General features: G+C 43.6%; 3 protein-coding genes and 2 long non-coding RNA genes across 11 annotated transcripts; 2 read left to right on the forward strand and 3 right to left on the reverse strand.

Moving 5' to 3' along the window:
* Positions 1-25094: 25094 nt before the first annotated feature.
* MAEA (macrophage erythroblast attacher, E3 ubiquitin ligase) lies at positions 25095-50975 on the forward strand. Of its 6 annotated transcripts, none has more exons than XM_083503503.1 (10): positions 25096-25567; positions 34842-35024; positions 36803-37006; positions 40518-40640; positions 41193-41204; positions 45675-45751; positions 47764-47872; positions 48240-48373; positions 48909-49104; positions 49643-50975. In XM_083503503.1, exons 1-10 carry the CDS (start codon positions 25499-25501, stop codon positions 49736-49738), a joined length of 1203 nt encoding a protein of 400 aa, XP_083359629.1. In that variant the 5' UTR covers positions 25096-25498; the 3' UTR covers positions 49739-50975. The 6 variants fall into 6 exon arrangements, with proteins under 6 accessions (XP_083359630.1, XP_083359629.1, XP_083359632.1 ...); XM_083503506.1 differs by lacking the exon at positions 25096-25567 and adding an exon at positions 29240-29302; XM_083503505.1 differs by lacking the exon at positions 25096-25567 and adding an exon at positions 32095-32206.
* Positions 37797-40511, reverse strand: LOC310707054. Its single transcript, XR_014526304.1, has 2 exons — positions 39640-40511; positions 37797-39240 (listed from the first exon to the last, which is right to left on the reverse strand). It is a non-coding gene; the product is annotated as an uncharacterized lncRNA (long non-coding RNA).
* Positions 50976-54143: 3168 nt separating the features above from the next.
* On the forward strand, positions 54144-105506 carry UVSSA (UV stimulated scaffold protein A). 2 transcript variants are annotated; one of them, XM_083503356.1, is made up of 13 exons: positions 54144-55359; positions 57100-57430; positions 58047-58167; positions 58716-59132; positions 60097-60206; positions 62361-62489; positions 77317-77419; positions 89893-90055; positions 91539-91664; positions 92391-92574; positions 94314-94425; positions 99269-99452; positions 104445-105506. In XM_083503356.1, exons 1-13 carry the CDS (start codon positions 55262-55264, stop codon positions 104536-104538), a joined length of 2172 nt encoding a protein of 723 aa, XP_083359482.1. In that variant the 5' UTR covers positions 54144-55261; the 3' UTR covers positions 104539-105506. The 2 variants fall into 2 exon arrangements, with proteins under 2 accessions (XP_083359482.1, XP_083359481.1); XM_083503355.1 differs by having other exon boundaries at positions 55002-55359; positions 89893-90058; positions 104445-105216.
* A 21007-nt stretch (positions 105507-126513) lies between these two features.
* On the reverse strand, positions 126514-133053 carry NKX1-1 (NK1 homeobox 1; the record flags this gene model as incomplete). The annotated part of the gene is made up of 2 exons (XM_083503515.1): positions 126514-127405; positions 132705-133053. 2 exons carry the CDS (start codon positions 133051-133053, stop codon positions 126573-126575), a joined length of 1182 nt encoding a protein of 393 aa, XP_083359641.1. The 3' UTR covers positions 126514-126572.
* A 6343-nt stretch (positions 133054-139396) lies between these two features.
* Positions 139397-141053, reverse strand: LOC310707887. Its single transcript, XR_014526753.1, has 3 exons — positions 140961-141053; positions 140244-140364; positions 139397-139533 (listed from the first exon to the last, which is right to left on the reverse strand). It is a non-coding gene; the product is annotated as an uncharacterized lncRNA (long non-coding RNA).
* Positions 141054-144179: the final 3126 nt, after the last annotated feature.

Raw genomic sequence — 144179 nt, forward strand, 5'->3', positions numbered from 1 at the left:
TCCCCCAAAAAACTAGGTGCGTCCTATGGGACGAAAAATACGGTACGTTGCTGTGGCTGTTGTTGCACTCCATCACAAAATCAGAGAAGCCCACTGTTTGCAAGCATGGCCAAACTTGGCCCTCCAGATGTTTTGGGACTACAATTCCCATCATCCCTGACCACTGGTCCTATTAGCTAGGGATGGTGGGAGTTGTAGTCCCAAAACGGCTGAAGGGCTGAGTTTGGCCATGCCTGGTTTAGAGGAACCCAATGGATGAAGCTGATGTCTTGGCTGATCCTAGTCCTCCCAGGACAAATCTGGCACTGGCGACTGGGCCCTTCTAGGATGTGCTAGCTTCCTCCAGTCATCTCTTAACATCGTGTGCTCCATACCTCCCATCACTGCTTTCTTAAGATTTACCTCATCAATACCTTTCTGTTCTTCTTGAGGAGCTGTTCAGATGTTCTAGACTGAGCACTCCAGAGGATGTCTAGCTTCTTTTCATTGTTGTTGTTTAGTCGTTTAGTCGTGTCCAACTCTTCGTGACCCCCTGGACCAGAGCACGCCAGGCACTCCTGTCTTCCACTGCCTCCCGCAGTTTGGTCAGATTCATGTTTGTAGCTTCGAGAACACTGTCCCACCATCTTGTCCTCTGTCGTCCCCTTCTCCTTGTGCCCTCCATCTTTCCCAACATCAGGGTATTTTCCAGGGAGTCTTCTCTTCTCATGAGGTGGCCAAAGTATTGGAGCCTCAGCTTCAGGATCTGTCCTTCCAGTGAGCACTCAGGGCTGATTTCCTTAAGAATGGATAGGTTTGATCTTCTTGCAGTCCATGGGACTCTCAAGAGTCTCCTCCAACACCATAATTCAAAAGCATCAATTCTTCAGCGATCAGCCTTTTTTATGGTCCAGCTTTCACTTCCATACATCACTACTGGGAAAACCATAGCTTTTACTATATGGACCTTTGTTGGCAAGGTGATGTCTCTGGTTTTTCACACCCACTGACTTCAACCTTTTCTCAGACTAGACCCATTGAAATTGATGGCTCAAAGTCATGCCTATGAATGTGAATGGGTTTACTCTGAGTAGGACTTACACCAGTGGTGGCCAAATTTAGCCATACAGTTGTTTTGGGATTACAATTCCCATCATCCCTGACCACAGGTCCTGTTAGCTAGGGATGATGGGAGTTGTAGTCCAAAAACAGCTGGAGGGCCAAGTTTGGCCACCACTGATTTACACAGAACACAACCCAATAGCAATGTGAAGTCATTCCAGTTTTATTGTTGGACAACAATGAGACATTGTTGACTTATTACTATTCATCTTTGAATTGGAATGGTGAAATAAACGTACAGTTACAGATGTTTCACAGACCAACTATGTTAACTATGTTACCAAAATCTCCTGTACTTTTTCAGCAATTCAGTAATTTAAGCCACTACCCCTGAATAATGAGATTAAAAACAAATAGCTTAATTAATGCTTAATTAGAAAACACTCTAGCACTAATGAGGAAATTGTTTAATCAACATAAAATAGTAACGGCAATATGGGTTTTATGTAAGGATGCAATAAAACGTCTGTAAACATTACTTTGCTCATGTACAAAGCAAAGTACTATTTACAGATTTTTTTTATTTTTTTTGCATCCCCCTGCATAAAACTGATAGCTATCACTGTTGAATTTCATGCATAGGTCGTCTTTTTAACTGAGTTTAAGGGAAGAACATAATCATTTTGGGCTCCCCATTAAGTAGGCTTCAGCCTTAAACACCTAACCATAATTTCTGCCTGGACGTAAGTGCTGTAACTACTTTAATATCATAACAGGGACTAACACTTGCATTATAAATTAAGGAACACTTTTTTAAACATTAGACAAAAGGGCCATGAGTATCAATACAGAGCGCGTTACACAACAGGGAAAATCAAACAGTTAATATGAATCCTCAAAGAAGTAGTACGCCAGGAATTTTGTGGTGTTTGAGTCTCTATGTTTGCCTGGCAGCCCCCAGGAGGAGGACTTAAAAAAAAAGGTCTCTGTTTGCAGTTTGCAAGTTTTGGCCCAGCAGGAACCAGATGCAAATTATTGCCAATATTTCCTGCGCTAGAAACTGAAACAGCACTGCTTGTGTCAAAGACAGGTCAGAATTGAAGCTGCAGTCTTCTTACACCCCTAATGTGCGTCCTTTTCCTGCCTCTTTAATGTTACTTGTAGTCCCATAAATGCACTAATGGCTGTCCCAATGTCTATAGGAACCACCATTGCTGCTATGCCCTGCATGGTTCAATGAACATTTTTTGGAAATGTGAATTGTGCATCTAAAATGGCAAAGTACACATTTCCGAAAAAACTGAAATCTTCTTATTAGGGATAATAGGGAAGGAAGTAAAAAAAGAAGACCATAAATTACTTCAATACGCCACTGCAGCCCAAAAATGGAAATTACAGGAGACCCCAACGTTAATAGAATGGCAAGCCAAATTTTTTGAATATACAGAATTCGCTAAAATGACATACAGAATTTGAGCCCAAAAAGGAACAAAGTTCGAAGGAGAGTGGGGTAAATTTGTGGTATATATAAGATCTAACTGTAGAAGTTTAAAAACTACGGCAGGGTTAACATAAATCCTGTGATGTGTATAGAAGGTGAATAAGAAACTGCAAGAAAAGATATATATTAAGAAAACCAAAGCAGGGAAGGAAGGAAGTCGGAGTGTGAATATACGCAGTGTAAGTAAGATGACACAAAATGTAGATTGTAAAAGATTGTTTTATTTGTTGTTTGTGGAAAATTTAATAAAAAGCATTTAACAAAAATAAAATAAAATGGCAAAGCCGCAAAGCCACACTGCATCTGATCCATTGCCAACGGTTATTTTCCAATCACGACTTTTCGCCCATCTCTCCCATTTGCCTCCCCCTTACATTGCAGCCTAAATGCACAGTCAATGATGTCACCAGTAACCGGGAAGAGACAGTGGAGGGTGGAGAAGAAACTGTTGATGGAACCAGATTCCTCATCCCACACACCGTCTGTTCTCGTGTGCCCCATACAATACTCCAGTCCTCGGTATGGAGGGCAGATGGCAGCCACAATCAACCGTCCAACAGGCTGCCTCATTGACATAGCTGTCATCTTACAGATTTGAAAATAAGGGACCAGCAGCCTCAAAAATAATGGATCAGCAGCCAAAATAAGGGATTTTAGTCAACCAGCAGCCAAATGAAACCTCAAGCGGTGGTTCCCACAGCGCAGCAACCCGGGCAAAGGGGATGCAGCAAGGAAAACCACCGTCACCTCTCCGCTGGGAAGCGCTGAGCAAAGGCGAGTCCCCAGGCAACGTGGCCGATTTGATCGGCACAAGGCATGCAAGCTCCACCCCCCAGTCATTCTTAGACTCCTTATTGGGTGAGCAACGCAGCCAAGCAACACAGTTGGAGCCTCCCTCCTCCCTGGCCAGCAAGGAGAGAGGGAGAGGAGCTGCTTCCTTTGAAACCCGGGAAATTTAAGGGACATCATCAATAAGCGACAGCAGCCGGACACAGTGCTGGGATAAGGGACTGTCCCACCAAATAAGGGACGGTTGACAGGTATGCTCATTGAATCATAGAGTGGTAGAGTTGGAAAAGACCCTGTGGGTCATCTAGTCCAATCCCCTGCAATGCAGGCAACTCATCAAAAACACCATGGAAGGTGGCCATCCAACCTCTGCTTAAAAACCTTCACTGCCTTCCGACGGTGAAACTCTATTGCCTTCCACTATCACACAGCTCTCACTGTCAGAAAGTTTTTCTGATCTTCAGTCGTACCCTCTGGAGCAGGAGAAAACAAGCTTGCTCCATTTCCCATGTGGCATCCCTTGATATAGTTGAAGATGGCTATCCTATCTAATAATAATAATAATAATAATAATAATAATAATAATAATAATAATAATAATAATAATAATAATTTATTATTTATACCCCGCCCATCTGGCTGGGTTTCCCTAGCCACTCTGGGCGGCTTCCAACCAAATATTAAAAACAATACAACATCAAACTTTAAAAACTTCCCTAAACAGTTGTCTTTTAAAAGTAAAATAGTTGCTTATTGTAAGGTTACCAGATTTTTTTTCAATGAATCCGGGGACACTTTTCAAATTCAATGGCTTTTGTACGGGGACTGATTTGTAAATCCGGGGACTGTCCCCGGGAAACGGGGATGTCCGGTAACCTTAGCTTATTGCCTTGACATCTAGTGGGAGGGATTTCCACAGGGCGGGTGCCACTACCAAGAAGGCCCTCTGCCTGGTTCCCTGTAACCTCACTTCTCGCAATGAGGAACTGCCAGAAGGCCCTTGGAGCTGGACCTCAGTGTCTGGGCTGGATGATGGGGGTGGAGACGCTCCTTCAGGTATACAGGACTGAGGCCGTTGAGGGCTTTAAAGGTCAGCACCAACACTTTGAATTGTGCTCAGAAACATACTGGGAGCCAATGAAGATCTTTCAGTTATATGGTCTTGGCGGCCACTCCCAGTCACCAGTCTAACTGCCACATTCTGGATTAATTGCAGTTTCTGAGTCACCTTCAAAGGTAGCCCTACGTAGAGTGCATTGCAGTAGTCCAAGCGGGAGATAACTAGAGCATGCGCCACTGAGAGCCAGTGTGGTGTAGTGGTTAAGAGCGGTAGTCACGTAATCTGGGGAACCGGGTTCGCGTCTCCGCTCCTCCACATGCAGCTGCTGGGTGACCTTGGGCCAGTCACACTTCTGTGAAGTCTCTCAGCCCCACTCACCTCACAGAGTGTTTGTTGTGGGGGAGGAAGGGAAAGGAGAATGTTAGCCGCTTTGAGACTCCTGAAGGGGAGTGAAAGGCGGGATATCAAATCCAAACTCTTCTTCTTCCTCTTTGCCAGGCTAACTATACCCAACTCCTTCAGCCATTCCTCATATGGCTTGGTTTCCAGACCCTTTTTCATCTTAGTCGCCCTCCTCTGCACACATGGTCTACTAAGACCCCTAGGTCCTTTTCACGTGTCCTACTGGCAAGCCAGGTGCCCCCCATATGATATTTGTGCTGCTGGTTATTCCTCCTTAAGTGTAGAACTATCGCTATCTTGTGCCATGCAGTTTTGTATTCCATCAGTGCAAGAGGATTTGGGAATGATCTTATCCTTGTCCAGTTGCTATAACTTAAGGATGGGCTAGAACTATCAGTCTTCTTCAGTTAATTTTGCTCAAGATCTCTCTGGTTTCTTACATTAAAGGTTTATTTGAGTAGCTTCCATTTGCCTTTTGGCAAATGAGAAAAATCTGTCAAAGCGAATTACTATCAAATCACTCATGGATCAAGATTTCTCTGACTACTTTTAAAATCCTCTAATAAGGACAATTGCTTTGAGCATTTTCCACATTAACTTTTCACAATTTTCTCATTTGACTGAGGAAACAAATGGAACCATTTTAAGTTGCTGTTTTATTGTTTTCATCAAACAAAATCAAATGCACAAACAAAAACTATACAAATAAGACAGGGGATCTGCCTGGATCCCAAATTAATTTGGATGATTTGGAGCGAACTGGGGCTGTTCCAGAGTGGATTGAGGCTGCCTTGGATTGCTCCAGAGCAATTTGGATCCATTCAGAATTCTTGAAAGTCACCCAGAGTTCAAAGCACTCTGTAAAGAAAGCAAGACAGCCTATCTTCCGTTATTAATTGCAATACTATAGAGAAGGGTGCCTGGAGGAGGAGAGCCAGACTCTGAGCACTGACAGATCTAGCTTCCAAATTAAGAAACAGAATCTCATTCAGCACTCTTCAATCAGGGGGGCAAGGTTGGTGAAGACTTTAAAAATCACAGGTCTCTCCCATTGGCTCCATTCTTTTGTTGGTTCATTGAACATTAAAAATAGCTTGGAGCTAGTTGTATTCAAGTATTTATGGTGCTGGAGGAGACTCTTGAGAGTCCCATGGACTGCAAGAAGATCAAACGTATCCATTTTTAAGGAAATCAGCCCTGAGTGCTCACTGGAGGGACAGATCCTGAAGCTGAGGCTCCAATACTTTGGCCACTCATGAGAAGAGAAGACTCCCTGGAAAAGACCCTGATGTTGGGAAAGATGGAGGGCACAAGGAGAAGGGGACGACAGAGGATGAGATGGTTGGACAGTGTTCTCGAAGCTACCAGCATGAGTTTGACTAAACTGCGGGAGGCAGTGGAAGACAGGAGTGCCTAGCATGCTCTGGTCCATGGGGTCACGAAGTCAGACATGACTAAACGACAACAACAAAGTTGTATTCAGCTTGTATTATCATTTAGCACTCTGCACACCCTATTTTTATGTTTGTTTCCCATGCTGTCCCAATCCCACCTTTATATAAAAAATGTTTCTTGGCTGTGTCTTAACCCTAAGCCTAATCCTCTGATTCCCCCACCCAAAAAAGGGGGGGGGGGAAATGGCCCTTGTTTTTCAGGTTAGATTTACATTTTTTTTTTATAGCTATGTTGTATCTTCCATGTTTGTGTGTCTTCGTGAAGTAGTGAAAAAGTACATTGTACACAGTCCACAAGCAGCACACATACACCAAAGGCCTTCTCGGTAGTGGCACCCGCCCTGTGGAATGCCCTCCCACCAGATGTCAAAGAAATAAACAACTATATGACATTTAGAAGACAGCCCTGTTTAGGGAAGTTTTTAATGACTGATGTTTTAATGTATTTTAAATCTTTTGTTGGAAGCCGCCCAGAGTGGCTGGGGAAACACAGCCAGATGGGCGGGGTATGTATGTATAAATAAATAAATATTATAATACAGTGGTGCCTCGCAAGACGAAAAGAATCCGTTCTGTGATTCTCTTCGTCTAATGGTTTTTTCGTCTTGCGAAGCAAGCCCATTGACGGATTAGCGGATTAGCGCTATTAGCGGCTTTTAGCGGCTTATCGGATCAGCTGATAAGCGGCTTAGCGGCTTAGAAAGGGGGGGGGAACCCACAGGAACTCGCAAGACATTTTCGTCTTGCGAAGCAAGCCCATAGGAGATTTGTTTTGCGAAGCACCTCCAAAACGGAAAACTCTTTCGTCTAGCGAGTTTTCCGTCTTGCGAGGCATTCGTCTTGCGGGGCACCACTGTAATATAATACACAGTGCACAAGCACACATACAGTGATAAGATGAGCACCAGCAGGAGACATCTATGCAGCCATGGTGCCACAAGAAGAGGTGCTGGCAGTAGCAGCAACGCAACTGCTCTGCTTTACTCCTAGTCAGGCTAATCTGTCTGACTGCTTTTGGTGGTGGTAGGAGGAAGCCAGCTCCAACTTCCAGGAGGCTACTTGAGTGGCAGTAGCCTGCTAGGGATATCCCTTTCGGTGGAGGAGGAGACCAGCCTGGTGATGGAGACTGACATCTCTGACTCCGTGCCTCATATTTTCAGCTTGGTTGAGGATATCTTAAGCTCCTGGGCATCAGGGCAAGCAGACTCTCCATCCGTGCCATCTGGAGGTATCTCCTCTGATGCCTCCACTTCCCCTGTGATGGCACTGACCCACCTCCCACTTGAATGGAAAGCAGCCAGTCTAATGATTCACCACAGAAGTGGCAAAGAGTTGTGTGGGGTCACTATGCGGTGCAAGTAGATCCAGCGCTGCTATTTACTGAGTGTTGAGCACAGAGTTTCCTCCTAGCTGCCATCTGATACACCTCCAGCTTTATCATCTCCTTCGTTTGTAGGTGCATCTCGATGCATCTCCAGAGGGAGTTCTAAGGTAAAAGGACTCCTGACCATTAGGTCCAGTCGTGGCCGACTCTGGGGTTGCGACACTCTTCTCGCTTTATTGGCCAAGGGACCCGGCGTACAGCTTCCGGGTCATGTGGCCAGCATGACCAAGCCGCTTCTGGCGAACCAGAGCAGCGCACAAAAACGCCATTTACATTCCCGCTAGAGTGGTACCGATTTATCTACTTGCACTTTGACGTGCTTTCGAACTGCTAGGTTGGCAGGAGCAGGGACCGAGCAACGGGAGCTCACCCCGTTGCGGGGATTCGAACCGCTGACCTTCTGATCGGCAAGCCCTAGGCTCTGTGGTTTCTATTTCTAAAGCAATCAGCAAATCTGCAACCACCCGGCTGTTGGTCCCCTCAGCGGTTCTGTTCACCTCATGGCCACCAGCTGAAAAGGAAAACCCCATCTATTCCCACCTCCCACAATTAACTGGCGATGGGCTTCAGATCTCGTTATTTTTTAAGAGTTTCAGGAGCTAAATCATGCAGCACCGTTATTGTCCGGTCGTCATGAGAGATATTTGCACATCCTGGATCTTTCTTCCCAAGTTTAATTTATCAAAAAATAAAATAACAATGAAAAAAGAAAAATGGCCATAATTTTCTCTCCTGTCCCCCTGTCTCCATAAATCCATGTAACATAGAGACATGGTGGCCACCCCAGAGAGGATGATGATGATTAGAGTTTATATACCGCCCTATACCTGGGAGGTCTCAGGGAGGTTCACAGAATAAAATCAAGATATAAAACCACAAAATACATAATAAAAACAACCCAATAGCCCACCCTCCCCAAACAGACACATTTTAAAAGGGCATAGGATGTCAATCAGGTCAACCAAAGGCCTGGCTTAAAAGAAACGTTTTGCCTGGCGGCTAAAGGTGTATAATGAAGGCGCCAGGCGAACTTCCCTGGGGAGAGCATTCCACAAATGGGGTGCCACTGCAGAGAAGGCCCCGTTCTCATGTTGCCACCCTCTGGACCTCTCGAGGAGACACACAAACGAGGGCCTCAGAAGATGATCTCAGGATCTGGGTAGGTTCATATGGACAGAGGCAGTCCTTGAGGTATTGTGGTCCTAACTTCAACAAGAACAACAGGAGCAGGGACTGAGCAATGGGAGCTCACCCCATCGCGGGGATTCAAACCGCTGACCTTCTAATCTGCAAGCCCAAGAGGCTCAGTGGTTTAGACCGCAGCGCCACCCCTGTCCCACTACCTCTCCACTAACTCAGCATCCAAGCTGGAGCGGTCGGGTGTAATTACGTGGGGGGGGGGGAGGAAATGGCCAAATACTGCAAAAGAATCATATGCATTTATATATTTATTTATAGCCTGCCGTTTTGGCTTACATAACCATAAAACATATATACATTTAGTGGGAAATCCAAATATTCTAAGACAGCTTCAATACACAAATCTTCCCTTTTTTAAAATCAATATACAGTGGTACCTCAGGTTACGCTTCATGTTACATACGCTTCAGGTTACAGACTCCGCAAACCCAGAAATAGTACCTCGGGTTAAGAACTTTGCTTCAGGATGAGAACAGAAATCGTGCTCTGGTGGTGCGGTGGCAGCGGGAGGCCCCGTTAGCTAAAGTGGTGCTTCAGGTTAATAACAGTTTCAGGTTAGGAACGGACCTCCGGAACGAACTGAGTACTTAAGCCGAGGTACCACTGTATGTTGAAAATTAACAGAATGAATATTGTTGAGCAAAATTCCACCCTTTTATATGAAAACCAGGAAGCAAAATTTAAAGGAAAGCTAAGCTATACTTCATTGGAAGAGGTACAATTTAACATATATATATATATTAAAAAACATCATGTACACTTAAATATGCAAATTTCATTGAAGCAATGCTGGGATGAATGAAGGAAGCACAACACTGGAAGCTTCAGCTATCCAAGTGTCAGACTAAATATACGGACTTACATTTTTGTTTCAGTGTAAATTGCAAAAACAAACGGAGATATTAAAACCTGGTTTTATTAGAAAACTACCTCGTCCTTTAAGAATGTATTAAATCAGAATTTATTCCCATTAGGTAAAAATAATTTATTTGGTGTAAGCCAAACAGAGAAGAGAAACACTGTTTAAAAATTGCCTAAGGTCACTTCATGGGCAAAACAATGCATTTAAAGTGAGGAGATGACAACTTATTTAATATTTCTCTACTGAAATTGCTTCCTTGATTACAATACATTAAAATCCTCATTGAATATTCATAGAATTTTTGACAAGACTGAGTGACATATAATCTTAGCCTCAGAAAGCAATAGCGTGATATTCTAACCGTTGGAATAGATGCCAGACTAACTGGATCGTCATCTTTGCATTCCTGGCTGGGCTAGTGGAAGCTGTACAAAATGTTCCTCCTTTTCCTATCATGACAATATATTACAGGCATAACACAAAGGAACCAAGTCCAGTCTAAACACCTTTCTAAGTTACTGTGCAAAAGACAAAAGAGAAATTAAGCAACCTTTGTACAGTGGTGCCCCGCAAGACGAATGCCTCGCAAGACGAAAAACCCGCTAAACGAAAGGGTTTTCCGTTTTTCGATGCGCTTCACAAGACGAATTTCCCTATGGGCTTGCTTCGCAAGACGAAAACGTCTTGCGAGTCTTGCGATTTTTTTCGCTTTCCCCCCTTTTTCTAAGCCGCTAAGAGCCTTTTAGTCGCTAAGCCTTTAGTAGCTGCTAAACCGCTAATAGCGCTAATCCGCTAACCGGCTAATAGGGTTGCTTCGCAAGACAAAAAAACCGCTAGACGAAGAGACTCGCGGAACGGATTATTTTCGTCTTGCGAGGCACCACTGTATGTGCAATATGCTCAACGAGAATAATTAGTGAGACAAAATTAATAACTGGATAAATCTCAAAAGGACTTTTACCTACTTCGTTACAATCTATCTAGGCTTAATAGGAAACAGCATTTATATAGCACAAAATATCCAACTTTGTTATACAATCGGTTGTCATTAACCACATCAAATGCACTTGCTGTCTTCCTCTATAAGTGCAGATAAATGCCGGAGAGTTTTGTTAAAGGAGAGCAATTAATACTTCTTTGTTCAGTGACTTCTGTGCTTAGATGCACATCTTTTTTCTGCTAAATGAAAAATTAAATCTACGTCACTATAATTTTTTGTTGTTTTCCTACATCTAGATGTTTTATTCACTAGGCAAGTCAAAAGCAAATGGTTGGTGATAGCCTACATTAGAGTTATAATTACCGTATTTTTTGCTCTATAAGACTCACTTTTTCCCTCCTAAAAAGTAAGGGGAAATGTGTGTGCATCTTATGGAGCGAATGCAGGCTGCACAGCTATCCCAGAAGCCAGAACAGCAAGAGGGATTGCTGCTTTCACTGCGCAGCGACCCCTCTTGCTGTTCTGGCTTCTGAGTTTCAGAATATTTTTTTTCTTGTTTTCCTCCTCCAAAAACTAGGTGCGTCTTGTGGTCTGGTGCGTCTTATAGAGCAAAATATACGGTAACTCCTTGTGGACAGAAAGGGCTGCAATCTCCGATACCTGCCGGGCTGAGGTGATAGCCGCTAGACCCCTGTCTTAAGGTATTTTTCGCTCTATAGGATGCTCTGGACCATAGGACACACCGGACCATAGGAGGGGGAGAACAAGGGGGGGGATTCTCCCCCTCTCTGCTCAGTGCCCCTTCAGCGAAGCAGCAGGAGAAATGGAGCCCCTTCCATTTCTCCTCCCGCTTTGCTGAAGGGGCGCTGCGCAGAGAGGGAAAACTGTGCAGTGCCTCTCCAGCGAAGCGAAGCCTTCTGTGCACTGACCCCTCTTGCTCTCCAGGCTTCAGACGGCTATCCGCAAGCCTTCAGAGCGCAGCGGGACCTCCTGCTGCACTCCGAAGGCTTGCAGATAGCTGCCTGAAGCCCCTGGAGCGCAGTGGGAGTTCCCCCGCAGCGGGGGCTTCAGGCGGCTTCAGCAAAAGCAACGCGAAGCCTCCGGAGCTCAGGGGGGGGAGTGCTCCCTCTGTGCTTCGGAGGCTTCGCGTTACTATCGTTGAAGCCAAGGAGCCTGCATTCGCTCCAAAGGACGCACACACATTTCCCCTTCATTTTTGCAATGAGGCTTCATTTTAATATTTTAATGTTACATTATTTTAATGTTGTATTTTATTTTTGTTTTTAAGTTGTAATCACTCATCTTGTTTTTATTATTGCTTGTAAGCCGCTCTGAGCCCGGCCTTGGCTGGGGAGGGCGGGGTATAAATAAAAAAATTATTATTATTATTATTATTATTATTATTATTATTATTATTATCCTATAGAGCGAAAAATATGGTATGTCCTGCTTCGTTCTTGAGCAGATTTTTTTTTAATAAAATTTTTATTGGTTTTTCAACATTTATATAAACACAAACAATACACAATACAAATAAACAAACACATAAACACACAAGTATAATTTCAAGTCTTTTTTTCTTAAACCCTACTTCACCGACTTCCCCGTACCTCCCCTTTCTGCATCCCTATTTCCAAATTTATTTCAGCAAATCCTCCCCCTTAAATTTATCTAATTTCCCCTTGTTCTTCTCTTTTACTTGATCTTTTACAGCTGTAATCCCCTTTTTTCTATAACCTCAACATTTTAGCACTCATTAATTTTACAATATTTCTTAAGATAAATTTTAAATTTCTTCCAATCTTCTTCCGCCGTCTCTTTCCCTTGGTCTCGGATTCTGCCAGTCATTTCAGCCAGTCCCATATAGTCTATCACCTTCATCTGCCATTCTTCCAGAGTGGGTAGATCCTGTGTCTTCCAATACTTTGTGATGAGAATTCTTGCTGCTGTAGTAGCATACATAAAAAAGGTCCTATCTTTCTTTAACACCAATTGGCCGACAATGCCCAAGAGAAAGGCTTCTGGTTTCTTGGGAAAAGTACATTTAAGTACCTTTTTCATTTCATTGTATATCATTTCCCAGAAAGCCTTAATCTTCGGGCACGTCCACCAAAGGTGGTAAAAAGTACCTTCAGTTTCATTACATTTCCAGCATTTATTATCGGGCAAATGGTAGATTTTTGCAAGCTTGACTGGGGTCATGTACCACCTGTAAATCATTTTCATAATATTCTCTCTTAAGGCATTACATGCCGTAAATTTTATACCCGTTCTTGAGCAGATTTTAAACAATTTCTTAGAAGCGTGAATCAGGTTGTCTCTCATAAAAGATTTGAACTGAATGTAGGATAAATGAAGATAACTGGAAAGTGGATGTATCAAATTATTAAAAATGAGGAAATACTTTTTTTAAAAAAATCAACAAACATTCCTCAATCTTACACAATAATAAATGTTTCTGTCTTTGTCCATATAAGTCTCTCCGCTGTGATCCTATATTGAGATATTATTCCATAGTACTTTTCTTGTTATGTATCCATTAATTTGCATCTCTTGGAGTAGCCATGGTGGTGGAAAAAGAGCCTCTCCTGTGCAAAAGGAATAAAAGGAAAGAAAGGTTATGTTGGCCCACTGAGCATTACCTCTGAAGAAAATTTAGGAAAAACGGTTTTCAGAAATAATAATTGCAAAGCATATTTAAAAAAAGAAAGACAAACTGAAGGAGGTGAGGACAGGTGACCCCCACCTAGGCCCAAAGTCACACCCCCCCCCTCAATAATCACCCCAGGCCTCAAAACTATCCAAAATTCCTTTTCTGTCTTCTAAAAATCCACAGCTACAGCTTTTCTGTGGATTCTCACAAGATGCTGGTACATAGGCAAAATGTTATTCTTTTATCAGTACAAAAAGGCTTCAAAAAGGCTAATGAATAGACTCTGTCAGAGCAGGCCTGAGAACTGACTTTTATCTCATTCAGTTGCAACATCTTTGGACATGCTGAACCGCTCTCATTCCTGGGAAGGGTGCCAAAAGTCCACAATAGTCCCAAGACAGGAGCTTTCTGTTCATGCTCAGAGGAACTCATGGGGCAGGACTCTTGAAGAGGAGGAGAAAGGGGAGGGAACTGGAAGGGGAATATATACTCTGCGCAAATGACTGTGAACCCGTGCTTGTTTGTGAACTATCACACTTGCTCCTTCTACCAGTTCATGGATGGTAGAAATAAAGCTTTTTCTCCGAAACTATTCCTTGAGTGTCTGTTGACTCCCATCTCTCTTTCCCGGGTGCAATATTTTTCCCACCCGAGGGCAAAGCCTCATAAGGCTACAAAACTATTGCTTACCTGGTCCAGGGAGAGCAGAATAAGAAGCAATTGCTTCAACATCACTTTCCTCTTAGTTTACAGTTAAACATTAGGGAAAATGCTCCTAAGGACCTGCTCAGCATCTAATTTTAACAGGGCCTTACTTTTTAACTGGGCAAGGGCTAAGGGGTCAAAAAACATTGACTTTGCCTGCTGTGTCACTGCCAGGCAACTGGGAGACACAGTTTTTTTGCAGCTGAGGGGCTTAAAAAAGGAAAGTATTGTTCAATGATGTTTTGTTGTGGACATTGCATATATTTCTTTAGGGATATTTACATACCACCTGTCATGCTCACATTTCTAGGTGGTGTACAACAATGAAATAGACAACACAAAATATACAATATCATTAAAAATTGAGTAAACCTGCTACAGAGACCTAGCAATCTGTAATTTGCAAAATTCCTCATTATTAACATCTGTATTTGGTTAAACATATAACCACATTGCACAAATAAAACAGCAACACAACGGTAAGCACTTTGTGAATCAAAAGCCACAAAATGAACTTTGCTGAACAAACAAATGTTCTTATTCCTCCTGTCTTGTGTTCATTAAATCTGACAGGAAATCAAATATCACCATCTGTGTACTTGCAATAAAAACACTGAACACAGCTCTAAACTAGTAAGAGTACCACAGAAGTGCAGACTTAACTTTTATTTGCAAATGAACAAAAAAAAAAGCTCAGTTTTACATAAGAATAGTATTAGAATTGTAGAGTTGGAAGTGACCCCTAGGATCATTTGGTCCAACCTTTTGCAAGGCAGGAATCTCAACTAAAGCATCTGTTAAGTTGTGGGTGAACATATCAGACGACACAGTGATTCTTCAAACAGCTCTTGTTTATTCACAGGCCAGGAGAGAACTGAACTGAAGGGTTCAGCCAGCCTGCTTAAATAGAGCTCCACTAGAACGCAACAGTAACCATTTTCTGTAACTATCCAATCACTGTGTATCTGAAGAAGTGTGCATGCACACGAAAGCTCATACCAAGAACTAACTTAGTTGGTCTTTAAGGTGCTACTGGAAGGAATTTTTTTATTTTGACTATGGCAGACCAACACGGCTACCTATCTGTATCCAATCACTGAACGTCACTTTCAATCCCTTATTTGCATATGTGGACCTGAACTATTTACAGTATCCCCCTGCTGGCCCAGGGTGAGAACTTCAGTACATAACAGCATCCATGACAGAATCATAGAATCATAGAGTTGGAAGAGACCACAAGGGCCATCAAGTCCAACCCCCTGCCAAGCAGGAAACACCATCAGAGCACTCCTGACATATGGTTGTCAAGCCTCTGCTTAAAGACCTCCAAAGTAGGAGACTCCACCACACTCCTTGGCAGCAAATTCCACTGTCAAACAGCTCTTACTGTCAGGAAGTTCTTCCTAATGTTTAGGTGGAATCTTCTTTCTTGTAGTTTGGATCCATTGCTCCGTGTCCGCTTCTCTGGAGCAGCAGCAAACAACCTTTCTCCCTCCTCTATGTGACATCCTTTTATATATTTGAACATGGCTATCATATCACCCCTTAACCTCCTCTTCTCCAGGCTAAACATGCCCAGCTCCCTTAGCCGTTCCTCATAAGGCATCGTTTCCAGGACAGATGATATCCAACCTCTGCTTAAAAACCTCCAAGAAAGGAATCTAATACCTTCCAATGGAGTCCGTTCTACTGTCAAACAACTCTTATCATCAGAAAAATCTTCCTTTCTTTTAAAGCCATTAGTTTAGTTCCTACCCTCCAGAGCAGGAGAAAACAAGCTTGCTCCATCTTCCATGTGACAGAGCTTGAGATATGGTCATACCTCAGGTTACGAATGCTGTGGGTTGCTCGTTTTCGGGTTGTGAACAGTGCAGAACCCGGAAGTACTGGAACGTGTTACTTCTGGGTTTCGGTGCTCACACATGCGTAGAAGCGCAAAATGACGTCACGCGCATGCTCAGACATGCCGAATCATGTCACGCGCATGCACAGACTCGGCGCTTGAGGCTACAAACACTGCGGGTTGCGAACATGCTTCCCGCACAGATCACGTTCGCAACCGGAGGTATGACTGTAATTGAAGATGACCATCATATCTCCTCCCACTCTCCTCTTTTCTAGGCTAAACTTACGCAGCTCCTTCAACCGTTCCTCATAAGGCTTGGTTTCCAGACCCTTGACCATCTCGGCGGTCATCCTCATCTGCACATGTTCCAGCTTGTCCATATCCTTTTTAAATTGTGGTGCCCAGAACTGAACACAGGACTCCAGGTGCGGTCTGACCAAGGTAGAATAGAAGGGTACCCGCAGACACGATAGTTTATGATGTACCGTATTTTTCGCCCTATGGGACGCACTTTTTCCCCTCCAAAAATGAAGGGGAAATGTGTGTGCGTCCTATGGGGCGAATGCAGGCTTTCGCTGAAGCCTGGAGCGAGAGGGGTCGGTGTGCACCGACCCCTCTCGCTCTCCAGGCTTCAGGAAGCTGTCCGCAAGCCTTGGGAGCCCACGGGAGTTCCCGCTGGGCTCCCACGGCTTGCGGAGAGCTGCCTGCACCCCGAAGCCTGGGCGCGCTGAGCAGTCGCGCCTGGGCTTCAGGTAGTTCTCCGCAAGCCGTGGGAGGGGAAGCTCGGGCTTCCCCCGCCCCAGCCCCGCGCCTGGGGGAGAAATATATATTTTTTCTTTATTTCCCCCCCAAAAAACTAGGTGCGCCGTATGGGGCGGAAAATACTGTACTTTCCCATTCATCATTCACAATAGATGCAAATACATTTACAAATTTGATGCCTCTGTCATTATACTTCTTCTTTTTATTTACTGTTGTCTGAGTTACATGAAACATCTCATAAGTATCTGAGGATCAAGGCCAAGGGCTCAAATCCGAACTGCTTTCCTTCAGAACATTTAAAGCCATAGAAAGCTATGCAATGTTTCTTGAGTAGGGTCTCTGTTACCATGAAGCCTGAGTAATAATTTGTTTCTATCCCTCTCCTGCCAAAAGTGCCATGAACATCTGCTAACTCCTCATCCTCCTCATCCGTCAATACCTTGTCGTCCTCCAACATACCATATTGTTTATTTGATCATGGTATTTTGAAAAATCCAGCACCATCTTTGCTTAAAAATGCTGGAGGCCTTCACAACAGAGGTCTCAATGTCTGCTTATGCCCAAACAACGTCAAAAAAATAATGTAAGAATAATTTGTGTGTAAAATCACTAAGCATACTCTGTACTGATTTTTTTGGGGGGGGAGGGGGGGAGAGGAGACAATAAGCTGTCAGGAATATGGAAGTCAACCTCCCCATCTTCAATAGCAGTTGGTAGGATGGAGCAGGCAGGTCAGGGTTAATCACCTGCCTTCTCAACACCTGTGTTAGCTTTCCCAGGTTTGGCACCAAGCCCCAGCGCTGGATTTAGGTATGGTGAGGCCCTAAGCTACTGAAGGTAATGGGGCCCTTTATATGTCCAGCTGTCCTTTGTCAACAACAAATTGTCGCTGTTTTTTTGTGTTGAATGTATGCTATATGGTAATTTATGGACCTAACAGGTATCTAAAGCCATTTGCACATGCAGAATGTAGGCACCCTGTATATAGAAATGAGCAAACCAGTGATATTTTAGGGAGCAGGCTAGCAGGCGGGGCCCATTACTTACATCTGTGATAGGAATTTTGAGGTCTTAGATATATGGTAATGTTCATAACTGCACGTACATAGATCAGCACAGGAAGACCGACCTGAAGCCATTTTGATTCCTAAACTGAGCAAATGTTTCTCTGCATGGTCAAAGTGGAAAAGCCTCCCCATTGTCTTTTCCTTCACAAATCCTGTCTTAAGGGTATGTCTGTGTTTGAATGGGGTGTGAGCCTGTGACCTGGCCTAGGAACTAAGTATTTATCACTACAAAAGACTAGCCAGGCTACCCAGGAAATCCAATCAAGTAACCTGCCAGACAGGAAATAAACAACGATAGGAGAAAAACAACATTCAAATGTTCTGTTTTAGACCACTTTTTTTGTGATGTAGGTGTGATGTATCTGAGGGGTGGTCTTAGGTTACACCCCTTCTGTGGTGTATGTATGAAGTTTCTGGGGGTGGTCTTGATCTACAGGGTGGTAATTTCAAAAGTCTTTATAAGGCCTTGCACACCATTTTTCTGGGTCCTCCTCCTCTCCTGCGGGTGAGGTGAGCACCTTGTTGCAACAGATCAATAAAGATCAAGCTTACTAGCTGCTTTGCTTCTCAATATTCTCTGGTTGGCCTCTGTTATTTTCTCCTACCAATAGGGAACCTATGTAAGGACTCTATATGGGCTCTTGGATACCCCATAAGGGAAAAGGACAATTTTTGTTTACAACACATCATAGGAACCTACGCAACACAAAACACTGTTGCTGCATGTAGGTTTTATTTTATTTGTTTTTTATCTTATATTTTGGAAATGTACATCCAGGATTTTTCCCCTTTAAATTTTTTGGGACCCCCAAGAGAGCGGGGCCCTAAGCTATAGCCTGTTTAGCTTATACGTGAATCTGACAATGCCAAGCCCCCAAGGAAACAAGCTTGTTCCCGGAGAGTGTGGCACTCGCTGTCTCTTAAGCACAGCTGTGGAGTTTGCCAAAAAGGTGATAGTTCAACTGGTGACTGACAATGCAAAACACTGGAAAGTCCCCACACCCCTGCTGGCTTTCTACCTGCACGATTGCTTTTGTAGTATAACTGACTTTATTGAGGGTTTGGTTTTTCTCGCTGTCAAAGAAAGAAGGGGCAGAGTGGGGTGCCCTGACCTCCTTGCCCTGCTACCAAACTCGCACAACTGCTTACCCCGCTTTACGCACTGTCGGCTGGTGCCAAGAAGCTCTGTCAGCTGGGGCTCCTCCTAGCTCTCGGTGCAGCTGCCTCCAAATTTATATGCCTGGCTAATTCACCCTATAGGGATGCGGGTGGCGCTGTGGGTTAAACCACAGAGCCTAGGATTTGCCGATCAGAAGGTCGGCGGTTCGAATCCCCGCGACGGGGTGAGCTCCCATTGCTCAGTCCCAGCTCCTGCCCACCTAGCAGTTCGAAAGCACGTCAAAGTGCAAGTAGATAAATAGGTATCGCTCTGGCGGGAAGGTAAACGGCGTTTCCATGTGCTGCTCTGGTTCCCCAGAAGTGGCTTAGTCATGCTGGCCACATGACCTGGAAGCTGTATGCCGGCTCCCTCGGCCAATAAAGCGAGATGAGCACCACAACCCCAGAGTCGGTCACGACTGGACCTAATGGTCAGAGGTCCCTTTGCCTTTATAATTCACCCTAGCTTCTGTAGGAGCCAATTTGAGCCAGGAGGCGTGGCTCAAATTCAGTCAGCTTGCTTTTCTTCCTGAGAGTCCTGTTTTATACACTCACATACCCTCCAACTTTTCTCTGATGAAAATAATAACAACAACAACAACAACAATAATAATAATAATTTATTATTTATACCCCGCCCATCTGGCTGGGTTTCCCCAGCCACTCTGGGCGGCTTCCAACAAACACTAAAATACAATAACCTATTAAACATTAAAAGCTTCCCTATACAGGGCTGCCTTTAGAAGTCTTCTAAAACTTTGGTAGTTATTTTTCTCTTTGACATCTGGTGGGAGGGCGTTCCACAGGGTGGGTGCGACTACCAAGAAGGCCCCCTGTCTGGTTCCCTGTAACTTGGCTTCTCGCAGTGAGGGAACCGCCAGAAGGCCCTTGGCGCTGGACCTCAGTGTCCAGTGGAATAGGGATATCCTATTCAACAACTTTATTATTTATACCCCATCCATCTGATTGGGTTGTCCCAGCCACTCTGGGTGGCTTCCAACATATATAAAAACATAATAAAACATTACACATGAAAAGAAACTTCCCTATACAGGGCTGCCTTCGGATGTCTTTTAAAGGTTGTATAGTTACTTATCTCCTTGGCTTGGGGGTCATATAACTCCATACCCTGCAACATCGAGAAAAACCAAACTCTGATGAAAATAGGGGAAAGCGGGACATTCTGGGATCAAATCAGAAACTGGGGTGGCTTCTGTAAATCTGGGACTGTCTCTGGAAAACAGGGACACTTGGATGGTCAGTACTCTTAGTAATGCTACTGAAAAGCTTTTACTTTATTTCTGTTTTATTTACTGGCAAGAACACACTTTTAAAAGTGCCAGTTACCCTATTGGTTTGTGCACTACCTTGCACTTTACTTCAAGTAGCCTAGATTTTAGACATTTTTAATCTGCACTGACAGCTGAAGCTTTCAGCTGGGTTTTTCCCACTGACAACAGCTTAACCTTTATATTCTAGGAAAACACAGTCTTTGGGGTTTGTGGATTTTGAAAGAAGGCTGAGCCTGCCCTTTTAAAAAAACTAAGTCACCCGAGTTATGTTATGCCAGCACCATCTGCTGGATATTAGAGGAAGAAACAGCTCATAGTTGTTATTTGGTCAAGCACTCCCTGCTCCCCAAAATCAGGATAAAAAACTCCAGGCTTGGTTGAGAAAGTGGGGGGAGGTCCAGGATCTCAAGTTCTGAGTTAAAGTCCTGGCTGCCAGTTGCAAAAGAACAAGAACTCAGAGGAGGATTATTTCCAAAGCCTTTAATGTTGAGATTGGTGGGCTGCATATGGAAATTGCTAATCTAAGGCACAGCAGGCAATACACAGTTAATGGAAGGCACAGAAAGGCAGGTGATCTAAGTAATCAAAACTTAGAGGCTGGTATCACCTTAGCACAGCAAGTGGTTCTGCTCCTTAGCCAAGGAATCTAGCACATTGCCAAAAGGGCAGAAAACCTTGAATTGTGCCCAGTCAGGAACGTGGGGATGGCACAGGGAGAGATAGATAAACCTATCAATTTCAGGTTCTGTTTCTCATTTTCCCAATCTTACCGGCAACATTTTGAAGATGATTTATTGAGCCCAAAATACCAAGCTATAAATGTGAAACATCAATTAGATTCGGCCAGTATAAACAGCCTGCTGCTCTTTTTAAAACAAACCACTATGTTTATGTTGGGAAATCAAAATAATGTCCTAGATATGCTAAACAAGGCAATATTTTCTGCAGAAGTAGGCTATTAGTACATTTTAACTGAATATGAAGTAACTATCCTATCTTGAGCAACATGAGAACGCACAGCCTAATTATAAACTCCTACTCTTCCTATTAGAGCGCCATCTATTCAATGTCTTACCACATTATTAGAACAAATAAGCTATCAAGAAAATCATTTCATTGTTATTATATTATTTCCACACATAACGCCATTGCAACTTGCATGCCTGGAGCTCCAGTTTGGAAATATTTGAATATTTGCATTTGTCATCGATGCTTTTCAGTCTCTGTATTCATACAGATGCGGATAGTTAATATGCAGCTGCTTTTGCTTACTGGAAGCAGAAATAAATATTACTAGATTATTCAAATGTGATAGACAGTGCATGGTCATGTGGATGTATCGAGACTGCCTAGGGAATGTTGTTCTCACTATTGAAGCAGGGCTGTGTTTGGTGCCCTCTTGGTGCCCCATGTATAAGGGACAGAAGCCAGGGTCCTTACCTTAATAGGAGAGGATCTCTGGACACTTTTCCTCCCTCCTGCCTGGGGAATACACCTCATCCATATTCTTTCATTTCCTAAGGCAGGGGTCTGCAACCTTTAAGTCAAAAAGAGCCACTTGGACCCGTTTCTGAAGGAAAAAAAACTGGGAGCCGCAAAACCATTGCGACATTTAAAACAAATATATCTCCCGAGCCGCGATCTGACAGTGGGCGGGAAGGTGACGTCGGGACGGTGCGTGACTAACGCACGCACCGCCCCCATGCGACGTCACAGCCAGTACAGAGCCCGCCACAGTGGGGAGTGTCGGGGCGTACAATGCGCCTCCTCCCCTCGCTAGTATCCGCCCCGGAGCCGCAGCAAAGGTGTAAAAGAGCCACATGCGGCTCCGGAACTGCGGGTTGCAGACCCCCGTCCTAAGGGGACGGGGTTGCACAGGAAATGGTCTCTGTGAAATACGTATCTTTTGAGGAGGCAGTGGGGGTTGTGCTGCTGGCAAAAGGTGACATCAAGCCAACCTCTCAGCTGCTGCCTGTGCACCCACGAGCCAGGGACCTGTCGGACGTCCCGTTTCAAGGTCAGTACTGTTGACAGAGCTATGCTCAGGAGCTGCTCTGCCTCCTGTTCAGCCTTCAGGGGCTTTAGTATTTTCCTTGAATGGGTGGTGAGGGTTTAGCCAGGCGGTGCCCCTACTGCCCGTTATCTGGATAGCTTTGTCAGTGTGCACGCAGTGTGCCCCAGTGTGTAAACTTGGTTCTGCAGACCTGATTATTTATCTGGATGTTTGAGGCCCCATAACTTGCTTTGCTTTCCTTGGCATTCAGCTTGACACCATGGATCTGCAGTGGAGCTGTAGCTTCTGCATGCTTCTCTTCTCCTTACTGCAGCCAAGGGAGCCAGATTTCTTTTCCCCTCTGTCTGCCTTGCGCTGCTTCCCTGCTCATCTCGCAGCTGTAGGAGGCTGGTTGCCACTCCCTGCTCTCTTCTCCTTGCTGTGGCAACTCAGAAAAGAGGAAAATCGATCTGCTATGGTCCTCTCAATGCTGCTACTGTGCATGCAGGAGTGTGGGAAGTGGAGACACGGGGAGGGCCTCTGTGTCGTGGTTCCCTCCCTTGAGAGCCAGCAGTTTTTGGCTATGTGTGGCTTTGCAAATACGTACGTACTGCTTCTGGGGCAGAGCCCTCACATGAGATGGGACCACACTGTAACAGATTTTGTTTTGCAGAGCTTTCCATAGTTAGGATGTGTCTTGGGGGAAGGATATGGTAGATGTGTAAGAAAATGTATAAAAATACTCAAGCGTAAATTGCTATTTTATTGAAACAACAATAATACAATTTGTATGTGATCTGTAATCCGTAAAGATAGAAGGTATCAAATATGATTTATTTTTTAAAAATTTATTGCACTTGCACTACTGTTAACTGCTTGTCACACAATTCAGAAACAATCTAAATTAGATTTCATGTGTGTTGCCTATTTATAGTATTATATTGTAAACAAGTCATTAAAGGTAAAGGGACCCCTGACCATTAGGTCCAGTCGTGGCCGACTCTGGGGTTGCGGCGCTCATCTTGCTCTATGGGCCGAGGGAGCCGGCATACAGCTTCCTGGTCAAGTGGCCAGCATGACTAAGCCCCTTCTGGTGAACCAGAACAGCGCACGGAAACGCCGTTTACCTTCCCGCCAGAGCGGTACCTATTTATCTACTTGCACTTCGTGCTTTCGAACTGCTAGGTTGGCTGAAGCAGGGACCGAGCAACGGGAGCTCACCCCGTGGTGGGGATTCGAACCACCGACCTTCTGATTGGCAAGCCCTAGGCTCTGTGGTTTAACCCACAGCGCCACCCATGTCCCATAAACAAGTCATTACACGCAACATATTCCTGCTGATGCATGCTGGACTTCCTGACAATGTACGACATACTCACTTGTCAACACTTGCTTGCTAAGCCCTGTCAGCGAACTTGACCACTGATCAGTTATAACTTGCCTTTTGTGTGTTTACTTGGAAAATAAAGTAATCACTATGACTTTAACTCTATGTTACATAAGTAAACCCATGGGGCTGATGAGGACCAGAGTGAAGCCAGGGGCGGAGATCACAGCCCACCTGCCATTGGCCAAGTAGGCAGACAAGCTGTGATCCATTTCCCAGGCCTGGATGAAGGTGAAAAGAGGACACAAAGATTTCAAAGCTCCATATGGAAAAAGGATTGCCAGAACAGGAACATGCAATGGTAGAGTTGGAGGCAACAGTGAGTGAAATGGAAAAGTCCTTCACACAGGTGCTTAGAGAAATGAGAGTTGTGGTGTTGCAGAGGTGGAAAGAAGCCATGGATGGAGAGCGGAAGAGATATACTGATCTGGCAGAGATAGAGTTGAGTGAAAAAGGACTCTGTGCATGACTTGGAGTGAATTCAGAGGAAAAGGCTATCAAACCTCTGGCACTTTTTAGGGGAAAGGAAATGGAAGATACATAAATGGAATGTATTTAAAAAAACAGGATGGAAAACTACAACAAATGCAACAGGAAATGGGAATTGAAGATAAGGCACTGGATTCAAATTAATGAATAAATAATAATAGAATTATGGGATCTTATTTTAATATACACTCACAGTGGACTTGATATTATGTGTTTTGTGTTTTTATATTGTGATTTTCTGTTGCAACCACGCTGAGAACTACAGGTATAGGGCAGTATACAAATTAATTAATTTTGATTACAGAAAAACTACTGTTGAAATGTATTAACGATAATTAGAGAACACCCTTTTGGATTTTTTTTTGTGTAAAAAGAAAAATGAATTAATGTGAGTCATTTGGGTTGGAAGACTGGGCAAATATTGCCTAACAGAAAGTAGATCTGTTGGGTATCATTCTAGAGTGAGTATTTGGAACAATTTCATTTATGTAACCAATAGACTGAAAATCAGAAGTCCTTTTTATTTTTCCTCTTTTTTCCCTTTTCTTTTCTTCGCTGTTTCTTCTTTCTCTGTGCTTTCATTTCATTTCATTTAGATTTGTTTCATCTTATTGTACTATGACAAGGTTTTAATAAAATATATTTTTAAAAAACCTCCGTATAAAACATTTGACTTCATTTTACACACACACACACACACCAATCGCTATGAAAAAGCAGTATGTCAGTTTAATAAACCCAACTTTGCTATGAGGCCATTAAACACACACAGAAACTCTCCCCTCCCCCAGCCTAGAAAGAAAACAATTCTGTACACGCTCAGAAACACTCCCGTCGCTCCAACCGGCAGAAACAACTGTGAAACAAACCAGGCCCGCTGTCCTCGCTGCTCGACGAAGGAGACCGTCGGGTCAGCCGCCTCGCACCCACCCTCGCGCTGAGCCGCCGCCGCCAAACTGAACTCGAAAGCGCCGCCTCAGACTCCGCGTCCAGCGAGTCCCGCCCACCGTCGGCTTGGATTGGCCGACGGCCCGCGGCGGCCGGAAGGTGTCAATCAGGGCGAACCCGAAGCCTCGCCTCGCTTCGTCAAGCCCCTCCCATCCCGTCACTTCCTCCCCAACCCAACCTGCTTTTACAGATTCCTCCTCGGAAAGCGAAAAACATCGCAAACAGAGAGAGACGGACAAGAGAAGAGAAGAACGGGTGTCAGAGGAGCGCTCTGATTGGCTGCCTTGCTTCCTCGCGTCAGCCCGTCGCGCTAATGGCACGAACCATTTGAGGGGGGGGAAAGGGGGGGAGCGGAAGGAAGGAAGGAAGCGAGCGAGGGCCCTTGGGGTGGACTCGTCTGTCATCCGAAGGCCGGCGGGGGGGGGAGGCGGAAGCGCTTTCTCTCCCAGGGTGCAGTTCGCGAGGGGGTACCGAAGGCTCCCTCAGGATTCTGTGAGGAGAAGGAGCAGCGCGGGCGGGCGGAGGCGGCGCCGTGGCGGCGTTGGCGTTTGGTGCTCGGTCCAAGATGGCGGTGCAGGAGTCGGCCGCTCAGCTCTCGATGACTCTGAAGGTGCAGGAGTACCCCACGCTCAAGGTGGGTGGGCCGCTCTCCCCGGCGAGGCCCCTCCGGGAGGCCCCGCTTCCTCCCAGGCCTCCGTTCCCTGCCTGGCGGGGGGAGACGCCTCCCGGCATTTCGCACCAACGCGGCCGGGGGCCTCCGAGGCGCTCCCGAGAGGACCGGGGGAAAGGGGGGGCCAGAGAACGAGAGACGCGCCTCTTGTTATCGTGGGTGTGTGTGTATGTATTTACATATGCATGTGTGTATATACGTATAAATATATACACTATACACACACACAAACATATATATATATATATATATATGTATGTATGTATATATATATATAATATACAACGTGTGTATACTATATACGTGTGTGTATATATATATATATATATATATGCACAAAATATGTATATATAGATGTATATGTGTGTATATATATATATATTTATATATACACACAAAATATACAGTACGTGTATATATATATACAGTGTATATGTGTGTATACACACACAAGGGTTAAACCACAGAGCCTAGGACTTGCCGATCAGAAGGTCGGCGGTTCGAATCCCCGCGACGGGGTGAGCTCCCGTTGTTCAGTCCCAGCTCCTGCCAACCTAGCAGTTCAAAAGCATGTCAAAATGCAAGAAGATAAATAGGTACCGCTCCGGCGGGAAGGTAAACGGCGTTTCCGTGCGCTGTTCTGATTCACCAGAAGCGGCTTAGTCATGCTGGCCACATGACCCGGAAGCTGTACACCGGCTCCCTTGGCCAGTAAAGCAAGATGAGCACCGCAACCCCAGAGTCGGTCACGACTGGACCTAATGGTGAGGGGTCCCTTTACCTTTATTTATATACACACACACATATACACTGTATACACACACATAAGAATATATACATATGTATATACACCCCACCCCCACGATACACACACACACACATATATGGTGAGAGACTTAATCTTCATTTTGTGTGTGTATGTGATGTGGCGAGAGGCTTCACCCACGCAGCCTTGTCTTTGCTATTCGTGGTATTTATCTTGCTAGATTATCTTAAAAAAACAACAACACCACACACACGAAACATCCGTCATGGCTTCCATTTGAGTGCAGGAAGTTCTTGCAACCAATTGGAAGCCGCGCCTTGGTTGTTGAACATTTCAGAAACCAAAAAGGCTTACGTTCGACAACCGAGGTTTGAATATCCATTTCAAATTTTCACAGCATCATCTGAATTTGATGAAACAAAGAGGTGGATATGGTGTCATTAGAGCACTGATGAGCCTGGCCCCCAAATCCCTAGATGACTTTCAGTGCTTTCATTATGATTAGGAGGAACATATGGCCATCCAGATGTTGGACCACGGTTCCTGATGTTCCTTACCACAGGACACGCTTGCTAGGAGTTAAATCCTACAACTTATGGAGGGTTACAGCGTCCCCATTGCTGATGTAGATGTAATACCCCTACTCCTCACTTTAAACATTGAGCAGGATACCAGTTTGATAGTTGCCAAAAACTACCAGGAGGTCCAGAAGCATTAATAGGACTTTTATTTGGCTACACCAGGATGATGAATACTGTTTCAGTAACAATACAGCTGGAAATCAGATTATGGAAAATTCCAAAATCCAAGTGTAACCACCTGCTCAATGAGCACCTTGTTTCCAAAGACTTTATTTTTGACCAGCTAATGCTTGGAATAATCTTGAGGGTTCCATAGAGGCAGGGGCAGACTAGAATGAGAATAAATATAAATTAGAGGGGGGAAATAAAAAGTTTGCTTCAAAGAGCATGTCTCTCATGTTGATATACAGAAAGGGAGGCCAAGGGCTATCTGGGAAAAGCTCATTAAAACTAAACTGATGCAGAAAAGAGGCAAATGATTCATTGGCACGGCCTTTGTCTTAAACCCTAAACGGAGGATCTTGATAACAAGGTACAAACATTTTAATGGAAGAGAGCTGTTAATAAAAGGTGTAGCTCTTCCTAGTACACTATAGTTAATAGTGATGTCAAAAGTATGTTGGCTTGAGTCATGGTATAGTCATAAGGTGAGTGAATCAAATTGTATATTGTATATAGGAGTCTTATAGTTGGAATGGAAATAATTCTCTCATGATTAGTGATAGAAAATGAAAAATAGAAAGGCCTCTCATCTCTTAGGTATGTGTCGTAAAAATTGCACAATTGACTGGAAAAAAACAAGCCTCATTTTTCTCTTTGAACTTCTCATGTATTGATAACATCTTCTGTATGCTTTCCCTTTCTTCTGTGCCTTTCCTCTTTTTTAAAGCATATAGCTGAATCAACATGATCTCCTGCTTGAGCTTTACAAACTTTTTAAAATCCATGTCCATTAGGAACAGAAGGGAAATTGAAGAACTACAGTCCATTTTAAAGATATTGGCCATTGTGTTATAGCTTCAGAGGACATGTGTTTTTATTTCGTAGTGGGGTTATGAATGTTGAGTGAAGTCAATTTAAAACCAGGTATAATTATTTGTTTGTATAAGGCTTTTCTAAAATACCCTTTTTATTAAGGATTTTTAGTTGTCTATTCCAGCTAATGAATTAAACATCAGAATTAATACACTTTTTTCAGTTATTGCAGTGTTGGATTAGTGAGAACAGTTTAATGGTGACCCAACTTTTCAAGCCAAGTTGGCTGCAAGAGTACTTCAACATAGAACCCATGGGCCTTGTCATATGCAAAGGGGGGGACAGGGACTGAGGCCAAAATTTGATAACCTCCCTGCAAACCCTCATGGTGCTTTCCCAAAGCCAGCTAAGCAAGGTGTGGAATCTTTGGAAGGAAACGTGTTCTAGAGCTCTTCCAACTTATTCCCAAAGCTGGGAAACTGCTTATTAGGCTTGGGAAGGAGGTGAGAGGCCTCTGGGGAAGAGGTGAAAGGACTCTAACAGTGTCCTAGAGTCCTCTCACCTCCTTCCCAAAGCCCAGCGCCTTGCTTACCTGGCTTTGGGAAGGCAGCACGAGGGCTGTGGGGCATGTGCCAAATGTTGCCGAAAGCTGCATGCAGCCCTTGGACAGTTTGTTGGACTGCCCTGGTTTAAGCTGCTGTTTACATTTAAGGAAATGAACTCTGAACTATTCAGACCTGCTTACTTGGTGGTTATCATTGGTTACTGTTAGAATTGCTGTTTATATAGTTCAGATTTTCTATTGATGAATACCACCATTTATTTACAGTACTGTGCTATATTATACAAAACTATTCAGAAGTAAAAACAAAACACAGTGGGATTGCTGAGTGTATATATATGTGTGTGTACACACACACACACATATATTTCCACTGATGCGTAGTTTTGCAAATAAAATGAAATCACAACATGGTTTCCAGCATTAAAATAAGGCAACAAACATGATAAAGCAATCAGATAATAGGTAATTCTTGTTAATTATACTTTACGGTTAGGTAGAAAAGGGCAAGGAGGAGTAAGTAGGCAGAAAGCAAAGCAATATCCTTTTCATGGTCCATCCAGCAAGCAGTAGTTGAAACATCTCCTCTTTGGGCATTTTCTTTGAACAGTCCACACATAAAGGAACTCGGTTCATTTTACGTCTTTCCTGGTTTTTCATCTGTGTTGTCAGTTACTTGACTAATACAGTTCTAGTACGTTCGTCAATGCTCCTTAGGTTCCTATAGTGATCTCAGTTGATGACATGGTGCAGTATGTTCCAGAATCTCAAGAGTATTGTGTGAAACAAGTGAAGTGCTCAACAGTGTATAAAATGTAAAAGGTTTAGTGGTAATGATATATTGAAATTTAAAAATGTTACATATGTCTAGAAACTTAGTTTGATCTGTCTATCTGGAGCAGAAATTAAGAAAATGGTGGTGGACAATCAGGCCTAGTGGTTTGAAGAAAGCATTGAAAGGAATACAATACCGTTCCCTTCGGACAAACCAGTTGTGTGGAGGGAAGCAAAACATTGTAGGTCATTTCCCTCCCTCAAGCGGGTACCCAGCAATCTCTCTTCTTAATAGAAGTCGCATGAATTCTTGGAGCATTAGTCATACTTGGTCTGTAATTTTATTTACTTACATATATAACACTGATTTTATTGTCTTTGTAGATTTCCCTTTCTTGCTTATTTTATGTATAGGTTTTACTTTATCTTTGATAATGGCAATATTTGTGATGCCATTTTTTGGATTTTTTTATGTAAAAAAAGATTAATCAAAGGAAATTCAGTTTTATTACCAGATATTTTGCTTCATGAGGGGGTCTTTTGGTGCAGGTTTATGGGTGGAATGCTGAATCTACATTTATTTGACCAAGCATGTCTTTATATGTAAGCTCTGTAAGACAGCTTACATATAAAATAATGAAATACAATTAAATTAGTGCTGCCTATATCCCATCAGCTGTGTAGTTCTGCTCTGGAGTGGCACCACCCCATCCAGATGTTAGGTTGCTTTGTCTGATTCCCATCTCACCCAGTTGTTGGAAGTTGAGTAATCGATTGCCTTGTTCCATCTCCTCCCCACCCCCGTTACATTATCAGTGGCAAAGATGTGTTCATGGGTGGATAATCTGTGGCCCTCCAGATGTTGTTGAGCAGCATCCTGGGAGCTGCTTTTCATTCCCTGGTATAGTTGAATGAACCAAGTCTAGGAGACCCAAATTCGAATCCTTGTTTGACAATAAACTCATTAGGTAATGTTGGGGCAGTCATGTTCTCATTCTCACCATACTGCTAGTATAAAATCACTCAGACAACTATCTGTGTTGTTCTGAACTTCTTGGAGAATGACTGAATAAATAGGTAATAACATTTGTTATGCTTTTTAAAAATGAAATTTAGCAGTAACTGCTAGCAAATTTATTCAGGGTGTGTATATCATATATAGTTTTTATCTTTGTTCCTATAATGTCAATATTTTAAAGCTATTTGAACTGTTAATGTCCATCCTTATGGCAGGGGAATCCTCTGCACTTTACTAATTGTATTCATATGTTGTGTGAATTTTTTTATTCATACTGTGCACTCAGTGTTAGAAACTGAGATAGGAAAGCTAGGAGCTGAATGGCACCTTAAACCTAGGTTATGGGTGCAATAATGGAATGTCTAGGTACCCTTTTTAATAACAAGAATACAAAGCTGAAAATGAATGAACTGCAGCTAAAATACTATGTTCGTTTTTCACATGGTCTAGTCCTCATCTGAAGACTTCAAAAAACAAAGTTATGCTTCCTCTGCCCCCCCCCCCATATTCTTAAGGGAGTCCCTTCTGCAGCCTTCAGAGAGTGGCTGGAAGTGGGGAGGCAGAAAAAGACCCTCCTTTCCTTCCACTCTGCAGAGAAGCCCTCAATTCTCCCCCTTTCCTTCATATAAACAGTGCTTTTTTCCCTTAAAAATGTTTAGGGGTATTCTCATTTTCCCACTCATATTGAAATACTGCCCCTCAATGAGGCCAAACTTAGATTCATAAAATATTAAGGGTATGCATTCCCCACGTCCCCCCCAGAAAAAAAGCACTGCGTATAAACTGCATATATCTTTTTGGCACCACAATTAACACAAATTAAAGGCCTGTGCAACTAATGGCAGAGACACCCACCTTGAGTGTCCAGTTCGTAAACTTAAGACTTAAGGGCCTTTCAATGATCCCACTCCAAATTTTGTTTCGATTTTAAATATCACTATGCGACTGAGGTAGGTAACACTTTAACATGCACTACTTAGACCATCATAACTAACTGGCTAGTATATTTCAAATTAAAAGCACACCATACATTAAAAGTACATTAAACAAGGCAACTAAAACCTAAACAAAGCATGTTGGGTTTAAAAGAAAAGAAAGTGTTCAGGTTCCCAATCCATGCACGTTTTACTTGGGAGGAAGCCCCATTGAACTTGGTTGGGATTTACTTCTGAGTCACAGTGGCAATTTTAATCTGAAATCTTAGGCGCAGTACTGCGCCCAGAGCTCAGAAACTGCTCGCATTTATAAAATTCCCTGTCGCAAAACGCGCCTAGAGTTTTGAACACTGTGTGCACTGCAGTATAATCCTCTGATGAAGGGTGGTTAAGAAAAAATTACCGTATTTTTTGCACCATAACACTCACTTTTTTCCTCCTAAAAAGTAAGGGGAAATGTCTGTGCGTGTTATGGAGGGAATGCCTATGGATGGCATGCCTACGGATTTTCCTCCTCTAAAAACTATGTGCGTGTTATGGTCGGGTGCGTGTTATAGAGTGAAAAATACGGTACATTAAATAAATAACCAAAACAGCTTGCAGGGCTGATCCTATTCAATGTGTGATCCTATTACCTCGTTTCCCACGGCAGCATAGTCCATTCTCTCTGTCCTCCAGATCCCACTGCCTTCAGATTGCATATGTTGCTCAGTGGGCTCCCTGTAGTTTAACCTCTACTCAAGTTGACAGAAGCATTTTAAGGGTGCAAAGGTTCTGCCCAGCCTGTGTGAGGTCTTGTCTTAACAGCAGATAGAGAGAGGCTCAGCCACACCCACTGATATGAAACAATTGCATTGTGATGCAAAAATCATTGTACTGGGAAAACAGCGATGGTGCTACTTGCTGTTGGTTGTCTTGGCGTGTGGAGTATTTTTGAATCCTCTTTTTTTTTTCACTAAGGTGGATTGTAAGACAGTTGGAACAGCTTAGAGGTTTGTGTTGAGGAACTGAAAATCCTCTCCCATTTTTTTTTTTTTTTTTTGCTCAGCAGTGGTATTATGGTATTTTAATCCACTCTGAAAAGAATAATAGGGATATTTAGATGGGTGACCTTGTGCAGTGGGTGAACATATGAGGAATAGTGAGATTGTGCTCATAAGCCATTCTTCGTGCTCCCACCAGCCATTCCCCTCTCCCATAGCCTTGTGTCTATGAAGGGGGGGAGCTCTGTGACAACATTGTGCATGTGTAGGGTTCCTTTCACGCAGAGGCTGAATGCACAGCCACCATAAGTAGGTGGCCAGCTGATGCCCTGGAGGGACATGGCTTCTCTGTGCCATCCCATCCCATTTCCTCCTCGATATATAATGGTGCTTATCTGAAGCACAATTCAAAAATCTGGCTAAAAGTTGATTACCGTATTTTTCGCCCCATAGGACGCATCAAGTTTTTTTTTGGGGGGGGGATAAAGGGAAAAAAAATTATTTCCCCCCCAGGCGCTTGTGGGGCCGGCAGCGGGGAGAAGCGCTCTTCTCCCCGCAGCCCGCCTTCAGATCAGGTCCAGGGACAGCGGGGAGACGCGCTGCGCCTCCCAGCTGTCCCCGGAGCTTGCGGGGCAGGCAGCGGGGAGAAGCGCTCTTCTCCCCGCTGCCCGCCTTCAGAGCAGGTCCGGGGACAGCGGGGAGACACATTGTGCCTCCCCACTGTCCCCGGAGCTTGCGGGGCTGGCAGTGGGGTCTCCCTGCCGTCAGCCTTCAAACCACTTCGGGAGACAGCGGGATGGCGGCCTTCCGCCTCCCTCTGTCCCCCGACCTTGTGGGGCTGGCGCTGGGGCTCTCCTGAAGCCTGGAGAGCGAGAGGGGTCGGTGCGCACCGACCCCTCTCGCTCTCCAGGCTTCAGCGAAAGCCTGCATTCGCCCCATAGGACGCACACACATTTCCCCTTCATTTTTTGAGGGGAAAATGTGCGTCCTATAGGGCGAAAAATACGGTATATAGGCAAATACTTGGTTACAACAATAACACTTTATTGCGGTCGTAGACCAGCATAAGGAGGGAGGGGTTAGGTTTCTTACATTTGCTGTGTTATACCTACAGGCTTCTCTGTGTTTTATAACAGTTGAGGGGAAAAGGTATTTGCTGGCACTTCTGTACTAGCATAATTGTTTGCGTAGTTCATACTGCTCTTCAGCTAGACAAATTTCTGAAGGCTGGGATTATTGAGTGACAAGGTCAAGACAAATACAAAGAATTCTTTAGAGTGTATTGGATTTCAGGAAGCAAATAAAGAATGGTCTGTATTGTTTTTCATATATGAATGGAAGGGAAGTTTATTAGTTTTCTATCAATGCATACATTTAAAAGATATATTAAATGTAAACATATTAAATGTAAAAAATGCACTGTTTAATTGTGGTTTTATAGTTGCAGTTACCTATAATTTGAATCAAAACTTTGAATAAAGAGCACTGAATTTATTTTCAAACACTATTAAATAAGAGGATTCCAAATTCTGATAAAAGTATCACATCTTTTGTCTCTTTTGTTCTAATATATCATAGTTGGGTCATAAGGGCAATACCTATGTTTTATCTACCTAGTCTCTATTTTTAGTATCCCTGCTAAGTAGCTCTCGGCTCTAAGCATTTAAGGTGCCCTGCACAATATGCTCATACAAAAGCTGCTGTACAAGCCTAGATGTTGATTGTGGTCCAAACTTCATTTTGACTCTTATGCTCATGCCCGTTTAATCATTTGGGGCATTTCATGTATAACTAGCAAGCAAACCATTCCTGTGGATGTTTAGATAAAGTTATTGTAAATCTCCCATAAATTCTGAGTGAAAGCAATAAATTTAAAGCATTTGTAGCATTGTAGCCTTTTGGGAGGAATTCAGTTCCTGCCCCTGAGGCAGCATAGCAATGCATATAGCTTGAGGCAAAATCTGGTCCAGATGTGTCCTCACTGTGGTAGACCCACTTGACGTGCTGCAGGAGGCCTGCACTGTGGTTTTCACAAGAAGTCTTCATAGATGTTAGCATTTCATGTGCTGAGGAATATAAACACCTAATTTAGACTCTATCAGAAGTAAGTGGAACATAAAATTTAGACTCAGATTGCAGCTTCTGGATTGGAAGGCAGCTTTACAGACATTTATATCTGCTTCATTAGATACTTGATCAAGACTAATCCAGCAAAGGATACTACATAGAACATATCAAACGCCTGAGTGCTTTAAGTACTTTGACATATTGAGTGAGACCTGCAGCTAGAGATACAGTGATTAGAACACCTTTCTGGAGGGAGAGCCAACTGGGTTTTTAAAAAATATAGTATTTAAAAAAAATTATTGAGAGTTTTCCACATAAGATACAGTAAACATCTCCAAGTAGGACTGGAAAACACACCTTCAATTCTATGGAAAGTTGTTGTCCATCAGTGGAGACCAGGCTTCTCCAGCTTGGAGTATGTGCTGTACATTGGGCAAAGGCTGGTGTCATGAGCTCAGTGGGCCAATGGTGTGACTCAATATAAGGCTGCTTCCTGTCTTCCTAAATAGAAATAGAAAGCACAAGAGTTTTGATGTAAACACTGTTTACTCTCTTTTAATTTATCTTCTTCTTAAAGGTGCCATACGAAACGCTGAACAAACGTTTCCGAGCTGCTCAGAAAAACATTGACCGAGAGACCAGCCACGTAACTATGGTTGTAGCAGAGCTGGAGAAGACGCTGAGCAGCTGCCCAGCTGTGGATTCTGTGGTTAGTCTCCTTGATGGAGTAGTTGAAAAACTCAGTGTTCTGAAAAGAAAGGTAAGTTGGGTGGCTTTAGAAGAGGATTAGACAAATTCGTGGAGAAGCAGAGGGCTCTCAGTTGCCACAAGCTGCAATGGCTATGCTCTGCCTCTACAGTCAGAGGCAGCAAAGTTTCTGAATGCCAGTTGCTGGAAACCATGGCAGGATAAGACGTCTGGTGGGCCACTGTGAGACCAGGATGCTGGATTAGACGGGCCATTGGCCTGATCCTGCAGGCTACTCTTATGTTCTTTAGGAGCTATGCCAAGAAAGAGATTACATCAAAAACACAAGGACTTACTAAGAGGTGTAATCTTTTAAAAGGTCTAGGAAGCTACAGATTTGTTTTTGATGAAAACTTAACTTCTAAATGTTCGTTTAAAAAGGTTAATATTCTTCAGCCCCCAAATGACCTAACAAGGAACTCAACGTAGAAGTAACATGCAGAAAAAATGAGGAGTAAACCAGGTTGGGAAAATGCAAATCCTTTTTGCACATAAAACCAAAATCATGTATTGGCTTTGCTTACCCCCACCCCAGCAAGGTGGAGAGCTTTTATGATTTTAAGCTCTTCTGCCTGCTTACCAGGCTCTGGGGGGCTCCTGCGAGGTCATGCAGGAGCCTTCCAGAGCCCGTGTGATACCTTCCCAGAACCCAGTATGCAAGCCTGAGAGCTTTTAAGCTCTCGTCCTTCCGTGTGCTTAATTTGTGCAATATCAGCTGGTTGGCCACGAAGCACTGAAGTTGCAGTTGTGCAAGTTAAATATGTTCAGATTGTGAGTCGACTGTACATAGTGTTGCACAGGTCCTGGACCATAATTCAGCGCAATTGTGGATGTAGTTAATCCCATTGATTTAAGTGAGAGGTGTCTACCTTTGCATTAGATTTGGGTTATAAATTTTTGATGGGAACATTTAACGAGGTTCTGGTCCCACCAATATTTTAACTATACGTGTATGATGACTGCGAAATAAGCACAGTGTGTTACTGGAAAGTCATGTCCTTTGTCAGAAGCCTCAGCTTCCTTTGTTAAACAGTTGCACGTTCATGGTAGGACAGTTGATTCCTCCAGTATCTCCATTAGCTACAAAGATGTTAACAAATAAGTGGTAGATGGTAATAATGGCTGTTTGTGTGTGTCCCATAGTCCTGGGTAGAATAGTATATGTTTCAGCTATGTATTAATACTGTGACTTGACTGTTGCTGTCAGGAGCTCGTCTTACTCTCGAGTAGGACCCTGGCAGAGACACATGCCCGACTGGCATGTTCTCTGTCTCCTGGTCGATCGTTTGGGAGCTTCAGAAGCTTTCTTCTGCCTGAACACCACAGCAACCAATGCCAACAGACATCGGCACACTTAGGGATCCACAGAGTCTTCGCAGCTTGTGTAACAGACCTCAGCAACTCAGCATTTTGGCTAATCTACTTTATTTACATATAAACACACACGGAGCACTGCAACATGGCTCCCTCTCTCTCTCTAGCATCAGACAGCAAAGAGAAAAAGAACAAAGAACGATAGTCCCACTTCATGGAACACAGTAACACAAACATCCTGTCTCCGTCACTTCCCACTCTGTGGAGTCAAAACATACACCGTCATGTGATAGACAAAAATCCCATGACTGCAATCATGGAGCAGGAATTCTAACAGTTGCCAGGGTGGGGTGAGGGTGTTGTATTTGATGTTGTATTTTTTTGTAGGTTGTATATCTTTTTCTACATTTACATGGTAGAAAATGTGGAATACAGACCAGTGTAACTTATGACCGAATGAGGGGTTTCTTGATATAGGCAGTGGAATCAATCCAGGCTGAAGACGAGAGTGCAAAACTATGCAAGCGCAGGATTGAGCATCTCAAGGAGCACAGCAGTGACCAACCAGCTGCTGCTAACATGTGGAAGAAAAAACGCATGGATCGTATGATGGTGGAGCATCTCTTGCGATGTGGCTATTACAATACAGCTGTAAAGCTGGCCAGGCAAAGTGGTATTGAGGTTGGTATTTGCTGTGATGAAGTACAAAAGGTTGCTTTATTTGGTGCTGTCTGGAATCTAGATAGCTATCTGCTCCCCCCCGGCTACTTCCAGTTATTAGATTGTTATTACTACTGCTTATCTGGAAGACATCACTTTCCTTGAGAAATGAAAGGTTGTCGTGGAGACCTCAAAGGCAATTGTTCAGTGCTGGGGTGCCTGCTGAGTCTTTAAGGCTTGGGAGACTAGATCCTGATTTTGGGGGAGGGGGTGATGTTATGGAGGCAGCTTCCTGTCAGGGTCAGGCATGGTAAAGCATGGTAAGCCACAAGGCGGAAGCAAACTCTCTATGTTCACTGCCTTGTATTATTCCTGTGTTGCTGGGGGTTGGACTAGATGACCCACAGGGTTGCTTCCAACTCTGCAATCCTGTGATCATGCCTCTTCTCTTCCCCCATTCTTCACTCAGTATTTGACCCTATGCCTGACAGGATCAGCTATCAAAAACCAAACATAACCAACAAATGGAAGACTACAGCATATCAAAGAGAGTACTAAGCTTGCGTCTTCCTTTCTGTCCTTCAGTTTCCAAATACAGGAAGGTTTTATACTGGAGAGAAATTGCACATTTTCCTGGCTTGCTGCTTAAAACTGCAGTTCATATACCATTTTAAGTACCGATGCTGTATCTGACTATGTATCAGATATAAAATAGTAGCAGCTTCTTACTTGGGCATTGGGAATTCTAAGAAACCAAAAAGAATCTGCAGTTTTGAAAGGCTCATCTTTTTTCTTTTCTTTTTTTTTTAAAAAAAATTGAACCCAGCTTTCTTAAGTGTGTACAATTTCACACATCAAAAAGTGGCCTTTTGTCCTGTGAAATGTTGAACTTTGAAAAGCTTGGGAAGTCCATAATCCCAAGAGAGCATGTACAAGTTCCATCTGTCTTCAAAGACTCACCAGCAGTTTTTCAAGCCAGTCCTTCAGAAATCTGCGTTGGCATTTTTAGTTATTTAGAATTAGCATGAATTGTAACATCTTTAACATTATGTCATTAAGGGGGTGGAATGTATTCTCGCTCACTGTCAATTTCTCCAGCTCATCCAAGCCATTGATTACCTTCCCAAGTAGTGTATTTCTTGTCCAGGTGTGACTGTTTGTCATAGGTGATGAAGAATTGGGATCCATTTGTATTTGGACCATTATTTGCCATGGAAACAATTCCATGAACACTGTGTTTTAAGTATTCACACTATTCATCTTCAAATCTTATGCCCCAAAAGCTCTTTTTTCCTTTTCTTTTAAACAAATTTTTAATGGTTTTTATACAAATACAATACCCATTCAACACTTATCCAGCAGTACATCTAATGGTGTCCATTTTATCCATTGTCTCCAGATACACGCTTACAAATTCAACATTCAAACAAATTACTTAACGTAACCTCTCCACTGAGAATATTGAGTGATTGGTACAAGGTCTTGATTTTGGTTAATAACATAGTTCCTCCTTTTCCAGAACCTGTTGGATCTTTGGTCTGCACCATAAATCCTTTGATATTCCAGTGAAAAAATACAGCCATTGTAGTAGTTACTTGTGCAGAGTGCCAGAAATTTTTCACAAGCCTTGGGTGCTTTTTCACAGAATAGCTCTCTTTTAATTTATCCCACATCGGTATATAGGGTCACAGTCATCTTTGCTGACTAGGAATGCAGAGCATATCAGTCAGAAGGGACAACACCATTTGAATCTTTCAGGATTTCACAGCTCTAAAAAAGGTGGGGATGGGACTACAGGCAGCCTTGCCACTCCTTTGCTCCTCTTTGAAAGGCTCATTCTGCCATCTTGATTCCGTATGGAATCCAATTGTATCCACTTAGACAGAAACCTGCTTCTTGGTCTCAGGAATCATCATGCAAAAATTTGGTTTCAATATCGTAAGAGGAGTCCAAATGCATAGAAAACAAACAAGTTTCCAAAATATACTGTATATGTAAAAGTTTTCATACAGTGTCGACAGCCCCAAGGACAAAGAAGGGGAAGAGTTGAAAAGTGCTTTCAAAGAAGAGATCTCTAAACCTCATTACTGTTTTTCTTTAATTTTTCTTTAAGCAGTAACTATATTACAGTACTCGTATTAATAACTTGTTTGTTGCACCTGTAGTATCTTATAGCTTAATTATTTCAAACCTTCTGCTACTGAAGACACTCTGGAGAATAATCCAAAGTCTTTAATCTTACAATTGACATTCTTCTAGTTTACAAAATTTCTCTTCTTCTTTTTTTTAAAATGATATTTATTAAAATTTAACAATTACAAAAAAAAGAAAAGCAGACAGTGATAAAAAAGAAAAAAGATCACAACACTACAAAAATAAAAGAAAAATACAATACTAAGAAAAAAAGAGAAAAGAAAAAAAAGAAAACCCAAAAACAGTACAACAAAGCAATAAGAGTGAAAAAACAAAAACAATTAAAAACACTAACATCCAGTATTTTCATATCTTTAGCTTTCATTTACTTGTTTCCTTGACTTCCTCACACCTCCCTTTTTGTATTCTAATTCAATTAGTTGTTTCAGCAAGTCCTTTCCCTCTTTCTCAAACTTTGTTCCATAGTTTATCTTGACACAATATAACCTTAAATTTTACACTTTGACCCCAAAATTTCTCTTCTTTGGTGAACAGTTGTGGAATTGAGATTTTGTATGGTCCTCTAGACACAGGTCAGGACTTGAAGGTAAAGTGCCCAGAACTTGCCAGAAGCAGGGTTATTTTTTCATGCAATGAAAAGATGCTTTTGGCATTTAGAATGCACATTGTATTGTGTAATTTACAGTGCTTGACTTCAAGTCACACATCTTTGCCTCTGTTTGTTCTTTTGTATAGGAAAGCAGACTAACTCATCATGTTTGATAGAGAGGCAGGGGTTCAATTTGTTTGGATATAGACTTCCGTATGTTTGTATTGAATTCCAGTATGTTAAATCAGGTTATTTTAAAAAGGAAATACTTTAAAGCTTGGAACCAGAGCACTGCACAAGTAGTTCCACATGCTCATGGAACTTTAGCTATGTTTCTTGAACAGCAGCCCCACACACTGTACATGGCAAACATTCTTTGACACTGAAGAAGTTTTAAAAAGCAGTTTGTGACAGATTATTGGTGCCTATTCCTCAAAGGAAAAAGCTAAGATTCCCTAGACACGCCCAAGCCCTTGAGTGTACTTAAAATAGTTCTTCAGATTTTGCCCAGTACAAATGTTTTATTTTTTTATTTCATAGACATTGACTAGGATTTGGATAAAAATCTTCCTTCATTAAGGAAAAGGAGTTTGACTGTCCTTATGTTGGTGCTCTGCAAATCCCTCCCTTATCCCCACAAAAAGGAAAAGCCTCAATGTTTGGGTCATCTTGAAAAGCTTATTAGTTATCTTAACGAAAGCTGTATATGGTGTCATTCCTCTGGCTCTGGTGAGTAACTACCTTGTCTCATTTTTTCTTTCCCTCTCCCACACTCCTATCTCTGTTTAGGATCTGGTAAATATTGAGATGTTCCTGACTGCCAAAGAAGTAGAAGAATCCTTGGAAAGACAAGAAACAATGACTTGCTTAGCTTGGTGTCATGATAACAAATCTAGGCTCAGGAAGATGAAGGTATGCAAACTGGATGATGCTTTAATTTAATGTAACCTTTATAGGTTGCAAAAAAATTATGCCTGAATGAGCGGAGGTGAATGGATAAACAGTAATCACTACCACCAGGAAATGTATTGGTTAAAAATGCATTTAATGTAATCTAGCCTGATTCTTAGAAGTTGTCCCATGTGGTGAAGCCGTATCATGGGCAAAATTTGTTTCCAGTTGATTAAAGTATACTTACTAAATTACCTTTACCTAATAAAACAAGTTTTATAAATCTTGTGTGTAAAAATAACTTGGGCAAGTATATGGAGAAGTACAGGGCTTACATAGCTACAATTTTGTATTCTACTGAGAAGCTTTCTATAAGCAAAGCTCAAGTTTTATAGTAGGAAAATTGAATTGGGTGCGAACAGATGTAATTTCATATTGGGGAAAGGTGTCTTTGGTAGAAGTTCGTTTCTGGGCAGCATAACCACATGCAGTTACATTTCCTTGCTTTAAAATAATTATAGTGCTTTAAAAAGTGTTGAGTGCACTTAACATAGGTAATCCTTGTTTTTACAGCATTCCTCTAAGGTAAGTCAACATTATCTACACATTGCAGATAGGCAAGCCACTGTCTACTTCAGCTCCCTAAGGCCACCTAAGGAGTTCTTGGCAGAGACGATGATTGAAACCAGGTACCTCTTGATCCATGGCTGTGTCTTAGCCAGAAGTGGTGTGTGTGGTGCTGCAGAGCCAAGATCCCAGTACCGGCATCCCTGTTGTTTACCTGGATGGGAATGTGGCGAGGCAGTTTTACCAGTGAGGCTGCTGGTGTTTACACACAGCCTCCACTCCGTCCCAGCACCATCTAGGTAAAAAGTAGCAATGCTAAGTTAGCAGGGCGGCTCTGCCCCACCACATGCTGGTGTGGTGTAAAGCAAACATTGGTACTTGCCATGATAAGTTCTTCCTCTGTAGAGGAGGAAAAGGATCCTGTGTGGGTTGTCACCGCCCACCTCTCCACTGGCAGAAAGTCAAATTTTTGAGGGGGTACACCTGGTGGGCAGGGCACCCCCCCCAGTCAATTCAACTTCCTGCTATCTCCACTGAAGGTCGCTCTTGCCAGGAGCTCCAAGCACTGCAAAAGAGAGAAGGTGGGAACACCATTTTGAAAGGCATTTCCCTTTGATCTTTTGTTTGCTTTGTTCCTGGATCATCTTTCTACTCCCGCTCCTCTTCTGCCTGCCTCTTTTTCACTCACTCCTAGCACCATCGATCTCTCCTCTTCTTCCTTCAGGTATCCCTTTTCTTTGGCCTCTCAGGCTTACAGCCCTTGGAGGCTTCTGGACCTTCCATGGTGGGGAGAAAGTTTCAGAAAGGGGTGAAAAGCGACAGAAGGGTTTTTTGCCCAGGAGGAGAGCTGCTTAGGAGGATGGAGCTCTCTGTGGACTCATCAGAAGAGTCGTTGGGATCCCAGGCAGGGCAGACAATGGACATCGTAGCCTGGACCAAGGGCTCTGCCTCAACACCTTTGGCAGACAAGTAGCAGCCTTGGGCTCAGTGTTTTAGGTCAGCAGGAGCCCCTCTGAGTTCCTTCTCCTTGGTCAAATGCTTCTTGGCAGTGCTGCTAAAACTGCCCTGGGATCTTTGGATGAAGGATGGTATACTACTACTACTCCTACTACTACTACTACTAAAGTGCACAGGTTCCCCACCTAGGACCTCCATATGGTACTGAAGGTGCTCACTGGTCTCCTCCACCCCTTTGAGCAGCTGCAGATGGTACCTCTGAAGTTCCTGAGCTGGAAGGATCTCTTCCTAGCGGCTGTCACCTCAGCCCGGCAGGTATCGGAGATTGCAGCCCTTTCTGTCCACAAGGAGTTACCGTATTTTTTGCTCTGTAAGACGCACCAGACCACAAGACACACCTAGTTTTTGGAGGAGGAAAACAAGAAAAAAAATATTCTGAATCCCAGAAGCCAGAACAGCAAGAGGGATCGCTGCGCAGTGAAAGCAGCAATCCCTCTTGCTGTTCTGGCTTCTGGGATAGCTGCGCAGCCTGCATTCGCTCCATAAGACGCACACACATTTCCCCTTACTTTTTAGGAAGGAAAAAGTGAGTCTTATAGAGCAAAAAATACGGTATGTATTATTCCGAAGGAGTCTGCCACGCTTTGATTAGACCTTCATGCCAAAGGCTAACTCCAACCTCCACAGGTCTCAAGAGGTGGTCCTCCCTTCCTTCTGCTCAAAGCCCAAGTCCGCTAGGGAGAAGGAATGATACTCTGTAGATGTGTGAAGGCCCATCAAGATCTACTTCAGGTGCACAGTGGAATTCCACCTATCAGAATTCATGTTTGTTTCCCTCCAGTCCAGATCCAAGGGACACAAGGCCTCCCCAGTGATATTAGCATGATGGATAAAGGCCTGCATCACCAGGAGCTGTGATGGGTTCCCGGAGGGGGGACGGGCTCCTTCGGGTATCACAGCCCATTTCCACCAGGGGCGCAACAGCCTCAGTGGTATTTCGGACCCAAGCCCCTCTGGGTGACATATACAGGGCAGCCATCTGGTTCTTATGTCCCACCTTCATAAGGTATTACTAGCTAAACATTTACAACTCAGCGAAGGCCTCCTTTGGGAAATGAGTGCTTCAGTAGGTGGTGAACACCATTACCCACAGTTACCCAGTCTGGTAATTGCTGAGATACAGCCCACACAGGATCCCCCCTACTAAAAGAAAAGTAAATGTTGGTACTTACTGTGTTAAGTTCCTTCTCTGTAGGGAGAAAGGGGATCCAGTCTTCCCAAGTGACCACTGTGGGGGGGAGGCCATTGGACACAAAGAACTGAGGATCGACCGGGGGTTTGGGGGCCTCTTCTCTCTCTCCCTCCACCCCGGTTTTCCCTTCGCTTATTCTTTAGCCCATACCATTCTTTTCTTCTTCACCTGGGCTGCCTTACAGGGGTCATTAGAACCTCTTGGGACTGGGCCTCAGGAACAGAGTGGTATATCCCACTGTGGGACAGCTGAGTTCCTTTCTCTTAACAAGTTGTGTTCCTTTTCCTTCCTGTCCTGTTAAGTTGTTTAATTTTTGGCTATACAGTTACTTGCTTAAGCACAAATTGAACTGGTGAGGGGTTTCCCCGCCCACCAGGCATGCCCTCTTAAAAGGGTGAGTTCTTGCCAGTGGAGAAGTGGGCAGTGACAACCCACACGGGATCCCCTTTCTCCCTCCAGAGAATGAACTTGCCATGGTAAGTGCCAACATTTGCTTTGCCACACCAGCTCTTTGTTTTGCAAATTCTCGGTACAGTCTAGTTGCATGCAGAAACCTTACTGCCCCGGGTCCTGTCGACTTTGGCAGTATAGGATTTCAGTGGCATACAATCGTTACGTAATGTTTTATTGAAAAAGGTTTACTACAAGATAAGCAGAAGAGAGCAGAATATGAATGTGTAGTGTCCTTTAAATTCATGGGGCAGGGGATTCTTTATAGTGCAGTATGCAGTTAACTATAGTGCAGCCCACTCCCCAAGTATAAAATTGCAGGATATGTGATCCTGAAGCTGTAACTTGCCACAGTGGTTGAAGGAGGAGAGCTGCCATAGCACTACAGACATGTGATAATGTCTGGTGCAGTGCAAGTTGTAGCATTTATGCATAAATACACACGTTGCTAAAATGGGACGCGGGTGGCACTGTGGGTTAAACCACAGAACCTAGGACTTGCCGATCAGAAGGTCGGCGGTTTGAATCCCCGCGACGGGGTGAGCTCCCGTTGCTCGGTCCCTGCTCCTGCCAACCTAGCAGTTCAAAAGCACGTCAAAGTGCAAGTAGATAAATAGGTACCACTCCAGTGGGAAGGCAAACGGCGTTTCCGTGCACTGCTCTGGTTCGCCAGAAGCAGCTTAGTCATGCTGGCCACATGACCCGGAAGCTGTACGCCGGCTCCCTCGGCCAATAAAGCGAGATGAGCGCCGCAACCCCAGAGTCGTCCGCGACTGGACCCAATGGTCAGGGGTCCCTTTACCTTTTTCACACGTTGCAATGTGTTCCTTAACTCTTCCTTCTGCAACTTGGTGCCCTTCAGATGTTTTGTACTGCAACTCCTATCAGCTCCATACAGCATAGTCAGCAGATGGGGCTGGTACAGGTTGTAGTCCAGAGCATCCGGAGGGCATTAGGTTGGGGAAGGGTATTTTAACTCTGCCTTGATGTAAGCAGACTGCAGTTTTAAACTGAAAGAAACTTCAAAAACAGCACCCCTCCACACACACTTACTGATATTTTTAAAAAAACTTTAGGCACATGGATAATATTGCAGTGCAATTGATTAATGATTGTATATAAAAAGAGAACATTAGGATCAGTTTTAAGTGAAGATTAGTTTTAATACAAGCCCTTCGCATTACAATGAACAAATGTTAAGGGAACTTCAGTACGAAGTAATTGGATCTGTTATCACCAAGTACTGTATAATTTAACCTGCGGATGACCTCAGTCCATCTAACCCCCCCCCCGCCCATGAACAAATGCCTTTATATTTTCTTTAAATTTTATTAAGTAGTGTGGAATAATAACTTATTCCTGTTCAAAGAGGTGTCATTGAAAGATGCAGATCCTCTTATTTCTGATTGTTGCTTCTCAGAAAGTACGGCAGTTACGGCACAAAATTCAAATTTAAAATGCAGATAGGTAACACTGGCTAGAAATCAGACCTTAGTCATAGTAACAGGATTTTTAATAGCATTCAATTCTGAGGTGCAAATAGATTTGTTTTTATGCAACTCAAACCTATATTATTATATTATATTATATTATATTATATTATATTATATTATATTATATTAATGATAGTATATTATATTATATTGTAATCTAGTGGCACATCATTATTGACATAAACACCAACAAATAGAACTGCATACACCTTAATCCTAAATATATTAACTCAAAACTCCTATTGATTTCAGTGTAACATAATGTAAAGTAAGTATGTCTAAGATCACAGGTTAAATGTGGCCACATCTAAGACCCTGTCTTTTCTTTAATCTTAGAGCTGTCTGGAGTTCAGCCTAAGGATTCAGGAGTTCATTGAACTTATTCGACAGAACAAGAGACTGGATGCTGTCAGGTATGGAAATAGGATGTGCAGAATTTTGTACTGGTTATAATCCTCAATTTCTACATTCCAGTCATGAGTCTCATCCCACTAGGTCTCAGTGATGCCTATTAGACCATATTTGCTCCAAATTGTTTTCCTTGGTTCCTATACCCTATGTGTTAATATAGATACAAGTCATTCCCTCCAGCTGCTTCCTCCTTGTAGTTTCCTGCCCTTTAGCAGGTTTCTGGAATGTGTCATTGAAGCTATTATCCCCAATACCAAGTGTTCCCGTCGACCAACTATTGTCATCTTTCCCCATAGGATTTAGTTTAAAGCACTCCTGATCAGGTTTGTGAGACTCTTAGCAAACATATTCTTGCCAACCACTTTGAAGTGCAACGCATCTCTTTCCAGAAATTCTTCCTTAAGGAAGCAGAGATGATGGTCCAAGAAGCTAAACTTTTCCAAACCTAAACTGGAAATATTAGACAGCTAGAAAGGCCTTTGCTGCATGATACGTTAAGACTTGCCATCATATTTTTCTGCTAGGGACAGTGTTGGTGTTAGTAGTGTTGTAGATGGTAGGATAGTGTAAAGGGGATGAGGTAAAAATAAGTTCCATCATAGAACATGATGTCAAAGAAGGTGTCAGATACTACACTTGAACACCATTGGGCTAGTGATTAACTATCCCAAGTTACTCAAACTGATGAGGATCAATATTTTTCCCTTCTCAATTGTATCTCAAGTTGCAGATTGATTTAAATACAATAAAAGTAAACTGTGGGAACCATTGAGAATTGATCCAGTCTCTATCATCACTGTTCCCTCTTTGCCATTTGTTGGTGTTGTGCGATATAACCCTTGGAACTTTGATATGAATGTGTAGAGTTCAGTTTGCATGATGAGTCATTGAATAGGCACAATACAGTAGACTATTAGGAGCCATTAGAATATGTGACTTTTCTAGCTGCAAGCCAGCAGGTAGAATGAATTTGCTCAGATAACCTTAGCTAAACACCTATCAGGCCTTGTATTGAGGGAGTCCTGCTTTTTGGAGTTAGATAAATGACTCACTGTGTATTAGTGTAACTCGGTATTCTTAGATTTTTTGTTTTTTTCCTTTAGACCATTTTAGAGCTGTTGTACAGCACCATTACTGCTTTGTCAAACTGACATGTTGTGTCTCTAAACTAATGCCTTAAAATACAGGCAACTCTCAACTTACATGTTCCAGGGATAGTGTGTAAAAACCAAATCACTTTTTGTTAAATTGTAGTTGGGATTGCCAAAGTCTGTCTTCCCAGACACCCACCCTCTTTCTGCCCTCTTTTATTTTTTTTAAAAAATGACACTAAAGTTGAATGTGTGTAAGTTAAATGTGCCTATGTTGTGAGCTCCCTGTATCTGTATTTTTTGTTTTTCTTACTCAACACAGTCTTATCCCAGGCCAAGGGGTGCAGCAAGGAAGAAGACTGGTGACATACTAGCTGTGTTGGTCAGAATCAAAAGCAGAGGTTGTGAGATGATTGCATTGAATGGACCAGCTGATGTTCCGAATGCCAGAACTCTTGTTCTGGCACTTGGTTGTTGCCACAACAGCAATTCTTGCTGTTCTGCAACAGCGGACTTGACAACATGTTGGTTCTCATCAGCCCTAACACTGCTGCATGAAAATCAAAAGTGTTTCCACACCATTCTTGCTATGGTGGTGACATTGTAGATGAGGGGTGCACACACCCCTCAGTCTCTTGACAATGTTTAGCACTATATTTGAATCAGACACTTCCCAGGACTTGCAACAAAAATTGTGTTTTGGTGGATGATCATGGCTCATTGGATTCTCTTCTGGAATAAACTTTGTGGCTCAGAAATGTAGTACTTTCATAGATAAGTGAGAAAACTTCCTGGGGTTGTAAGATTTGCTTTGAAAAATGTTTCTCTTTGCAGGTAAGGGTTGGTACTTCTTAAAAAGAACGTAAAGCAAATCTTGAAATGCTGATGATGCAAGCAGAGTAATTTTGCGTTCTGAATTTCAGACATGCAAGGAAGCATTTCAGCCAGGCTGAAGGAAATCAACTGGACGAGGTACGACAGGTGATGGGAATGTTGGCCTTCCCTTCAGATACTCATATCTCTCCTTACAAGGTATGTGTCAACTTAATGAAGCTAAAAAGATGGGCAGAGGATTTTTTTCTTTTTTTGCAGTGTACTGATGCGCTAATGCTTACTGACTCTAAATTGATGCCCATTATCAAATATTGAGGATTTCAAACATGCATTTAACCTGCTTGTTGCTATTGGCAAAATGTTCTGTTAATCTGCTTCTCGATATTGACATCTGGGAACGGTTGCGATTCCCCGCTGGCCTATTTGAAAGTATTAAAACTGAGATGCACAAAAAAATTCCAGGTTCAACTGGTTGCAGTACATAATTACATTCCCAGTACTTTGAAACTATTGAAATATCACAGTCTGCCTTTTGCATTTTTGTGTCTCCGTGTTCCCCCCACAGGATCTTCTGGACCCTGCCCGGTGGAGGATGCTAATCCAGCAGTTTAGATATGATAACTACAGGCTGCATCAGCTGGGGAACAACTCTGTCTTTACTATAACACTCCAGGCCGGGCTTTCAGCTATAAAAACACCGTATCCTTCAGTGCATCACAGTGGGATGCTGAAACTTGGTCCTTAAAAATTCAGTTTTTTCTTGAGCTGCGTTTGGCCAATCTATGTCCAAATTTTAGACATATGTTTATGCCTTGAATACTTTAAAAAACAACAACAGGGCAGCCATCTTTCATAGTTTGTGTTCTCCAAAATGCAGATTGCATGACACACAGGCTCTTAATCTTGATATAAATTGGGATTTTATTTAATTTTTTTGTAATATCAGAATTCAGAAAAGACTCGTGCATTTTTTACGTGCTTGGTAAAAAAAATTGAGCAAGCCTGAGCCATCAGGTGTTTTGGCCGCTGTTTTAGTGAGCTGAAAATTTAACAGGTTTAGGAGGCTCAGAAGTACACAAAAATAAAACTGGTTGTCCTTGAAATCAGCATCTGCACCTGCAGATCCACTTTCTTCATATAAGCCTAAAAGCCGTCTTCAGTAACAAATGAGTTCTCTGTTCGGTGTTTATTATTCAAATATTTATCTATTATCCTTTAACTCACTTTTAAATAGACAATGTTATAAAGAGGATGGCAGTTCCAAAAACCCTGACTGCCCTGTTTGTAGCAAATCCCTAAATAAGCTGGCTCAGCCTCTGCCAATGGCACATTGTGCCAACTCCCGACTAGTCTGCAAGATTTCAGGAGATGTGATGAATGAAAATAATCCTCCCATGATGCTTCCAAATGGATATGTGTATGGATACAATGTAAGTGTTTTTCCATAGATGTTTCAAACTATTGTGATATACTGTATGTGGCTTCCTAAAACAGATAATGGCGTTAAATTTGTTTGGAAATAATAATAACAACAGCAACAACAACAACAATGGAACCTTTAAAAAATATTCCCAGGCTTTTTAATATTTATATTTTATTGCTTTTTAGATTCTTACGCTAATGTTAACTTGTTGCAAATTTTTACACGGGTTTGCTGCATTTCCTAGTTTTATTCTGTGTTAGCATGTCTCTTACTTGGTTTAAACCTTTAAACCACTCAAATAAACTTTATTAGGCAATATATAAATATTGTATATAATAATAAAAAATCAGTCAAAATAGGATTACAAAAAGGCTGAACAGACATTGGCTAGTGTGTGTGTATATAGCAGTGTGGAGTCTTGGATTGTGTATAGCTGTTGCCAGCTCTTAAAACTTTGCAGTTAAGATAACAGAAACTGAAGAATGGATAAACACTTTATTTCACTCTGGGACTATCATAATTAATCTCTCTTCTTTTTGTTTCAGTCTTTGCTTTCTGTTCGTCAAGATGATAAAGTAGTTTGCCCAAGAACCAAAGAAGTCTTCAGCTTCTCACAAGCTGAGAAGGTCTACATTATGTAATTCCCTCGTACATACAATGAAGTGCCGCTGGAATTTGACATAATATATTTTGGCATGACTTGTAGAGAGAGATCTTGAGTGTGGCTAAGAGAGCTGGGGTGGGAATCAGATTGGTTGGTGGCATTTTTTATTGCGACCAAAGATCAATGAACAACAATATACACTCTTAGAAACTGAGGAAGTGTGACTAAAAGGTTGTACTTGGAGGGAACAAATATTGAATGTTTGGATTTTGTTACAGTAATTGGACTTTTCTCAAATAATCATCCAGCAAAAACTCGGCTAAAAAAAATGGACAGTTTCACATGAGAAAAAAGTTACAGTGAACCTCAAAGGGCCATTTCACACTTCCAGACCTGTTTTCAACATCACCAATATGTGCCCATGTATGGAAGAACTTGAAGGGGCCAAATATGCAAAACTGTGATACATGCACCAGGGAACTGGGGCCAGTCACGGCCTCTGAATGTGTGTTGACCCTGCGGCCTCAGGTGTGTGCACGCACACACGTGCATCTCCCCTTCAAATGTGGTTGTCAGCATGAGACACATAAACTGGAAATAGATTTGCAATGTCAAAAGTGTGATGTAGGTCTGTGTGCTTCCTTTTTCTGTGTTAGCAATTGGCTAAGACCCTTTTGTTTGAAATCCTCTTCCATTCTGCCTTTGAAATGATCCCATGGGCCATAGTAGATGCTTGACGACAACACTAACACAAGGCTGATTTAACTGGATCAGTTAGGAGTTCTTTGAAAAGTACTGCAAGGGTTTATTCTCTTCCAAAAACCCTCCAGACATTGACCATCTTGGGAAGACTGCATAAATACGAAGTAACTGAAAACATTACAGGCACAATGCACTGCTTGTATGTCTGTCCTTCTTCCAGTTGACCATAGTGTTAAAATTCTTCATTTATTAGTTACTATGTGCATAGGATTCAATATCAAACCATTAGTGCTACTGCCTTATTTCTTACTTTGAGAATGTACTCACATAAAGATCAGCTGGTAACCTTAAGTGTTGGGCAAATTTTGAAGATGCCTTGCAGGATTAATTATGTAATTTTAGGGTATTCATTACGCAAGAGATTAGTTCAGTTTTAACAGCTGCAAATCACATCCTTATCACTCTCCAAATAAAACCATTGTAGTTGGAAAAAACCATATGGTAGAAGTTTGTATTTAGCATTTATTTTTGCATGTTGATGTTGATTAGCTAATAAAGACTGTAAACACAAACCCTTTTATAATCATTGTTTCTTTTCCTTAGTTGACAGTGGAATGTTAATTTGTTCTTGAAACTAGGAATTGGTGCGGGGAGTTAACCTTCACCACTAAAATGGTCACATTACAGATATTTTACCTAATACTGGTGACAACTCAGTATTTTCTGGATACTTGTCTGATTATTGGATTATACAGATACTGTATTTTTGAAAACTGAACAGCTATCAATAAGTAAAGGGACAGATGTTATGCTCATCTCTTCTAAACACTTGATCCAGTACACCTTCAAAATTCTGGGAAGGGTGAGGAATTGGCTAGGAGATACATTTAGATGTGGAATTGGGATACTCACATGATCACAAAATTAAATACAGAATCTATGTTTCTAAGTGAAAGACTAATGTAGGGAGACTTGATTTTCTAATTATCATAGACAAGCAGTGATTTAAACAAATAGAACACACTTGATGCAGCTTTGATTTTTAGCCTTAATATTTGGCTGCAGCTTGTGATTTGTCTCAAGTCAGACAAGCCACAAGCCCAGATCTGAATGTAACCCTAAGCCAGAAAACACTCACGAAGAATGGCTGAGTTAAACAGTTTTGAAATTTATTGCATTCAAAGGTCCAAGTCTTGTGTTTACAAATGCTGGTCACCCAAAACTTAGCTGAAATCTTTCTTTTTGGCAATTCAGATGATTGAATTCACAGGTATTGCAATGCTATGCATTCGGCTGTTTGGGTGAAAGTTCATTATTTCAACACTTTTAAAGTTTCAAGATTTTAAAAGTTCCCATTTTAAACCTGTTAATTAAAAACAAGGAGCTCAACTGGTGTTTCTTTGGCAGTGAAGCATCTCTGGTAAACATTGTTTCCCCACAGGGGGAAACAACATTTGCTGCTGGAGGGAACGGACTGTAGCAATGTAATATTTTACAGAATGAGAAGGGGGACTGCTCCAGGTACATCTGCCTGTGAAAGGGGGCGAAATTCCACAATTTCACTTATCTTGCAGCCTGGCTTCGCTCAATTGCTCTGCATCTCTTGAGATTTATTTGTTATAACAAATCGCAAATCGAGAGATAACAGTTGGCTACATTCTTGTTTTTAAAACACCCAGCTTTGCAGACACAACCCTCTGAGTGAAGGACTACTGAATGACTTAACAGGGCTTTTGAACGAACCTGTGAAGATTATAGGCCATTTTTAATCACCATTATTTCTGTCATAAGCTTGCAAGACCATGTACAAAGTACTTTCAGGTGAGGGAACCTATTGCCCTCCAGTTGTTCCTGGATTAGAGCTCTCATTATCCCCGATGTCTAAAAATATCTGGAGGGCTGTCTATGGCATAGCTGTCAACTTTTCCCTTTTCTTGCGAGGAATCCTATTCGGAATAAGGGAATTTCCCTTTAAAAAAGGGAAACGTTGACAGCTATGATCTATGGGCTCCCTAACTCTGCCTGCAGAAGTTTTTGCTATTTTTTAAAGAATTAAAGCATTTTAGTGAAGGCACATTGTGCTCCTTGGCCTGAAGGGTCAGGAATTTTAGATTAATCATGCACCAAGAACATAAGGAGAAACTGCAAGTTAAAGGTCTGCTGTTAACCTCAGTGCCATGTAAGTATAAAACATGTATCTTAGTGTATTATAGCAGCTATTTCTTAGAATAGTTGGTGCTATTCAGTTCCACTGCATGCATTTGGGGTAGGTGAAACTGGGAGACAGGAGCCATTCGCCATCTTTAATACTGGTGCAGCAAAGGGAAGGTTTTTGTGTGTCACCAGAGTAAGACTGAATAACTTAAAAGTTCAAGTTTCTTCTTACGAGTTTGGAATTGCAGCATGATTAAGGAGACAATACTCATTCACTGACATGTTGAAATTTCCCCCAGCAGGTATGCTGCAAGACATCTGTGGTTAGTTTGGAACCTGAGATGCTTGTTGGGGATAAAACAGGCTGGGTGGCATAGTGTTGTAGTTGAAAAGAAGCGATGAATAGACGATTCAAGATTGCTCTTCTTTGCTTCAGATTGTGTCCACTCAGTGCCAATTTGCAGTGGGAAAAAAGTGGGTGAAGATTTGTGAACTCTGCTTTATATTCCACTGAAATCCAGGTGAGCATCGTTTAAAGGGGAAGCAGCACTGGCCTTTGATACGCACCGAAATACAAATAATTTAGCAGCCCCTTCCTGCTCAAAATCGATATGCTCCTCACTAAGATACATGAGATGTACCCTTTAAGTTTATTTAAATCTATATTCCACCCTTCCTCCTAAAGGAGCACAGGGTGCCTTTCCTGTGCAACAGGATTATTATTTTCAAAACTTGCTTTGACGTTTTTCAATACTGGAACCATCATCGATCACAATGGGCTAGGAATTGTGTCTACAACCCCCACATCCCACTCAATTTTTTAAAAATAAGTTTTCACAATATTATAAACAAACAAACACACAAGACAAACAAACAAAAATCATAAGCCTTATTGAAAATTACAGTTATTACGGTAACTTTGTTAGGTGACTTCCTCGCTTCCCCTTGGTTGAATTTCATTGCATGTCCTTTTAACGGTTTTCCAAATCCCAATTTTTATAAAATTTAACTTAAACATTAACATCCTTAGATCTTCACCTTATGGAGTTAAACATATTAATTCATCACTTAACATAAATAAAATCCTAATCCCATTAAGTATCTGCAAGCTGTTTTCAGTTAGTTTAACTCAGCAAATTTAACTAAATAATCATTAAATTTATTCCACTCTTCCTGATGATACTCCTCCTTCTGGTCACAGACTCTTCCGGTCAGAATACTTTCTCAATGTTGATGCTCTCCAGAAATGTTGGATAACAACTTCCATCATCCCCAGCTGGCATGGGAGCCACAGTCTTAACACAATGGAGAACATCAAGGACAAGAAAGTCTGGTTTAACTATCCTGCAAACAAGCATGAGTCAACACAGGAGGATTTCTCTAGCGATGCAATAAGGCAATATAGGGCCAGTACAACGTGAGGTTTCATTGCTGGTCCAGACACCCCATTCTCCCCATTGGGATTTGGGCCTGAAGGACTGAGGGAAAGTGTGGGAGCAGCAATGGAGAGTAAGTTGAGAGCAAGCACGATTTATGACATTGCGCAATCTGGTTTATACCCTCGCAACATTTCCTTGATGAATACAGATGTTCCCTACAACATTTCTCCAATGAAAATAGGGACATCCTACCATACCCTCCAAACGTCCTCTGATGAAAATAGGGACGTCCTAAGGAAAAGCGGGGCATTCCGGGAACAAATCAGAAACCGGGATGGATTCTGCAAATCTGGGACTGCACCTGTTAAATAGGGATGCTTGGAAGGCCTGCATCATTCTTGATTGTGGGGCATCAGCCTTAGCAACAGAATTATTGATTAGGGGGGCATCAGCCTTAGCAACAGAATTATTGATTAGGGGGGCATCAGCCTTAGCAACAGAATTATTGATTAGGGGGCAACAGCCTTAGCAACAGAATTACTGATTAGGGGGCAACAGCCTTAGCAACAGAATTATTGATTAGGGGGCAACAGCCTTAGCAACAGAATTATTGATTAGGGGGGCACCAGCCTTAGCAATAGAATTATGGATTGTGGGGCATCAGCCTTAGCAACAGAATTATTGATTAGGGGGCATCAGCCTTAGCAGCAGAATTATTGATTGGGGGGCACCAGTCTTAGCAATAGAATTACTGATTGTGGGGCACCAGCCTTAGCTTCCAACTTCCTGGAACTGGAATTTCTGCACCAAGGGCAGCCCAAACAGAACGTGCGGCTGTAATCCAGCCTCAAAGTTGCCGATAAAGGGACGCGACCATCTCCGCCCGGCAACAGCCGCAGCCGGCGAGCCGTGCGAAGCTGAAGTGAAGCCCGCCGTCCTTCCCGGCGCTCGCCCTCCAGCAGCTCCCAGAAGCCCGGCTGCCTTGAGGCCGCCGCTGCTCGACCGGAGGCGGGGGCAGCCCTTCCCTTCTTCCCTTCCCCTCCGGACTCCTCCCCGCCTTCCTCTCACGGAACCCGCCCCAGCAGCCTGACGAGCCGGGCAGGCGAGCGAAGGGGGCGGGCTCGGCGGGTGGGAGAGGCCGAGGCCTTCCTCCGGCTCCTTCCGCGGCCTGCGTCTCCCAGCGCAGAAAGCGGCCTTGGGAGGAATGGCCTCCGGACGAGGCGCCGGCGACGCCCGCCCCGCAGGGCAGCGGAGAGCCGCGGCTTCGTTTCCTTAGCGAGGCGCCCCTCGCTTCGTCCTCGGACAGCCGGGTTTCCCCTTCAGAAATGGACGGCAAGCTGCCTCAGCTGGTGGAGGAGCTCACGACTTCGGGGGAGCCGCGCCTGGACCCCGCCAAGCTCAAGGAGCTGAAGAAGATGTGCAAGTAGGAACCTCTTAATGTAGAATATCCCCCCCTTTATTTATATTATTATTTAATATTTCCATTTAATAATATACATTCACATCATTATTGTTATTTTTAAAAAATATTTATTGAAGTTTTACAGACAATAAAAGGTTACAAAATGAAAAATAAGAAATAAAAAAGAATAGCAATAATAAAAGAAAAAGAGATACAAAAATACAAAGACAAAATACATAAAAAGTTAAAAAGAAATCAATATTTTCATATCTTATATTTCATTTACTTGTTTCCTGACCTCCTCACACCCCCCTTTTTTGTATTCCAGTTCACATGGCTAATTCAGCAAATCCTTACCCTCTTATCATTTATCTTTACTCAATATCTTAACCTATTATAACTATATATTTTCAACCATTGTCAATCCGTATTTACATATTCTTGTTAATCTTTTTACCAATACCGCTTATTTTCAATCCAACATTCCTTTAACATTCATTAATTTTACAGTATTTCTGCAAGTAGTCTTTAAATTTCTTCCTGTCTTCTTCCACCACCTCTTCTCCCTTATCTCGGATTCTGCCAGTCATTTTTGCCAGTTCCATGTAGTCCATCACCTTCATCTGCCATTCTTCCAGTGTGGGTAAATCTTGTGTCTTCCAATACTTTGCAATCAATATTCTTGCTGCTTACATTCACATCATTATTATCCACTTTACTTCCCTGGCTCTTTCGAGCCTATCGACTTCCTTCCCTCCCGCCTCATGGCTTTCAAAATTACGGTAACCTTTACTCTATAATCCTTGCGTTTTGTACGTTTCCCAATTCTAACTGCACACATTGCAGAATAACTCAAAATTTAAACAAATATAGAATGGGAAATCCTCATTACAAATCTTCAGACAACCCCTACTAGCGATGTTAATTGCTTGCAATGGTTAATTGCATTTTACTCCAGTCCTTTTGGAATCCTTGATCATGCTGCTTTTGGATTTTTCCTGTCAGCTTGGCCAGTTTTGCAAAGTCCATCATGGAAGCTTTCCTTCCTCTTCTTTCTGTTTTCCTTTTTGGCTATATTTTTACTAAGTTTCCAAAAAGTTCACATCATTCCAATACATTTGTTTTCTTCTTGCCCGCTTCCCATCCCATTTTTCCATGGTGTGTTTCATTCCTCCCCTTTACTGAACTTTGTCTCCCCGCTTTTATTATCATCACAATAACGCAACAATCTCTCATCCAGTTCTGTTGCTTATAGTTCAAACCCTTCTCCCCAATTCATCATACTGTAATATTTCTTTAAATGGTCCAAAAAGGGCTTCCGTTCTTTCATAAAGCAATTGTCGTTGAGTTCTCTTATTTTAACTGTTAAATTTGCCGATTCCACATAGTCCTTCTCTTTACTTATCCATCCTTCTTTGGTGGGAACTTCTTCATCTTTCCGTTTTTGTGCATAAAGAATCCCAGCTGCTGTAAAAAGCAAATTTGGGAACCTTTCTTTTAAAAAGAATATGATAAAAAGCAAATCTGGGAATCTTTCTTTTAAAAACAAACATTTCCATGGTGGCTGTCCGCTGTTCTTTATATTATTATTTGGAGCGGGGGGTGCAATCCTGTGCATGCTTGTTCAGAAGTAAGTTAAGCAATTGGGGAGAATTAGTTTTGTTCTTGTCCCGGGTGTTACTTTAAAAAAAACAAAAAAACTTCACTGTTGATGGTACTGTATTTGCTTTCTTGCTAATCATGTCGGTTACTTTTCCAAAGGTCCTCGGATGAGCATATTACTCACGTTTATCACTTGCTGATGACACAGCTGAATCAAGAGCACGCAGAGATACGGCTGTCAGCATTTCAAGTTGTGGATGAACTCTTCACCCGTTCCCATCAGTTTAGGACTTTAATCATTTCAAACTTCCAAGAGTTCTTGGAACTCACAGTGGAAACAGACTATGATCAGCCACTTCCCCCACCGGTTGAAGTGGCACAAAAGCTAAAAAGAGCTGCCATTAAATCTGTACAGGAGTGGCATGAGAAATATGGAGAGGCCTACAAGAAACTTTCACTAGGATTCCATTTCCTAAAACAGAATAAAAAGGTACTTAAATATTCACTTTTATGATTGAATGCTTAGTGGCTTTATACAAATAAAGTGTTGGAAATGTTTAGTTCATTGCTAGCAGACGTGTATATATTAAATGTGAACAAAAAAAACTATGGTTCTTTATAAATAAGTAGACGAAAGACCCATATTATATTACTTTAAAGTGCTGCTGCACATAGACTGATTGGTAATACTAAAATACTTATTACTTAACAAAGACGACACTGAAAATGAATTTCCTGCATTAGATGTGTGTTTCTACTGAAAGTTTGCATCGTTTAAGTATTTGAAACAAAAAAGGTAAGTATTCTTAAACCGGAATGGCTTAAGAAAATCTGTGTCCCTTCCCATGCACATAGAACACAATCTGTATTAGTATCACCTTGTGCTACTTCTAGTAAGGACTTGCTGTGAGATTTGCCCTAAGAAGGCTTCTGAGAAGAAGCTTTTATTGTTAGCTCAAAAACAGATTCTTTAGAAATATCTGAAAGTATTATTTTGTGCAGTCTGTTCCTTTCAGATGTTGACCACCAAAGAAAATTTGTCTTGACATGCACGATACGTTTTCAGCAATGGCAAAAATAATGAAATATATTCTACGATTCTGTAGGTAGATTTTCAAGATACAAATGCCAGAACTCTAGCAGAAAGGAAGAGAGATGAAGAGAAACAAAAAAGGTTGGATAATATTTACAAGGAAAAAGCCAAAAAAGCCGAGAGGGAAATGGCAGGTGAGTGCGGTTTAGTGCCTTAAATGGTGGTGCATTAGTCCTAATTTCATTTGGAGATGTCAATACAGTCGTACCTTGGAAGTCGAACGCAATCCATTCTGGAAGTTTGTTCGACTTCCAAGATGTTCGGGAACCAAGGTGCGGCTTCCGATTGGCTGCAGGAAGCACAAACTGGAACAATCACTTCCGGGTTTGTGGTGTTCAGGAGCCAAAATGTTCATCTCGTAAGGTGTTTGACTTTCGAGGTTCGACTGTACTAGTAATTTTAATAAGGAAAGTAGTTATTTATTTATATTATTATTATGTATTAAATTGGTATATCGCCCTTCATCTGTAGATATCAGGGCGGTTCACATAATAAAAATACAAGATAAAAAACAATACGTATGAAAACATTTATATAGTGCTATCGTTGTGAAAGAGTTTCATAGGCAAAAAGTAGTCTAAACTCTGTCCCAAAATAACTTCTGTGGGAACAAACTTATTTTAGTGTATGTGATATTTCTGTATTTTTATGGCAGTATTTTAAAACTACCACCACTTGACAGATATGTCACAAGAAATCGAAGCTGTGCTGACTGAGATGGAGAATTGTTTTCAGCTTCTGATGCCGGATCCCTTTGACTTCATGGCAAATGACACGGAAACAGTCAATTGGAGGACGGCTGAACTGGACAAAACTGTTTCCTGCTCTTCTGTGGAGAGGGCAGCTCAACAGGCAGATTTCCTTGACGATAATGAGCTGCCTTGCTGCAGCAAGGACCTTCCTTCCATCTCTCTGGTTCCGAAAGCTGGTAACAAAAAAGACTTGAATAGCGAAGTAGAGGAGAATGGAGGCATGGAAGACTCTTTAAATTCTGAGTTGACTTCTGCTGCTGCCAGTGGAGAAGATGACTATGCCACCTTTGTTCGGAGCCATGGTCTTGGATCTCATAAATACAGTCTCAATCTGGAAATAGCCACAGGTATTGGGATTCTGTGGAACGTAATCATTAATTACAATACACTGCTTTTAATTAAAGTTTAAATGATCATCTTCACTTGTCAGCTAATAACCAAGTATTTAGAATCTGTTATAAGTACAGTCATACCTCGGGTTGAAGTAGCTTCAAGTTAAGTATTTTTGGGTTGCGCTCTGCGGCAACCCGGAAGTAACAGAGTGCGTTTCGCCACTTGCGCATGCGCAGACGCTCAAAATGACGTCATTTGCGGAAACGCGACATGCGCAGATGCACAGTCGCAAGTTACGTTTACTTCAGGATGCGAACGGGGCTCCAGAACGGATCCCGTTCGTATCCAGAGGTACCACTGTATGTTGCCGTTCCTGGGTGGGAAATCTATTTGTCCTGGCCTGCTTTCCTCTGACTGTTGATTTTTGCAAGTAGGGCTTGAAAAAAAAGTTGGAAGATTTCAAATTAAGACCTATCAAGAGATCATCTGGCCTTTTTTCTACTGTTTTTCAGTATCTTCCTTATTTCAAGTGTCTAGTCATAGCAGAATAGGGCTCTGCCATGGGTGTCTACTTCATATTGTTTTTAAAAAAAATATCTGCTGCTGTTTTCTTTGTTGTTTTTTGTTGTTTACTGTAGTTTGTACATTGCCTTGAGAAATGTGTTGAAGGTGATGTATTAGTATTACTAATAGTTATTTAAGTGTCTAGTTACTCACCAAACTCTTGTGGCGGCAGCCACTGAATTATAAAACCAGATTGGTGGGAGGAGAGATTGTATGGAGAAATACCCTATTGCTTTTAGGCGAACCTGCTAAGTTGGAGGCTGCTAAGAGAAGAGAACCATGTATGTCACCTTGAGGTTAGAGGATAGATGAGATATAAATGTAATAAATAAATAAGTAAATAAATTAATACTGTACCAAAACATTCTGTGAATCTGATATGCATTTGCTCATTGTCTTCTTTTCCCCTGCTAGATGTGAAATTGCAGGAGAATGAAGACAATACAGCTATAATAAATAACGCTACAGATGCTTATAAGCTCATCAGAAACAAATTCATGCCTTCTGTACAGTCATGGATTCAGGTGAGGAAAAACTCTTCCATTGACAATTAAAACAAAATTGTATTTTGTTTATTCTCTGTGTGTCAAAATGCTAATATGCTCATGTGGTATTTTAGTTCCCCTGGGCTCTACACTAACTTCAGCATTCTTGAATTGAAAGCACATTTAGCATTATTAATTTTTGTGAACTTGGAGCCTTGCAAACATACTGATGTTTTATTTCTGAGCTGTGTTCAGTATTTGAGGGAGGTGTCACACATTCCTTTATTTCCATCTCCTCTGATTTCAACCAAAACTTTCATAATCTCACGCTTTAAAAAGCTTTCATAAATTTCTATTCAAAAAGTTAACCTAGTGGAGAGAAGATGCTGTGTGTGCGCTTTCTTAATGATGCAGTCAGCGTTACAGTTTCTGCTAAGGCAGAAAATGGACATTTATTGTAATCCTTGGTACTAGGATCTTAATCAGATGCAACAGGGAAATCTAGCCAGTCATTGTTCTTTTGGATTGGGAAAAGTAAGCACTGGTGGTAAGACAGAGTTACTTGGCCCCTACTCTGTTGTATTTTGATTGAAGAGAATAGGGTTTGGGTGGTTTCCAGGATGCTTGTAATATAGTTAATCTTAGGTAAGCCTTTCCTTTCTAGAAATTCTTGATGTCAGATACTTCTGCTTTGGAAGTCGCTGTTGGAGGACTGGCATTACAGTGGTGCCTCGCAAGACGAAATTAATCCGTTCCGCGAGTCTCTTCGTCTAGCGGTTTTTTCGTCTTGCGAAGCAACCCTATTAGCGGATTAGCGCTATTAGCGGTTTAGCGGCTATTAAAGGCTTAGCGGATTAGTGGCTAAAAGGCTATTAGCGACTTAGAAAAAGGGGGGGAGCGGAAAAAAATCGGAACACTCGCAAGACGTTTTCGTCTTGCAAAGCAAGCCCATAGGGAAAATCGTCTTGCGAAGCAGCTCAAAAACGGAAAACCCTTTCGTCTAGCGGGTTTTCCGTCTTGCGAGGCATTCGTCTTGCGGGGCACCACTGTACATAGAATCAGAACTGCAGAGTTGGAAGGGACCTCAGGGGTCACTTAGTCCAACCCCCTGCAATCCAAGAATCCCAACTAGAACATAGATGACATATGGCCATCTAAGCTCTGCATAAAAAACCTCCAATGAAGGAGAATACACAACCTCTTGTGGGAGTCTGTTCCACTGGTGAACAGCTCTTACTGTCATAAAGTACTTCCTGATGTTTAACTGGAATCTCATTTCTTGTTACTTGAAGACATTGGTTTGCTTTTTAATCTGCAGCACTTTAGATATTTGAAGGTGGCTGTTATATCACATCTCAGTCTCAGTCTCAGTCTCAGCAACTTCCTCAACCGTTCCTCATAAGACTTAGTTTCCAGACCCTTTATCATCTTGATCACTCTCTTCTGCACATGTTCAGACTTGTCAATATCCTTCTTAAATTGTGGTGCCCAGCACTGAACACATGACTCCAGGTGTGGTTTGACCAAAGCAGAATAGAGTGGTACTATTACTTCCCTTGACCTGGACACTAGATTTCTGCTGATGAAGCCTAGAATAACATTAGCTTTCTCCCTGCTGCATCACACTGTTGACTTACGTTCAACTTGTGGTCTATTAAGACCCCTAGATCCTTTTCACATGTACTACTGGCAAGCCAGGTGTCCCCCATCCTATATTTCTGCAGCTGGTTCTTCCTGCCTAAGTGCAGAACCTTACATTTGTCCCTACTGAAATTCATTTTGTGAGTTTGGGCCCAGTTCTCCAATCAGTTAAGGTCATCTTGAATCCCAGTTCTGTCTTCTGCAGCATTAGCTACCCCTCCCAGTTAGGAGTCATCTGCACATTGGATGAGCATCCCGCCAATCTTTTCATCTAAGCTCACAACATTATAAACAACCAGATCCTACCCCCCCCCCACATTATTTACCATCTCATCTAATAAATGTATTTCCCTAATATGAGTTTGGTGGTGACGGTGGCTACCTTTACTTTTTATTAACCAGCGGTGTGTGAAGCTGAATGGCACACAAATTAAATGTGCATAAGTTGCGAGTTATCGGTATTACAAATTCCCATGGCATGCCAAATGTGCATGAAATCTTGGCATGTATTTGAATGCCAAGTCAGCTAATGTTGCGGTTTTTATTTTTTAGTTGTTCACAAGGGCTGGAATAAATGATGAACATCTAAGACAAGCCATTGATCTTAAAAACAAATTGGAGCGTGCCACAGAGAAATGTAAGGAAATGAATATTGGTTTTAAAGACAGGAAGATGACAATGGTGAGTTAAGTTAAATATTTCTGGTATAGTTTGAGGAATACGTGACCTGAATTTAGGACATAATGTCGCAATATGGCCTCAATATGGCATATTGTAGTCTTGTATATACCTTGGTTATCGGGGGGGGGGGGGTGTCCTTTCTAGAGACCAGGATCTTTCATTGTCTTGAACTATTTGTAACTCATCCAGAATCACGCTGCAATAAAAGGTAGGATTATAAATTTAACATGCAAATCGTTTTTTAAAAATCTCTTTAAACTTTTCATAAAACTTAATATCTTTGAACCTTCTTTCTATTAATTATCTAGATTTCTCTCTGAGCTTCATAGTTTGCTATGTCTTTAAATAGCAGAGGATTAGATTTTTCCTTACTGGTTTTGCTAAATTGTATGAATGAAGCATTCATGCACAGTAGTAATACAGTAATTAAGCTTTTAACGCAATATATACTGAACACAGTGGTAACTGAGATGGGGTGAGAGATTGCTGTAGAAAAATCAAAGTCGTCTCATCTTTTTATCAAATTGCTTTTCTTGGGGTAGCTGATTTCACTTGTCCCCTAAAGCTGCTGTATTGGGTACTTTCACATATCATAAAATCAGCCATGCATTAGCCCTAGTCAACACACAGTATAGTTAGTCTTTTTGTGGTGGTTTTCCCATAGTGTGAACTCTTAAAGAATAATGTTCCATGATTATTAAAACTACATTTTAATAACTTCTACTTTTGCTTCCACATTTTCGTACCCACACTCTACCTGTCATTATATGAGGGGCCACAATGCCTAAAGAGGGCTATGGTCAGCCAATTTAGGGCCAATTGAGCTTGGTCCTAAAATTGAGGAGCTGTTGACACACTAGTCTTCTATGTCTAAAATAAATTTTAAGTCAGTTCTGAGTAACACAGATTAGGCAAGACATAGGAAAGGAGAGCCTATGCGCTTACATCCCGAACATGTGGGTATTGGGGGGGGGGGGCGTTGAGTCCAGCACTGTAGTCCTACTTCCCTCTCCCCACCTGTATGGTATACGCATAGAGAGGTACTGTGTAAAACGCCTCTTAAGAAAACATAGAAAGCACTAAACATAGAAAGTTCTCACTGGCTCATGAAAGAAGTTATGATCTACCCAAAAAATGTTCAGACATTTGAGTCTCCAGCAAAAGGGAATTCGACTGAGGAACCCCTCTTTACAACTGCAGAATGAAGGGGTGCAGTTATGACAGTGGTGAAAACAGAATGCATGTGATGGTGGATTATTCTTGCCATCAGTTGCCCTTACAGTGATGCCACAGAGATCAGTTGACAAGTCCGTATGTTGTAAACAGAGCACTAAGTTCAGTAATAGTAGTAGTAGTAATAATAATAATAATAATAGTAATAGTAATAATAATAATAATAATAATAATAATAATAATAATAATAATAATAATAATTTATTACTTCTACCCCGCCCATCTGGCCGGGCCTCCCCAGGCACTTTGGGTGGTAAAATGTCATGGCAGATGAAGCGATGCTCATAATTATAGGTTGTCAATTTGGGCCCTTTGCTAAGCCATGGTTAAATTTTCTTAACCATTATCTGTTGAAATGTCTGAATGGAACCTTACCTATCTTTTTAAATTGGCACTGTATATGCCAAAACTGTGTTGGCTCTAGGCCCTTAGATTTATATACAATAAGATTCTGCAAAGGATGATCTGAATGTTTTTTAGGTTGAAGATGTAGCTAAAATTATTTCAGGTAGCCAGTAGAGGGAGCACATCCAGCATGCTGGGAGCTGCTTCTGCCCACATGATTTGAATGTGTTTGTTTGTGGTGAATAGAATATTATAGCTCCCATCAATATTTAAATTGAAAATGCACTCATTTCTAGACAGTACCTTAAATTAGCTGTTCTCAACTAATGTTTTTATCTGTATGTATGGCATGAATCTTTTCCAAAGATCTTCATAAGGCTAAAGTGTTAAATGCAAAATATCTCATAACTGCCTAGTATTTTTTACCTGTGCTACATTTCTCGGTAGTTATGCTTACTTATCATCTAATTCATTTCCGGTGCATAAAAACACAAAAGAAATTGGCTTTTGTAGCTTAAAATAAAAATAGCAGTATTTCTCTTCCCCTGCTTTAGTTTTGTGAAGGACATTGTTAAGAGTAATCTTATCAAAGATTGTGTTGTGAAGCATTGATAATCCACAAATTCTGTAAATAAGAGCTGAAGGATAGTTTACAAATGAAGGCACACATAAAAAGCTGTCACATGGAACTGACCTGGTGTACACATAATGTTAAACATGTGGGTTCATCCCAAAAAAAACGCATATGCAGAAGCTCCCCCCCCCTTGTTGACTGTAGTAATTGTTGTTGTTATTTAAATTTATATACCACCTTTCATTGAAAGATCTCAGGGTGAGATCAAGGTTTTATGCAACATAAAAACACAAGTAAATAATTAATATAAAGCAATGACCCTCCCCACCTTCTTCCCATTGCCTCATTTAAAAGACTGTAGAATATTAATCTGCCAATTGGCAGAAGATTTGTTTCATCTGGCAAGCTGATATTCAGTAGAGCGGGATGTTGAATTCCACCCATGCCGCCCCCCAGCATTTTAAGATCGCCCGGGACAGCGGAGAAGTCTCCGCTGTCCCGGGAAGGCAGGCGGGGGGGAGCAAAGACTTTTGCCCCCCGCCGGCCTTCAGAAGAGGTCCAGGACCTCTTCTGAAGGCCGGCGGTGGGCGAAAGTCTTTGCTCCCGACCGCCAGCATTTTAAAAGAGGTCCCCGGAGATTTCCCTATGGGCTTTCTTCTTGCGAAGCAAGCCCATAGGGAAATTCGTCTTGCGGAACGACTCAAAAACGGAAAACTCTTTCGTCTTGCGAGTTTTTCGATTTGCGAGGCGTTCGTCTTGCGAGGCACCACTGTAGTTTATAAAACTATATTTTAATGTTACATTAAAGATCTGCAAAGAAATGCACATTTTTACATTTTCCCTCCATATCCACTCACACATGTAGTATAAATTATGGGGAAATGGCAACTTTTTCCCTGGTCAAGGTATCAGTTAATGTTCATTTGACCAAACTGGTTGCTGTTGGTTTAGTACATAAAAGGGGTGCCACCTATTTTCTGCGAATTCTCTGCATAACATAGGCTATAACATGAGGATTTCAGGGTTCTTGGGCAGCTCTTTCTCTGACCTTGGGGTGAAATGTGATCTCTAAATTTCAAAGATGCTTTCAGTGCAGGTGTGGCTAGTCCAGCTGTCCTCAATCAGTCCCAGCAAAGGTAGAGCAAGGCAAAGGGTGAACCAATGAGACGTCTCTTCTCCCCACTCCTGTGTAATGTGCAAACTGGCTCTAAGGCATATTGGTAGTCTTAGTACAGTACAGGTCAGAAATATGATGGTACAAGAATGAGTGCAATCAGGGGTGGAAATGAGATTAAAAAGCATTTTAATACATAGAGGGGGGGATTGTCTTGGGGTGATTAGAGATGAGGTTGTGTTACTTCATAATTTGGCAAAAGTATATCCCTTAATAGTTACCCCTCACTTATTTTGTAATACTCATATGGATAAATTACAGTCCTTCCCCCACAAAACATCCATAGAACTAAGATTGCTAAGATTTGTCTCAGATTTCGAACCTTTTTTTTTTTTTTTACTACACGGTTCTGACGGCACCATGTAACTTACTAGCATATTGCATCAGGTACAGCAGAGGAATAATAGCATTATTATAATTCCCAGAGAAAAAATGGTCTTTCTTCTCTGGTCTTTTTTCTCTTTTTTTAGATTTTTAGATTTTTTTTTATCTTTTGTAAGATGCTTTGAATATTGCTTTTACAGGCCAGTTTTCTGTTATATGCTCAAAATAAGTGATTCTATTATTCTATTAAAATCTGGCTTGCTAGATTGCAGATCAGGCTTTTTATCATTGCTATGGAATCATCATCATCATCATCATCATTATTATTTATATTTATATACCACCTCTTCTTCCAAGGAGCTCAAAGTGGTTCTCCTCCCCATTTCATCCCTACAACAATCTTGTGAGGTAGGTTAGGCTAAGAGATGGTGACTGGCCCAAGGTCACCCGGTGAGTTTCATGGCTGAGGGGGGATTTGAACCCTGGTCTCCCAGGTCCTAGTCCAACACTCTAACCATTATGCCACCCTGACTCTAGAATGGCCAGGTGAAATACAATTTCACTGCTATGTAGCTGCGTTGAATCACATAGGGGTATTTGGTTAGTAAGTAATACTCGCCTACATCCATACTGGAAACAGGTTTAAGATGTTCTGAGCATAAAAGCTTTTCCTTGGAAGAAAGCGTGGCACAGCTAAATAGATGCATGAAGGTGGCATTCTGCCCAGGTTTGTAGTTCCTAAGAAGCATCTGTCTTCAAAGCTTGTCTAAGCGCTTGGCAAGTTTAGACGGTCTGTATGTGTGGGTACCTTCCTTTGAAGCCTGTGATTTGGCTGTGTTGTATCAGTGAACTAGAATGATTTGTCTGCTTGGAGCACATCATGGCTTGTATTTCACCGGTGAATAATTGCATCATGTTTGCATTTGTGGTAGAGGATGGTTCTAGGTGTGCCTTGCACCTTTGTTTGTGTGAACTGGTTGTGTGGTTTTGCTGACATTCTCCACCCATTTTTCACGTAGCAAGCTACCTCTGAAGGCTCAGAGGTCACAGGAAGGGCCAGAGCAGATAGCTCTGTGGGGCTCTGCTGGGCTCTTGGCTCCAGAGGGGCTAGCCTTTGTTTGACTCTTAAGCCAGTGGTGCACATCATTTAATAAGGCAGCAAGAGGAAAACAAGGGGTGGTCTTCCCTCATTCTCCAGAGAAAGAGGGCAGCAGGCAAAGGCTGTTTAATCCAAAACAATAAGCCTTGGCTGTAAACGAACTTGGAGTTACTGTGGCAGTGTCCACTAGAGGGTAGGCAAAGGCAAGAAAAAATAAAGCATTTTTTTTTTAATTTGGGAGGGGGAGGAATGGAAGTTTCTTCATTCCTAAGTTAGAGTCTTGCTCCCCCTGCCCTTTTGCCTTGTGGTCTTGCTCTCTTTTCCCAAGGAGGGAGACTTGCATCTTGGTGCCATCTCAGTCCGTAGCTTTCTGAGGCTGATGACTTTCCTCCTTGCTTGGGTCGCTGCTGAAACCGGTTTCTCTCTACCTAACAGTCTCTAGAAGCTCCTCCTCTGTGAAGGAAACAGGTTCGTTTTGACTGCCCCCCCCCCTTCCTTTTTCTTTTGGCTGCAGGTGGTTTTCTTCAGTGAGGAGAGGGTTGGCCCAGGGAGGAGTTGCCATCTTGGGCAACCTGAATCAAGTTGGGTGGATGGGAGAACTTACAGTACCCCATTACACTGCTCAACTTCGCGGTCCATTTTAGGGAACTAATATTCAGGGTGCAGATCATAGCCCTAACTGCCTTTTACAGCAGATGATTCCCACTGCAGCCTACTTTTAAAGAATATTAGCAAGATGCTTGTCTCTGTGATGGATAGATTAAAGAAAGAGTCCAGGTATGTTCTCAGTAGAGACCATCCTTCTTTCCCTTTTAGAGATGAGGGGAGAGATCTTGCCTATTACAGTGGTGTCCTCAACTGCTACACTTTACATAGGAGTAAACAGCAGGGGTTGACTATAATGTACATTATAGAGGTCCCAACATTCCTATCCTCCTTCCAGCTCAGATCTCAAAACCAGCCTCTTGTCGGTTTCACATTAACCAAAGTTGCCTGCATTCCCGTTCTGGGCAGTCTTCTCTTTCTGACTTAAACGATGTTGTTGGTAATTAAAACTTGCCATATCAAAACACTTAATGCAACATAACATGCCTAGGGAAATAATTAGGCGAAGCAACATTTGTGTGAAACAAAATTTCAGGATGTTGCTTAAACATCTTGCTCATCTCAACATGTGTATAGGTGGGTCACTTTTTGCTGGATCGTGCCCGGTCTTCCATGCTAGTCCTACTCAAAATAGACCTATTGAAATTAATGGGCATGACTGACTTAGGCTCGTTAATTTCAGTGGGCCTACTCTTGAGTAGAACTTAATTGGATACAACCTCCTTTTTCCTGGTTACATGGATGATCAAGAAAGTTTTTTTGTCTGATAAAAATTAGAACCCCACCATAGAACTAACTCATAGCAAAATGGAGGAGGATTAACAATACTTTGTAGCGCTTTGTGTTTAAGCAAGGTAGTGCATACAATACTCCTTTATCTCAGTAAGCAATAAAATTGTTCCCAACAGGATCTTGTTGGACAAATTTGGAGCTACTTAATAGGCTTAATAGGGAAGGAAAGGGAAGGGGAAAGGGAAATACCGTTGTGCCTCCGCTTATGTAGCCCTCCGGTTACGTAAACTTCAGGATACGTAAGCAGCAAACCCAGAAGTATATTTCCGGGTTTTTGCCACACGCGCATGTGCAGAAGCGCTCTCTCCGGTTGCGAAAACCTCAGGATCCGGCTGGATGTCCGGAACGGATCCCACCCGCAACCGGAGGTACCACTGTAATGGTCAGACACTGATTGCCCATCGAGAGGAACAAGCTCTAGTACCATAAAGCTGACCTGGAAGTTCTGCCACCATCACCACCCTTCTCCATACATTGTTGATATATACTACAGGCAACAACAGATATACGTGCCTCCAATTGATGCACGACTGCACACGTGTGCATCACAGAAACTTGGAAGTGGCTGGAAAAGGAGGTGGAACCAGCTTATGGGTGTTTCGCTATTGTGCACGATGACCCAGAATGCAACCCAGGTGCAAATTGGGGGTTGCCTGTGCAGATAAAGAGCTCTTTAAGAGAGCAGTCTTAATTTTGTACAAGAAAAGCAGCATACAAATACAGTAAGTAGTATTCTGAATTCACAGTGAATTCCTAGCCCAGTGTTTTACTGCAGTTTTAAGAAAGAGAAAAGCAAATTGTTTACAGATTGGTTAATGTGACATTTACATTTATGATTTAACAGGTGTAGAAGTTGTAAAAATCTCATTTCCAGTAAGGTACCTTGTTTTGCCCTATATTGTCAGTGATTCCAAAAGGCTTTTATACTCTGCTAATGAACACTACGTGATTTGGTTACACAAATTGTAGTTTTCCTTCATTTAAGATGACTTGACTATATTTTACATCATGGCTGAATTCAAAATGCATTCACATAAAGTTGCCCATATAAATTGGTTCCACTGCAGTAAGTATTAATTCCTTGGCAAAAAAAATCCCCCCTCTCCTCTTGGAAAAAATATTTAGTTGACTGTGAGTAGATGCACATGAAATATTGGTAGGTGGAATAATTTGCAAGATCTTCCAGTGAGGGTATTAGCATATAAATAGCAGATGCAATGATGACCATCACAGCTGAGTACATTTAATTTTTAGTTTATAAGATAAAATGGGTTTTTAAATGCATAGTCATCAAGCCTGCTGAAAGACAAATGAAGTTTAGAGTTCACTTATCTGAGGAGGCCTTACATCATGTTAGAGGAAGGAAAACCAAGCCTGCCACATAGCCATACCTGAAAGAAAGAGATTTGATTTCTTGGGCTGGGGGAAAGGAATGAAAAGTGTTCAGAAAGGCAGAACAAGGAATCTGGCAACAAAATGTTAATGATCCCAGATGCAGTGAACAATTAGCTGTAGCTTCTTGTTATATACACATGCACCTCACCATATCTGTGAATTCTTGGCCATTGCTTTTGCTTGTATAATGCAGTTTTTTCAAGAGTCGGCTCCAGAAGCAGTAGAAAGAAAAGTGAATATAGAAATGCTGTGTCTCTGGCAATATGGCCACTGCACATTGATCAAAAGATTGCTCATAGGCTCCACCCTCTAGCCCTAGTCTCTTCATGAGGGAGCTATTTTCAGAGGAAGAACTAGGAAGGGAGGGAGACACTGTTTGCCATCAGGGGGTGGTTGGTTTCATCTGTGCTCGGGGGGCATAGCTGATTTTAAAGGTACCACTTTAGCTAATGGGGCCTCCCGCTGCCACCACGCGATTTCTGTTCTCATCCTGAAGCAAAGTTCTTAACCCAAGGTACTATTTCTGAGTTAGCAGAGTCTGTAACCTGAAGCGTCTGTAACCCGAGGTATCACTGTAGTTGCTCTTAAAAAGGCATTTATGTGTTAACTAGTTGCCTCAAGGTGGGGGTGCACTTCCTCTTGAAAAGGGACTATTGCTAAGGATTTACTGGCCCTCGAGGGCAGCTGCCAAGTGTGCTTTCGGTGGAGAGAGTGAGAACTGGAGTGCTGGGCTGGCTGAAGTACAGTGAGTTAGCAGAGGGAAACTGAAGCCCTATGAGTGTTTGTTGGCACGAACTTGCTTCTTAGGTGTGGAATCCTAGGCATAAGGTTTTTCTGGCTACACAGCACAGGATTTTGCATCAAGTAAGCAGATTTTTATGGAAAGAAAGGGAACTCGATACTGCAAACTGAAATGGTAAAGTTCATTACTACCTCCTTTTACATGCCTCTTTTAAGCACTTATCTTTGCTTGCTTACAAATGAAGAAAAATGCGACTTGTTTTAAAAGGATACAAAAACGAATCTTTTCCTATCTAGGAGCTGAGGCTTAATTTCTCATAGTTAGCTAAGCAGTTAAATATTTTTTAGAGGAAATATGAATTTAATAAATTCCTCCGTGAATTCAAGGGTGCAGACAATAAGCATAATATTTTATGAAAATGACCCTCATATTTAAAACCTGGCATTATATGTTATGCATTGTAGCACCAAGTCCACATCTACCTTTTAGAAAATTAAAACACATAAATTCTGTTTAGTGTTTGATATGCACTGCACTAGCTGAAAGCTATAATGGCCCTAAAACCTTGGGTTGCTTTTCACCTTTCATAAATTCCTGGGTAGATTCTATACAAAAAATAATTTTCAGCTCCGTGGCTCATTGTTATTCAAACGTGATTGATTGTCGTCATTTACTCAGTGAGGAAGTTAAGTGCTCCTGTCATTTCCAAAGAGTATAATTGGGACGTTTCACAGGTCAGTGCTAGTGACAGGTTTCCCTTTTGATTAGTGTTGGACTGATAACAAAAATTACAGTTTCCTATGATTAATGCTTCCTATAGTGCCTAAATGCACTGCTCATGGATTGTGCCTAAACAAAGTGACTTTGCATCTTATTATTTCTCTTTTCAGCAGAGCTCTGCGAGGGTCTCAAAGTTTGGGAACCTGCAAGTGTGCAGCAGTGTTGACCCCTCTGGTTTCCGATCAGGTTCTTGCACTAGGAATTTGACTGAGGCCTCTTTAGCCTGGCTTCTCTGTGTGTCCATGTGAAATCAAATCTGGGAACGTCTTTAGAAACGTTGTGTTTCTAAACACAATTTAAATTATTTGTATTCTGTCATACATGGATGCTTTGCTTGTTAGTGGTCCTTCATAAAGGAGAATTTGACTCTTTTTGCTTGTGGTATGAAAGGGATTTTTTATACTTCTGAGTTAAAACTTTTCCTATGAAATACACATACACACACACACACACACAACACATTTCCCTATAAAAGAATTGCCTAGTAATTATGTCCCTCAGAATTCTATTTTCTAATTTATTTGACAGAAGCTGTTACCTCTCGATATATAATCTTCCCAGCTAGTTTGGAAAAAGTAATGTACTCAGCACTGGAGTTTAATGTCGACCCTATAATTAGTTAAGCTAGGAGAAACTTTGATAACTGTTATAGGTGAATGGCCTTTCTCTCATCACCAGGTAAAAGTTTAAATGTTTAAAAGAGAGCAGGAAAGAACGCCTTCTGAATCTAGTGTTAAACCACGCCTTACTTTTTGTCTTAAGTTACTGTTATATAAAAGTCTCCAAACATCCTCTTCCCAAAAATCTTCATCTCTCTCTCTCTAAAAACACAGTATGTTTTATAAAAGTGTGGGTTAGTTGTTGGTTCATGAGTAATGCAGCAGCTCAGGGGCTTGATCCAGTGTAGGAAATGAAAGGTAGGGGTGTGTGTGTGTGTGTGTGTGTGTGTATAAGTGTAAGTGTGTAAGTAAGGCTGCCTCTGCATGCAAAATTAGATGCATTCCTAGGCTGGACAGCTACAATATGGCAGATCACTGTCTGAAAAAGTAACTCTGCACCACAGTCTATGCAGAGGAGAGACTAGTCACAATCAATTACTACCATTTATTAGATACGGAAGGAACGTGGGTGGCTCTGTGGTCTAAACCACAGAGCCTAAGGCTTGCTGATCAGAAGGTCGGCAGTTCGAATCCCCGCGACGGGGTGAGCTCCCGTTGCTTGGTCCCTGCTCCTGCCAACCTAGCAGTTCGAAAACATGTCAAAGTGCAAGTAGATGAATAGGTACCGCTCCGGCAGGAAGGTAAACAGCGTTTCTGTGCGCTGCTCTGGTTTCTCCAGAAGCGGCCTTAGTCATGTTGGCCACATGTCCCGGGAAAACTGTGGACAAACGCCAGCTCCCTTGGCCAGTAAAGCGAGATGAGCACTGCAACCCCACAGTCGTCCACGACTAGACCTAACGGTCAGGGGTCCCTTTACCTTTATTAGATACAGAAGTAAAGAGTCCTCTACAACTGTAAAGGCATATTTGTGCCTCAGAGCAAGGGCTTAAGCTTCCACGTGCAATTTCTAGCTTTCCTTGTATGCTGTAGGTCAAATAAACATAACTGAACACTGTTTGTTGTTTATGTTGTCAGAATTTTGGTTGGTTTAAAAAAAATGGGGGGAGGGAGAGGATAAAAGCAATAACTCGAGCTTTGATATGGACTTGGAAACCTACTGGGAGTAAATGCATATCAAATAATGATGAAATAACAGGCCCTTATCAACAGCCCAGCAGCAACCAGCGGAACCAACTGTTGTTTCTGAATATTCTTCAAGGGCACATTGACTAGGTATCGTGGTTCAGCCTCAGTGGTCTCAGAACCTGCAGCAGTGGGAAATCACGTCTTCCTCTTGCAATTTAAGGACTAACAGTTGGCATGAATGTTAGCCTGAGAGTTTAGCAGCATACTATTTGCGGGGGAGCAAAAGAGAAGGCAGGTTTTAAACGACAGCAAAAGTTGGAATAAGTCATGGGTTGAGGGATACAAAGGAGCTATGAAGGAATGTGGAGTTAGGTGAAGTGTAAAGGGAGAGGTGGGGACTTGGCAGAGGATGAGAGGCTGCCCCTAGTTTTATATATTTTTTAAACTGCATAATTCCTGAACTTGCATATTGCTTAGAATATAGAATAGAGACTTAAAAGGCACTACTGTATGTTTCCTTCTATTTTTGCACTGGATGTTTCCCAGTGAGACACAGTGAATTCACAAAGTGATAACTAGTGGATATAAGATTTACCTATCGGCTACTTTCCCCCCCAATTCAGTTTAATCAATGTACAGTATGCCTCTTGTATATATGCTTCATGCAAGACTGTACTATGGAGGTTGGGAATTCTTAAGGAGTTACTTTAGGCCTGTTGCCACTGGGGTTGAGGGACTGTAGAAAGCAGAATGACTTGCTTTCATTTTAAAAATTGCTTAAGTTTTATTTATTTGCGTTTTACTTTTTTACTTTTACAGGTAAAGTAGTAAGGAAAAGCATACAGTTAGTATTTTCCTTAATAGCTCAGTAAAATAATAAAGCTTACTGCCACTTTCCAGTTTCTGCCCCAGCAGCAAAATCACTGAATTATATTAACAGGGTTTTAAAATGTTATAAAATATATTTTATTTTAATGATAATAATTTAATTTAGTGCGTTAACTTTTGGCTTTTATACCCCCCTGTTATAAAATGACATTAAACGTGGTGGACTGCCAGTATTGAAGCTCTTCTCCTTCCTCACAAGAAAGTCAAGGCTGCAATCTTGTACCCACTTACCTGAGAGTAAGCTCCATTAAACACAAAGGGACTTACGTTTGAGTAAAAATGTATAGAGTTGTACTTTAAGTTAACTATACAGTAAATTCTTAATGAGTGCCTAGACTTTAGTTCCTGCACAGCTGGAGACATGCCTGTGCCTTTTTGGAAAGCTTTCACATTTTGTATTTGCACTTATTGTGTAATAAGAGAGTATCTGAAGAAGTGTGCATGCACACGAAAGCTTATACCCAGAACAAATGTAGTTGGTCTCTAAGGTGCTACTGGACAATGTTTTAATTTTTTTAATTTATGTAATAGTTTGCAGAAAATAAGTTGTAGGGAGTACCTGATATCAGGTGAACCCACCACAGGAAAGATGCCTCATGGCTGCTAGGATGAAAGGAGGGGAAAACCTGGGGGCAGCTCTAGGTTTTTGTTAATCAAGTATTAGTGGGGCTTGAACCAAAGTGCATACAAAACTGTTAACTTGTATTGATCCATTGATTGTGCTGAATTTGTCTTGATATCCTTCAAACTATCCAGATTCAACCGTACATTCCAAACACAATTACAGTAGCACCTCGGCTTATGTTACGCTTGGGTAACGTAAACTTCGAGTTGCAAAAACGGCAAACCCAGAAGTATTTTTCTGGGTTTCGCCACATGCGCAGAAGCGCTCTGCATGCAGCGTGCATGCGCAGAATGTGCACCTCTGGTTGCGGAAACCTCAGGATCTGACCGGAGCTTCGGATCCCGTCCACAACTAGAGGTACCATTGTACTATGAAGCAAACTCCCACAATGAACTTAGTGGGACTGAATTCTGAGTAAACGTACAAAGGTTTCCATGGCACAGATCTGGGTATATATGAGATTACATTTTGGGTATCTTTCTAAGCACTACTTTGTGCAAATGTTTTAATGGTACTCTTTAAGTTTTCTTAATTTCTGCAATGTTAGAACTCTGGATCCTCCAGTGAAAGGGAGCAGTAAATTAAGAGAAAATAATTCTTTACACTGTGCATTTTCCTGCCGTTAGCCTCAACACCTTCAGCTTATTCAGTAGTAGACTGCCTGTGAACCTTGAGATTCTATGTAGCAACATTTGCTAAATATCCATTGATGGACAGCTTTTATATTTCAGGTTTGGGGGCAGTCTATCTGAGTATGCTGAAGCAGGAGAGACAGATAACAGGGTTTCCTGGTACATCTGGCTGCCATTGTACAAAGCAAGATGTTAGAGCAGGTGGACCTTTGGCTTGATCCAGTTAGGTTGCTCTTATATTCAAAGGGAGTCTTTCCCAGCGCCGCCCTACCTATTTTTTTTTTTTAAATAAGATTTATTGTTTTTGGCTTCTTGAGTCCAATTTCTTTTGAACCTGTGAATACATCTCATTGCCTCAAGAACCCAAGCAAACTCCACTATGCTGAAGCAGGAAGATTTTTGGCATACTACACAACTAGCAGAAAAATAAAACATTTTTATACCACTCTTCAGCCAGAAAAGGCTTCCAGAGATTAGTCACAAGAAAATCTTAATCAATAATGAAAACCTTAAATGTTTTAGAAATAACCCTCTGTTTTCTACACACTTCTCACTTTTATCACTTTTCTTAGAAGCCCAATACAAACTTAAGAGGCAAAGCCTAACTCTGTCCAGATTATACTTAGCTAAACTCTTAAACTTTGCTTGCCCAGAATACTCAAAATCACTTCCTGATCTCTCACCTCCAAACTTTCTCCCCGTTTATTATATTGCTTTTCTGTGGAGTGATACCCAAAACCTTTAGGATAAATAAAGTTGTACTATATTAATTACAAATGTACATAGTTTTTTCTGACCTGTCTGACAGCTGTGCTGGGCTTGGGCAAACTACAGAGATTCCATGTGCCAAAAACAGAGATAGAAATTGCACAAAAAAGGAGGGGGAAACAGCAGCTCTTCAGAAATTGGGGTTTCTTATCGCCTGAGACTGAAACAGCTAACTTGTCAATCACAACTTTGACTTCTCTCATTGGCTAAGGCAGGAGCAGCCGAGCTAATTTACCTGCTTCTTCCTCACTTTATTTCTAGGAAGCCAATAGACAGACTTTAAAAAAATGAAATCTCAGAGTCAGAGACTCCTTGAAGGCATGCGTCCTGGTGCAGTGCTTAAGTAATTTTTTGTAGTTAAAAGATGTAATGGGAATACACTGGAGTAAAACGTTGCTTGTAAATGATTTCCTAAGGCTGCTTTTGCAAGGTAGGTACACGAAGCTGCACACAATCAAACTGATGGTTCAGGCTTTGTTTGAGGGACGCGGGTGGCTCTGTGGTCTAAACCACAGAGCCTAGGGCTTGCCGATCAGAAGGTCGGTGGTTCGAATCCCGGCGACGGGGTGAGCTCCCGTTGTTCGGTCCCAGCTCCTGCCCACCTATCAGTTTGAAAGCACATCAAAGTGCAAGTAGATAAATAGGTACCGCTCTGGCGGCAAGGTAAACGGCGTTTCCGTGCGCTGCTCTGGTTTCACCAGAAGTGTCTTAGTCGTGCTGGCCACATGTCTCGGGAAAACTGTCTGCGGACAAACGCCGGCTCCCTCGGCCTATAGAGCGAGATGAGCATGCAACCTCAGAGTCGTCCACAACTGGACCAAATGGTATGGGGTACCTTTACCTCAGGCTTTGTTTATGTTACATTGCTTATTGAGGAAACCCAGTTCCTGACAAAACAGGAAGCGGCAGTGAAGTTCATGCGTAAGTAGGATGGAAGATTTCATCCCCTTCCAGGAGAAGGCAGTAAATACTGTACTTGAAACGTTGTTTTTAACAGTGCTTTGTATGTTCCATATAGTGTTCTGGTTAACGCTGAAAATAAAACCGGATGGCAGCTCTTCAGCGGTGCCTGTTGTAGCTGAAGCGTTTATGTGAGGGATGTTCACATGGGGCGTCCGCTGGGTGTTTTCCGTGTTTCTTCAGTGCTTTTGACTTTTCTTCATAGATGAAAGCAACAGATGACAGTGACGAGGAGGATGAGTTTGTCGACGTCCCTGAGAAGGAGGGCTATGAGCCCTACATTCCAGACCACCTTCGTAATGAATACGGTGAGTTTGCTCAGCTGTGAAAAGCTTCATCACTGCATGTTACTACTGCCCTAAAGCAAATAAACAGCCATTACAAGGCAATAAAGCGATCAGTGGGGTGGGTAATCTTTCCGACTGCTGTGAGGAAATCAGTACATAGACAGGGGGAGCAAGACCGACTTTACAAAAACAGAAATCCTCTAGGAGTCAACTTTGGTCAGGCCAGGAGGCTTATTTTATTCACTCATATTTCACCTTAGCTTTGAACCAAGAATTGCAGCGTACGTACGTGTGTGCACCTGTGTGTGTGTGTGTCCATGCACAGGATAATTGTTTACTCAGGTGCACAGAACAGGATACAACCATCTGACCGAGCAGTGTAGAATTTGTATTACTTGTTGCAGGTCATGCCAGTTTTTCAGGGGACCGATAAACCAGGGTGTCTGTACAAAACCTCATACAAAGGTTGAGAAGAAAAATATTCTCCTGGCTTTTATTTTAAAGCCTCATGTTTTTAAAGTCACATGCATTTTAGATCACATCCCTCATTGTATAAGGCCACTGTTTGTGTTTATCCCCAGTTATTTGTAATCTTCTTTTTCGTGGGTCTGTGGGTTTTGGAAGCTTAGCAGCTTTCAGTATATCACAGAGGAAGAAAATGTTTTAATCTGGAAACAGAACTTTGACGGCTGAGCGGGTTTTTGGTTCATATTTTAGAATACCGTAGGACTTGCTGAAACAATGCTATGATAAACTGAAACAACTTCTTCCAGTAACTAGTGTTTTTTCAGGGATGTTAGTAACATAACTGCAGAAAGGACAGGCTGCAAGATTTCATAGTGACACTGTGAGCAGCAGCAATCTTTGACTGTCATCTAAGCATCTATTCAGAGTGATCTCGAGACTGGTCATGCATAAGCAAGCCATGTTTTGTCAATCTTTAATATGCCAGAGTTTGGCACCACATTTGCCCAAATTATTTGGCTTAGGAAAATCTCCAGATGTCGTAGCCCCCCAAACCCAAGGAGTTAATTATCCCACCCCAATGTGAAATGTGAGTTAATACAGCTTCTTTGGCTCTCATGCATGTCTTCAGATTCCAGTCAGAATGGAATTGCCATTAAGATGTGCATGTTTATTAATGATCCTTAAAATTCTATATACTTGATTCTTTATCTGTCTAAAATTAACTACCAAAATAACCTTAACTCCTCTGTCTTTATTCCAACTATATGGTCTCGAAAAGCTTCTTAGTGACCCGAGTTCTATTAATCACATGCCATTCAGTTTTTGTGACTGCAATTTTAGAATGGTAAAAATGATAAATTCAATTTAAATTTGCCACTTATTCCAAAGCCTAGCAGGCTCTCTCTGCTCTCTGGAATGTTTGCTACTCTTCTTTGTAAAATTTCAATCTTTCTTATTGTTCTCTTGTGGAATCTTCAGAGCATATTTTTGTGCATACTTACTCAGAAGTAAGTCCCACTCTATTCAGTGATGCTTACTTCCAGGTAAGTGTGCATAGGATTGGAGTAAGCTCCAATATTCTTGTGCTGATAAGTGTTCATATTTAATATGTGGATATCAGCTGCATAAACAACTTTTAAATGCTTTCTTGCCTTTGCTTTCAACCAGTTGATTGATTAATGAATCACATTTAAATGAGTATACAAACTGAGATTTTTTCAATTAAGGTTTGATTTGAAGATTCTAGAAGAAATTGAGATTTCTCTTAAGGGTGAAAGCGTGCAGTGTATTGCGCAAAAGCTTGTTGGGATTAAAGGTGATATTTAATACTTAATCACTTAACTGGATAATATTCCCGATTACTTTGGATACAGACTTGAAGAAAAAGGCTGCTTTTAATTAATTTATTTTCTTTCATCAAATTTGGTACTGGTATGAGGAAGACAGCAATATGGCAGGCCCTTGAAGAGTCCATAATCTTTATTCTCAGCTTCACTGATTAATCTGAGGACATTTTTAAGGTGTGCTTAAGGCTTTCATTGATTGATGACACCAATTAATCAATTAAAGCCTGCAGCCCTAATTTAACAATGACATTTAGAGCTTTCTACCTCCATGAAATCTTTGCTTTCACACTCATCAGCCCTTTCCTGTTCTTAGAGCTTAGTCAAGATTCTGGCTGACATCCCCTGTGCTTTATATATCTAGCAGTCTAAGCTTAGAAACCCATTTGAAGAAATAGGGCTGTTTTCCAAGGGCACGTTAACCAAAATAAGACTTGTATTCACTTATGTGCGCTGATTTTTAACAAGTGGTTTGTGCGTTGAAGTGGCACATGATAGTGACTGAAACATATGCACACATACATGAAATCACGATAGCCTTGGTTTTTGTACTTCTGTTGAAAGCAGTTCAGTAGAATCTGCTTTTGTAAACCACAGAGAGCTTTCTTTCAATCAAGCAATAATAATAACAATAATATAACAATAACAATTGTTATTGTATAATAATAATAATAATAATAATAATAATAATAATAATAATAATAATAATAATTTATTATTTATACGCCGCCCATCTGGCTGGGTTTCCCCAGCCACTCTGGGCGGCTTCCAACAGAACACTAAAATACAATAACCTATTCAACATTAAAAGCTTCCCTAAATTTTATGAAATAAATAAATAATAAATAATGGATGCGTAGCTAGGCTATCTGTGTTCAGAAAGGACCATAGTTGACTCACCAACCAAAAGCAGATGTAGGCACTCCTAGCCACCTAGACTTCAAGTGACAGTGATTATTCCTAGAGTACTCTAAACTCCATCAAGTGGACCATGGGTAGGCAAACTAAGGCCCAGGGTCCGGATCCGGCCCAATCGCCTTCTAAATCCAGCCCGCGGACGGTCCGGGAATCAGCAGGTTTTTACATGAGTAGTAAGTGTCCTTTTATTTAAAATACATCTCTAGGTTATTTGTGGGGCCTGCCTGGTGTTTTTATGTGTGTAGAATGTGTGCTTTTATTTAAAATGCATCTCTGTGTTATTTGTGGGGAATGGGAATTTTTTCATTTCTCCCCCCCCCCCCAAAAAAAATAGTCCGGCCCCCCCACAAGGTCTGAGGGACAGTGGACCGGCCCCCTGCTGAAAAAGTTTGCTGGCCCCTGAAGTGGAGTAAAACCGCATCAAAAGCAGACTTTACCACTGAGCTTGCCAGATGAAACAGTCTCCCTGTCCTTCCCACCCCCTCCCAGCAGTGTTCTGGGGGTTCTCCAACCCCCACCCCCTTGCGCCAATTTCGGGGAGCATGGGGAAAGGAGGCAAAGCTCAGGTGGTAGTTCTTGTGAGGGGCTTCTACTCACAGCGAATACCACCCTATAGGAACCGCCCTGAGACCTCCGGGTATAGGGCGGTATATAAATTCAGTAAACAATAATAATAGGAAATTTGATTTAAATCAGTGTTAGTCTTTGTTTCATTGTGATTTTTCAATCAGTGAATTCTGCTTCCTGTCTAGATGGCTGATATGTTGATTTATTCTTTTTATTTTCTCTATTTTATATAGATAGATAGATAGATAGATAGATAGATAATTTTTCAGTTACACCCTCCATCATTGGTATGGGTGTTGGAAATGTGTTGCGCAAACTGACTGTTTTAATAAAGTTACTGCCATCAAGCATTAATTAGGACCGAATGTAGTCATGCACAGCATTGCACACTGTGTACGCACATGAGAGTTACAAACAAGACATGTGACATGTACAATAAAGTATGGAATATTTTCTAAATGAATGAAATATCTTTATCACGGTCTTATGATATATTCATATTGGAACACATAATGCAAATAAACAACAACAAAGTAGGCAAGTGGACCCTTCAGTTTATCCAAAGAAACTGAGCTCAATACACATAGCAATAATTAAAAAAGCCATTTGCTCAGTAATATATAGGACCTTGTATGGTAAACAGTTCATAACCAAACTCTCATCTGAATACCCCAGTAAACTGATAAGAAGAATGTCCCAAATTACAATAAAATATAGAATATTAAAGTACATCTATTATGATTCCAAGGACTCTAGCATTATATGACCACAATCTATATTGAAACAGGATTCTTCGAAATTTTACCCTTGATTAGAACATGGAATGTTTTAAGAAAGAATGTGCTTAGGAACACAAATAAGAGGGAAAGTAACTTAATTGGGCAGGGCTCCTGAACCATGGGGAAACAAGTTTTATTAGCCAGGGAATATAGAGTTATTGGCTCAGTACGTTAAATAAGGGATGTCCCTCCATATCTGCTGGACTGGCCATTGCCACCCAGCATGTTCAGTGCTCAGGACTAATGGGAGTTGCAATCCAGCAGCATATGGAGCAGAGACAGGCTAGCCACCCCTGCTTCAAATACCGTATTTTTTGCTCTATAAGATGCACCAGACCACAAGACGCACCCAGTTTTTGGAGGAGGAAAACAAGAAAAAAAATATTCTGAATCTCAGAAGCCAGAACAGCAAGAGGGATCACTGTGCAGTGAAAGCAGCAATCCCTCTTGCTGTTCTGGCTTCTGGGATAGCTGCGCGGCCTACATTCGCTCCATAAGACGTGCACACATTTCCCCTTACTTTTTAGGAGGGAAAAAGTGAGTCTTATAGAGCAAAAAATATGGTACTTATTGTTGCCCAAGCAGTAGAAAAGACTCAAGATGATATACCAAGTAGGCAAGTTTTATTTACAACTTAAACCATTTAAAAAATAAATGAATTAAAAATGGTTGGGCTCTTTGTGCAGTCAGTGGGTGGGGCGTGTGTTGGTGTCTAAAGTCATCAGTTCACAATCCTTGTACTAACTAATCCCGATACTAAACCCACAGACCTATACAACACTTTCTTGATGAGTCAGTGTTCAAATACACCAAGTCACAGTCTTAATTTAATGGACAAAATATATGTTTCGAGTTAGTTATCTTTTGCTTTGCACTGGAGTTTCCCCCCTAAGGTAAAAAGTTACATAAATAGTTTTTAATATGTCAAAAAGTACATTCTAACTGCAAATTAAGGCAAGAATTGTGAGTTTGAATAGAGATTATAATAAGAGAGAGAGGAGGAGTGAGTCCATTTGAGTTTCCATGTGCAAGATAAAATGTAAATTTGTAAAAGAATTTAGGTGATTAGACAACTGAAGTGTGAAGACATAACCCATTAAGGGGTGTCATGCCAAATTAACATTACCAGGGTTTTTAATGACCTCTCATTTGTATAATCCTTATTTACACTTGCACCTGATCTCTCAGGATGGCAACCATTTTGCAGTTTGCTTGTTGTTTTGTATGCCTGTAGTCATATAAGCTGGCACCCCAGTCTTCCTCTGTCTGGAATGCATACATAAATGGACACCAAGAGTGATTTGACTTGTGAAAGGGTGGTTTTAAAGAGCATGCAGGCAACAGTTGTAACAACAATAGATGGATATGTTCTCAGGCAAAAAACTGTTGTGTGTAAAACAAACAAACAAACATGTACCTTTGCATGTAATGCAATACTGAATATTCAATAATAGATCAATAATTTTCCAGGGTGCAGACTATCACTTCTTCTTACTAGCAAACTCAGGTGACAGGTGAACGCAGAAATGGAACCAAAAAGGGGCTACTGATAAGCAAGTCTGAAAGGTCAGAATGCTTGGAGAAATTTCTAGGGTTGCACTAAATAATAAACCTAGCAGGGCAACTCCCTCATATTCCTATGAGAGGGGAAGATCCATTGCAACATTTTCTTGCCGATCCCACTCCCTCCCCACTTACATGTGGTTCTCTTGGAATTGTAATTTCCAGCCTATTTGTTTTAATTACATTGGCAAAAGTTTTATTCTTTATACAATATCCTTAATCATATAATAAAAATGATAATTTATTATTTATACCCCGCCAATCTGGCTGAGTTTCCCCAGCCACTCTGGGCGGCTTCCAATCAAGTGTTAAAAACAATACAGCATTAAATATTAAAAACTTCCCTAAACATGTATACTCCTTTGTATAGCTACAAAACAATGTGATGTACAGACATGGTTTTGTAGACATACAAAGGAGAACATATGATTAAGGACATTGTATAAAGAATAAAACTTCTGTCAAAGTAATTAAAACAAATAGGCTGGAAATTACAAGAGAACCACGTATAAGGGGGGACGGGACTCATTCAGCTGCTACTTGATAAATAATTTCTGCATGGTGGACCAATTGCGTGCTCAGAGCACTATCCATGAAACATGAATTGTTGCCAAAAACTGTTTGTATGGAGTAGGATCCCGATGTCTCCACTTCAGTGTCAGTGCTGCACCTCTTTTACAGCTGCCACACACTGGATTGGCATTTTCATCAGAGCTATCCAATACAATCACCACATCTGCTTCCTGGTCAGTTACTTCTATTTCAGGCACCATTAGTGTATATATATGAAAATAGGATTTTATGTCACAGTGTGCGTCATTTTAAACTTGCTTGTATTGAATTGCATATGCCATGTTACTTCCCATTCACCCAGTTTGGAGGGATCTGTTTGGAGCCCCTCACAAACCCTTTTTGTTTTAACCACCCTGAACAATGCATTATTAGCCGCAAACTTGGGTGCCTTGGCACCTTTTAACTAGATCATTTCTGTAAAAGCACAGGGCAGTGCTGGATTTACGCATAAAGCTAAACAAGCTATAGCTTAGGGCCCCACTCTCTTGGGGCCCCCGAAAAAATTCAAAGGAAAACAAAAACTGGATGCACATTTCCAAAATATAAGATAAAAAAACAAATTACTTTGATAAAATACATATTTTGTTAAGTGCAAATGGCTTTAGATCCTATTAGGTCCATAAATTACTATATAGCATATGTTCAACACACAAAAACAGCGACAATTTGTTGTTGACAAAGGACAGCTGGACATATAAAGGGCCCCATTACCTTCAGTAGCTTAGGGCCTCCTCAAACCTAAATCCGGCCCTGCTTGAGGAACTCAACTTTCTGCATCCCACCAATGGGAGACTCGTCCATTTATTCTTACTCTCTGTTTCCTGGTTCTTCACTGATACACAAGAAACTCTCTCCTCTTATTCCATGACTACTAAGCTTATTGAGGAGTCGGATGACATATATGGTGATGTATTTTGTCAAATGCTTTTTAAAAGTCCAAGTATACTTTATCAGCCAGATCACCTCTATCTAACTGCTTCTTGACAAATACCTCAAATAGGTAAGTGAGACTGGAGCTATACTGGTTCTGCTTCTTTAAGACTTGTTCTTCTATATGCTTGGTAATTCTACCTTTGAGAAGGCTTACCACGAATTATCCCAGAAGAAACTTTAAGCTTCCTGGTTGTAATTTCCAGGACCTCGCCACTCACCAGATTCCTTTTTAAAATTGGTGTTACAATTGGCCACTTTCCAGGGATTAATAGATCGTGATTGTTGGCATCCGTCTGTCTTGAGAGACAATGGAGTGCACCTCTGGGGGTGAAGGCAGACCACTGTGTTAGCAGCAGTGAAGTGCCCCTCCCAGGCCATAACCCTGAGCAGTGTGTATGGGGGTCCTGAGCTGTCAAGACAACAAGACCCCCCTCTGCCTCATTGATATGATCCAAAGTAAAGCAGAACAAGATATTTCGCATCAGCTTGGCTTCAGGAATTGCTGGAAGGAGGCATACAAGGTGCCATCCAATCCGCTTAGGGACTCCACTCCGGATTTGTGTAGGGTTTACTCCTTAGCCCAAGGGTCAGCAACCTTTTTCAGCCGTGGGCCGGTCAACTGTCTCTCAGACCATGTGGTGGGCCGGACTATATTTTTTTTGAAGGGGAAATAAATTAATTCCTATGCCCCACAGATAACCCAGAGATGCAATTTAAATAAAAGCACACATTCTACTTATGTAAAAACACCAGGCAGGCCCCACAAATAACACAGAGATGCATTTTAAATAAAAGGACACATTCTACTCATGTAAAAACACTCTGATTCCTGGACCGTCCACGGGCCGGATTGAGAAGGTGATTGGGCCGCATCCGGCCCATGGGCCTTAGGTTGCCTACCCTTACCTTAGCCTTTCCTTCTCCTGAAGATATCATGCAAGACAGCAGAGGTTTAAAAAGGTAAAGGTACCCCTGACCATTAGGTCCAGTTGTGGACGACTCCGGGGTTGCGCACTCATCTCGCTTTATTGGCCGAGGGAGCCGGCGTACAGCTTCCAGGTCGTGTGGCCAGCATGACTAAGCTGCTTCTGGCGAACCAGAGCAGCTTACGGAAACGCCGTTTACCTTCCTGCCGGCTTGCACTTATCTACTTGCACTTGACGTGCTTTCGAACTGCTAGGTGGGCAGGAGCAGGGACCAAGCAATGGGAGCTCACTCTGTCGCTGGGATTTGAACCGCCGACCTTTTGATTAGCAAGCTCTAGGCTCAGTGGTTTAGACCACAGCACCACCCACGTCCCACATAGCAGAGGTTTAGGATCACAGTTTTCCTTCTGCAAGATGGGCCACCTTCCCAGGTGGTCAAGCCCCATCTGCCCCTCACTAGGAATATAATATAATACCACATGGTGTGTTCATGCATGCACATACAAACAAGACTTTCCCAACAGAACATTTTTAACCAAACTATTGCGGGAGCTGCAAGGAACGGTTACAGTGTGGAGTGCTTCTGTTGAGAGCGTCAGCCGGCCACCCATGCCTTTTTGGAGAAAGTCCACTCTGTTCTGTTTCTCCTGTCCCTCACCAGATACTGAGCATTCTGTGGCCAGAGAATACCCAATCACCATTATATAGGGATTTTTTGGGGAGGGGGGTGTGGGTGGCTGGCTTCCTCCTTTAGTTTTATTCTTCCTATTTTCCCCCTATTTCAGCAAGCATTATTATTATTAGTAGTAGTAATAGATCATGGCCACTGGGCCCATCACCTCCTGGCAAATAGAAGGGGAAGAAATGGAGGCAGTGAGAGATTTTACTTTCTTGGGCTCCATGATCACTGCAGATGGTGGCAGCAGCCATGAAATTAAAAGACGCCTGCTTCTTGGGAGAAAAGCAATGACAAACCTAGACAGCATCTTAAAAAGCAGAGACATCACCTTGCCAACAAAGGTCCGTATAGTTAAAGCTATGGTTTTCCCAGTAGTGATGTGTGGAAGTGAGAGCTGGACCATAAAAAAGGCTGATCGCTGAAGAATTGATGCTTTTGAATTATGGTGCTGGAGGAGAGTCCCATGGACTGCAAGAAGATCAAACCTCTTCATTCTGAAGGAAATCAGCCCTGAGTGCTTACTGGAAGGACAGATCCTGAAGCTGAGGCTCCAATACTTTGGCCACCCCATGAGAAGAGAAGACTCCCTGGAAAAGACCCTGATGTTGGGAAAGATGGAGGGCACAAGGAGAAAAGGACGACAAAGGACGAGATGGTTGGATAGTGTTCTCGAAGCTACCTGCGGGAGGCAGTGGAAGACAGGAGTGCCTGGTGTGCTCTGGTCCAGGGGGTCACGAAGAGTCGGACACGACTAAACGACTAAACAACAAAGTAGTAGTAGTAGTAGTAATAATGTATTGGGACTTCCCTGAGCATAGTGATATCCCTTTCTCGCCTCAGTAGCCCTGTTTTGGTTACACAGTCATCATAACTCAAGCACCCAAATCGTTTAGGATAAATGGTAAAATGACAACAGTGGGCAAGAGCCAAAGAAAAATGTAACTAGATTCATGGGAAGTATGAAAATCCATTTCTGGTAAGGAGTGTGCATGTATGTGCATACATGTTTATGTTTAAAGGAAAAAGGTAATGAAAGTTCTCTTCAGCACACACTTGCCTTTTGGCATGCCTGAACTAGTCATTTGTGTGCCGTGTTGTGTTGATAGACATGTATTTTGGATTAGCAAGGGCTATGCGCAGAACAGAATGGAGGAAAGGGAGCAAAACCTTTTTCTTCAAATCTTTTTGTTCATATTATTTACATTCTAGTTCGGTGGGATCCCCCCCCCCTTTTCAATTAAATATATACTGCAACCTACTTCTGATTCTCCTAAGTCCAAATGGCTGATGAAACCTGTTCTTTTACTTTCTCTGAATTTTCATTGAGGAGCTTTTATCTCCTCTTAATCCCACCATTTCTGTCAGGACACAATCTCTTTCTCAAATTTACATTTTAATTACAAGGCCAGCTGAACTAGCTAAAATCAATAATGTCAGCATTCAGCAGCCTAACTTTCAGCTGAAATCCCAGCCTCTCTATTTCCTACTATTGATTTATCTCTTTAACGCTGTCTACTTTATTGCTTCAGGCAAATAGGTGCCATTTGGTCAATTTAAACAACAACAAACACCACCAGGAGATTGGACTTGAAAAAAAAATCTTCCTAAAACCAAGTATTGCAATAAATTTGAACCAGGGTATTGTAGTAGTGATAATATAAAGGATATTTGAAAACGGAGGGGTTTGGATGGGGGATTAGCTTTAGCTATCGAGCTTTGTTCTGTTTCTGGTACAGACATGCTTTCTGCCCAAAAATAGTATTTTTCTTTGAGTATTTGTTTTTACTCTATGTAATCAAAATTAATTTGATGCCTGATTATTAGAATGAATTTGGTTTAATTTACTGGAAACAGATTATCTTCAACTGACTGAGCCTCTACCCCTCCATTAGCTAAAGGTTCTCTAGTCTCCCCCCACCCCCAAAAAATATGAGACCGCCAAAGCCCATGAAAGAGAAAATTATTGCACTTACATGTAACTTGCTGGTCTTTGAAAGTCTTTCTGCAGCCCATTTGCCTTCCTCCCCATAGAGGCTTCTCTCATTTGAAATTGACCTTAGTGGTGTCTGGGGGGAGGTGATGTGATGACCTGGCCCTTCAGCTGAGGTCTCTGATACCAAAGCCATCATCAGTCAAAGGGAGTGGGGGCTCCAAGCTCTAGAGCAGTGTTCCCCAACCTTGGGTCTCCAGCTGTTTTCGGACTACAATTCCCATCATCCTTGACCACTGGTCTTGCTAGCGAGGGATGATGGGAGTTGTAGTCCAAAAACAGCTGGAGACCCAAGGTTGGGGAACACTGCTCTAGAGGATCCAATGACTTGACCTACTCATGCATAGATCCCATATGTGGGACTGCAGTGCATCCTGAACAGTGGCAGGTGGTTGTTTGGGGGTGGGTGGGTCAGTATTACCTGTAGATTCATCCTTGGAGAGAAAAGAGTTGCATGTCAAGTTCTCCCACCCCATCTCATTGCATCAACAACACTTTCAAACTTAGTAGAAGTTGAAAAGTTGGGGGGCGGGGAATTGATAGTAGGTAGCAAAGAAGAGCCTATTGTTTTGAAGAGAGTTTTGTTTGTTGTTGTTTAGTCGTTTAGTCGTGTCCGACTCTTGGTGACCCCATGGACCAGAGCACGCCAGGCACTCCTTTCTTCCACTGCCTCCCGCAGTTTGGTCAAACTCATGCTGGTAGCTTCGAGAACACTATCCAACCATCTCGTCTTCTGTCGTCCCCTTCTCCTTGTGCCCTCAATCTTTCCTAACATCAGGGTCTTTTCCAGGGAGTCTTCTCTTCTCATGAGGTGGCCAAAGTATTGGAGTCTCAGCTTCAGGATCTATCCTTCCAGTGAGCACTCAGGGCTGATTCCCTTCAGAATGGATAGGTTTGATCTTCTTGCAGTCCATGGGACTCTCCTACCAAAGCAACAAAAGGGATATTGTTGTGGGCAGTCTCACTATATGCAGTGAAACAAGGATTGAATAGAACAGGCATAGGCAAATCGGCCCTCCAGATGTTTTGGGACTACAACTCTCATCATCCCTAGCTAACAGGACCAGTGGTCAGGGATGATGGGTGTGGTAGTCCCAAAACATCTGGAGGGCCGAGTTTGTCTATGCCTGGGACAGAAAATCACAAAATGCTTAACCTACTAACAATAGCCAACATAATAGGGTGGCCAGACCAGCTCCATAACTGGCAAAAGACAAAGTTCAGGACTCATTGGGGCTGTCATTCAGCTTCCTTATTATTGGAGCTGCAATAAGAGTGGCAAATACAGGTCTTGGAACACTAATTGTTGTCCCGTCACTGTAAAACAAGAGGGTTCTCTTAGGACTGTCCCCTGGGTTGGCCTCTTCCAATTCTCTTTCCATTCCTCTTATAGTGTCACAAGTTCTCAGATATGCTAGATCAGACACTGTGTTTCTGAAAGAGTACAAAATTTTTCTGCTGCTGACAGAGAGGGGAAAGTATTTGGTTGGAGACATTTGTTAATGCGGAGTCTAAATTGGGCAGTGGTGCTTTTTCTTGGACTTTCTAAAGAAATATGGGTACAAATGAAATTTTGTCCTATACAGCTAGAGTTAGTATTTTGGTGAAGACCAGAATTTTGCCACAGATCAGTATTCCATTTCTGAAACGTGCTGTACAAACTGACCAGCTGTTACGTTCCAGAGACATAGGTTTCCTTCATACAGTATGTGTCAGCAAATGTGTGCTTACCCCAATTTTGCTTTTCTTTTGTAGGGTTGGAACCAGTATCACCTTCAAAACCCTTTGCGACAGGAAGAGCATCTGCAGCAACCTCCCAACCTAAAAGAAACGATGAGGAACTTGATCCAACCTGTGCAGCCGCAACATGGAAAATGATCCAAGATAAACTGCCTAGATTACATCTTCCAGGTGCCAGGTTGTAAGGAGACCAATATTCCGTTTGCAATCTTACCCTTTACATTTCACGTCCAAAACAAAGGCGGGCCTTAATACTTACAGAGCATTCTCCTGCAGAGAAGAGGTTTTATTTAGTGTTTGGGATTTTTGCCCTGGTTGCCCTCACCAACTACGATGCCTCCGGGAGCTAGTGATTGCCAACACCGAAAGGGCAAGGCCAAGTTTGAGCTGCTAAACCAAGCTCACCCTCATGGCAGAGGAAGAGACTTTGGGTAAAGCTGTGGAGAAGATGCTGTTGATGCAGGGAGGAGGCAGTCCTGTCTGTCTCCCTTTTTTGAGGGGAAGGCGGGTAAAGGGGATCCTCTGAACTGTCTCTAGTCCCTCAGTCTTCTTGCCTGCCCTGTTTTCCCTCCTGTGGCTGTACTCATCAATCAGCCTGCCTTGAACATATTCTTGGATCAGTCTGGTTTTACAGATGTTATAATAATAATAGTAGTAGTAGTAGTAGTAATAATAATAATAATTTATTATTTGTACCCTGCCCATCTGGCGCTGTGGTCTAAACCACAGAGCCTAGGACTTGCCAATCAGAAGGTTGGCGGTTCGAATCCCCGCGACGGGGTGAGCTCCCGTTGCTCGGTCCCTGCTCCTGCCCACCTAGCAGTTCGAAATCACGTCAAAGTGCAAGTAGATAAATAGGTACCATTGCAGCGGGAAGGTAAACGGCGTTTCTGTGCGCTGCTCTGGTTCGCCAGAAGTGGCTTAGCTGTATGCTGGCTCCCTCAGCCAATAAAGCAAGATGAGCACCACAACCCCAGAGTCGGCCACGACTGGACCTAATGGTCAGGGGTCCCTTTACCTTTACTGTCTGCTTCCACTTTTCTTTTTGCCAAAGGTTATGTTCGTTTTTGTTCTCTTCATTTGGACACGACTTGGACAAGACCTTGACATTCCATTGTTGCACCCATAACCCAGGTTTAAGGTGCCGTTCATCTCCTAGCTTTCATATCTCAGTTTCTAACACTGGTTGTATTCCCCTCAAAGCACTACAATTCGCAGAGTGATTTAAAAGTCAATTCCTCTTTCCAGGGAACTATGGGAATTGTAGCTCCATGAGGGGTCTCTGAAGAACTCCCAGCCCTGTTAACAAACTACAGTTCCCATAACTCTTTGGGGGAACTCATGACTGCTTAAAGTGGTATAATACTGTTTTAGACTTCTAAAGACAAAGGCAGTATTTAATCAGCATCGTGGTTCTTGCTTGGTTTGTGTTGTATTGTTCTTAGCTTTTCTTGTTAAAGTACCTTGGAAAATCATCTAAGAGTTCTCGTGAATCGTTAATTCCTTGTCATAGTTAAAGTATTTGCTTTTCACAGCATTTTGACCTGCTAAAAGTTGAAGTAGGTCTAACGTGAAGTGGATGCCAATTGTTGAATGTTTCCTGTCGTTCTGGATAGTAACTGTTGTCTCTTCATCATTTATATTTTATCCTACAAATCTAGAAATTCTGAACCAGCGCCACCCAACAATAAGTCTGAAGAAGAAAAAGCCAAGGCCCCGGTCGTACCGTTTGGGTTAGATCTTTTCTACTGGGGCCAAGAACAACCAGGTTCTGGGAAGATTATTAAGTAAATATACTGCACGTTTTCTTTTAAAATATGTAAAAAAAAAATCCTCTCTTAAATTGCGACGCATCAAGCCTTATCTGCTCATTTTTACTGAAACATTGAAATGTAAAAACTTTCTGCACACTTGCAAATTTTATGAGCCATCTGATGACAGACAGCGTTTCTGACATAACCTGATCCATTTCTAGAATTCATTTTATTAAATTTATATGCCACGCTTCATCCAAAGATCACAAAGCTATTTACAACGTAAAAACACAAAATGATAAATTGACTTTACAAAATATGTGATGAAGCTGCTTATGGAGAAGTGAATCACTTGCAATCCTCTTGAGATAGTAGTTTCATTATATACCGTATTTTTTGCACCATAACACTCACTTTTTTCCTCCTAGAAAGTAAGGGGAAATGTCTGTGTGTGTTATGGAGGGAATGCCTACGGGTGACATGCCTACGGATTTTCCTCCTCTAAAAACTACGTGCGTGTTATGGTTGGATGCGTGTTATAGAGCGAAAAATACGGTATATTTTTAGCTTGCAGCTGAATTAAATATATTCAATATTTCAAAAAATCAAAGTTGTTTAGGAATTTGGGCATGTAGCTCAAGCAGTGTTTAGATATTTTAAAAGAGTATGTCATATATCAGGAGATGGTGTTAAAATGTCTCTCTAGAATTTATGTTTATATTCATGACAAAGCACTGATGTAACTGTTCTGTTTTCTAGATGTTCTTCTCAGCATCGCTTCTGGGCACCCAGCGAAATGGAAGAGGAAGTGGAAAACAAAGAAGTTGCAGAGATGCTGAAGAGCAGATGTATAACATTTGCTGGCAAGTTTGAGCCAGTGAAACACAAATGCCGGGCCCCAATGCCTAATGGAGGACTTTGTGAAAGGCAGGATAGATTTAAGGTGGGTGCTTAATAACACCTCTAGAGCATTCCACTTGGTCCTATTTTGCCATTTCTTTAAAATATTAATACTGTAATGTGCTTGGCCAGAGATATGAGGCAGCAGTTTGAGGGAAACTCTAGAAGGGAAGAATTGAATGTAATCCAAAATGAAGTCCCACATAGTACACCTGTTGCATTACTTGGAATTGAATTAGGTCTCCTTTCTCTAGAAGCCTGCCTCCGTAATTCATGATTAAATGATGGAAAATAATCTTGTTGCTGCCAGACCAACATGGAGCAAAATTAGACTTGCAGAATGGAAAGGACTGGGGCCTGGGCACAGCCTTTTAACAGTTTGATGCCGAATTATTCAGTACCACTATAATGTCTACTCAGGATATTTCTGACCATAAGATTTGTGGTGTAAGATCACTGAGAATGCAAAAATGGACTTTGAATATGAAAAATTTCAAGTCCTCAATTTGGTATATTAAACTTAAATCCAGCCATAAAAGAACTGTTTGAGGAAATGCTTCCCTGTTTTCCTAAAAGAGGGAATGACCTCTGTTTTCCTAAAACAGAGGATGACCTCAAGTTCTACTGCTCTGAAAGAGTGAAGGAATTGCACTAGTTGTTTTTATCTTGGAGTTTGGGGTTGCAATTTGTTGATGATTGTAGCTTTTGTGGGTTTGTTGTTGTTTTTTTAAAAAAATGTAGGTAAAATAAAATAAAATATTTCTGGGAGGATAGCTATGCTCTGCAGCAGCAAAACAATGAAGGGTCCGATCACTTCCTAAAGACTACAGCTGCAATCCTGTACTTGTTTGCCTGGGAGTAAATCCCATTGAACTTGGTTGAACTTTCTTCTGAGTAGGCATGCACATGATTGCACATTTACTGTGATAATAGTTTGTATTCAGATTTTCCACACTGATGTTCATTGCAGTATAATCTCATTTTAAACATCCTTTCCCCCACCCCGAAACTAAGAACACAAATAATTTAAGGCCTTTCTTTGTAGAGCAAATGCTTTAGCCTTGCCCTTCAAGACGGGATGACCAGATTTTTCCCCCAGAAGGAACAGACACATTCATAGGTTGCAGGTTGGATATTTGGTCTGATCCACTAAGTCCATTCTTACATTTTCAAGCAGAAAGTACTTTGTGTTAAGGCAGGCAACATACTACATACAAAGAAAAAGCACATATGAGTAAGATGAAAGAAAGAAAGAAAGAAAGAAAGAAAGAAGATTAAGTGAATCCACAAATTCACATCTCTCAAGGCTACCTCTCTATCTTCTAAAGATACTCCAAAAAAATCCTTTCATTTCACTATCACTTTCTCGTTGGTTTTTGTATATTGGGAATTTGCAGGTGGATGAAAAAGCTTGGAGTGCATTACATGTATGTTGAGTGCGGAGAATTTGTACCAAACCCTTGGCTCAAATAAGCATTTCAGGGAACTACAAATAGGAGTTTTCAGAACTGGTTCCAGTGATAGCAGAGCAAAGTTCCCTGGATTTCATGACCACCTGCTGTTGGGATATTCCCATATCCAGAATGATATGAATCAGTCAGCACAGCCATGTATCTCAAATAAACCCACTTGCAGCTTCTCTGTTCTGTCCATAAGCTACAAAAAATGTTCCTAATCAGGCCTAACTTGTTATAAATATATATATATATATATATAGAGAGAGAGAGAGAGAGAGAGTGTGTGTGTGTGTAACAGCACAAATATCATTGTTTCTTTCTGAAGTGCCCATTTCATGGAAAAATAATCCCCCGGGATGATTCCGGGACTCCTATTGATCAAGAAGACAGAGAGAGAGAAGCAAAGCAACAGTTTGAGAAAAAAGAAAAGCAACCAGGTTTGTATGTTTAATGAAATCTGTGATTATTGAGTTTAAAATATGTGCAAAGTTAATTTAATTTATAAATTAAAACATGGATTTATCCTAGGTGGGAATTTGGAGAAAAAATAGATTATTCCTGGTGCTATAAAGGACAAGTCATCTTTACTAATACAGTGGTGCCCCACAAGACGAATGCCTCGCAAGACGGAAAACTCGCTAGATGAAAGAGTTTTCCATTTTGGAGGTGCTTCGCAAAACGAATTTCCTATGGGCTTGCTTCGCAAGACGAAAATGTCTTGCGAGTTCCTGCTGGTTCCCCCCCCTTTTCTAAGCCGCTAAGCCGCTTATCAGCTGATCCGATCAGCAGATAAGCCGCTAATAGCACTAATCCGCTAAACCTTCAATGGGCTTGCTTCGCAAGAAGAAAAAAACGCTAGATGAAGAGAATCACAGAACGGATTCTTTTTGTCTTGCGAGGCACCACTGTACCATTTTTGACAGCATTTTGGTTGTACCCAAAATACTTTTAATAAATTAAAGCTCTATATTTTGTGTAGCAGAAGCCATTTTCTAAATTCCAAAGGAAATGACTATTTTGCTGCTTTTAGATAGTAGTGCACAAACTTCAACAAATTAATTTCGGGTGAAATGTTACATTCCTACACTTCATAGCCTAAGCATAGCTACAGTCAAAGTCATAACTGGAACAAGAAAGAAGCTAAATTATCAGATCCTCAGTAGCAAAACTGAAAAGGTCCCTGTGCCTCAGGCCTTGCAGCACAAATGCCAGTCAGAGCTGGATTAAATTAGGGGTGGGAAACCTCTGGCCCACAGGCCAGTCTTGGCCTGCCAGAAGGTCTAGTTTGGCCCATGAGGCCATTTTCCCCAAATCACACCCAACTTCTCATCGCTAGTGATATTAGTTCAGGCACCCCCAAACGTGGCCCTCCAGATATTTTTGGGACTACAATTCCCATCATCCCTGACCACTGGTCCTGTTAGCTAGGGATCATGGAAGTTGTAGTCCCAAAACGTCTGGAGGGCTGAGTTTGCCTATGCCTGTGTTAGCTGATGGGCGGGAGGAGAAGGCTTAATCCCGCATTGGCTTGTACACCTTGTTCCCCAGCAGGATTTAACACATGCTCCTTAGCAAAAGCACTGTTTGAAACAGCTCACGCTTCTCCCTCAGCACCCCCCTGCCTCTGGCCACCCAGTCACTTCAAGGAGAAATACAAGCTGTTTCCAAAAACACTTGCAAAATGCTTCACACACAAAGCAGGTTCTCTCCCCTCTTCCCACTGAGTGATATTGCAGGAGATCAATCCTGTTTGGTCCAGGTGCAGAAGAGAGCTCTCTTCAGAGAGCTTGATCACACCCCCAAACCTAGCAGGAAACCTTCGCTACCCAGCAGGGTGGATTTGATTTAAATCAAATTGATTTAAATCACTAGTCAGTAAGACTTGATTTAAATCACTAGTCAGTAAGACTTGATTTAAATCATTTTTATTTTTTTACAGAAAGATTCATTCTTGCTCTATAATCTTAATATTTACAACCAGATGATCGTTTCATTTTTGGAATAATAAATTTTCAGAGCTGTTTTTTACAGTTATATCAAAAATTACTGATTTGCTTATACCATTAGAAATACATAGGCAGATAATTATGAAATTATTGTGAGGTTTAATAAGTTAACTGTTTATATTTGGACAACTTTTCTGCTGTACTTTATTGGAAGGAGAAAAAACAACCATTTCCTTAATAACAATTTAAACAATTTATTTAACTAAAGCAATAACATTATGGCATATGTATCCATGTTTATTAACTGATGTGGTTAACTTTTTTTAAAAAAAACTTAGACTGAGTTTTAGCACACATGAAAAGCTTAAAATAATAATATATCCTAAATAGAAAACTATCTTTAGAAAGATTTTAACTCCAAAAGCGTTTTATTTTAAAAATCCAATTTAAATAATAAAAAAAAAGATTTATTTTTTTAAATCATTCATTTTTATCTGCCCTGTTACCCAGTGTCAGCTGGTGCTAGGGGAGGGTGACCCAGCTTTCTTGTGCACCCAGACCGATCTGTTTGGCTGCACACATTGCAGAAATAAAGCAAGACACTGCCAACGGGAAGGTTTTTTCCCCTTGAAAGGAAGGAAAGAAACTTCCCTTCAGCAGTGCCATGGTGCCCACTACCAAATCCCCTGACATCATTTGCAATGTCAATTGAGAGGTGCTCTGTGGCGATGCCACCTGTCAAATTTGGCCTATGAGGCAGTTCTTGATAGGACTGTCACCTACGGAGCCAAAAAGGTTTCCCACTCCTAGATTGTTTGTCTGTTTGTTTTTTTAAATTTGCCTACCGCCTTTCAAGGGACGCGGGTGGCGCTGTGGATTAAACCACAGAGCCTAGGACTTGCCGATCAGAAGGTCGGCGGTTCGAATCCCCGTGACGGGGTGAGCTCCCTGCCCACCTAGCAGTTCGAAAGCACGTCAAAGTGCAAGTAGATAAATAGGTACCGCTCCGGTGGGAAGGTAAACTGCGTTTCCGTGTTCTGCTCTGGTTCGCCAGAAGCGCCTTAGTCATGCTGGCCACATGACCCGGAAGCTGTACGCCGGCTCCCTCGGCCAGTAAAGCAAGATGAGTACCGCAACCCCAGAGTCGGTCACAACTGGACCTAATGGTCAGGGGTCCCTTTACCTTTACCGCCTTTCATCCTTGTATCTCAGGGCAGTTCTGAGCATAAAGATAAAAACACAAAATGCATAATAAAAACAAGAACAAAACAAAACCCCTCCAACAAACACATTTAGAAGGATATGGGATATTAGTCAGCCCAAGGCCCGGTTGAAGAGTAATGTTTTCGCCTGGTTACTGAAGGTGTGTAAAGAAGGGGCCAGGCAAGCCTCCCTGGGGAGAGCGTTTCACAAATGCGGAGCCGCTGCAAAAAAAGGCCCATCATCATATTGCCACCCTCTGAACCTCTTGTGGAGAGGGCACACAAAGAAGGTCCTCTGAAGATGGATCTCAGGGGCCAGGTCAGTTCATACGTCGATTGATTGAGAGGCAGTCTTTGAAGTATTGCGGTCATGAGCCCCTTGAGGCTTTATCGGTCAAAACCAACACTTGGAATTGGGCCCCTGAAACTAATTGGCAGCCAGTGCAATCGGGCCAGTTAAAGGGATGGTTTGGCAAGAATAAGGCAGCAGTTGCTCTACGTGGTCCTTGGTGTCTTTGCAAGGGAGGAGAATGTCTAGCAAAATAGAATCAGCTGGCTCTGCCCCACCTGTTAAGACACCTGCCCCCCCCCTCAAATGAACGGTGGCCTCACTGGTTCAAGGTTTCAGAAAGTGTGTCCCCTTTTTTCAGAATCTGGTTCCCCTGGAAATAATGGCATCTACCATTTTTGCAGTACTAGAAATAAAGAGTTGAGACGTGAGGCAAAGTACCGTATTTTTTGCTCGATAAGATTCACTCACTTTTTCCCTCCTAAAAAGTAAGGGGAAATGTGTGTGCGTCTTATGGAGCGAATGCAGGCTGCCCAGCTATCCCAGAAGCCAGAACAGCAAGAGGGACTGCTGCTTTCACTGCCCAGCGATCCCTCTTGCTGTTCTGGCTTCTGAGATTCAGAATATTTTTTTTCTTGTTTTCCTCCTCCAAAAACTAGGTGCGTCTTGTGGTCTGGTGTGTCTTATAGAGCGAAAAATACAGTAAAAGACGAAGCATTTTGAGTCCCCTCTTGTGCCCTTTATATCTTCCTGTACAGGTAACTGAAAGCAAAAGGTTGAGCGATCCTCACGCTACAGTGTAATAGTGATGAAGCCTTGATTTCTGCTTCTTGACTGTTTAAAAATATTACATCCTAGCCCAAGTGTCCACGGAGCTTCAGGCTCTCCTGAAACGACGAATCATGAGGGATTAGGCTGACCTGCTAATCTGCAGTGTTCATCCTTTTACAATAGTTCACACAGAGGAGCAAATTAAGTGCCTATTTTTTGTGTCAGCCCTGAAGAATATCTGGTTTTCCAACCCTTAGTGACTTGTTAACAAACAGGTATCAGGACAAGGTAGTGAAGGCAGCCCCTGGCCAGTCAGATGTGAAATAGTATCTCTTTACTAACTACAGTATTGATTCCGCCCTACCCCTTGCAAACTGTGTAATTTTCTTTTCCCTGCTGCTAAACCAGTAACAATGTATGAAGAGCTTTAGGGGCCCATCAGTGCTCAAAAAGGCTGTTCTTCCTGGCACGCTATCGATTTTTCTCAAAGGCTTTTAAATTGCTCCTTCATTTTACTCAAATGCTCATTTCATCTCTACTGAACGCCAGCGTTTTTTTGTGTGTGTTTAAACAATCGCTCCATTCCCAGGGTTCCTAAACTGTGTGTCTGTGCTGCCTTCTTATTTACTGGGAGATAAACTGTTTAGTTTTTGTTAATCTTGGATTAATAGTTCCTGTATCTGAATTGTTCTGTTTTGTATTCCTTTACTTCAAAAAAAGTAAACTGTGTCATCCGTCTGCTGCAAGTGAGTGCTTTAATTTTGCCCTTCCAGGCTTCTTGCCTTGGAATTTTTCTAGAGCTCCATTTGCACTTAATGCAAAGGTTCATCAGCGCTCCCCAACCTGGTGCCCTCCAGATGTTTGGAATGCAGCACACACCAGCTGCGCTGATGGAAATCATTCACCAAAAAGACCTGGAGGGCAACTAGTTGAGGGAAGCTGCTCTAGATGATGTCTCTTCAGTGTGGAATGGTTTTATTTTTTTTCTGACTCGGCCTCCATTTTTAATTCGGTTCTGACATTCTGAAAATTCAGCAATAAAACGCTTGTTGGTGTTTTTGCCTTTGTCTAGAGTGGCAAGACCCAGAGTTCATGAGAGAAGTTGAAGCAGCCACCGGGGCTGATCTTGGATCCTCTCGGTACAGTGGAAAAGGAGGGAAAAAGAAAGGGAAGAAAAAGAAATATGCAAACCTCACAGACCTGAAGCAGCAGGCAAACACTTCTCGCTCCCGCCTGGAAAAGAAAGTTTTCGATAAGTAAGAGGCTACTTTGCTTATAATGCCTATCTTGTTTGTTGCTCTGCTAATTTAGTTTTGTTTTTTATCATAGAATTGGAAGGGACACCAGGAACATTGCCTTACTTCTTTAGAGTGTGCCTTTTATATACAATATCAAGGAAAATACAGGTTTTGGTACCAGAAACGCTGTTGCTGGAAATCTGAAATTATATCACTTGAGTCAAAAATATGAAGTTACACACAGTATTAAAACTGTTAACGATAAGATTTATTTTAAAATTATTTGTGTTGATTCATGGAATATTGCTACATAAGAACAGCTAGTTTTTGTGCTGTCCATATTAGGTATGTTACTGGTAACATCATTGTCATCATTTGAACAATGGTGATTGGACTTTATTGCACATTGTATGTATTCCATATCTCTGTGCATTGTGTTTGCCTTAAAGTAATGGATATCTGTTTTTAATTCACATTTTTATCAAGCATTATTTCTACTACAAAAGACTGTGGAAGTGCTGAGTTTCCTTGACAATGTTACAGAAGAAAGTAGCAGCTTATACATACATCTGATATTCAATTGCATAAGATACATAACAAATACAATAGCATTCATTGAATACATAAAACATGCTACTTTTTTAAGGAAAATGGGATGGAGCATAAGAGATATTAAGAATAATATGGCACATGCTCATATTTCTATTTTCATTTATACCCAACAGTGCTATTAAGTGTTAGGGTTGGAGTCCACCCTCTCTTCCTTATTCCCAAACTGGTCAGCTAACAGCTTTGCTGGTTGTATAGATGGCTTCTTTGTGTGAGGAGTCTGTTCTTTAGATCACAGGAATCTATGCTAACGAAATAGCTAAGCACTCCCAATTCAAAACTGTAATCCTGTGCAAGCCAGTATGTTGAATCCCTCTGCAAATCTGACTATACACAAGGGCAACTACCTGCTCAGTGCCTGGGTGCTGATCATTTAGAAATCTGGTCCCAAGAAATAGGCAGCAAGAAGTCTGAAACTGTAGCATGTTTGTGCAGAAAATATATGCTTCGTGTCTGTCACTAAATAAGAATTCTTTCTCCTTTTTTTGTTTTGTTTTCTATAATTTTTACTAAATTTTCTGTTTTATATTTTAGAATATTCATTTAAACAACCTTAAAATATCAGTGACCCGTTCTTCTCTTTCCATGGTTCATTTTGCATAACATAAATCCCTGCATATTTTATATAAACTAAACCATTCAGTATTCCATTATTACATCCACCAAAACTTATTTACACTGTTGAATTTCATCTTAATGCTGCCCATGTTTTCAAATATTTCCCTCCATATATTCAGTCAACATTTTCCAATCTTCTTTAAACATCTGTTCTTCTTCTTCTCTTCTTCTATATTATAGGTCCGCAAGCTGTGCGTATTCCATCCGTTTGAATTGCTATTCTTCTTTAGTTGGGACTTCGCTCATTTTCCATTTTCCCCCATTCTTGCTTCTTCCCTATATTTTGGGAACAGGCATATACAGGCCAAAGCCAAGAACCTTCTAGAGTGCTCTGCATATGAGATGGAGTAAGGAAAGGCCTTCTATCCATCTTTCTTCAGAGTAAAAACGTTAGGAAACTTTGAGACTTTTCATACCCTTTGAATTGGGTCAGTTAAGTGTAGTTGCATGAGCAGTGCACACCAGACATTTTCTCAAATGGGATTTCCCTCTTCTCCAGCTCACTCTTGTTCAAGGAAGCTGGAATTGCATCTTCTGCAACGAAGTGTCCTCAGCGCTGATGCACAATGTATCATTTGTCTGACCCGATGTTTTAACACAATTTATTCATACATTCAAAATGTTATCGCTAATGTTTCAGCATCTTCCTATTATTATTTATCCCGCTCTTATTCCTAAAAGGAGTCCAGCGCAACAAACATTAAAGTAGCACCAATATGTAAACAGCGGCTGTTTTCAAATAATAGACACATCCGCAGTGTCTGTGACTTGAAATGACATCCTTGTGGCTGTGGGTCTGTGCCTGGGTAGCCACAGCTCATTCCACAGCTGTGCCAGCCACTACCACAAATGTGGGCTGGTGACATGAAAGCTTCATTCCCAGACAGATCTGCCTTCGTTGCATGTTGCAACCAGTGCATGTTCCAGCCGTGCCACAGTGACTGTTTGAAGCCAGCCTCTGTGTGGCAGAACGACAGCAAGTGTGATCAATCCAAGTGGAGCAAAACAAATGCCATTAAATCGAGAAGCAAAACACTTTTTGTTTGCAACAAAAATACTAGTGTTTACAATATTACATAACCTCAAAAGCCCGAATGAGCCAGTTTTGAGGGATGTTCATTATTTTAAAATGGTGTTGCTTTCCTTGTCTTGATGTAATGGTTGTTATGAGTAATGAAAACTCGCCTTGCTTTTCTTCTCCTCGCAGAACAACACATTGTCCATGACAATCTTGTATTATCTGGTCTTATTTTGAGGAGTCAATAAGCCATAAAGTTCTAATAAGCAGACTTTCACATCAGCTTTAGAAAATAAATTTTAAAAGTTGTTTTTAGTTTACTGTGCTTCGTGCTAATGATTTTGAATGTGTGTTAGTGCCGGGCGTGGGAATTCAATCTGTCATGTTTTAATAGGTTTCATAGTTTGCAGCACTAAACAAGATGATAACCTTGGCTTTATATAACAGTCCCAAATTACTTGAAATGTACAGGTGATAAACCCAGGCTCTAGTCTGCCAATAAAGTTAAGTGAAATTGCACACAGATCATCAGAGTGGGATCTCATTTCATTTACAGTATCTCACAAGCTAGTGCTGCTAATGTAAAACCTACATGACATGAAAGTGCCAAGGCCATTGTGCCGTGCTAAAGACTCACTTTTCTCCTGCCAATTAAATATCATTCCCGCTCCAAAACCATGACCACATAGTTGTCGTTCTTTTATAGCAATGCCTCCTGTAAACTCCTCAAGCCAGAGGAGTTTTGCTTAAAGGGCCACCTCTTTTAATCTGTTGTATTTGCTCCATGTATCCTCTGCCCTTAGACAACTTTAAAAGGTTTAAAGCAAAAGCAAAAACATGCCCAAAGCTATCTCCGTTGTTGTCCTAGTTTCCAGGAAATATGACGGCAAGCTCAGTAGCTGGTGGTATCTAATGGGGAGCTTTTTAAACAGAGGCTGGATGGCCATCTGTCAGGGATGATTTAGTTGAGATTCCTGCATTTCAGGGGATTGGACTAGATCACTCTCGGGATCACTTCAAACTCTACAGTTCTGTGATTCTATGAATAACGAAGTGTGGAAGGTTTGGGGCACCTGCAGATTGACTGCCATCAGTGGCTGATGTTAGTGCCATCAGTTAGTTCAGGGGTCTGCAACCCGCGGCTCCGGAGCCGCATGTGGCTCTTTTACATCTTTGCTGCGGCTCCGGGGCGAATACTAGCGAGGGGAGGAGGCGCATTGTGCGCCCCGACACTCCTCACTGTGGCAGGCGCTGTACTGGCTGTGACGTCGCATGGGGGCGGTGCGTGCGTTAGTCACGCACCGTCCCGACGTCACCTTCCCGCCCGCTGTCAGATCGTGGCTCCGGAGATATATTTGTTTTAAATGTCGCAATGGTTTTGCGGCTCCCAGTTGTTGTTTTTTCTTCGGAAACGGGTCCAAGTGGCTCTTTTTGTCTTAAAGGTTGCAGACCCCTGAGTTAGTTGGTGCAAAAATTCATCCAAGATGCATGTGAACAGCACACATGGGCGTATGGTGTCTATGCCCATACAGCTGCCAGTCATCTTGCAACTGGAGGGCATGGTTGTGCTAGAATATTACAATACAGGTTCATAGAAATTTTGTCTCAGTTACCTTATTTGCAGATTGGAGAAGCTAAGCTTTAGGGGCATCCTGTTGCAGGCAAGTAGGAAAACTAGGCACCTGTCTCAAAAACTAGAGATATCCAGAAATTCTAAAACTGACTTGGTGAAGGGTTGACATATACACAGTAATTTTTATCCTCGAGCCTATACTTGGAAAAAACACATGAAATGTAGGAGGCAGGAGTTTTGTGAAGTCGATTTGACTGAGAGAGTGTGATTTGCCCAAGTTCATCAAGTGAGCTTTAGGACTGAGTGGGATTTTTGTCCCTCTAACCGCTAGACCACACCCGGTCTGTAATTTGTGTAGTTTAACACATATAGAATAAGTATGGAAATAAGATTCAGTGGCTTCAGTTTATTGAAATGGATTGAGATCCTTCCCTTTGTGTGGTCTGTAGAATAATAATAAAAAATAATAATAAATTTTTATTTGTACCTCGCCCTCCCCGGCTGGAGTTGGGCTCAGGCTGCTAAAGCCCTTCCCTCTGATCTGAGGAACTCTTCTCAATTTATGCTTGGGGGGGGGGGGCGAAACAAAATTTGTTTCCAGAAATGATTTTATGCAGATGCTTTGAGTTCTGTTAAAAACAGCTATTTGCAGGTTTGTGGGATGGATTGAATGGACACATGCATGCACAGGGCCTGTTGTTAAGACTTCGTGGTTTAGGGGCCCCATTAAACTAATTTGATAGTTTCAAAATAGTTGCTGTTTGTTTATATTGCTCTGGTTAATTCCTTTTTAATGTGCAAAACGCTTTCTGCTCACTGCAGAAGATCATAAACATTGCCCCCTAGAGGTACATGTTCCATATATTCCCACTTCAGTGTTTAAAATTTCCCTAAAGCAATTGTGTAAAAATGAATGTGGCCATAAAAGGTGTGGTGTGCGATCATTACTTTGCTTTGTTTATTTCTCTTAATGAGCCCATTGCTAAATTAAAACTTATTTCTGTAGCTAATTTAATTAAGATTATAAATTTGCTCTGCTTCGTCATCAGTGCAGTGTTGTGGAGGCTTGATTAGCAATTAATCACATCCCACTACATTATATTTGCTCACATGTTCATAAATGCTGCTCACATTTGTGTGTAACCTCACTTTAGTTCTCTCCTTTTCATCTTTCCTTGTTTTCTTCTTACAGAACAGCCATGAAGCGCGTGGTGGAAGCGATGAATCGAATGGATCAAAGAAAACACGAAAAGTTTGCAAACCAGTTTAACTATGCACTAAACTGAGTTGCCGTAAATGGCAAAACTGCAAGGACCTTTGCCAGTACTGCCACTCTGTAGAGGAAAGCATTTTATTGGACTAGTTTACTTAGTATCAACTTGCGTAATCTAATACATTTTACAATGGAGATGAATTGTACACATAATTTTGTGTGTGCTTATATTGATAACTGTTCTGTTCTCATTTTAAACAGAAGACTTGTGGTTTGTATATATTCTAACACCACTCTAGATTTTTTACTTTTTGGTGGACTGCAGATTTTCAGCCTTTAATACCTTGACTCAGTGGTCACAGATGATGGGAGTTGTAGTCTATGATGGGAGATGATGATGGGAGTTGTAGTTCCCCACCCTCTATTCTTCAGGAGCCACACTCCTCCCCTTTTTTTCTTTTGGTACATTCCATTTCCAACACCTGCATTTACTTTTCCTGAAAGAATAACATCTGGCAACAAAGGACAAACTCCCCTTGAGCAGCTTTTGTGTCAATCTGGATGTGTGAGTTTATTCCTGCGATTCGGCAATTGTCCAGTTGTCTTTAGGTGAGAAGGTGTTCTTCTGTAGTCAGCAACCTTTATGACTAACTGAGAATACAAGCGCTTTGCCAGAAACATTCTCTGTGGCTGTAACTATGGGCATAAGGTTTTGCTGGAATGGCTTCCTTTTAAAAGCATGCCTTGGTTTTGTGGGTGAGGTCAGCCTTGCTCACAGTTTTCATTTCACGGGAAAGTTATGCCTTATGGACTACCATCACATGAACAAAGCAAGGAAAAATTTATTACTTGTGTACCATTTTAAATGCCCAAGACTCTTGTTCATGATGGTTGTCAGATCTCTTCATTTTTCTTGTCGGAATTTGCATGTAAATTTGTTAATAACTTCTAAAGAGGAACAACTATGTTCTGTGAACCGCCCTGAGACCTCCAGTTATAGGGCGGTATATAAATTCTAATAATAATAATAATAATAATAAAGTTAATTCCTGCCTGGGGATCTGCAGACTTGCAAAATGGGCCCAGTGGAGAGAGCATGAGTGGACAATGAAATAAACAATAAATCTTGTTTTTTTGAAGTTAAACCCTCCCCCATTCCACCTCCAAAAAAGGAGAAAAAAATATCTATGGGCACATGGAAAGGACAGCGGCCGCTGAGGGCAGAGCACTTGTGTAAGACTGTTGAAAGAAAGCTAAAGACGACTGAGGTGCTGGGTGCAAGAATTGAGCATTGAGCTGGGTGCATAGAAAGCAGCAGAGTGAAAGGCTTGTGTTGAGCAGGAAGCTAACTGTTCGCTCCTCACTTACACTGCCAGTTAGGAAAATGGATTGCTCTCATTCACCTGACCCACGGCCAGGAGAGTGCACCTTCGCAGGAGGGAGAGTGGTAGGGTCAACGCAGCGGGCAGGACCATACTGTGTAAATTCTCTTTTAAATGACATTAATTAAAGGCCTTGTAATGACAAAAGAGTTGAAGAGCTATATAAAGGAAATAATACGTAAAATGAAAATGAATATTTAAAATCAAAATATGTATTTATTGTAGGAGGAGGAGGGCCTGGTAACAAAAAAAATTGTGAAAATGTTTATGGATATTGCACTTATAAATAGTGTGTTTTGCTTTGGATACTTTTTTCTTAGGTTTTTTTTAAAAAAAATTATTGGGTTTTATAAACAAGAATAAGGTTATACAAACAAGTATACCAAGTTTTCTCATGTCATTTGTGTATCACAAAAAAAGCATAATAAATGTGGGGAAATATCTACAACATGTGTTTCATTATTAGTGGTCAATGTACAGGTTCCTGGTTCATGAATTGGTTTAGGAAAGAAAGAAAGAAAGAAAGAAAGAAAGAAAGAAAGAAAGAAAGAGGGAGGGGAATGGTGAGTGGGATGGGTTCAGGTGGTTATGCTTCTATTCTGCTTAGTGTGGGTGGAGACTTTTTTCTTACTCTTTTCTGGTAGCACTTTTTTCCTTTTTTATTTTCCAAAGTGGGTCCCCTTTCTCCCCCCCCCCAACACTCTGGGTAAGGCTGATTTATTCAGGACGCTGATCAGGAGGGGGAATGGCTAAAACATAGCTAGCTAACCAACCTTAGCACAGCTGAGTGCGGAGTAGCGCTGCCTGTCTGTGGTGCATAAGTTGAGAAGTGGCACATAATTCTGTATTGAGTGTTCAGTTCATGAATGTCAGTCTTCAGAAGCGAGGTGCTGAAAATTCAGAAGACAACTGAAAATTTGGATTATCTTGGTAAATGACTTTTTAAAAATGCAAAGCACATCTATTAGGAATAGAACAGTTTTTTCTCAGAAAGCTTCATTTCCTTGAAGTGGGAATGGGGGGTGAGGGAGAACCTGTGGCTCACGAATTAGTCTTGGCCCAACAGGGAGTCCAAGTTGCCCCACAAGACCCATTTTCTCCAAACTACGCCCACTCGGCCCATCAGCTGACATCACTTGTATTCTGATGCACAAGAGGCTGGGGTTAAATCTTATGTTTCCAGCAGGAAATGGGCATTCAGCCATAAGAGCAGGATTTGCCCCCTGCTTGTTAGCTGATGAGCTGGGGGTTAAGCCCTGCACAGTTTGGCAGGATTCCATCACACTCTTTCCTGATTCAGGACCCCCTTCTCCACTTACGGTAAGCAGGAGGAGAAGACATTCAGATGAGCAACTCTGCCTACGGAGACTGGAGCTTGATGGAGGACCAGCTTTTCAACACAGCAGGTCCTCTTTCCTCTGGAAGTATCTCTTTCGCAACTGCTTTATTAAAAGGCTGCAAGTCAGTTCCCAGGTGAGCTTGAAAAATCGGAGCACTCCAGGGTTGTTAAGATTGTTTAAATTTTGAGTTAACAACGCCTCGAGACAGCAAATGATGCTAGGTGCCCACTTCATCTGCTGCTTTAACAACCATTCCTGCCTCAGTCCCAATATTCATGGGGATGTGATGAGGCTAATGCAACCTCCATCCATTTCCTTTATTTCTAATGCTGCTGTAGAGCTCACATCCTTGCAAACTGTTAAATGTTATATAGAAAACATCAGTCTCACACTATGGGTTTTTTTTAGGAGCTTCAGAAGTAAATAGACATGTCTGTTGTTTAGTCGTTGAGTCGTGTCCGACTCTTTGTGACCCCCTGGACCAGAGCACGCCAGGCACTCCTGTCTTCCACTGCCTCCCGCAGTTTGGTCAGACTCATGCTGGTAGCTTCGACAACACTGTCCAACCATCTCGTCCTCTGTCGTCCCCTTCTCCTTGTGCCCTCCATCTTTCCCAACATCAGGGTCTTTTCCAGAGAGTCTTCTCATGAGGTGGCCAAAGTATTGGAGCCTCAGCTTCACGATCTGTCCTTCCAGTGAGCACTCAGGGCTGATTTCCTTCAGAATGGAGAGGTTTGATCTTCTTGCAGTCCATGGGACTCTCAAGAGTCTCCTCCAGCACCATAATTCAAAAGCATCAATTCTTCGGCGATCAGCCTTCTTTATGGTCCAGCACTCACTTCCATACATCACTACTGGGAAAACCATAGCTTTTACTATACGGACCTTTGTTGGCAAGGTGATGTCTCTGCTTTTTAAGATGCTGTCTAGGTTGGTCATTGCTTTTCTCCCAAGAAGCAGGCGTCTTTTAATTTTGTGGCTGCTCTCACCATCTGCAGTGATCATGGAGCCCAAGAAAGTAGAATCTCTCACTGCCTCCATTTCTTCCCCTTCTATTTGCCAGGAGGTGATGGGACCAGTGGCCATGATCTTGGTTTTTTTGATGTTGAGCTTCAAACCATATTTTGCGCTCTCCTCTTTCACCCTCATTAAAAGGTTCTTTATTTTCTCCTCACTTTCTGCCATCAATGTTGTGTCATCTGCATATCTGAGGTTGTTGATATTTCTTCCAGCAATCTTAATTCCGGTTTGGGATTCATCCAGCCCAGCCTTTCGCATGTTGAATTCTGCATATAAGTTAAATAAGCAGGGAGACAATATACAGTGGTGCCCCACAAGACGAATGCCTCGCAAGACGAAAAACTCGCTAGACGAAAGGCTTTTGCAGTTTTTGAGCTGCTTCGCAAGACAAATTTCCCTATGGGCTTGCTTTGCAAGACGAAAACGTCTTGCGTTTTTTGCAGGTTTGTTTCCTTTTTCTTAACACCGTTAATACAGTTGCGACTTGACTTCGAGGAGCAACTCATAGAACGCAGTGTGGTAGCCTTTTTTGAGGTTTTTGGTGATTTTTGAAGCTTTTCCAAAACTTTTCCGACACCGTGCTTCGCAAGACGAAAAATTCGCTAGACGAAAAAACTCATGGAACGAATTAATTTCGTCTTGCGAGGCACCACTGTACAGCCTTGTTGTACTCCTTTCCCAATTTTGAACCAATCGGTTGTTCCATCTCCAGTTCTGACTGTAGCTTCTTGTCCCACATAGAGGTTTCTCAGGAGACAGATGAGGTGATCAGGCACTCCCATTTCCTTAAGAACTTGCCATAGTTTGCTGTGGTCGACACAGTCAAAGGCTTTGGGGAAATAGACATAGCACAGTAAGTTACAAACCCTGGAATATGGCAGCAGAGAGCTATGGGCAAAAACTGCTTTCTACCTTGAGCGCATTGCTCCCCTGGTTGGAGAAGACTGTAACATGTACATACAATTCTCAGTAATTTCAGTATTTATCAGGTGAGTGACCTTGAATCGGTTGCATTCTCTCAGATAGACATGGCTCACAGAGACTATTAAGAGGATTAAAGTGGGGGGGGGAGAGATCTTGTTTATTACCCTGAGATCCTCGAAGGAAGTGCAAGATTAAAGGGTTCTTATTTATATCTTTATTTTATATGCCACTCTTGATCTGAAGATCAAAGGGTGGTTTGTAGCACAGAAATATAAAATGAAACCATGGAATACATAACATAATAAAAACAAAGAAAAACCTATAGCCCCCCCCCAATAAACACATTTAAGAGGCCTGACCTCTCATGGAGGAGGCACTTGAATAAAAGCTTCAGATTATGATCGCAGGCCAGGGTCTGTGTTGGTTCATATGGGGAGAAGCTGCGTTTGAGGTACTGCGGTCCTGAGCCATTTTAAGGCTTTATAGGTCAAAAGCAGCACTTTGAATTGGGCCCAGAAATTAATTGGCAGCCAGTGCAGTGCAGGTGGCACTGTGGGTTAAACCACACAGCCTAGTACTTGCTGATCAGAAGGTCGGTGGTTCGAATCCCCGCGACGGGGTGAGCTCCCGTTGCTCGGTCCCTGCTCCTGCCAACCTAGCAGTCTGAAAGCACATCAAAGTGCAAGTAAATTAATAGGTACCGCTCCGGCGGGAAGGTAAACGGCGTTTCCGTGCGCTGCTCTGGTTCGCCAGAAGCGGCTTAGTCATGCTGGCCACATGACGCGGAAGCTGTCTGTGGACAAACACCGGCTCCCTCGAGCTATAGAGCAAGATGAGCGCGCAACCCCAGAGTCGGTCACGACTGGACCTAATGGTCAGGAGTCCCTTTACCTAGTGCAGTTGGGCCAGGATAAGTGTCAGATGCCTAGAGTTGTTGGGGCAACCCAATCAGATGGATGGGGTACAAATGCTGTTATTTTATGCTCAAACTGTCTTATGAATACATTTCATTTTTTCTTAAGGAATTTCAATATAACAAATTATCAAATCATATAATCACATACATTATTTTTTCCCCTTTCCCCCCTTCCATTCCCCCCCCCCCGGCTTCCCTCAGCTCCTCTCTCTGATTTCTCTGCACATATTATTCTCTGCATGTTATAAAATTATACATATCCTTACATTGTCTATCTATCATGTTATCAACCAATAAATTTGTGTATGTATTGAAAACCTGCCAAGGAGTCCAGTTCATTTTGTTGTCTTTTTAGATCATTTGTAAACAGTTCCCATTCTTCCTTAAAGTCACAGCTGTCCTTGTCCTGCAGTTTGTATATATGTTCAAACTGACTTGCCCTGGTGAACAGCCTGGCCACTGAATTCTGCACCAGCCAACGTTGTTGCCTTCAGATGCACCAACACCCATGCGTTGGAGTAATCTAATTTAAGAGTTTATCACAGCATGATTGACAGAAGTTAGGCTATCTCCAGATAGGGGCATGGCTGGGCCACCAGTCAAAGCTGATGGAAGGCACTCTGCACCACTGAAGCCACCTGAGCCTCAAATAAGCTACAAAGCCGTTCCTTCAGAGGATGTGTAACTGCATAAAGAGCAGGCAACATCCCATCTATCTGGTCTAGGGCTCACAGTCTTATCTGGATTGAGCTTCAGTTCATTGGCTCTCATCCAGTCCACTGAGGCAAGAAAATGTTCCAGTACTTCCGCTGCCTCACCTGCAGATGTAAAGGAGAAATAAAGCTGAGCGTCATCAGCATACTGCTGACTATGTACTCCAAACCTTTGGATAACTCCACTCAGTGGTTTCATGTAGATGCTAACAGCATAGGGGCTAAAATTGAATCCTGAGGAACTCCACGGGGCTGAAGAACATTCCCCAAATATTGCCCTCTGGAAACGTCTGTCCAAGTAGGACTGCACCCACCCCCTAACTCGAACTTAAACCCAAATCATGGGGGGATGCTATTGGCTATCTAAATTAAAGGAGAGAAAATAGTTCTAAGATGGCAGGCAATAAATAACTTTCTGAGCAGGTTTTCTTCCTGTTCATCTGATGCTTAGCTGCAACAATAGCAGTCTAAGGGCTTATACACACTTAACTTTAAAAAAAATATATGTTATTGAAACATTTTCATGGATAGCAAAAGTGCATATAACACCTCTGTTTTCAAGTCATAAGAGTCCTTTCTACAGGTCAGTTACATTCAGTGTGAGACACTTTTGTGGAAGGCATTGTGAGGTTAGAGGGGAGATTACTGTATTTTTCGCTCTATAGGACGCACCCGACCATAGGACGCACCTTGTTTTAGAGGGGGAGAACAAGGGAAAAAAATCTCTCCCTCTCTGCGCAGCGCCCCTTCAGCGAAGCAGCAGGAGAAACGGAGCCCCTTCCATTTCTCCTCCCGCTTTGCTGAAGGGGCGCTGCGCAGCTCTCCCTCTCTGCTGAAGCCAGGAGAGTCTTGCTCTCCCGAAGCCTTCGGAGCACAGTGGGAACTTGCGCTGTGCTCTGAAGGCTTCAGGCGGCTATCCCTGAAGCCTGGAGAGCGAGAGGGGTCGGTGCACACTGACCCCTCTCACTCTCCAGGCTTCAGCAAAAGCAATGCAAGGCCTCCAGAGCGCAGAGGGAGCTCTCCCTCTGCGCTTCGGAGACTTCGCGTTGCTATTGCTGAAGCAAGAAGCCTGCATTCGCTCCATAGGACGCACACACATTTCCCCTTAATTTTTGGAGGGGGGAAAATGCGTCCTATAGAGCGAAAAATATGGTATTATTATACATACATACATACATACATACATACATACATACATACATACCCCAGCAACTCTGGGTGGCTCCCAACAGAATATTAAAAACACAATAAAACATCAAACATTAAAAACTTCCCTAAACAAGCCTTCAGATGTCTTCTAAAAGTCAGATAGCTATTTATTTCCTTGACATCTGATAGGAGGGCGTTCCATAGGGCGGGTGCCACCACTGAGAAGGCCCTCTGCCTGGTTCCCTGTAACCTCACTTCTTGCAGGGAGGACCTCAGAGAGAGAAGTGGGGAGAAAGGAGCCAGTGATAATGATCTTTCATTCTTTTGCATAGTGTAATGTGCAGAGTCTTTGTGTCAGCACCACGTGTATAAGTTCTTTCTTTCCAGGCGTGGTTCTGCACTTAAAAGCTCCGTGTCCCAGTGTTTGCCCTGAGTTTTCCCCAAGAAAACTGCTCCTTTTTGCAGGGAAAGCTCCGGAATCATAATTTTTTAAATGGAGGCGCTTGGAAACAGAGCTTTAAAGTGCTTTGAAAGAGTGGAGGAAATATAAGTGTGGATAAGGCCCTACGGTGTTCACAGCAGTTGAATGAAAGCCCCAGACATCTGGGTTTAAACTGCTAACATCACTTTTATCAGGTTGAGGGTTTTTTCCTCACTTGTGCAGATATTTCTTTGCTGGGCTGTGTGAACCATGCTGTCCCAATGGACTTAATATACCGCCCTGCACTAATATTTCAGTCCACCTGGCTTCCATAATTAGTTCAATATTTAACTGTTTGGTCTTCCCCTTGCATTTTGACGGTGTCATTTAATAAAGGGATTAAAGTATTACCAGTGTCTCTCTGAGACTTCACTAAACAGCTATCAACTGGTAATGACCTCAAGTCGCTGCTGGAACAAGTGATGTTCACACCAGTGAAAACTAAGCTGAAAGTCTCCGGGTCTCATTACTAATCCCCTTGAGCTCATCAGTTCATCAGCCGTCATCAGCCCTTCTTCACCTGCTGTCGCTGGGAAAAAGCTCATTTAGGGTGAATCCTACCTTATAATCACTAGCCACTAGGGAAATTGGTCCCTCTTCACCAAGAGCCTTTAAGAACGCTCATCCTATCTCCACCAGCCATGAAGGTGCAGCTTGCAAGCCCTTGGTGCAAATATACCACAGCTGTTTAATTGAGTGAAAGTTGTCAGTCAGTGTAGCCTGTGTAGCCTTCCTAATGTTGCAGGCTGTGACATTGGAGCAGCTGAACTGGCACATTGAGAAAGCAATATGGTCTGAGAGGGAGAGGAGCGCAGACACAACCAACCAAGGCCCCCAAATTGGAGACACCAGGTTCTGGCAGAGAAGGGGTAGCAGTTTGATTAGCCTGCCCAAACTACATCCCTTCCCTCCGACTTTTCCATATATTTCTTTTTTTATAATAATTTTTATTAGGGTTTTTTTTACACACAGTTTAACATTGTTCAATTCACCTTCAATATAATCATTTCATCCATTGTGACTTCCATCCTTATGTCCGTGACGCTCCTATTGTAATCCTTTATCTGCTGCCATCACTACCATTTATTTTCTATTATATTGTGACTTACATAACAATCATTTATTTGTTCTCCTTCCCTCACCTATAGTTCAAATCCTAGTCGCAATTTCATTGGACTGTAATTTTTTCTTAAACAGCCTGAAAAGAATCATCACTCTTCGACAATGTGTTCATCTTTTGGATCTCTTATTTTTGCGGTCAGCTTCACCATCTCTGCATAGTTCGATAACTTTAAAATCCATTCTTCTTTAGTTTGAACTTCTCCTTCTTTCCACTTCTGCGTATATGAGATTCTGGCTGCGGTAGTAGCATGCATAAACAATTCAACCATCTTTTTTAGGACCTCTGCCCTTATAATCCCCCAAAGAAAAGCTCCAGGCATCTGGGGAATCTTTTTAAATTCATTATGTATCATTTCCCAGAAGCCTGTTGCTTTTTTTACAAGTCCTCTTTTCCATTATCTTTCTTGAAATGACTAAAACTTCCTCAGCTACATTGACTTACTCAAACAAAAACAAAAAAAACCATTCTTGAATCATGCAGCCACCGTGCTCCAAATAAGGTTTCTGTGGTTTTTTTTATGACTTTATTTTTCAGTTTTTTAAAAATCATATAACAAGCAACCCTCATATACCCCACCCCTCTAGAAACATTTCATGCATGCACAAAGTAAATGTTAAGTTGTGGGCGAACATATCAAACAACACAGCAATTCTTCAAACAGCTCTTGTTTATTCACAGACCAGAACAGAACTGATCTGAAGGGTTCAGCCATCCTGCATATATAGAGCTCCACTAGAACGCAACAGTAACCATTTTCTGTAACTATCCAATCACGGAACGTCACTTTTGATCCCTTATTTGCATATGTGGACCTGAACTATCTACGGTATCCCCCTGCTGGCCCAGGGTGAGAACTTCAGTACATCACAGTAAAAAATACAGTCAAACATACAGAAAGTTGGTAAATTGTTTAGAATTAATTTCATCAACTAGGTGTCTCCTACTGTCCATTTTAAGATTATCCCAAGGTGAACCATGGCAAATAAAGTACCTCTGGCTTGCAAGGAAACCCTCCCTGGAGCTCAATGAGGATGTCCTCTCTGGGCTGTTGATAGAGTCTCCTCATGAGCCAGGGGGGTGCTTCCTGCTTCTGGGTTCCCAGCGCCGCGCATGTGTGCAGTCGCACACAGATGTGCTAGTGGGGAGTTGTCTGTGTGGGATGTAACATAAGCAGTCAAATACAACATTTCCTGTTTGCCTAGAGTGGACATGCAGGAGAATGTTGGTCCAGCCAGTTGAACTTCCTGTTACACCTGGTCTGGAGCATCCTTCCTTTGCATGTGACCAGGTAGGTGGGCGTGACCCTTTCAGACCACACAGAAGGTCCAGTCGTGCAGCCATCTCCCTCTCTTGATGCCTTTTCTTCTCTTGGACAGCAGCACAGGGATATACCCAAATGGGGTAAATCCACTCCTACTTGCCGTATTTTTCGCTCTATAGGACGCACTTTTTCCCTCCCAAAATTAAGGGGAAATGTGTGTGTGTCCTATGGAGCGAATGCAGGCTCCTTGGCTTCAGCGATAGCAACGCGAAGCCTCCTAAGCGCAGAGGGAGCGCTCCCTCCGCGCTCCCTCCGCTTCGCGTTGCTTTTGCTGAAGCCTGGAGAGCGAGAGGGGTCTGTGCGCACCGACCCCTTTCGCTCTCCATGCTTCAGGGATAGCCGCCTGAAGCCTTCGGAGTGCAGCGCAAGTTCCCACTGTGTTCCGGAGGCTTCAGGTTCCTTTTGCTGAAGCCAGGAGAGCAAGACTCTCCCGGCTTCAGCAGAGAGGGAGAGCTGCGCAGCGTCCCTTCAGCGAAGCGGGAGGAGAAATGGAAGGGGCTCCGTTTCTCCTGCCGCTTCGCTGAAGGGGCGCTGAGCAGGGGGGGAAAATTTTTTTTTCCTCTTGTACTCCCCCTCTAAAACAAGGTGCGCCCTATGGTCGGGTGCGTCCTATAGAGCGAAAAATACGGTACTTGTAACTTCAAGCCTAAAGCCCGCCTTCAGGAATCACACTGTGCTCTGATGGTGAGTAAACTTCTTATTGTTACTAATGAACAAGACTATTGTGTCTTTATTCTTTTAGGAGGGAATCAAAGGGGTCTTACCGGGAATAATATAACTTTAGAGATTCTAACGAATCTGCAACTAGCTTCCTGCTGCGTAAAAGGGGGAATGTACTCTGCTGTATGAATAAATCCACTAGCATGTTAGGAAGGATAGTATGTAATCAATATATCCTCTCCTGCTACCCACAACATTCCCACAGTCTGTATATATATCCTTTTTTATTGGAAGTGTTTTGTAGCCTAGTTTTATGCCATTTGCCCAACGGATGCTGGGGGCCACTAGGGATATTATAAAACAGAAATATTAAAACTTTCCAAGCACATTCCAAGGTTCCAGTTTGAACTAATCTCCTCTCTCTCTCTCTCTCTCTCTCTCTCTCTTCAAATTCTTGCAGGACCACATTTGGTAATTGGTTGTTCCTGTATTGCAACTTCATTTCTGAACACATCAATAGCTAGTATAACTGTAGATGCCATAACTGTCATAAAAAGAAAAGCAAAAGACAGAATTTATTTGTTGTGAGTTTGGTTGAGGAGTTCATCTGCACGATACCCAAGTTCCTTCTCATTCCTGGACTCCTGATTTCACCAAGTGTTGAAATCTAATGGAGGATCCCATTATTAAACTAGTCAGCCCAATTTCTTTGTGAGACAATGGCCTAAGTACTGTTGTTAGCATAACTATAGAAGTTGATCTGTGCCAAAGTGCAATTGGGTGGGCTGCCTCCCTCACCTGGGTGGTACTTATAAATGCCATCTCCAACTCCTCAAAAGATTCCATCAACGGTGTCTCTGAAAAAAATTACACATCATTTGGGAAGACAGGTGAACTAATGTCAGTGTACTGGAAGAAGCAAAGAGCACCAGTGTCGAAGCAATGATTCTTCAACATCAACTTCGTTGGACTGGTCATGTTGTGCGGATGCCTGATGATCGTCTTCCAAAACAACTACTCTACAGTGGTACCTCGGGTTACATATGCTTCAGGTTACATACTCCACTAACCCAGAAATAGTACCTTGGGTTAAGAACTTTGCTTCAGGATGAGAACAGAAATTGCGTGGCGACGGTGCAGTGGCAGCGGAAGGCCCCATTAGCTAAAGTGGTGCTTCAGGTTAAGAACAGTTTCAGGTTAAGAACGGTCCTCCGGAACAAATTAAGTACTTAACCAGAGGTACCACTGTATTCTGAACTTAAAAATTGAAAGTTTAATGCTGGTGGTCAACAAAAAAAGTTTAAAGACTGTCTCAAGGCAAATCTTTAAGAATGTTGTATAAACACTGACAACTGGGAAACACTGGCCTGCGAGCGCTCCAGTTGGAGAACAGCCTTTACCAAAGTTGTCATGGGCTTTGAAGACACTCGAACTCAGGACGCAAGGGAGAAACGTGCTAGGAGGAAGGCATGCTTGGCAAATCCACACTGTCATCAACTTCTGCCTGGAAACCTATGTCCCCACTATGGAAGGACGTGTGGATCCAGAATTAGCTTCCACAGTCACCTACGAACTCATTGTTAAGACCATGTTAATGGTAAACAATCTTACTCAGCTACAAGTGACCGCCAAAGAAGAAAGAAGACTTTGAAGACAAAAGGCGGAGTGTGTGTGAGCTGAGCCAAAAGCAGGCAGAAGCTGGAAGTTATGTTGGAATTCAAAGCCATGGCAATGGGAGAAGCAAGACCTTTTCGAGAGTTAATGCTGTGAGTCGCTCCATCCTAGGCTCAGGTTGTAATGTACACAGTGTAAATAAACCATGTATCCTAAAGACACCACATTCTCTGTCGTCCCACATTCCAAGGAAACCAAATCTTGGGTAAGTGCCTGGAACCCCTGCAATCTCACACCACTTGGAGACTGGGGTGGTATGTGACAATATAGTTCCCTTTAGCAAAATCAAGGGTTTCAAATGCCTGTCTATTCTCAATTCATTTTTTCAAATGTTGCTATGGTCGTTTTCTGGGGGATTCTGTAAGGATGTGAAGCTGCCATATATTGAGTCGAGCTATTGCCTATTTTTTTAGGGACGTGGGTGGCGCTGTGGGTTAAACCACAGAGCCTAGGACTTGCTGATAAGAAGGTTGGCGGTTTGAATCCCCGCGACGGGGTGAGCTCCCGTTGCTCGGTCCCTGCTCCTGCCAACCTAGCAATTCGAAAGCACGTCAAAGTGCAAGTAGATAAATAGGTACCACTCTGGTGGGAAGGTAAACGGTGTTTCCGTGCGCTGCTCTGGTTCTCCAGAAGCGGCTTAGTCATGCTGGCCACATGACCCAGAAGCTGTACGCCGGCTCCCTCGGCCAATAAAGTGAGATGAGCGCCGCAACCCCAGAGTCGGTCACGACTGGACCTAATGGTCAGGGGTCCCCTTTACCTTTACCTTATTGCCTATTTTGACTGCCAGCAACTCTATGGGTTTTTAGCACCCACTGCTAATGTAAGATGCTTGGGATTTAAGAACCTAAGGTGCATGCAAACCATGGGTTCTAGCTGATGTGGGCTGTTGTTATAGCTATTTTTTATTTCATTTGAACTTCCCAACAACCTAACTTACCGCACACAGGAAACTCCATGGATTAGCCTTCGCTCCCTGCACATTATGAATTTTGCTAGTCTCTTAATAGTTCAGATTATAGGCTATGAATCAATAGCAGGGAGCACCAGGCTCTTGTCACTCAAACTATCCATTAGTGGACATCTTCATGGGAGGGGATTTGGCAGGAAGCAGAAGTCAATACTGAGCAAGCCAACAGAATTCTCCATAAACAGGATCAATTGACTATATATCTAAATCTAATATAGTATCCAGAAGAGGGGGGGGGGGAGGCCTCATGTTGATAATGAAGGGGCTGTGAGCAAGTACCGTATTTTTTGCTCTATAAGACTCACTTTTTCCCTCCTAAAAAGTAAGGGGAAATGTGTGTGCGTCTTATGGAGCGAATGCAGGCTGTGCAGCTATCCCAGAAGCCAGAACAGCAAGAGGGATCACTGCTTTCACTGCGCAGCGATCCCTCTTGCTGTTCTGGCTTCTGAGAATCAGAATTTTTCTTCTTCTTGTTTTCCTCCTCCAAAAACTAGGTGCGTCTTGTGGTCTGGTGCGTCTTATAGAGCGAAAAATACGGTACACGTTTTCACGCCGGAGTAAGAAAAGTTGTACCTGCTAAAATGCCCTCTTTGCACAACTAACAAAAAGATCGGGATCTGTTGCCCTTTGGTTACCTGGAAATCGGGGGGGGGGGGGATCATGATTAGTAACCGCTTTTGCTAAATGTTACTTACCTTTTTATCACTACTGCACATTTTCAAGTTCAGTTGACTAAAGGAACACCGTGGCTAGAGCTTTAGGCACACTTATTTGAGAGCAAGTCCCCCTTGTTGGTGAAATGTGAACAATGGGTTGAATTACACAGTGCTTGGTCTCGTGTCTTGAGTAGAACATCCCCCAATTCTGGATGTTCTGAGATAAGGGTACCAGGTGCACAGGGTTACCATAGCAACAGAGCAAGGCATGACTCACTGAGTCATTCACATCCCCATTGGCTCAGGATGTAGAGACAGGTATAATAATCTTTAATTATGTCCTGTTGCAAGTCTATGTCCTGACATTGCACTGTTGGCTTGTCAGGGTCTGACTCTGAATCTGTGAGAGTCAGAGGACGAGGCTGTGGGTTTTACACAGCAGCATTAACTAGCAGGGTGACAGTGTTAGCAGATCTCTCTGTACATATGTATCTTTACTTCAAAGTCCTGAGGAACTGTATATCATGTTCAGTTTTTGCCTTGTGTCTGGAGGCAATAAACACTTTGTTACTTCGTCACTTTGAACTGTGTGGGAGAGCAGTTTTCCCCTTAACTGGGGACTCTGGAAGAAGCAGTCTGCCGGGAGCAGGAAATCTCTGAAGTCTCTGCTGGGGCTCCGCATCCTTTGCTGACGCATCACACTGGTTGAGGTGTGGTGAAGTATCAGCTGATTCTCACAAGTCATCAACACCCTGAACACACTAAAGATTACCAAGTTAAGATGTACAGCTGAAAGGGTGTGTTATGTGGGATGTGAAACACAGAGCAGTCAAATACAACATTCCTAGAGTGGACATTCAATAAAAGGGGGGGTCTGGACCAGCCAGTCGGAACTTCCTGTTTCCTCCTCTGCCCAGGTGGGGATGACCTCACCTATGCAGGTAACAAAAGAACACAGGGGATGCAGCCAACTCTGACTCCATTCCTCGAAGAAGCAACATCTTCTTGGTCTGAGAGGCTTCCAGCCAAGAGAGGAAAAAGGAACTATCTCCTTATGGGATAGATTCCAGATGTATATATTTTGTAACCCAAGTCTGCCTTCTGGGAGCCATCTGTGAACAGAATGTGTGTGAGTAAACTCTTTTATACTTTTATACAAGGTGTCATGTCTAATCTTTTTAAGATGGAATAAAGGGGAATTACCAGGAAATTTATTTTAGAGGCTTAAAAAAGCCTGGCAAGACGTTATCCACTGTACAAGTTTAAAAAGGGGGATGTTACTCTGCTAAATTGTAGAACTTGTTAACACAAGTTGGGAAGGATATAATTAAACAATATATTCTCTCTTGCCTTCCTGAACATTCCCACACTTTACAGTTGCACTTTGATGGGCACTCACCAGCTACATCTTCTGTGGAACTGGCAATGTTTTCTATTAGGCGTGTCTGGCTGCAGATAACTGTTGCACAGCATTGCAAAGGTCCATTGAGAAAACACACACACACACACTTCTGCAAAAGGTGCAGGGAAATGTAGGATAACCACAAACTTTTATCTCCCCTGCAGTGAAAAGTGAAGGTTTTGGGGAAAGTGTGTATTGAGAACGAGCATTAAAATAAATAATATAAAATAAATATGGTTCTGTCAGTTTGGGGGAGTAAAAAAGAAGGTAGCTCTTCCTTCCTAAGGATTCCATTCCACCTATCCGAGGTCGAAGGTTCAATACAGGTGAGAGGAAAGTGGCAAACCGGTTCTGCGGTGGAAAGCCACAGCCCCAACAATAGGGAATAGTAGTTGGTTCACATGGAAATCTGTCGCAAGAGTGCAGGGGAATAATAAAATGAGGAAATTCCTAAAATAAAATCCTAAAATAAAAGGGCAGAAGCAGGAGCAACCAATAAGTAGCATTACTGCAACAAACAAACAACAACAACAAAACCCTCTAATCTTGATGAGTTCTGAGCCTTAGTAGGAAAGGAGCCACTGCAGATCTAGGATTGGAGGTGGTAGCATGGCAGGGATCCCCCTGGCGTTGCAGATCCTCTGGGGCTTGCACGTGTTGCAGGCGCTTGCCCACAGCTAAGGTAACACCAGAAAGGAGGTTTAAATTCCCGGTAGAATCCTTTTCCCGGACCAAGTAGCAGATGGGGACACTGCGCAGCAAGTCAAATAATAAGAACCCAGCCCAAATCTATCCCTCTAAAGCTCTTTCTTCTGTGGGACTTGGGATCCTCAGATAAAGGGTGGTATAGAAACATAATAAATAAAAACATTTGGGTGCTGGTATTATAAGCAGATGAAGAACATTTACCAGCCCCTCTTTTCTGCCTTGGCTCTCAGAGCTGCTACAGGGGAAAGTACTGGCTCTGCTGAAATGTGTTTTTGTGCTCTTGGGTGGGGGGGGGTGGGCGGAGAGAGAAGGGGGGCAGTCAGTTTGGGCCTAGGAGTTGCTGAGGATACAAATGTGCGCGCACACACTTGAACTCGGGGGGGGGGGGCTACTTCTGAGTAGCCACGCAAAGGGTGGGATTCAGCTAAGGAGTCCTGTCAGCTGCTCAACGGGTCCTGCTGGGGCAGCAGTGCCCCCCTCTCCTTCCCCAAGCCCCCCCCCAAATTGGCTGCAGGGGGGCGGGAGAACCCCAGAACAGTGCAAGGGGAGGGGTATTATTATTATTATTATTATTATTATTATTATTATTATTACTATTATTATTGCCTTGGGCAAGATAAAGCGGCTAAGAAATTTAATAAATAATAAAATTTCAAGGCATGCCCCGCTTGGTTTCGATGCATTGATGCCTTTGTTTGTTTGTTTGTAGGTCGCTTTGGGTTGCTTAATGGGAGGCGGGTGGCGCTGTGGGTTAAACCACAGAGCCTAGGACGGACTTCTGGGTTAGCGCCATCGGCGAATGGCGGAGTTCCTCCGACCGGAGGAACTGGCTCCGTGCAAACTGGGTCTTCCCGCCGCGGCGAAGGTGGGGACCCGCTAGAAATCCCAGGCGGAGGAAGCCTGGGAACGTGGGGTTCGGCAGGGCACCAGGAGCGCCCCCCCTACGCACCGGGAACCCCATTTTGGGGCTCCGGAGTGAAGTGGGGTGAGCGGCGCGGTGCTGCGAACTGATTGCTACTTTCACGGAGTGAAGCCGCACAGCCATTGCCGGAGAGCGCTGACTTTTTCCTGTGGACAATTGGATTTAAAACAAGTACCCGTGAGTAGAAACGGAAAATTGGGTCAAGAAAAATCTTAATTTGGCACCGAAGCGGGAAGGTTCAAAACAGGAAGTCCGCCTTCCGCTTTTTGTACATAGAATGAAGCAAAAACCTTGTAAGCTAAAGCCTGGAAAGTCATTAAAAAAGTTTAAATTTCCTTCATTTATAATTACTGAAACCCCCTTGGAAGCAGGAGAAAAGGGGGGGGACTTTGTTTAACGCCTGCAGGAGAGGGAGTGAAGAAAGATAAGTTTCCACCGTCTCTAACCTGGGAACGGGGTGTCAGAGACAGAAACTCTGGGAGAGGTTCATTGACTGTGAATGGAATACTTTGACAGATAGCTAAAGAAGAGAAATAAATTGATTCCAGTGTTGCCTTCTGCATTCTAAAGAAACAAAATATCTGAAAAATGAAAGTAATTTTCCTTTGTTGGACTTGCCTTAAAAAAAAATGGATACAAATAGAAATTGTCTCCTCTAGAGGGAGCTTGCTAAATTGTTGCTGCAGTCTACGTGAGGACTCTACAGCTTTCAGATTAAGATCGTGAGGACCAGTCCTTTTTGACCTTGACTAAATATGAGCTGGGAGGAAGTTTTGGTGCCTGCTTTACGCAAGACAAGTGCCTTGCTGGAACAGATGCATGAGAAGATGGATTAGATGAATGAGAAAATGGATTTGATGACTGTTGTGGTTAATAACTGTGGACAAACAGGGAATATTGATATAGAAGCTATTCAGGGACCAACTCAGGAACCTGTACTGATGGGGCAAGTGCAGAAGATAATGGAGGAGGTTGCGGTTGCACCTCAAATAATACAAATGGAGAGACCCGAGGCCCTACAGGAGCATAAGCCGCTGTCTTTGAAGATTGAAGTTGGAGTCGGCCAGGGGGAGTCTGGAGCTGAGGAGGTTCTTAACTTTGGAGAGACCTCGAAATATGTTTTTAAATATGTTTTGGACTATATTGATGACTGTGGGGAGTGGGACTCTGGGGAATGGGCTGGTTGGATGAAGGGAGACGAAGATAATTTTGGGTTGGAATCCCCCAGAGACCTACTCCCCAATGAGAAAGGAAAGAAACTAAGAAAGAGACCAACAAAAGACAAGGAAAAGTGCAAGTATAAACAACAAGAAGAAGATCTGCAGAAGGGACATGGAAGAGACTTAAGGGCCTCGGACATTAGATTACCAGGTTGATGGACTAGATGGAATGGACAGTAAGGACTGACACGACCCGAGACCAGGAAGAAGAGACATTGGATGAAGATTGGAAGAAAATCTATAAAGAATTTTTTCCCCCTAGGGAATTAGCCTAAAATTAATGAACATTAGGGAAAATGTTGGAATGAAACTATATGACTCTAGTAGAAAAGATATCAGGAGTTATGTATAATCGAGTATTAAGCGTTAAGCTCTAAAGCATTTTTTGGTAAGATAAGGTTAAATAACTTAAGGTAATTTGAATAACAGAATGTGTGGAAAGGATGGAAAGAATTTGTTGAGTTAATTAATAGGTTAAATTGTTAAGATAAATTATTTAGTAAAAATTGAGAAAGATGGAAAGAATTTGCTGAAATAATCAATCGAACTAGAATACAAAAAGGGAGGTGTGAGGAGGTCAATGAAACAAGCAAATGGAAGTTAAAGATATGTAATATGGGATTTGTGTCTTTCCCCCTTCTTTTTTTTATCTTTTTGCTGTATTGTTGCATTGGTTTTTATGTCTTTTATTCTTGTTTTTTTTCTTTGTATTGTAGTGTTGTTTTTAATTCTTTTTTTTTCTTTTCTGTAATTTTGAAATTATTAATAAATATTATTTTTTTAAAAAAAACAACCACAGAGCCTAGGACTTGCCGATCAGAAGGTCGGCGGTTCGAATCCCTGCAACGGGGTGAGCTCCCGTTGCTCGGTCCCTGCTCCTGCCAACCTAGCAATTCGAAAGCACGTCAAAGTGCAAGTATATAAATAGGTACCTCTCTGGCGGGAAGGTAAACGACGTTTCCGTGCGCTGCTCTGGTTCGCCAGAAGCGGCTTAGTCATGCTGGCCACATGACCCGGAAGCTGTACGCCAGCTCCCTCGGCCAATAAAGCGAGATGAGCACCGCAACCCCAGAGTCGGTCACGACTGGACCTAATGGTCAGGGGTCCCTTTACCTTTACCTTTAAAGTCACAAACAAACAGTTCGCACCCAGCGCTGACGACATAGCCCTTGGTGGAATTCCTCCTCCCATTATCCAGTCCTGTTGCCATCCTCCCTAACCAGTGGCCACGCTGACCGGCCTGGGGCCGATGCAACTTTGTATATAGTTTTTTGTTCCCTAGCCAGCCGCGTCTGGATATGTCAGTAGCAGAATTCTGCGTTTTATTAGCGGAATTCTTTGCCTTCCTTCTGCCTTAGCCCTCTTGGTCCCCCTAGCCCCGCACGCGCTCCTCCTGCTCCCTCTGGCGGCCGAGCGCGCCCAGCGCAGACCCAGCCAGCTGCGCGCCCCTCCTTCTTCTCCCTCTCGCTCCGTTTCCATTCCCAGCCGTCGAGGCCGTCTGCGCGCAGCTGTAATTTCTCTGTCAGAAATTATAACTTCCTCGCTCCTCAAGTGTCAGCGGTGGCAGCAAGAGGCTGTCAAAAATGCTCAGCGGAGGAAGCAAACGAGAGGAAGGGGCTAATGGGATTAGAAAGAAGTCGTTTAATTCTGTCACCGCGCGCCAAGGAAGGACCGTCCGTCCCCAAAGGAAGGTCCTGTCACCTGAACGCCAGGAGCCAGCGGGGACCCCTCACCCGCCCCCTCCGGCCCCGGGGCCAGCAGGACTAACGTTGCCCAGCCGGCCCCCTGCAAAACGCGGCGGGCTTTTGCGCCTCGCCAGCAGGAATCTTGCGCGCCGTCGAAAACGCGCTGGCAGCTGGAGGGCGCAGGAATCCAGCCCGCGAGAGACGTTTTCCCCCATTGCAATCTAAAAACAACCGCACCTCGCAAGTCCAAAGGCGAACATTGCCAAATTGTGGGGATCGGGAAGGGAATGCAAAGTGCCCCCCTCGGCCTGGCTGCAAAACCTACTGACCTGGGTTGAACTCCGTCCTGCGCGCCTCCTGACGCGCCACAGAGATAAGCCAAATATTTCTGGCTTTTAATAAACAGCTTAAATGACAAATCATTATTATTGATAATATGCATCATCTCGTTTGACTTCTAAATTACACCGGCTACTGAGAGGGAAAGCGGAGTGTTTTTGTTTTTGGCGTGGTGGGTATAGGAATGGGGAATGAAAAAGCTCCCGAAACGCAGCTTGTTTTAAGGAGTGGGAAACCAAATATTGGCTAAGAAACTGATTACATATTTTATGTACACAAATAATGGCAGTATTGGTACATTTAAAAAAATACAACCACGACCGGTTTATTACACTTATTTAATCCCAACACATTATATTCGCTGTCTTTGGAAACTACCAAAAGAAGAACCTTTACACGCACACACGAATTATTGGAGAGGGGCCAGTGAATAAACGATGGGAAATAACGTCCACACAGAAAAAAAGTCTACATGCGGAATATGTTTCTCTCCAAACCAGAAACGCTGGAGGTGTTGGGGAAGACGCGGCAGCCTTTGGGCTTATTTGAAAACTAGAAACATTAAAGGCAGCCGGATCCAGGTACGGTTAAGCGGCCTGCACAGTTGCAATGGGAAAGCGGAGCGCGCGCCTTGAAATCTTCCGGAAATCACAAGGGGCGGGGGACTAATAACTGCTTAACTTTGGCTGGATCGTGAGTGACCTAGATTATTTGCTTCTTCTGTCAACGCCAACTAACTCTGGAGATGACTGCAGTGTTTTTTCTCTTTTTCTTTCTTTTTTTTTAAAAAAAGGTTAAAAACAGTCGCTCAGGCAGAACAAAGTCGACTAAATCAATTCTTTATTGATTTAGATTTCCAGCAAAGTGCTTTCTATACCTTTTGGATCAATGTTTCCTGCGCACTTTATACACAAATTATAAAGTTAAAATTTGTATAACATCCAGAAATATACATAGTTGACTGATGTTACAAAAAAGCTTGTCTCTTTCTCCCTCGGTTTTTTTTTAAACGCATTTCCGGTAAGACAGCCCCCTCGGTTTTCCATTTTTAAACTCCCTCCTCCCAGTTCCTCGTCCTTTTTTAAAAACAGCAACGCTGAAGTGCGTAAAAGCGCGGCGTCCCGTGGGCGGAGAGCGCCTCATTTCTTCGACGGCGCCTGGAAGGGACGCCGCGCCCCGTTTCACCCTGAGAGTCTGCGGGGCAGAGGCATCTCGGACAAGGGGCGGTGGAGGAGGAGAAAGGGGACCCGGGCAAAGACGGGGCAGCGCGCATTATTTACATGGAGAGACCGAGGCGGCCTCCTTCGGCCTCTGCTCAGTTTGTCCCGCAGCTCAGAGCAACGCGACGGCTGCCCGCAGGCGAGAATCGTCCGTGGACCAGGCGCCAGGGCACCTATCCTCTTCGCTCCGTCGGGTGGACGCCGGGACCGTAGGAGGCCGGCCCCGCGCAAGTCTCCTGCTCCGCAAGGGCTGGTGGCAGCGGCGGGGGCCCCGTCGGTCCCTCAGAGGTGCGGCGTGTAGAAGGCGGGCGCGCCGTAGGTTTGCGAGCCCAGCACGAAGGGCGAGAGGACGGCGGGGCTGGGCAGGAAGGGCAGCTGGGCTGCGCACACCAGCCCGCCGGCCGGGTGGCTGCCGTAGGCGCCCGGCGGGCCGTGCATGGCCAGGCCGTGGCCCCCCATGGGGGGCGAATGGCTGAGGGGGCTGAGCGCGCCGGGCAAGCCTCCACCGCCGCCCCCCACGCCCCCGCCGCCGCCCGTCGGGGCGCTGGTGTCTGCGCCGGGGTTCTGCTTCTTCCACTTGGTGCGCCGGTTCTGGAACCAGATCTTGACCTGCGTCTCGGTGAGGCTGAGGGACAGCGCCAAGTTGAGTCGCTCGCACACCGACAGGTACCGTGTGGCCTTGAACTTGTTCTCCAGAGCCACCAACTGCTCGTACGTGAACGCTGTCCGCGCCCTGCGGGGCTTGCCCGACTTGGAATCCGAGCCCGGGCGCTTGCGCTTGGCTTTGCCCGACGGCGCGGACGCCGCCGACGCTGCTTGCTGGCCCTGCGCCTGAGGCTGCGGCGGCTGCCCTCCGGAGGCGCCTCCGGGCTGCTGAGGCGGCGGGGGCGGCGGGTGAGCCCCGAGGTCGTCCGCTGCGAGGCTGCCGCCGCCTCCCGCCTCGAGGGCGCCCCCCTCGCTGTGGCTGCTGCTCTCCTCGCTGCACAGCTCCTCTTCCTCCTCGTCCTCTTCCTCCTCGTCCTCCTCCTCGTCGGGGGCTTCGCTGCCCGCGCAGGGGCTCCTCCGCTTGCTCGGATCCAGCTCGGCCTCCTCGCTCCGGTACAGCTCGCCGGGCTCTGCACACACAAGCGAAAGAGAGTGAGCCGGGCGGGCTCCTGCGGCCGTCCTCGCCCCCACCCCTCCAAGCGCAAAGCACACATACAGCCCCTCCTGGGCCCGGGGTGGCCGGCGCAGAGCCGGGCCGGGTCCTCGCCCCCAGGACAACAGCGCCAGGCGCAGCCCGTCGAAAGCGGCAAAGGAGGAGACATTCCTTTGCCAGCCATTCCGCCTTGGGCACATTTCGCCACCCGCACAACCGAAGTCTCTCGGTTCTAGTTTGCTCATCCTATTCCTCCCCCCATAAGTTCCTCAGACTACAGTTCTGCAAACATACGTGGATCTGCGGTTCTGCCCTAGTAGGGGTCAGAAATGTGTCGTTCAAAAGCGAGGCGTGTCTACTTAGCCACTTTTTCATTATTCGTGATCCTGATGGTGGGCATTGGTGTCCGCACCGCGGAGGGGGCCGTCTCTCCTTCCCCCACCTTAATACTCCAGATTCCCACTTTTCATTTAAAAGAGAAAGTTTCTAGTGGCCATTCTCATTTGTTTCGTGAGAAACTTGCCTCCCTGCTCTCGATGCTTTAAGAATTAAGTTGTATCAGGGACCGAGATTTAGAAAAGCAGAGCTATCCAATGAAACAAACAGAGGCGAGACTCTTGGTCTTTTATAAAACCTTTTCTGCTGGTCTTCGCTGTTAGGGGGGAAAAAAAGAAGATTGCTGGCCCACAGGAAAACAATTCGGGGGTCTGGAGTTTTGGTTTAGCTTTGATTGGGGTAGTATTGTTTACCGATAAATTTATTCATAATAAAAGCGTGTCAGCCAAGGTAACAGCCAAGACGGGAGCACATAATGTTTCTAACTTGGGTCTTATTTCATATCAAAAAAATTGTGATTTTCTTCATCCTGTTAATACCAATGCACATAAAATCCTCCATGTTTCTGCCATATTGCAGGGGACAGGAGGCTGCCTAAGAAATTGAGGGGTCTCGCCAGCGCTGCAAAGTGTCGTTATACCCATTTTGCTGAAGTACTTTAGGACAGCCCTAAAGTATAGCTCAATGTTGTTAACCTGGTATTTGGGTCGTGTGCTTTTGTTTTGTTTTGTTTTGTTTTAAAGATAAATGCAGTGGGCTGAGAAGTTGATTGTCAGAGCAATGCAATTAATAAAGTCTGCGAGGAAGTAAATGGAGTCAGGGAAATAATTCAGGTGGTCAGTGGTGAACGGACAGAGAGTGGTCTGGACGCCATGTCCACCTGTAGGTGGGCAGCAGACCTGGAGCACCAGCTTCTCAGAGACCAGGTCTGTCCAGGCGTCACCGCTGAAGACCTGCTCTCTGGGGCAAGTTAGCTTTGTCTATTTGTTTTTAGTTTTTACTTCCTTCGCCCCCTTCAGAAAAATAACTGTGAATGCCCACTTTACGCAAAGCAAGGAATGGTTAGTTGGTTGGTTGTAAGTCACTTTGGGTTACCTCGGGCAAGATAAAACTACTTCAAAATTATTATTATTATTATTATTATTATTATTATTATTATTATTATTATTATTATTATTATTCCCACCCTCTACACGCCTTACTCCCACTCCTTGTCCGCAACTTGCGGCCTTGAAAGTTCAGGGAGCGGCAGATGAAGAAGCAGCAGGGGGCCCGGGTGTGAGGTCAGCTCGTCCAAGCCATCGGAGGGGCAACCCGGGAGGCCCGCTGGCCGGAGGCTCTGTTTGGAAAGGCGAAACTTGAGCGCGGCAGAGGCCTTTGGACGCGGCCTGAAGGCGGGTGGCGTCGCCTTTGAGCCCCGGGACCTATTTGTTGAATGCTCTGCCGCTGCGATTTAGGATAATGCTGGCTGGGAGAGGGAGGGGCTGGCGGGGGGGGGCGACACCAGGAGCTTCTTCCTTCGCTGCAGGCCGCCAGGCGATGGTCGCCTCTGTTGTTTTGGGGGTCTGATCGCGCGCGTCCAGAGCCATCCAGGGGGCCCGGGAGCGGGGGCCTGGAAGTCGCGCTGGGAAGCGCCCCGAGGACCCCCAGAAGGGGAGCCCAGGCCCAGGGGGAGGTTTCACTCCCCTGCTTTGAACCGCCAAACCACAAAACTCCGGGTCCCCCTTAAGTACCCAAAGCGCCTGTTCCCTGGCATGGCTTGGAGATGGGACGCCTCGGGTGATTTCCTAGGCTGTTGGCATCCCGCACTACAGACTTCAGGTCCTGTTCCCCTCAGCCCAGAAGATTATCAGTCGACGGAAAGAAGACGTTGCTTTGGCTTCCTAAAAGTACTGTACTGCCAGGAACGCGCGGACTCAACTTGGAGGACAAAACTCCAACTAAATAATAATATTTTTGATTTTTTAAAAAAGCTTAATGATTAAAAAAATAATAAGCACGATCTCATTGGCCAAAGGATCGGCGCCCTTCGCTTGCTGCCTTGCTGCCTGCGCAAATCGAAGCCGGATAAGCCGGGAACGGATCGCGGGCGAAGCCCGGAGAAACGCTTCTCTCCAGCCAGCTGAGCTGGGCGAATGGCCGGCACTCCGTCCCGCAACACCCAGATTTCGTGGGAATAATGGCCCCCTCATTCCCTACTGGAAAGGACTTGTTGAAAGCAGGCAGAACACATGCAGTTTATGGCCTGATTTTTTAAAAGCTGGTTGTTGTTCTTTATTTTTTAAAAAAAGGTCAGAAAGTGCCCTTGATCCGAATGGAGCCGGAGAAGCTAGCAGTACGTCGTTCACTTCCCATCAAAGCTTTGTCTGTCCGTTATTTGCTTATTCGTTTTTTTGTTTTTGTTTTTTTGGTTATCCCCTGGAAGAAGGATTTAATTGGACCAAATACTTGTATCGATTGCTAGAGCAGATCCAAACTTAATTAAACCAATTCTGTGTAATGTACAAAGCAGTTAGCGGTCACTTAATTTGTTTGGGGTTATATATTAATCGCCAATTAATGGGACTCGGGCGAGAGTCGGGCTCTTGCCGGTGCCCCCAGACCTCCCCAGTGTTTTGCTTTCGCCGACGAGGCAAATGAGCGAAGAAGAAAATCTCACTTTTCGAAAGCGAGCAGCTCCCGGGTGGCAAAACGCGGCCTGGGGATAGTTTGTTTGTTTGGTTTTAAAAGCCTTAAATCGCCAAGACCCCCCAAACTTCTCAGGGAAGTTCGCGCACTTAAATTATTGGAGGAAACATGAAATCGAGGATACAAGGCTTGGGCGTAAAATATACAGATTTCCCTCCTGTGCAATATCGACCTCCTTTAAACCAGAACTAATGGTACAGCGGATCTCAAATTTGGTTCGGTGTAAACGAATTTATAGAGAAATTGTTTTAACGCGGGCTGTTGCTGGATCCTCGCCGGACAAAAGAAACCGCAACCTCATTTCTAAAGTGGGGAGTTTTCGGACAATCGAGCTTTCCAAAGCTTGACTTGTCGCCTCCCCGGGGAAAGGTGCAGAAACTCCGGCGCGCGTTCGGGAAATTTGAAGCTCAATGAAAGTTTAGGCAAACTGGTTTGGGTTTTGCAAAGCCTCTGGATGAGCGCGGCATTTCTTGCGCGGGGGCAATTCCTTGCCACAAAACTGTATTCTTTCGGGGCGCTTCGTTAAGGAGGCTTTCCCATTCGACTGCGCCCCAAAGTTTTGCCTAGAAGAAAAGTGGAGCGCAGCAGTCTCGCCGATCAAGGTCCCCAAACTCCTCGAAGTCCCTCTCCTGCCCCACCACGCCCTTAGGATCTGGCCTCAGGAGTGGGGTCCAGACGGGCCCTGGCACTGGGAGTAGGAAAGCTGGGCCTCCGCGCCTCCTGGCCAGGACTGTTTGGAACACCCGCGGCCCCGAGCGACCCGAGGACCTCTCTGGGCTCCCTGAGCAAGCGGCTGGAAGCCGGAGTGTCCCGGAGCGCGGGGCCCAAGAGTAGACGCAGGCCTTGGAGGCTGGGTGCGAACCGCCGGGCATGGAGTTGCGCGCCTGCTGACTTTGCGCAGGCCTCCGGCGGCTCGCGTTTCCCGGGGATGTGGCCGGCTCTGCTTCTTCCAGCACCCCGGGGCCCCCCGGTCCCACGCAGGGGTGTCCCGGGCCAAGGAACCGGAGGGGAGCAAGGGCGAGGGAGGGGGCGTCGGGAGCCTAGCAGGGACCCGGGGAGGCAAAAGCAATCTGGCGCCCGGGTCGAACGCCCTTCCCGGTCGATAGGCAGCCCTAATAAGTGTAATAGGTTTTAATCGAGTAATTATCCGAATTTTGACCCTATAATTTAGATGTTAGGCGAGAGTTTGCAAGGTGCTTGAAAGAGATATGCACAATTCGATAATAGGATATCGACCCGCTCAGTCCTACACGCCACTCTGGGGCGATTTCCCCCATTATGCAGCCTCTTTACGCTGCTAAGCACATTTTACTTTAAATGTAATCGAAGGAATTTAATTGTTTTTCCAGAGATAACCAGCATTTTGTCACAATTAGTCTGATTTGTCCTTAAAAAAAGCTAAAGAGGGTGGGAGAGAGAGAAAATTGAATCTGTCGCCGGGAGCAAAAAGCCAGGTCTGTGCTTGTGTGTGTGTGTGTTTTTTAAAAAAGAACATCCCTGGACCTAAAAGGCACATTTTACCCCGAAAAAGGTTAACCTGGGGAACCAGAACCCGCGCAGGAAAGGCGGCGGTTGCGGTTCTGAAGCAATTGGAGGGCTCTGGCAGGCTTCCCGCTAACGCCAGCCGCTCTCCAGTGGCCCAGGCGGTTGTCGCGGCTGCCTCCCCCTCAAAAGGGGACTTGGCTGCGTGGTGCCATCTCTTGAGAACCTAGCCGGCTACCTGGAGTCGCAGGATGCTGCCTGGCTTGTCCGTTCCCTTCAGCCTGAGTCCAAGAAAGCAGCTCGCCGAGTCTGCCCTGGCCTTAAAGCTGAGGAGCGCACAAAGCAGGCATCTTCCAGCGCTGGAGCGGCCCGGGCCCCTTCCTCTCCGGCAAGAGAGATTCTCCAGGCCGAGAAAGGAGGCTTCCTCCTCCTTTCCCAGGCTCCCTCTCCCTCTGCCTAGCATGGGAACCTGGAGGGCGAGTTCCCCACTTGGTGCCATTGCCTGGCACAAAACTTTGGGCGCGTCTGACCGGGAGAGTTCCGCCAAGCCCTCCCTTCTCTTCTCTGCAGAGGGCCTCGGGGGCTTGCCCGCTCTCCTGAGCGCCTCTGCTCCCCTTGGCTGGCCCGCAACAACAGAGGAACGCCTCCTGCGCGGAGACAGAAGTGGCGGACAAGCCAATGCAGGCGACTAGACGGGACCCACCGGGGTCCTCCCTGGCTGCTGCTGCTGCGGGGTCGGGGTTGCCAGGAAGGCGGCCCGTGCTACTTACTGCGCAGGTCGGCCGCGGACTTTCTCCTGGCTGCCTGGAAGTCGTCAGACAGAGCCTTGGCATCGTCCAGCTTCTCCTCGCTCGCCAGCGTGTACTCTCCGCCGGCCGCGGCTTTGTAGAGCACGGCGCAGTGCCTGCGGCTCTTGCTGTTGAATTTGTTGGGGTCCAGGATGTCCAGCACGGAGAAGGAGGTGGTTCTGTGCACCACGGGCAAGGCGCCGCCCGCCCCTTCGGGCCCGGCCGTGTTGTTGGCGTTCTCGCTGCCCTGCCTGTCCCTGCTGACGGGGCACGAGTAGACCGGCGGCAGGTCGCTGCTGGGCGTCAGGCGCTGCTCCGCCGGCCCGTCCATGCTGTCCCCCCTCGGCCAGCTGCACGACCCGGGCTCCCCCAAGAGGCACTCCGGAGGGCTCGCTGCCGCCGCCGCCACCGCCGCCGCCGCCGCTGCAGCCGGAATAGAGACGTCACCCACCTGAGCCTTGTCTCGCCTCACGTTCATGACTCCTCACAGAGCAGCCCTCCCCCCTCCACCGCCCTCCCCCTCCGGATGACTTCCTTCTGCAAACTTCGCCTGGAAACACCCCCTCCGGAGGAGGAGGAGGAGGAACTTGGCGGAGAAAGCGAGGCGCGGAGAGTGTGTGCGCGCGTCTGTGCGCTCCGCTCCAAAAGGTCCCTGCGCTGCTGCGGCTTCTGACCCCCGCCCCCCCTCTCTGGGGGGCAGCCTAGACATTTATCCCACCCTCCTTTCCCGCAGGAGGGGGGGGGGCTTCGTTATGCATTCATATTTAGCACCCGGTGGTAATTGGCTGCAAATTAATCCCTTGCCCAGAACGGCCAGCAACCTTCGTCCCAGAGGAGCGCGCAGGAGGGTGGAGAGGGGGCGGCCGGGAGGGTGAAGGATAGCGGCGCTGCCGGAGATATACTTCGCTGTCAGCTCGGTTTCAGCGCCCTCCACTCATCTGGAAAGCATCTAAATAGCCTTATTTGGCGAGGTGGGAGGAGAAGGAGGCGCTCGCTTTGAAATAATTGCGGGATCCGCCGAAACGCCGCGCTTGGGCTCAGCGACTGGAGAGGCTGCTTTCCACCCCGAGGCGCAAATTGCGCGCAAAAGTCACTCGCTCCCAGTCCCACGGTGGGTCTTTACCATCGCCGCCCTCCAGATCCGCCCATAAGTAGCAGCACTTACTCACGAACAAGGACACACTGACGTTCAGAAGAACCACAGATACGTGGGAAGCTCGGGACCTTTTCACAGGAGGGTGGAGGGACGCCAAACGGATTATCCGGCCCTCTTAGCGCAAGGGAACCCCTCGAATTCCACATTCAGGTTCCCCTCCTGACCCTGTTCTGGAATTAGTGAGAGAGGAAATTGCCCAGGAGCAGAGAGCCCGAACCAGAAAGACCTGGGATGCCAAGACCTCCTGCAGAGCAGTGTGGGGAGGGCGGCGGCATTAGAACTCCCCACCCAATAATTTGCACTGGAACATACAATAAAAAGAACAGGACTTTTCAGCCCATGGGGTGGGTAGGGGAAAATGCAATTTCCTTTGCTATCTGGAAATTTCTGCAATTTGCTTCTTTGAGGGCGTTAATTCTGTTCTTGTTTCGGATGTCTAGATCACGGCGGCTTGAATTACCTGCCAAAAGAAAGGCCGGGACTAGAGACAGAATAAACGAAAAATTAGGGGGGTGGGTTTTTTTTCCTTTTCCTTTTTTTCTTTTTTGCCTTTGAGTCTAGTGACACATACAAGGGCAGGTCTTTTGCAATTACCGCGAGCAATGATCCTTTGGAAAGCAGAAATTAAAACTTGGAAGGAATAATGGGTAAAGCAATCAGCTGTAATTTTGGTCGGGCTCGGACATGATTAGCCCATCAGTGGGCCGGGCCCAGGGGAGTCCCTGCAGGCAGGAGAGGCGGCGCGGCGCGGCTCTTTCTGGACATCTCGCTCGCCGGGTATCCGAGGGAGGCCTTTCTTCTTTTTTACTTGGAGCCCCCCACCCCCACCCCCGGCTCAAGAAGGGTCCTTTAGGACTTAGTAATGTTTAGGACGCGTGGGGAAAACTCGTCCCGCATGATCTCTATCCACCCCTCTTACACATCTTGGCCACTTTGGGCGAGCAATTAATTGCGCATTAATCCGACGCAATGCCCCCCAGGGGAAGAACCAACGCCGGATTTCTGTCTTTGCTGACAGGCCCCAGAGGGACCTTCTGGAAGCGGGGAGCCGCCTCCTGGGCCTCCTGCCTCCACCTCCCCCCCCAAGCCTGGCAGGAGGAAGGAGCCGGGCGCGCGCAAGGAAGGCCTTCCATTGCTCCTAATCACAATTGATTGTCAATTAGAGGCTCATTTGCGCAATCTCCATCCATCTGCCATCTCCGGTTATCTGTTCTCGGGAAAGTTGGCGCTGATTCTGGGGGCCTGGACGAGCTGTGGCAGGCAATAATATCTCCGTTCTCGCTCGGGCCGGGTCTCAGCCTCATCCCCGGCCACAGGCGGGGCAGGAGCCAGGCGGCTACAACATCTTCCTTCCAGTTTCTCGGAGGCAGGAGGGGAAGGGAGCCAAGGCAGCCCGAAGCAGGGACAAGACTCTCCTGCTCTTCTCCCGCTTGCGCGGTATGGGCGGGCGCAGGTGGCACCGGATCAGAGGGTCCCTGGCTTGGGGGCGCTCCTCTCGGACATCCCTTTCCCGCAGGCCCGTCTGGGCCCTGCTGGCCCAGGAAGGCAACCCCAACTGCCCCCCCCCCCTCTTGGGCGAGGCAGCAGCTTGTCTTGTCTTTGAGCTGCCTTAGGAGCGATGCCCTCGGGGGGCGCCGCGTTGGAGGGCAGGAGAGAGCCGGGGAAAAGAAACTGCGGCAACCGAGGGGGCTCTTGGCCGAGCTCGTGGGACTCGCGGGTCCCCCGGGGCTTTTCAAGCGAGGCCCAGCCGAGCGTCGAGCCGGCCACCGGGCGCTCGACGCCCGCTTGGTTCTCTGCCCCGAGGGCTGCCCAAGCGACGGGAGACCGAAAGTCTTTTCATGCCCCTTCCGCCGACCCCCTCCCCCTCCCCGCAGCCGGTTCCGCGTCCCGCTCCGGAGTTTCAGCGCCAAACTTCCTTTTTAATTAGATCTTCCCAAGTCCAGTCAACAAATGAACCTTTTCTTTTCCTCCATTCATCATCGCCCTGCAGCGGCGCAGGCAGATCTCAGGGTAATTAAGGACATTTATCGTGGTGGTAAAACAGTTTAGCAGCCCTTGTTATATTGGGAAGGTCACTTTGATGGATTTACACGGGGTGGGGGGAAACTGGGCAGAAGGGGGGGGGTGTGTGCTCATCCCCCCTCCTCCGCGCCTCCGAGCCGCGAGCATTGATCAGAAACGTGTGCCGAGAGCACGGAAAGGTCATCGCGGGGGAAGGAGAAACGCGCCCAGGCCCCGGGCTGGGGGTACCGAGAAGCCAGGCTCCGGCCGGGGGGGGGGCTGTCTTGCGCGGCCTGCACCCCAAGGTGCTCAGAGGGTGGGAGACGCGGGCGGGGAGGGAAGGCGTCTCTTCCCAAACCGGCCAATTAGTTAGTTAGTTAATTAATTAAAACGCCTGCAACATTTCCGACGGGAAAAGACGAGGGCACCCGTCGCGCGTTCGCCCTTTGTCCTGTCTTGGCTGCACTTATTTGGAGCGCCGCGTAAAGAAACGATTCTCTTTCTTCCTCGAGGCCGCCATCATTTCCCGAGAGCGCAGAGACGGCCAATATGATGAGGACTGGGTACTGGCAAGAAGAGCACAGCCAGGCGGGTCATTTTGCCCCAGAAGAACCACCAGACGCTTTCAGTTCTGCTTGAACTCCTCCCCTCCCCCAACACACACTTTGCAAAAGGCAGAGACACTGTTTCCACTGGTGAAATCAGAAGTCACAACAGAAAGACAAGCAGCTTTTACACCAACAGCACGACGGCCGGGTTTTGGTTAAAGAGCATCGCTTGCACCCTATGGCACGCGGGGGCTGCCCCGTTTTTATTCTCGCCACTCAACCGGAGGAGCGCCCGGTTGCAACGCGGAGCTGAGCTTGTCAGTTCTTTGGTACAACTCACGTGCTGCAATTAAGTCTTAGAATCATAGAATTGGAGAGTTGGGTGGTACCCTGAGGGTCATCTAGTCCAACCCCCTGAAATCCAGGAATCTCAGCTAAAGCATCCATGACAGATGGCCATCCAACCTCTGCTTAAAAACCTCCAAGGAAGGAGAGTCCGCAACCTCCCGAGGGAGTCCATTCCACTGTCGAACAGCTCGAAGTATCTGCAGCTGAGAGAAGGGCATAGCCTTGCTTTCTTTATCCCTGACTTTCAGTCCCTTTTAGGAGTCATTGTGCTGAGTTATAATAGACTGGTAGCTCCTAGGAGGTAGGGACCATTTTTTGGGGCACATTGAAAATCTCCAGGCACAGTGATGTAACCATGATTGCTTGGGCCAGATCCAACATTTACGGTTAAACAACGTTTCAATCCTGAGAGTCTTTCCTTAGGGAAAACGAATCTGGAACGAAGCGAATGAAAGAAAGAACAGCAGGCTAATCGCAAACCTGAATATTGTTCTTCCATTGGCTTTGCTGCTGATTCGCTTCCCCTGAGGAAGGAATTTCGTGTTGGAAACGCGTCGGGAATTGGCAGCAAAAAAATTAGCAGAGTCCGTTTGGTTTCTGCTTGCCTCGTGGTTCCACACTCCTCCCCCCCTTTCATAAATACGCCAGCTAGCCCGGCCCACTAGGCAGTCTCTAAATAGGCTGGGTTGGAAAGGACTTCTTGCTCTTGTCCGTTTGGGGGTTTGGGGGAGGATCGAGTCCCTTTGAAAAGCATCACCGTCCCGGGACACCACAGGCAAACCTCTGCGCGTGCAAGGAGCTAAACTTTTCGTGGGTACTTTTCCATTCTGGAGAGGGGAGGATTGCCCACCTCGCTGAGACCCAGGCACGTTTTGGCTCAAGATAGAGAATGAGGTCCGGCTACTGGAGTTTTTTTTTTAATTGCTCGCAGGTTCTTATAAAACTCTCAGCAGTGGCAAAACCAGCTGATTCGCCTGGTCCCCACTTTTGCCCCCGCGAATTAGGGCACAGGCCTTCGCTCCGCACACAACCAAGCGGTATATATATATATTTACTTGGCACACAACGAGATGAGCTCCATGTTGTTTCGGTTTCTCCCACTTCCTGAAATGACGCGAGCAGAGATTGTTTTGACGATAAAGTTTAAAAATTATTTAAATTGCTAATCAAGCCCCAGTCAAAGAGACATTAATTCTCCCCAACAAATGGAATGGGGGTAGGTGGGAGGGAAAGAGGCTATGGAGCTGATCTTGCCCTCTATCAATACATTGTCAGCTCTTCATCCTGGAAGATTTAAAAGCTCAGGGGATTTTCAGGTTAGGCTAGTAATGAGCTTAATTGAGGTTAATGCTTCCTGCACATCTCCTTGATTATTAAATTAATATTATCACACGCATGAATCATAATTAGAAGTTTAAATAATGCTTCGGGAAATCCTCCGAGGACCTATTAAAACGGGGGTATCCCCCCCCCCCCCTTCTCGCTGGTTTCCCGGGGAAAGAGGCGCGCACTGGCAGCTGGGCTTGTAGGATCCAGGGGTGCTGCGCTCGGGGATGGGGGCCTGGGAACCTCGCGCGCGCGCAGAATAATCTCTTCCCCGCCAGCCCACCCTCGCGGACCCTGCTAGTGCCTGCTTCTCCCATGACGTCTCGGCTCAGCTCCTCTTGCGTGGTTGATCACCCCTGTACCAGAATCAACCAGAATCCTGCTTAACGTCACCCCTCCTCTGTTGATCGGACCTCACACCTGATCTCTCCAGTCCCCGGAGTTGAAACAGACTATTAATATAAATGTTGTTGCCATGCATTGATGCCGTCGGAATGATTTCGTCTCCTGCCCTCTGACTTCTGTAGGATCCCCTCCCCTCGTCACTCATCTCGACCCGGGTAGATCCCTCAGAGAGGCCAGGCTGCCTCTCCGAAATCTGTCCCCGTTAGGGCGCAGGGGTCCGCCTCTGCGCCAGCGCCTTCCCCCAAGGAGCAGCGGTTCGCCTCGGCCCGGTGGAGTCCTCGGTGGCTCAGCTCGGAGTCTGCTCTGACCCTGCATAACGATCCCCCTCCCCGAATCTGAAGAAGCCCAAAGCCCCCCAAGGGCCTCGGTAGCGGAACTGCGCGTTTTGTCTTTCCAAAAACAGGAGTTGTGCAGTTAGAGGTGCGCCAGCCCCGCTTGGTTGCTGGAGTTTCTTCTCCAAGGCCCAGATCCTAAACTCAAAGGGAGCCCGCGCAACCAGAAGCCCCGCCAGCCCGGCGAAGTGGCCGGCTGAGCCCGAGGGGAGGCGCCGCGCAGCCGGGAGCCCCGAGCGGACTCCCGTGCGCGCTTGCCCGGCAGCCGCGCAGGGGACGGCGAGAGCAGCTGCCTGGCTGCCGCCTCCCATCGGGGAGCGAGAGGGAGGTTCCCCCTCTTCTTGCTTTAAATAAAACCGGGCCGATCTCGAAATAAAACAAAAGAGGCCAAAATTAGCCGCCGGGACCATTCGTAACGCTCGCCTTTTGTCAGAGAGCGAGCGCGCGGGGAGAATCAGATGGCTTTTCCCTGCCACAACTATCTCTTTTCTCCTCCTCTATTTATTTTCCTCTCGGTTGCTGCAACATATTGAAGGGGGAGAAAAAGGAAACATTAAGATCAACCGGGAGCTCTGCCGACGGTTTAACGATTTCAAATGAGCGTTGACTCGGGTGAAAATCTGACAATTACCCATCAGGATGGCAGATGATGGTTAAAATTACCAGGAATCAATATTCTCACCGGGTGTCCCAGCCTGATAAGAGAGACCAAGACAATGTTGACTATTAAAGTCGACAGCTTGAGATATTACACTATTAGTTATGCTATTTTTAATAATCTATAATATTTGGGCTATAATTAATTAATTATACGGGTCAGATAATATCTGGGGCTGGAATTAGGTCTGAAAGGTCTATTAAGGTTGGTAATGAGAAAGGAGAAATCTAATCTAAGGACGAGGAGCCGTGAAGGAACAAATAGACAACCGACTTCAGCTAGACAGAGCGGGAGAGATGGGATGGCGCAGACCCGGAGCGCGCGGCTGCCTGCGCCCAGAAGCGTCCTGCGCCCGCCGGGGACGCCGCAGCTCCGGCTGCTTTTGCCTAAAAAGTGCTCGGGGTCCTCCTGTGCAACGGGAGAACATTCTGCTTAAATAAACATTCAATCATTTTTTTTTTAAAAAAATGCAAAACACCCCCCCCCCATGCCTTGGTAGGTGTCTCACTAAAACGAGGAGGGGCAGAGACCGGGGTAGCAACAGCATTTTGGACGGTCAGGGCACCCCCTGGCTCCCCAAAAGACTGCTGGGGGCCCTTTTCCTTTCTGAACATTAAAGATGCCTTATATTCTTGCACTGCAAAGAAGGTGGACATTTCACAAGCCCATTAAAGACCAAACAGACTAGAAGGGCGCATTCCCACAGGGGTTCTTTTTTTGGACACGTGTCTGTGCGCGCGCGCTCACCCTGAAAGACACCGTCACGTGACAGCCTCTGGACCGGACCCGGCTCGCCGGATGTTTATCCACTCTTCACCAGATTCTAATAAATTTTCTATATTCTTGTCTTGGATACTGCAGTTCCAACCTTTGTACAGTGAATTTATTAAAATACATATGAATAAAGATTGGACTAAATACAGCTGGCTTCCTTCAAGGTTGTTAGGTGAAGGGTTTTAAAATCACCTTATAAATACGCCAACCAAATTATTTGTGTTTTGCTTATACACCCATGACTTTTCTATAGATGCAACCCCCCCAAATTATTTTATCTGCAGTTTTGGAAAATCTCACGTTAAACTGTATCAGTATAATTTAAGTCTTCTGCTTCCTGAGTATATCTAGGTTTGCTAACTGTTGCTATTATTTTACATAGATTCTGAAAGCAGAGAGGACACTCCTGTCCAGAAGGAGGTTCCTTATCATATATATTCTGCCATTATGTACTCCATCACTTTGAAACAAGGCAATAAATATCTCAAAATTTTCAGCCAGACGAGCTAGAGTTTTGCTACTTAAAAAAAACACACCATAGATAAATAGATATATATTTAGGAAACAGTCAAAATATATGCTATCTAATACATTTGATTTATTTTTTCATAAGTTTTCATGGTTTTCTTACTTTGTTTTTTTATCTAAAGCCTGGATACACATTTTCTTAATTTCCATTGTTATACGTACCATGAATGGCTAGCAAGGGGAGTTTGTGAAATCTTGGAAACCTTTGTCCTCACCAACATGAGAGCTTATGTTGTTCTGCGTGTGAACCTGTCCTCTACTCTTTGTGACTTTAGAATGGGTGGCCCTTTGGCACTCCAGTTGTTGCTGAACTACAACTCCCATCATCCTTTGCCATTGGCCACACTTGTTAGGGCTGATCCAATTCAGTAACATCAGAAGGGCCAAAGGTCTTGTTCTGGAAGAACATTTGGGCAATTGGCAGAAGTTCATTTTTATTATGCACTGGACAACTTGAATTTTATACAAGCTGCTTCTTGTCCATAACCACCTATTCCCACCCAATACAAGCAAACAAAACCTACTGTGTGTAAAGACTTAAACTTTGAACCTCTCATTTTTCAGTTTAGGGAAATTAGTTACCACCACTGTTTAACACATAAAATCGTGCTATCTTTCCCAATAAAACCACGAGAAAAATAGTACAATAAAACATGTTGTTCTACTTACACATAAATAATATTTTCATTTGATGAAACAAAAGGGAAGGGAATAATGAAACAAGGCACAGTAAACAGGCATTTTGCTGTTAACAGAAATGAAACAAGAGCAAGGGAGAAATGGCCACTTTTTATTGAAGCATTGGCTTCATTTATTTAAAGGTGCCATTTTAGAAAAATAGCGGCATGTTCAACCTTTTCACATTGCAGTGATGATCTAACTTTTCATCTTAAATTAGTGCTGTGCCAAAAAGCCTTTCGTTTTATTTTCTCCATCAATTAATGCCAAAATAAATTGCATATGAAATTACCATGCTGAGATTCTCATGGGTGGGATGTAGAAAATGCACTTAGCTTACTTTGTGAGCACCCTTTCTTTCGTTCTGCAAATCGTCTTTTCAGCACCCTGCAGTCCACATGGGTGCAAGTGCTTTCTGAAAACACTATAACATCCTAAGCTGCCTTCTCCTGCAAGCCTCATGTGTGCCTGACAGCTGTTCATTATTATTTTAAGTCAAACCTTTTAATGAAGAAATTCTAAAATGCTCTGAGAATGAGACAGAAACATTGAAGCCTCTTTGCAGGGGGAAGAAAAGTTGTGACAAATTGGAGGATGGGTTTCAGCACAGCCCTATTTCAAACAGTTTTTCTTCTTTGGGTGCTGTGTGTGCTTTGGGTCATGTCTTCTGGCACCCAGAAGAATGAAGATCAGGATCCACAGATTCTTAATAATAATAATAATAATAATAATAATAATAATAATAATAATAATTTAGACCCCGCCCATCTGGCTGGGCTTCCCCAGCCACTCTGGGCGGCTTCCAAAAAAATATTAAAATACTGTAATACATCAAACATTAAAAGCTTCCCTCAACAGGGCTGCCTTCAGATGTCTTCTAAAAGTCTGGTAGTTGTTGTTCTCTTTGACATCTGGTGGGAGGGCGTTCCACAGGGAGGGCGCCACTACCGAGAAGGCCCTCTGCCTGGTTCCCTGTAACTTGGCTTCTCGCAGTGAGAGAACCGCCAGAAGGGCCTCAGTGCTGGACCTCAGTATCCGGGTAGAATGATGGGGGTGGAGACGCTCCTTCAGATATACTGGACCGAGGCCGTTTAGGGCTTTAAAGGTCAGCACCAACACTTTGAATTGTGCTTGGAAACGTGCAAAGAGGGCACGGCTTTACACATAAGAGCATGCATGCTCTCCCGTGCACTCTCAAACAGATAATTGACACTGTCAGTTTTGACAAGACTGACCATATGTTGAGCAAGATGGACTGGGATCAGTCACCCCAGAACATGTGATGGATGTTGTCAAAACTGGCAATACCTGGATGGAGGAATCCAGTACGGAAACTTGCTTATCTGGAGCAGTTTTCAAATATCATTCATAGAGCTTATTATTGACCATAGCGTCCTCTTGGACCAGCTCTAAGGAATGGGAATTGGGCGCAGTGTGTTACAGTAGTTCCAATCATACCTTTGGGACGGAGTCCAGAAAGTAGCATTGGGAGGGTGTCTTTCAGTCCCAAATTTATGGGGTGCACAGAACACTCTCTTATCTCCAGTTCTATATACCACAAATGACTGTGTCCTAAAACAGATGGGAGTGAGCAGAGGGATGGTGCCCAGGACCCGGTTTAATTGTAGCGGAACCAATATGGAACAGTGACCACAGCGCCATCAAATTCAATGTATCTCTAAATGAACGATTACATTGAAAACCAAAATCCACCACAGTCATATCCAAGTGTGCTGGGTTCTGCCCAACATTGTGACTAGTCACAGTTGCAGGCCTGGGCAGTCTTCCTTCTCTAAGGGTTATCAATCTTAGATGGTTGTTTCGTAGGGCTCAACCCAGACTGAAAACAGAAGGAAGCCATCATCACACGAAGCAGATTCCAAGAAATCAGAGCCATATTCTGGCAGGTTCATTAGGCCCAGGACAAGTGTGAGAGAGGTAGCAGGTGGGAATGCAAATACTGTCAATTTGCATTTCTTAGTACAGAAAGTATTGATCTGATGTGTAGAGATCTTTCCTATTCTACTTAATTCAAGAGTGTTCTGGAAGGTTTCTTTCCACGTGGAAGAAGCAGGGAGAAGGTTTCTGATGTTTGGGTTATTCCTTCCGGGAAGCTGACTACAGCTGGTTTAAACTGGTTCTGTTATCCTTTCTGTCAAGGTTATGCTGACTATAATAGTCAGGCCAGGAGGAGCCTGGGTCTCTCACTTTCTCTTTCTATCTCTTTGTTCTGGTGTGGTGCTCTGTTGGACCTCACAAAATCACTGTTTACATTCCTTTGAGGGAAGAGACGACTTTTGGTTCTTGGCTTTATGCTTCGTGTTCGTCTTTTCCCCAGTCTCTGAATTTGAAAGTGAAGTTGGGGGCAGATGCATTTTCAGTTATCCTAAGTTACCCTTCCCCCAGTAAAAACCCAAAAATATATATCTAAGACCCACCTCTTTACCCACACCTTTTAACAGATAAGATAGTTTGCTTTGGGGGACACACTTTTCTTGCTGAGTTTATGGTTGTTCTTTCTAGTTTGGAACAATTTTATTTGTTCTATCATCGTAATGGTTTTGTTTTTATACTTGCATATTTTGCAGTTGTAACCTGTCCTGAGACCTTGGATGAACACACACAATACTTTATTCTAGAATCAATGGAGAATGAATACTTGGGTCCCAGCCCCCATGTAGTCCTCACACTGTATAGATCAGG

Source organism: Podarcis liolepis, assembly GCF_965112155.1.
Source record: "Podarcis liolepis genome assembly, chromosome: 5".
NCBI lineage: Eukaryota > Metazoa > Chordata > Lepidosauria > Squamata > Lacertidae > Podarcis > Podarcis liolepis.

Bases quoted from the DNA above. Each gene is read 5' to 3' on its own strand.
- MAEA (XM_083503503.1), top strand. From the start codon at position 25,499: ATGGCGGTGCAGGAGTCGGCCGCTCAGCTCTCGATGACTCTGAAGGTG. The intron at 45,752-47,763 runs GTATGGAAATAG...TCTGAATTTCAG, and splicing joins AAGAGACTGGATGCTGTCAG to ACATGCAAGGAAGCATTTCA. The intron at 49,105-49,642 runs GTAAGTGTTTTT...TTTTTGTTTCAG, and splicing joins GATATGTGTATGGATACAAT to TCTTTGCTTTCTGTTCGTCA.
- UVSSA (XM_083503355.1), top strand. From the start codon at position 55,262: ATGGACGGCAAGCTGCCTCAGCTGGTGGAGGAGCTCACGACTTCGGGG. The intron at 77,420-89,892 runs GTGAGTTTGCTC...TTTCTTTTGTAG, and splicing joins CCACCTTCGTAATGAATACG to GGTTGGAACCAGTATCACCT. The intron at 94,426-99,268 runs GTTTGTATGTTT...GCCTTTGTCTAG, and splicing joins GAAAAAAGAAAAGCAACCAG to AGTGGCAAGACCCAGAGTTC.